At 43.4% G+C, this 144179-nt stretch overlaps 1 protein-coding gene across 1 annotated transcript; it reads left to right on the top strand.

Annotated features, from left to right (window-relative positions):
* Nucleotides 1–25446: 25446 nt before the first annotated feature.
* Nucleotides 25447–99068, top strand: LOC126418487 (uncharacterized). The gene is made up of 6 exons (XM_050085263.1): nt 25447–25484; nt 41672–41841; nt 41963–42010; nt 76193–76523; nt 83365–83505; nt 97957–99068. The coding sequence occupies exons 2-6, from the start codon at nt 41754–41756 to the stop codon at nt 98435–98437; spliced, it is 1089 nt and encodes a 362-aa protein (XP_049941220.1). The 5' UTR covers nt 25447–25484; nt 41672–41753; the 3' UTR covers nt 98438–99068.
* The last annotated feature ends 45111 nt before the right edge of the window (nt 99069–144179 follow it).

The following is a 144179-nucleotide window of genomic DNA, read 5'->3' as shown; positions in this document are numbered from 1 at the left end:
TATTGAATTTAATTGATGAAAGGAGATAATATAAAAACACAGTAAGGGAAGCAGGCGAAAAGGAATACAAACGTCTCAAAAATGAGATCGACAGGAAGTGCAAAATGGCTAAGCAGGGATGGCTGGAGGACAAATGTAAGGATGTAGAGGCTTATCTCACTAGGGGTAAGATAGATACTGCCTACAGGAAAATTAGAGAGACCTTTGGAGAAAAGAGAACCACTTGCATGAATATCAAGAGCTCAGATGGAAACCCAGTTCTAAGCAAAGAAGGGAAAGCAGAAAGGTGCAAGGAGAATATAGATGGTCTATACAAGGGCGATGTCCTTGAGGACAATATTATGGAAATGGAAGATGATGTAGATGAAGATGAAATGGGAGATACGATACTGCGTGAAGAGTTTGACAGAGGACTGAAAGACCTGAGTCGAAACAAGGACACGCGAGTAGACAACATTCCATTAGAGCTACTGACGGCCTTGGGAGAGCCAGTCCTGACAAAAGTCTACCATCTGGTGAGCAAGATGTATGAGACAGGCGAAATACCCTGAGAGTTCAAGAAGAATATAATAATTCCAATCCCAAAGAAAGCAGGTGTTGACAGATGTGAAAATTACCGAACTATCGGGTTAATAAGTCACAGCTGCGAAATACTCAAGCAAATTCTTTACGGACGAATGGAAAAACTGGTAGTAGTTGACCTCGGGGAAGATCAGTTTGGATTCCGTAGAAATGTTGGAACACGCGAGGCAATACTGACCTTACGCGTTATCTTAGAAGAAAGATTAAGAAAAGGCAAACCTACGTTTCCAGCATCTGTAGACTTAGAGAAAGCTTTTGACAATGTGACTGGAGTACTCTCTTTCAAATTCTGAAGGTGGCAGGGGTAAAATACAGGGAGTGAAAGGCTATTTACAATTTGTACAGAAACCAGATGGCGGTTATAAGAGTCGAGGGGCATGAAAGGGAAGCAGTGGTTGGGAAGGGGATGAGACAGGGCTGTAGCCTATCCGAGATGTTATTCAATCTGTATATTGGGTAAGCAGTAAAGGAAACAAAAGAAAAATTTGGAGTAGGTATTAAAATCCATGGAGAAGAAATAAAAACTTTGAGGTTCGCCGATGACATTGTAATTCTGCCAGAGACAACAAAGGACTTCGAAGAGCAGTTGAACGGAATGGACAGTGTCTTGAAAGGAGGATGTAAGGTGAACATCAACAAAACCAAACCGAGGATCACGGAATGTAGTCGAATTAAGTCGGGTGATGGTGAGGGAATTAGATTAGGAAATTACACACTTAAGATAGTAAAGGAGTTTTGCTCTTTGGGGAGCAAAATAACTGATGATGATCGAAGTAGAGAGGATATAAAATGTAGAGTGGCAATGGCAAGGAAAGCGATTCTGAAGAAGAGGAATTTGTTAACATGGAGTATAGATTTAAGTGTCAGGAAGAAGTTTCTGAAAGTATTTGTATAGAGCGTAGCCATGTATGGAAGTGAAACATGGACGATAAATGGTTTGGACAAGAAGAGAATAGAAGCTTTCGAATTGTGGTGCTACAGACGAATGCTGAAGATTAGATGGGTAGATCACATAACTAATGAGGAGGTATTGAATAGAATAGGCGAGGAGTTTATGGCACAACTTGACAAGAAGAAGGGATCGGTTGGTAGGACATGTTCTGAGGCACGAGGGGATCACAAATTTAGCAATGGAGGGCAGCATGGAGGGTAAAGATCGAAGATGGAGACCAAGAGATGAATACACTAAGCAGATTCAGAGGGATGTAGGCTGCAGTAGGTACTGGGAGATGAAGAAGCTTGCACAGGATAGAGTAGCGTGGAGAGCTGCATGAAGCCAATCTCAGGACTGAAGACCACAACAACAACAACATAACCTAACGGGCACAGTGGCTTACAGGAAATAATATCACAGACGTATAGCAATATCTGCCCACTACAACACTGTCTTACGTGACCTTGTGTGCCACACACCGATTTACCAAGACAATGCAATTAATGCCAAGTACAGTCTGGTCCAGAATAACGAGTGCCCTACCACTGATTAAACTACTCAGAATCAGTAATGAACTGTTTTACAAGGCAAGCACATTCAGTTCAGACAAGTTAACAAGACAGTGCCTCCATTTGAATTTTACCACAGAAATCCATCAATAGTCGTAGGACAGACGGTGATTCGAAAAGGATTGATAAGAAGTTACCGCACTGTTGGCGGTTGGCAGTAAACCCCTGGCGTGCGACAGACGTGTGGGCCGGAAACCCCGTTGCAACAGGAGCCGTTAACAACAGTACCCACAGAACTCTTTCTAAAACCACACCGTGAATGACGTCAGAGGGGTTTCCAAAACTGTTTAACACTCAACAGTAGTGAGTAAGAGAAAGGATAAAAGCCGTGCGGGGTTAGCCGAGCGGTCTGAGGCGCTGCAGTTATGGACTGTGCGGCTGCTCCCGGCGGAGGTTCGAGTCCTCCCTCGGGCATGTGTTTGTCCTTAGGATAATTTAGGTTAAGTAGTGTGTAAGCTTAGGGAATGATGACCTTAGCAGTTAAGTCCCATAAGATTTCACACACATTTGAACAAAAGGACAAAAAAACAAACACACACGGCACTTGAATTATTCCTAGCTATGGTTAAGATTGAATTAATTTTAATCCAACAGGTAAACAATGGTGTCACAGTATACTTAAACTTTACTTGCCTAGCCGGCCGGAGTGGCCGAGCGGTTCTAGGCGCTATAGTCTGGAACCGCGCGACCGCTACGGTCGCAGGTTCGAATCCTGCCTCGGGCATGGATGTGTGTGATGTCCTTAGGTTAGTTAGGTTTAAGTAGTTCTAAGTTCTAGGGGACTGATGACATCAGCAGTTAAGTCCCATAGTGCTCAGAGCCATCTGAACCATCATTACTTGCCTTGCGTGACAACTTGGGCGTCCCTTAACTGATAAGTTCAGTAACAAACTGAAATGCAATCTAAAGACACTCAAATAAGGGTATTGTGAAACACTTCAACAATTTAAGCAAACACGCCCGCATAGACACTCCAGTTCATACGTAAATCAACCGGGGTACAAGTCAGTATTTCGACACGCGACGTGGAACACTCACTGCTCACCAGCGCAAGCCAGAATACGGCAGAAAGAAGTCTCGCTGTAATTCCACCAGATGAAGATGCACCAAACTAACAGCTCACCTTTAACAATATTAACCAAATGCCGCTAATAAGGTAATGGCCAGAATAACAACAGCCCGTAGCAACTGCGTGAGGAAGGTTGATCTCGTGAACAGAACGAACGACAGCGAGTCACTGCAGCACCTCCAGTTCCGCTGCACAGCCGGCCCCAATGCAGCTGCCACACACACACCACTTGCCGACGCGACTTCCGCGATCTTCCGCCGTCGCCTCGCCCAGGCCCGCTCTTCTCCCTCTGCCCGAGACTCCCTTTCGGCTTCCCGCACGGAACCCCAGAGGGCGCACCAACCCGCGCACCGCAAAGCGAATCGAAAGAGATCAGACACGCTACATCGGAACAATCAAATCGCAGGAGCACTCGGCACAGGTATGTTATATCTGTTAAAGTGTCACGGTGGTTACGGATGGAGACTCCAGAGGACTTAGAGTCAACTCTTACGATAGCAACACCTATGGTGGAGGTGGACATGGCCAAAAAGCAGAGAGGCATCATCGCATTTTCGCTTCTGAAGCCAAGTGTTGTAGATATGGTCGGGAGGGGTATGTAAGGAAGGAGTGTAAGCAGCCAGAGAGCTATGCGTTTTGCATTTAAGTGTAGAGGTAGGGAGGGTGAAAAGCACCGGCAACGGCAGCAGCTGTTAATTGCAAACGGGGTTGCTTCAAGCGTCGGGAGGCAGTTCCGATAGACCGGAACGCGGCCCAAGTTAGTGCACAGACAGACTGTAGCTTGGTTGGCTCCGTGACGAACAGGAACCAGAGATTTTTGGTAGACACAGGTGCGAATGTGTCAGTTATCAGGCTGGAAAAGAGGAGACTTGGCCCACCATGGTATAGGTTACGTGGGGTTGGAGATAACAGGGTGGAATCATTGGGTACGGCAGTACTGGAGTTTTCAGTCGGGAAAACTAAGTTAAGCGAACGCACGAAGGTCTTTCTAAGTGTAGGTGAAGGTTATTATCGAGCTGGACTTTCTCGACAAACATCACGCTAAGACTGATCTTTTGCAACGCACAATGGAACTCAGTGGAACTTTGTTTCAACTGGGGGAAACAGTTGCAACTGAGACAATGGTACAAGGTCACCCATCATGGAGGTGCGACCACCTAAACTGCGTAAGTTTCCAGCAAAGCTCGATCAGCAGGATAAAATACCAGCAGGTATGGGAAAGATAATGTGGGTTTCAGTGCATACCGATTTGCTGAGGGAAACGTTGTAAGTGGTTGAACCGCTCTTAAGGAATGAAGAGTTGGAAAGTTAGCATTGTTTTATCTGCAGGAAATTAGCATATGTGAGTGACATTAATACATTAATGGGGAATAGATGATTCTGGTTAGTGTGGATAACTTTGGCGTAAGGGAGGTGACTCTGTCAAAAGGTGCATTCTGAGAGTCTTGGAAGATGAGGACTTCGATAGGTCGAGCCTAGAGGAAAGCCACATGAAAACCATCGATACAGAAGTTTTACGAGGGAAAGTAGATCATTTGAAGGACAGTGATAAAAAAAATGGTTCAAATGACTCTGAGCACTATGAGACTTAACATCTATGGTCATCAGTCCCCTAGAACTTAGAACTACTTAAACCTAACTAACCTAAGGACATCACACAACCCCCAGTCATCACGAGGCAGAGAAAATCCCTGACCCCGCCGGAAATCGAACCCGGGAACCCGGGCGTGGGAAGCGAGAACGGTACCGCACGACCACGAGCTGCGGACGGACAGTGAGCAAATGGTTATAGAAAACTTGTTGTTGAGGATTAGGGATTTATTTTGTGCAAACAGAGAGTTACCAGCAACCCCACTGAAGCAATATCACATACCGACAGGGGATACTGCACCAGTTTATAGTAAGCCTGTTGTGTAGATAGTTCCGCATAGTCAGCGCGTACACAACTTTCCCAGTAGAGCGCGCCCCACTAAGCACCACAGCGCAGGCGCAGCGCTCGTCCATCCCCGCACTACGAGATGGTGCTGTCTTAGAGACGGACCAAATTCTGCTTCCGCCGATCCGCGTATTAATATGTAACGCAGGCAATGAGATTGCTGCTAATGTAGAACCTTTTCTCCTCGCGGATCACACTCGCGCGGTGATACCTGAACGCGCGAGATATTATAAGGAGTGTACAGACCTCCGACCAGTCAGTCTACATTAGTCTGTACGAGTCTGCATTGGTCTGTACCAGTCTGCATTAGTCTGTACCAGTCTGTAGTCAAGTTTCAGTCTGCGCCTAATAAGATTATCACATTCCTGTACATAGCCATGAAGAGAAATATATAGACACTTTGTCAAGTATCAGAGATATATGAGAATAAGATTAACGTACCAAGACCAAAGGAACTTCAGATTGTCAATTGTAAATAGCATCCAGAACCAAGTTAAGTTATTTTTATGCTTGTTATTATTTTAATAAATGTGTGTGAAAATTAATCAAGTTCTGTTTAAAGTTGGTCACCGTCAATCTGCTACTCTAAGCGTGCAAGTGGCATTTGTATCGTCTGACCTAACGGCAGAAGATAAACACGCCACGATAAGACCACGAGACATATTGCTGGCACTCACCTACTTCGTTAGAGCGACAAGTCAAATAATCTGATGGTGTGTGTACCGAAGGTCTTACAGTACGCACACTACAAAGCCATACCGTATAGCAAAGCAGCTGCAACCACTGGTAGAAGAATTTATTGAACAACAACTAGAAAAATGTAGGTCGCTGCCTGGTTTAGTTTGGTGTATATGTTCCAGAATCAACAATGAATAGATATACTGCACAGTCATCTATTTACATTCGCAGTGGTACCCGAAAAGTAGAGGAGGGGCGGTTTAGCGATGATACAGGAATTAGGAAGCATGCTATTGTGTCACTGGCCGGCGCTGTAACAAATTGGTAAAGCTGCTTAAATTGATCGGACTATCAATTGTGATGCTTATTACAGTACTTCGATGGTGTCTTTTCCATCTCATCCATCCACTGTTACTCTGTTGATTGACTGACATCGCTTGTTTGAGATGGATAAAGAGTCATGGTGGATGGGCAACACCTTCTGGGGTTGGCTAGCATCAAAACAGTGATCGCATAGATAACTGCAATATGAGGAATCAGTCGAAACAGAACACCGAGTCATCAGCTATCCCGTCACTGTGGAAGATGAGTTTAAATATAGAGGTCGTCAGTCACCTTCGGGCAGTAGCTTCGAAGCGCTCCACAATGCCGCGAAACTGTTCAAGTTTCCTTATGTTGGGACTGTCTTTCAATCACCCAGTGCGTGTGTTGTGGGAGCAGCAGCAACATGATTTACACTGTTTACGTTTGACACAGTTCCCCACAATCGTTTAATGAACAAAGTAAGAGCATATGGACTATCGGACCAATTGTGTGATTGCATTGCAGAGTTCCTAGATAACAGAACGCAGCATGTCATTCTCAATGGAGAGTAAGAGTAATTTCAGGTGTGCCGCAGGGGAGTGTCGTAGGACCGTTGTTATTCACAATATATACGAGTATAAATGACCTTGTGGATAACATTAGAAGTTCACTGAGGCTTTTTGCGGATGATGCTGTAGTATATCGAGAGGTTGTAACAATGGAAAATTGTACTGAGATGCAGGTGGATCTGCAACGAATTGACGCGTGGTGCAGGGAATGGCAATTGAATCTCAATGTAGACAAGTGTAATGTGCTGCGAATACATAGAAAGAAACATCCTTTATCATTTAGCTACAATATAGCAGGTCAGCAACTGGAAGCGGTTAATTCCATGAATTATCTGGGAGTAGGCATTAGGAGTGATCTAAAATGAAATGACCATATAAAATTAATCGTCGGTAAAGCAGATGCCGGGCTGAGATTCATTGGAAGAATCCTAACGAAATGTAGTCCGAAAACAAAGGAAGTAGATTACAGTACAATTGATCGCCCACTGCTTGAATACTGCTCACCAGTGTGGTATCCATACCAGATGGGGTTGATAGAAGAGGTAGAGAAGATCCACAGGAGAGCGGGGCGATTCGTCACAGGATCATTTAGTAATTGCGAAAGCGTTACGGAGATGATAGATAGAATCCAGTGGAAGACTCTGCAAGAGTACCGCTCAGTAGCTCGGTACGGGCTTTTGTTGAAGTTACGAGAACATACCTTCACCGAGAAGTCAAGCGGTATATTGCTCCCTCCGACGTACATCTCGCGAAGAGACCGTGAGGATAAAATCGGAGACACTAGAGGCCACACAGAGGCATACCGACAATCTTTCTTTCGACGAACAATACGAGACTGGAATAGAAGGGAGAACCGATAGAGATACTCAAGGTACCCTCAGCCACACACCGTCAGGTGGCTTGCGGAATATAGATGTAGATGTGGTTGTAGATGTAGATGTAGACTGTGCGAGCTAATGTATCGAAACCTGTTAACGTCAGTCTAGAATCTGACATGGACTTCGAAGTCACGGCGGAAAATACAAAATGTATAGCGGCGTATAAAGAGTGTTGCAGCAGAAAAAATAATGTATGGAACGACAAAACAGGGACCATCTCGAACAGACTGGCGGTCTGACGCGCAGACTCAGATGCAGGAACTAAGCCCAGATCGGGTGACCACTCGCTTTGTTCTCTTACTGGCGGAGTGAAAGGCTCTCATTTTGCCGGCTTTAAAGGTTGATCCGAACGACAGACATACGAGCACTCCGAACGACAGACAGACACTAACTGCGTAACAAATGCGGACGAGAAACAGACTAGCAAGCTGGGGACGAGAGACTGACCCAGACTGATCCACTGGCGAGCTCACAGCGCCCCTTAAATGCACGTGAACAAGCAACCTTTTCCCTTTCCCACCAGAGGGAGACACCAAAGCTGCGATTACCACAGCGGCGCCACCGCCAGAAACGGATGGCGACTGCTTCACACTACGCGCTACGGTGCGCTCTTCAAAACATCAGTTTTTACCACGACTCAGTTTTGTTGTTGCTTGGATTTGTCGGCAGTTTATAGAGACAGAAACTGTATCTCGACAGAAACTGTGCGACTTTAGAAGAGGGGACCGCTATTTGGCCGAAAGGAAACGACAGTGCCGCATTAGTACTGCACAGCAACTGGCATATGACCTTTCAGTATCCACTGGACGTGTTGTATCGAGGCAAACGGTGCGCAGAAGGCTTCGCAGAGTGGCCTTCATTGTCGGAGATCTGCTGTATGTCTGCCTGTGACGCGTCTTCACAGAAGGGAACGTCTGGAGTGGGGTCATCAACATGCCACCTGGATGGTCGTGTAGTGGGTCAATATTGCTTTCACAGATGAGTCTCGATTTAGTCTGGAGAGTGATTCTCGATGGATTCGCTTCTGGAGGGACCCAAACATTGTGGAAAGGGACCGATATCGAGGAGGTTCCTTAATGGTGCCGGCAAGGATTATGTTTACCTTTCGAACCCCTCTTCATGAAATTGTACGAGTGAATCGGAAAGGTTTAAATGCTGACATGTATCTTGAAGAGATCTTGGAACTTCGTTAGCGGTTGTTGCGAGGTGCTGTGGGTAGAGACTTCGTATTGATGGACAATAATGCTCGACCTCATAGAGCACGGATGGTTGATGTTTTCTTGGCGTGGTCTGTCCGCTCTCCCGATTTCAACCACATAGAGCATGTCTGGGATGCACCAGGGACACGGGATGCATCACGTCACCATCCACCAACCACTCTCCAAGACTACGCGCAGGTCCGCAGGAAGAATGGGCATTACTGTCTCAATATGAGGCTGATGACATCATTCATAGCATACCGCGTCGTTTATCAGGCCTGTATTGCTGCCAGATGTGGTCACACCCTATACTAAGCGCATTAACCACTTGTCGGAATGTGTGTGTAAATCATTTAAGTTGGAAGAAACGAAGAAAATTTTTGTCTATTTTTATGCATGTTGCAATTGTTTGAGTTCTGTATTATTTACATTTTTTTATACTTTACTATCACCTATTTACATTGTTTTGTGGCAAAAGAAACGCAACCTTGCCAAAATCTCCTTTTGTTGCTCTAATTTTGGGCAGCAGTGTATTAATCGTTGAGTCTGATCTGACGTGTTACTCTCTCAAAACACACCATAAAATAAACTTTCACTTTTTCAAAACGGAACAGAATGGGACAATTTGTATTAATTAAATGTCTTGATTATCGATTTTCAGTAAGAATAGTGGATGTCTGTTTCAGGATACTAGACCAGATAATATACAGTTTGTTGCTCCAAATTACGACAGTCAGTTTCACCCAAAGCACTCTGTTTCAGTCACAGTTGCAATACAACTCAGCTCATAGTCTGAGTCCAATCACAAACCACACGTAGACATCTTTTATAGATTGTTCGTAACAAGTTGTAGTAATTTTCATAGCTTGCTTGCTGTTGCCTCTCAAGAGTTCTGTGGCTCTGACATACCGTATATCTTCTTGGTATTTTCTGCCATGAATCTTCTGGGTTCTTTTTTCTTTCAGTCTTCTGCCTTCACCTTCTCCTATCCTCTTCTTCTAACAAAGTTCTCCGTCTTATAACTTCAATGATCAAATTTCCTCAAAACTTCTCCTGCATCTACCACCGATAAACAGTCCTAGCTCACCAATTAACTTACCTTTCCTCAACTTAACTCTGCGTGCACTAGCGCAACCTTAGCACGCGTCGTCGTCCTTCCCTATACTCAACTGGTCCTCAACTCTCTCACCGTTCGTAACGTTTCTGCAGATATTGATTTCCCTACCGGATGGAAGCTCCTAAAGTTAGAAGGAAACTGCGTACATACTCGGAAATAATGTTACATGATAAACAACAATACTGATTTTGCATAACATATTACTTTGCATCGGTACGCAAAAAATCATTACAAACAAGAGAAGCTATGTTAACAGAGAAAGAAAAAGTCACGCAAAAAAAAAGACGTACATAATGACTTCACCAATGTTTTTACAGACTTAAACGATTAGTAGTAGAAGTTGTACAAACAATAACATAGGTCAAATAAGCCCGTTACTCTGTAAGATGAGGATGGAGCCTTTCCCTCCTACTGTTCAATTAATACATCGAAGAAGCACTGACGGAAATAGAAGAAAGTTTCAAGTGTGGCTTCAACTTTACGGTGAAAGGATATTACTTATAAGGTTACCTGATGACATTGGGTATCTTAAGTGAAAGTGAAGATCTGTTGAAAGGAATGAACAGTCTAATGAGAACAGAATATGGAACGAGAGTAAACCATTTGACCAAAATAATGAGAGGCAGCGAAATTAGAGTAGTAAGAAACTTAACATCAAAATTAGTGATAACGAATTTGACGAAGTTACGGAATTATGTTACCTTGGAAGGAAAATAACCCGTGACTGTCGAAGCAAGAAGGACATAAAAAGCAGAATAACACAAACGAAGAGGGCAGTTGTGGCCAAGAAAAGTGTGCTGGTATCAAGTATACACAGTAACATGAGGCAGAAATTTCTGAGAATGTGCGTTTGGAGCACAACAGTCTACGGCGGTGAATCGTGGGCAGTGGAAAAGCCGGAAAAGAATCGAAGTATTTATTTGAGATGTTGCGCTACAGAGGAATGTTTTGGTCGACTGATAAATTATGAGGAGGTTCTCCACGGAATCTGCGAAGAAATGAGCTTATGGAAAACGCTGAAAGGATGAACGGACAAAATGATAGGACTTGTGTTAAGCCATCACGGGACTCCCATGGTACCAGAGCGAGCTGCAGAGGGCAAAAACTGTAGTGTAAGAGATTGAAATACATCGAGCAAATAATTCAAATAATTGAGGATATACGGTGAAAGTGCTACTCTGAGATGAAGAGGCTGCCGGAGGAGAGGAGTTTGTGACGGGTAACATATAACCAATGAAAAGACTGAGGAAAATAAAAAAGAAATTGAAATGTAGACGGAAGACCAGATAGTATAGATAAAGACATTCATAGCGTTGAGGAAGAAAATACGTCTCTAAATGGTGAAATTTCCATCACGAAACAGTAAAACCACAGACGGTACGATCAGTGTGTGCAGTAGATCAGTTCCCAAATAATGCGTCAGTACTGTTTGATTTTACAAGACTACGATTAAACAGTTATTCACATATCACCTATCTCTCCACACTGTACAACATATTCACTAAAATTATTATCGTTGCATGGAAAACGAGAAGCGCTGGACTTTAAACAGACCAAGGAAAAAGCTGTGTTTAGAAGCGAATATTGGAGAAAGGACCATTTGCAAGACGTGAGTGTAATTGTGGAGCAACGTAATGATTGTGAACTAGCACTTATTTTGACTTCCAAAGATTTTACGGAAGCTTTAGACCAGGTTTCAACAGAACATGTACTGGCTACCCTTGAGAAAGAAGGGCTTCATTCAGTCTTTGTTAGTACACTACGGAATATACGAACGTATCAGCGCCACAGTATGCACTGTATTTAACCGGGACTGAGAGAAACGCAGAGCTGGAGAGAGCAAGAGCAGGCAGACATGAAGAAGTCTAGGACTGTTCTGAGCAGCCCTAGGAGCGGGAGGAGTTGTCGCGTTCTCACAACGGGAAACGAACAGATAATGCGTGTTAAAGGAATGTACCGAAACGACCTTCATATTGTTGAAGACTTCTTACTGCTCTTCTCTAGTACAACTAAACGTCAACACAGAATGAAAACACTTTCGAGCCAATTTGAAACTACTGTTAAAATCTGTAATGTACACTCAAATCTTCGAAAAGGAAATAGTGTTACTTAACAATGGAATTACTGAAACACTGGGGAGATGCAAGCTGGGAAATGGTGGGAGACGCAGGAAATCAAACAAGTGTATCACAGAACAGGCATGAGTAGAACGCGAAATTGCGAGTGCACTGGGTACAAAGTAGTACTGGAAAGAGCACGTAGCAGTTGAATAAGAGGTACATAATCAAAGAATACGAGAGAAAATAACTTAGGATAATATATGAGATGGAAGGTATTCTAAGAGAAGAATATGACGCAACACTGAAAGACTTAATGTAGAAAAGGGCCCACGGTGCCTTCGTCATTTCCTCAGAATTACTGAGATGCTTGGGAGAGTGGCACATGGACAAATTATGCCACCTGGTGTGCAAGACATTTGACACAGACGAAGTACTCTCATACTTCGGGATGGATGTAATAATTCCAATTCCAAAGAAAGCAGACGCTAACAGGCTGGAACACTACTGAACTATCAGTTCAACAACACATGCTTGCAATATATTGACATAAATTATTTAAGGAAGTATGGGAAGACTGGTAGACGACGACCTCAAGGAAGACCAATGAGGGTTCCAGAAAAATTAGGAACAAATAAGGCAATAGTGGTCGTATGACATAGCCTGGGTGATAGGTTGAAGAAAGGCAAACCTATGTCTATATCTTTGGTAGATTTGGATAAGGTTTGTGACACTGCTGAGTCACCTACACTCTTTGAGTGTTGTAGGTATCACGTATAAATTACAACGAGCGAAAAATTATTTACAACTCGTGTAAAGACTAGACTGCATCCGATTGACATGAAATGGAAGTCGTAGTTGTTGAGAAAGCGAGACAGCGTTGGGAATATCTCCGAAAGAAACGAAGGAGAAATTTGTTAAGGAAATTAAAATTCAAGTTGAAGAAATAAAAACTTCCCGGTTTTCCGATTGAATGGGAAGTATGCCAGTGATGCAAAAGACTTGGTAAATCAGTTGAACGTAATGAATACTGTATTGAAGACATATTATAAGACTAGCGTCAACAAAACTGAAACAAGGATAATGGAATGTAGTCGAATTAAATCGAGTGATGCTCAAAGAATTAAACTGGGAAATGACACAGTAAGGGTTGTAGATGTATTCTACTATTTACGTTGCAAAAGTAACTGTCATTAGCGAATTAGAGAAGATATAAAATATAGAGCGGGTAAAACGTGAAATGAATTTTTGAAAAGGAGGAGTTTGTCAACATCTAATACGAATTTGTTAGGAAGCATTTGTTGTTTTTTAAAATTGTTAAGACTTTTAGGAAATATTTTATCTTTATTTTATAATTTTATTTCACCAAACATTATGACTGACTATCTGTTTCAGAATGTTTGCTTATATGCTTTTGGACAGCATATTTCTAATTCACATCTTTTTATTTTTGGCACTACGGCTTATAGTATTATAATTTTAAATTCCTTCCATTTTTATTATTTTCATTTGTTTATAAGACTGGCATACAACCTAAGGAATAGCAATGCCTTTAAAAATTGTCACATGTAATTAAAAACATAAAAAAAATAAAAAATAAAAAAAATGCGATGTACATAGACAAAATTTCCTAAATATGGACAACTACTTCGTATCGTGTTTGTGCAGCATGTAGTATACATGTCAGCTAAAGATTATTGCAGCCTACTCATTGAAAATTTTTTCACTAAAGACATGTTGCTGCTCAATAATACATCGCCTGACGTGTCAGTCTCCGCCGTTCCACTTTCGCAGCAACTTGGTTAGAAAGAAGCCTGCTGCCACATCTTTGCACTGGCGTTTGTCTTCACCATGGCAACCACTAGTTCGCCTATCGACTTTACAACGACTTCAATGCAAAGAAGCCTGCTGCCTCATCTTTGGAACGGCGTCCAACTTCACCATGGCAACCAGTGGTTCCAAGTGGTTCACTAACAGGCCTTGAGAGGGCACCCCATGTACTGCCAAACGGAAGTTCTTTTATCCTACATATTTAAATATTTTTTAACTCTTTTTAATTGACAATAGCTGTTTAATAAGCTTAGTGTGTGTTTATTCTTATTTCATGACAATGTTCTTTTAACTAAGAAATTTTACATTGTTATTCGACTTATAACTCATTGGTTAGTAATGACATCATGCAGTCAGAAGTGGGCGGAGCCTCCATTATATATAGTAAGACGTGCACTGGTTTCTCCAGTAGTGATTCTCCAGCAGAAAGAGGTTCCTACTCAATGGTAATTGATTGTTTAATAGCTTTATAACTATGTATTTTCTTGTAGGTCTGAAGGTGACCACAGTAGTGGTCGAAACCGGTCACCTTAATAAATAAATCGTGATCAAGACTGTTTTTAATAGTAAATATTTTTCGAGGGTATTTGTCTGAAATATAGCCCAACACGGAAGTGTATCGTGGACAATAACCAGCTCAAACAAGAAGATACGCTTTTGAAATGTAGTGTTACTAAAGAACGCTGAAGATTAGACGAGTAAATCTAAAAACAAATGAAGATATACTAAATTTAGTTAGGAAGAAAAGAACTTTTTGGCACAACTTTACTAAAAGAAGAGATCAGTTGCTAGGACATGAACTGAAGCATCAAGGAATGGTCAATTAGGTCATGTCATGAAGTGTAAGAGGTAAAACCTGAAGCGGGAGACCAATGCTGGAATACAGTAACCAGGTTCAGATGGGTGTAGGTCGCAGCAGTTACGCAGACATGGTGAGGCTTACCCAGGATAGAGTAATATCGAGAGCTGCATGAAGCCAACCTTTGTACCGAACAGTACAACAACAACAAAAGTGGAATACTACGACGATCCTAAGACAGAAGAAAATATTGAGACGGTGACCTTACTGCTTCTTGGATGCTTCCATGGATAATATCGACCTCAATTTTTCCGTTGCTGATACGTTCTGTGCTGGTAGATGTTGTACATCTGGTACCAGGCGGCCATCTGACCCTCCGTTGTCGATGTCAGTAATTGGTATGAGGTGGTCGAATGTACTAGCCGTTCGTATGGAATCATCACGGTAGCATAGGTCGGTATGGAAAAGTGATAAATTGGGAGAAAAGTACTATCGTGTTTGGACGTCTGACTATATCGAAGGTAAATTAGGCCAATTTCTGGGTGTATCGATGCGGACTGCAACGTGCCTGCAAGTAATGGTGCACAACTATATAACGTGACGCAAAAGCACTGGTTTTAAGAAGATTCTAACTGGCAGGATTGGTAGAGAACTACCACACCTTGTCAATCAGAGTGGGTTTCCGAACAAGATAGGAATTACTGCTGTCACTGCATTCAGACCCAGTTCAGCAAGTTTCCCAGCGAATATTGCTAAGGGAACTACACGCAATGGACATTTGCCTTCTGGTTCCTCGAAAAAGGCCGTTCCTCATAGCAGCACGTAACAGTGCACATCCCCAAACGACATAATAACTGGCCAGTAGTGGCTACTGGAGTGTAATACGGTCTAATGGGTCACATTTGTGCTTCTTATCAAAAGATGCGAATTGGGGAGTGCACAGACAATGCAACCCGTTACATATGGAAGATGCAGTTCACGGTCTCCGTGGTTCTGTGATGTTTTAATGCTGTTTTCTTTCCATAAATACGACCTGCATGCCTCAGCGACACATACAGCCGTACTGTAAGTGCAACCACAACGGAGGGGTATCTGTTGAGTGGCCAGACAAACGTGTGGTTCCTAAAGAGGGGCAGCAGCCTCTTCAGTAGTTGCAGGGGCAACGGTTTGGATGATTGACTGAACTGGCGCTGTAACATCAACCAAAACAGCATTGCTGTGCTGTACCGCGAACAGCTGAAAGCAGGGGGAAACAACAGCCATAATTTTTCCCAGGGGCATGCAGCTTCACTGTATGGTTAAATGATGATGGCATCGTCTTGGGTAAAATATTCGGAGGTAAAATAGTCCCCCATTCGGATCTCCGGGCAGGGATTACTCAGGAGGACGTTGTTATCAGAAGAAAGAAAACCGGCGTCCTGCGGAATGGAGTGTGGAATGTCAGATCCATTAATCGTGCAGGTAGGTTAGAAAATTTAAAAAGTGAAATGGATAGGTTAAAGTTAGATGTAGTAGAAATTAGTTAAGCTCGTTGGCAGGAGGAACAGGACTTCTGATCGAGTGAATACAGGGTCATAAATACAAAATCAAATAGGGGCAATGCAGGAGTAGGATCAATAACTAATAAATTAAAAAAAATACAGGAACGCGGTTAAGCTGCTACGAACAGCATAGTGAACGCATTACTGTAGCCCAGATAGACACGAAGCCTATGGCCACCACAGCAGTACAAGTTTACATCCAAACTAGCTCCGCAGATGATGAAGAGATTAAAGAAGTGTATGAAGAGATAAAAGAAATTATTCAAATAGTTAAGGAAGACAAAAATTTAATAGTCACGGAGGACTGGAGTTCGATAGTAATAAAAGGAAGAGAAGGAAAAGAAGTAGGTGAATATCGACTCGGGTAAGGAATGATCGAGGAACCGCCAGGTAGAATTTTGCACAGCGCGTAACTTAATCATCGCTAACACTTGGTTTAAGACTCGTGAAAGAAGGGTGTATACGTGGAAGAGGCCTGGGGACACTGGAAGGTATCAGATACATTATATAATGGTACGACAGAGATTTAGGAACCACGTTTTAAAATGTAAGACATTTCCAGAGGCTGATGTGGACTCTGACCACAATTTGTTGGTTATGTACTGCAGATTAAAACTGAAGTAACTGCAAAAAGGTAGAAATTTGGGATCTGGATAAACTGAAAGAACTGGAGATTGTTAAGAGTTTCAGAGAGAGCGTTAGTGAACGATTCACAAGAGCAGGGGAAAGGCATACACTAGGAGATGAATGGGTAGCTTTGAGATACGAAATAGTGAAGGCAGCAGAGAATCAAGTAGGTAAAAAGACGAGCGCTTCTAGAAATCCTTGGGTAACACAAGAAGTATTGAATTTTATTGATGAAAAGAGAAAATACAAAAATGCAGTAAATGAAGCAGTCAAAAAGGAATACAAACGTCTCAAAAATGAGATCGACAGGAAGCACAAAACGGCTAATCGGGAATGTAAAGATGTAGACACATATATCACTAAAGATAAATGCCTCTACAGGAAAATTAGAGAGACCTTTGGAGAAAAGAGAACCATCTGTATGAGAGCCATGTACGGCTCATGTTTATCCCATTTATTGTTTGTCATCTTCTATTACCGTACTGCCGCCTCGTTTTCTTATTCCATTTACTGGCTTCACTAACTGCCCGTGAGCGGCAGCAGCAGCGCGTATCGATAGGAGCGACCGATAGTATTTCCGGGACGTCGTGTGTCTGGCAGTCAGTTTAGGACGGACCAGCAGTGCAGTCGGGACGCAGAAGCAGCGAAGCCGGGGACGGGGCGATAGTGACGCGCCGGCAGCAGGTGCTCGCCGACCACTGACGACACACATGAATTGTCCGACGGAGGGAGATTGGAGCGGGACGACCGTTGGTTGGTCGTCTCATCGGCCGACGCATACTTGGTCCTTTCACCGTTTCCGGGCCTGCGGGTCGGTCGGTTGGAGTGGTGCAGTGAGGAAATCTCCGCGGCGCGTAGTTTGGCCGGGCCCGATGGCGGCCTCCATGCGGTGTCGGGGTGTGATGTGCTGTTCCCATTGCTATGAGGTTCGTGGCTCACCGATCCTGGACATGAATGTTGTGTTTTAATCTACCAACAAGTCACGACTGTTCACAATGTGTCGTTTGGAGTTCGTTGTCGGCTGTTGGAATATTCCCACGAGCAACAACGTGTGTTTTCAAGTTGGCCAATTTTAGCCACCCTCCGGTGGAGTTTAACTGTACTTGGTTATTTGAAAGTGCACCAGCGGTATCTTCTGCCTTGTGGCCGTTAATATTCCAGTTACCTGCGCTGGCCATTGACGTAAATTCAGGCAGTGTATTTTCCTCATCGTGTTGTCGCTGTCCAGCACGGTGTGTAGTTTGACAGCTCACTGTATAATTGGTTGTGGGCGCCAATACCTTCTACGTTGTTCCATTGATCTCCCTGTTGTGTGCTGGTCGGGTGAAGCATAGGTTAGATTATCGGTGGGTCCATTGACTGTCAGTTGGGTTGTCGTCGGATCAACAACTGTTGAGTCGATTGCCTGTCCCACCTAAACAAGCGTTAGTGTTTGAATTACAGGTCAAACCTTGGAACTTCTGAGCGCTCTCGGGTATACTGCCTTTTCTTGTTTGGTCTTGTTTTTTGTACTTGTATGGCTACTAGCAGGTTTATAGATTAAGGTTATTTTGCCCTTAAGGCGTCAGATGGTTTGGGCCTTAAGCCTAATTTAAGATCTGCTTTATGTAAAGCCTTTGGCATTTTTAAAATTAATGTTATTGAGTGTTGGGCCTTCAGCCGATTTTGAATTTAAGTTGTTTTGGTCTTAAAGTGTCAGATTATTTGGTCCTTCAGCCGATTTTGAATTAAAGTTGTTCTGCTCTTAATCTGTCAGATGGTTCGGGCCTTCAGCTTAATTTAAGAACTACTTTATGTAAAGCCTTTGGCATTTTTAAAATTAATGTTATTGAGCCTTAAGTGTTGGGCCTTCAGCCGATTTTGAATTTAAGTTGTTTCCTCTTAAAGTGTCAGACTTTTTGGGCCCGCAGCCTGATTAAGGAACTGTTTTAAGATAAGGCTTTTAAATGATTTTGGTCGAGCCTTAAGTTGGCTTTCAGCCGTTTTTAAATTAAAGTGGACTTGCCCTTAAGGCATGAGATAGTACCGCGCATTCAACCGCTAATTAAGTTCCAAAACTAAAGCTGTGTATTTTTTTTTAACTCTGGCTCTTGTTGTGTTTGATAAAATAAAAGGTTGTATGTTCGAGCGTAACTGACAGCTGCTTATTTTGGTCCCTTTCCACAACTGAAACTAACTGACCTGTCCTGCGGGTTGAGCAGGGTCTCTCAATATGAATATCAGGAGCTTAGCTGGTAAACCAGTTCTAAGGAAAAATGGGAAAGCTGAAAGGTGGAAGGAGTATATAGAGGGTCTATGCAAGGCGATCTACTTGAGTGCAATATGACGGAAATGGAAGAGGACATAGATGAAGATGAGATGGGAGATGTGATACTGCGTGATGAATTTGACAGAGCAATGAAAGACCTAACTAGAAACAAGGCTCCGGGAGTAGACCATATTCCGTTAGCACTACTGATAGCCTTGGGAGAGCCAGCCATGGCCAAACTCTTCCATCTGGTGGGCAAAATGTATGAGACAGGCGAAATAGCCTCAGACTTCAAGAAGCACATAATAATTCCAATTCCAAAAAAAGCAGGTGCTGACAGGCGTGAAAATTACCGAGGTATCGCGGTTGCAAAATATTAACACAAATTCTGTACAGACGAATGGAAAAACTGGTAGAAGCCAACCTCGGGGAAGATCAAACTGATTCCGTAGAAATGTAGGAACACGCGAGGTGATACTGGCTCTAAGACTTATCTTAGAAGCTAGCTTAAGTAAAGGCAAACGTACGTTTATAGCATTTGTAGACTTAGAGAAATTTGACAATGTTGACTGGAACAGTCACTTTCAAATTGTGAAGGTGGCAGTGGTAAAATACCGGGAACGAAAGGTTATTTACAATTTGTACAGAAACCAGATGGCTGTTATATGAGTGGAGGGGCATGAAAGGGAAGCAGTGGTTGGGAAGGAGAGAGACAGGGTTGTAGCCTTCCAGCAATGTTATTCAGTTTGTACATTGAACAAGCAAGAAAGAAAACCAAAGAAAAATTTAGAGCAGGAAATAAAATCCGGGGAAAGGTAATAAAAACCTTGAAGTTTGCTGATGACATACCAATTCTGTCACAGACAGCAATGGACTTGTAAGAACAGTTGAACTGAATGAACAGTGTCTTGAAAGGAGTATATAAGAGGGTGATTTGAAAAGTTCTCGAAACGGAACAGAGAAAAAGTACTTCATCCCTGAACCTTTTTTTATTTTACAATGCAGTCTCCTTGTAGATTAATGCAGCTGGCCCAACGATGTTTCAGTGCCTTCATCCCATCTCGGAAATGAGTTTCCTCCAGGCCTCCAAAATAGTTGTCAACTCCGGCTATCAGTACTTCGTTTGAAGTGAATCTTCGTCCACCAAGAAAAATTTTCAATTTTGGGAAGCGATGGAAGTTCAAAAGTGGTTCAAATGGCTCTGAGCACTATGGGACTTAACTTCTGAGGTCATAAGTCCCCTAGAACTTAGAACTACTGAAACCTAACCAACCTAAGGACATCACACACATCCATGCCCGAGGCAGGATTCGAACCTGCGACCGTAGCGGTCGCGCGGTTCCAGACTGTAGCGCCTACAACCGCTCGGCCACACCAGCCGGCAAGAGGTGGATGTGTGACGGAGCCCTATGAGGTGAATAAGGCTGGTGTGGCAACAATTAATATCTTAGTTCGTGTAATTTTGCCATGGCAACGGCACATATGTGCGGGAGCCCTTTGTCTTGATGTAAGACGAGTTTCTTTCTTGCTGAATCTGGCCTTTTTTCGCGTTTCTTTTGTTGCAGTTTGTCCAGGAGGCTAGCATAGTATCCTACAGTAACTGTTTGCCCAGTGGGGAGATAATCTATAAACAGAATCCCCTTCGCATCAAAGAACACTGATCTCATAACCTGCCGAAGGAATTGTCTTTGCTTCCTTTGGTGGCGGAGAATCATCATATTTCCACTGCTTTGAATGTTCTGTTGTCTCTGGGGTATAGTAGTGGACCAAAGTTTCATCTGTGGTTACAAACAGGGGCAAAATATCTTGTTCGTTTCTCCTAAAACGGGCCAAACATGGTATCGATATGTTCTCATGCGTTTTTGATCCAACGTCAAGAGTCGCGGCACCCATGTTGCAGATAATTTTTTCATTTCTAATTCTTCAGCTAAATGTGAAATACCCTTTCATATGACATCTGGCAAGCGTGAGCAATTTCATATACTTTCAATTGGCGATCCTCGCGGACAGTCTTTGGCACTTTTGCAATTATTACTGGAGAAGTGACACATTTTGGCCGACAACTGCGCGGATCATCATTTAAGGTCTCCCCACCAAATTTAAACTGATTTGTCGACTTGACAACAGTTTAATATGAAGGAGCAGATTCCTCCAGTCTGTTCTGGAAATAGGCATGAATGTCCTTTGCTTTCATACCTTTCTTTACGAAGTGCATAATCACTGCTCGAATCTCGATTTTTTTCCGTCTTCGCAAATCACTACGCGGGAACAACAGAGCCACGTCACCGCCACCGCTCTCTTCCAAGAGCACTGACGTGGCAAGTTTTATTTACCGTATGCCAGTGCACGTCATTCTACTCTTCTTACAAATGATTAAACATACATATACTTAAAAACAGAATAAAACATACAGATAATGGGCAATACAATTAAATAGAGACATCAAGATTATATATGGTCAATACAATTAAATGCTAACATCAAAATTATATATAAAGTCTTTTGCGGCGTCTGTTGGCATCAGAAAACCACTAAACGTACCACTGTAAGCTCTTCTGTCGCACTCTTGGACGATGGGGCAGATGATCTGTTGGCTCCGCAGTCACATGTGGGAGTTGGTTTTTCCCCATTTGTAAGGAATATCTGCACCGTGATATGTCCGTGTTCTGTTAAGGGATGACCATATTTTACGTAGTAGTTCATATCCGGGCGGTCTCTCAGTGGTGCAGGTGAGGGCTTGAAAATGCTCAGGATACACCTCTCGCCATTGTTCCCTCCAGATCTTTATTGCATCAAAGTTTACACTTTGTAATTTCTTGGCTGTTATCATCGTTGGATGTCTAGACCGTAGTCTGTTTCTTTCCAGGTCAGGCATTTCGCAGTGTATACGGAGCTGGGCGTTGTCGAGCATCTTCCTGTATTCCCGGAGAAGAGCATTCTTCCGACGTAGGTCCGCAGGTGGTATGTGCCTTAGAATTGGCAGCCAATGTGTTCGGATTGATCTCATGGTTCTGCTGACAGTTCGCATCCTGCTATTCAGCTGCACGTCGACTTTTTTTCTTTCTTTGTTGTGTGGACACTGTTTATCCAGACCGGAGCGCAGTACTCCGCGGCCGAGTAGACCAGTCCGAGCGCCGGCGTGCGTTGCGTGTCAGCCGGGGAGCCCCAAGTAGTGCCGCACAGCTTCTGGAGAATATTATTCCTCGTCTTTAGTTTGGCTGCAGTATTTTCCAGACGTCGTTTACAAGTGAGCGCTCTGTCAAAAGTGACTCCAAGGTACTTTGGATGCTCATTAGATCGGAGCCGATTTGCATCGAGACGAACGTCAAGTTGTTTGCTTGCTAATTTATTAATGAGATGGAAACATGTAGTTTCGGTTTTTGTAGGATTTGGCAGTAATCTCCATTTACTTAATGCCTCCAAGTCAGATGTCAAGGTTGTTTCCATGACCTCAAAGTTCTTGTGTTGTGTTGGCAAGACCCAATCGACTGGGTACCCAAACATCCTGGAAGATGTGGATGGCATATCGGCAATATAAAAGCTGAAAAGTACTGGAGCCAACACGGAGTCCCGCGGTAGGCCATTGTTCAGGGTTCTTTGGACGCTTATCAGTTCTCCTGTTACTAGTTGGTATGTTCTGGCAGCAAGCATCTGTAAGTGTGGTAGTTCTCAGGCAAGGGATTGTTCGCATGAATTTGCACAATAGGCCATATCTCCAGACAGTGTCGTAGGCAGCAGACAGATCTATGAAAACAGCGATGTTTTTAATTCCTTTTGTTACCCAGCCTCGACGTATGTAGGTAGTGACATAAGGTGGTCTGTACAGCTAAGCGCAGGGCGGAACCCGGCTTGCTCCACGGGAACTGACTCCGGAATTTTGGTGGCAATGCGGTTATAGAGAAAGAAGTCTTTCAAGGAGTTTATAGACAGATCTCAATAATGCGAGTGGGCGGTAGCTCTTTCGTTCCTTACTTGGCTTCCCTGGCTGAGGGACTATGTCATATGTTACAATATCTGTAATGAATTTTGCTATCTTTTCCCATATTTTCCGCAGTTCAGAAGAAACTCCGGTGGACTCCATCAAATCCAGGTGCTTTGCCCTATTTTACGTCTTCGAGGGCACTCGTTATGTCTTCTGCCGAGAATGGACGGGAAAATTCAGTTTGGTCGTCGCCGAGAGATTTTAATGTTGTGAGCTCATGCTTTATCTGAGTGGTGTGAGCTATATCTCGCGGAGTTTCAGAGGTTGACACCATATGGGAGGCAGTCTCGTTTGGATGTATCGGTATTTCTTTGTGGACGCTCCTATTGCCGTCATTTAGTTTTCTTAAAAGCGACCATGCTTTTCTACTAGACGGTTTGAAGTCTAGTTCTTGAACGGTTTTCATCCCTCGTTCTCGTCGAGCCGCATCAAGTTTGTGCAGTAGGTCGTCAGCAATTTCCTGGTCGTTGCTGTTGAGGAATGCCTGGTACTGATTTTCACATTCTTTGTTCCATCCTGGGTTTACGGAATCGTCTATTGTCTTTTTTGCGGAGCTTATGACCACTCCAACAAACCTTTAGAGTAGCAGGTATCCATCCAGATTGTTAGAAAAAGGCTAGGAAAGGAACTAGGGGAATAGTTATTACAATGTCTATTGGAGCGGGTCGATGTTGGCTGTGTTGGAAATCTGGTAGAGTATTACCAGAGATTTTCCACGGTATGTTTTCATTGTCTGTGGTCACGAACCATAGATCCGGATTATATCCTCGTCTCCATGCTGCCGATTTGAAGGAATCTCTATCCTTTGCGTCAAATACGAGGTACATTTTGTTCCCATCCGCCCAGTTTGGAAGTGCCTCGCCATTGTAATCGTTCTCTTTGTATTTCCATTGGATGTGACGATTGTTGTAGTGACCTACATAGAGAGATGGGTGCTGCAGTAGTGGTAGGACTTGTGGTGGCCAGGAGGCTGCGGGAGGTTTGTGTGTGTTGCTTATGGTGTTCCCTCCGATTTGAATAACCACTTCGTGTGTACTGTTGTTGGTAGAAGTTGAATGCAATTGAACATTTTCGATATTTTTACAGGCAACTGTCCAATGAATATCACATGAACAACACGTTGCGCTAGTGCTGACCTCTCGTGGTGATTCCGATTACTTTTCAAATCACCCTCGTAAGATGAACATCAACAGAAGGAAAACGAGGATAATGGAATGTAGTCGAGTTAAATCAGGCGATGCTCAGGGAATCAGATTAGAAAATGAAACACTTAAAGTAGTAGACGATTTTTGCTATCTGGGCAGTAAAATAACTGGCGATGGTCGAAGTAGAGAGGGTACAGAATGTAGACTGGCGATGGCAAGGAAAAAGTTTCTGAAGAAGAGGAATTTGTTAATATCGAGTATAGATGTAAGCGTCAGGAAGTTCTTCCTGAAAGTATTTGTATGGAGCGTAGCCATGCATGGTTGTGAAACATGGACGACAAGCAGCTTAGACAAGAAGAGAATAGAAGCTTTTGAAATGCGGTGCTGCAGAAGAATGCTTAAGATTAGATGGGTAAATCACGTAAGTAATGGGGAGGTACTAAACAGAATTGGAGAGAAGAGGAATGTGTGGCAGAACTTGAGTAGAAGAAGGGATCAGTTTGGTAGGACAGGTTCTGAGGCATCAAGGGATCACGAAATTAGTACTGGAGTGTAGAGTGAAGGGTAAAAATAGTAGAGGGAAACCGAGAGACGAATACAGTAAGGAGATTCAAAAGGATGTAGGTTGTAGTAGTTACTCGGAGATGAAGAAGATTGCACAGAATAGAGTAGCATGGCGAGCTGCATCAAAACAGTCTTTGGACTGAAGACCACAACACACAAACATGACCTGTTCACTTAGGTACGATATTTACTTCAACGTCCACGTTGTGCAAGTGTTGCGCTTTCTCTTCCCCTCCATGACGGGTATGGTGTGGACAAGAGGACAATAGGCGTGTCCTCAGCGCTGCACAGACGTGTCCCTGCTTTGACGAGCACTCGGGCGCCCAGTCGTTGCTCGGCTGGGGAGTGCCTGCTAAATCGATCCGCCTCAGGGCCAAAAAAGCTTTCTGAAGCCATTTGGAACAGCGTGTAAAAACTAGGAATTACGATATTCTCTATTCAGTAGCCCTTCGGATCCAATCGTCAGTTATATGCCGTACTTCAGAACGTGGTGGACTGCATTCTTCAGGAACTGAGGCCGTTGTCGAGGCTGGGGCGGTGTTGACGGTGAGTGCGTGACGTCTCCTGAGGCTACTAACTTTTCGTGGGCAGCATGTCTCAAGAGGAGACGGGAGGAAGGCGCCGGAGTGGACACCCCGCGGCGGGCACCGTGCAGACGAGTCGGCACAGGCCACGAGATGAGAAGGGGGCCAGCGCGATTGGCCCTATTATCAATGTGCCCTTGGTGTCGGGGGGCGGGAGGGAGGGAGGGAGAGGGGTGGGGGGGGGGAGGCAGAGGGGAGAGGAGACTGCTGACAGAACGGGTGGCGATCCGACTCACAGGCTGCTGCGGCGCGGGGCAGAGCAGACCGCGTTCCGTAAGTCTCTACGTATTTCTTCCGTCACCGTACGCTGTGCTGTGTCTATCACTTTCCTTAACGGTCTCCTGTACTCGGTGCTACGCCGCTCTTAAAAGTGGTCAGGATCACTAAAGGAAAAAACTGAGTTTCCTCTCTTTTCCACGGTCTATGGCGCAACAGCTCTTCCGATGCAATCCTGTAAGTAAGTGTCGTGTGACTAGGGCCTCCCGTCGGGTAGACCGTTTGCCGGGTGCAAGTCTTTCGATTTGACGCCACTTTGGCGGCTTGCGCGTCGATGGGGATGAAATGATGGTGATTAGGACAACACAATACCCAGTCCCTGAGCGGAGAAAATCTCCGACCCAGCCGGGAATCGAACCCGGGCCTTTAGGATTGACATTCTGTCGTGATGACCACTCAGCTACCGGGGGCGGACGATGCAATCCTATATCGGCAAGCCTCAGCTACGCACTTTAGCACACTACTGCTTCTCATAGCATAATTTAAGTATTAGCGTTACTAACAGTATTTGTATTTGTTACGTGTTATGTTTTCTTGATACAGGGGTTGCGAAGCAACCAAATCGCTTGATACGGGCAAGTCTTCAGGTCCAGATTGTATACCGATTAGGTTCCTTTCAGATTACGCTGATACAATAGCTCCCTACTTAGCAATCATATACAACCGCTCGCTCACCGATAGATCTGTACCTACAGATTGGAAAATTGCGCAGGTCGCACCAGTGTTTAAGAAGGGTAGTAGGAGTAATCCATCGAACTACAGACCTATGTCATTGACGTCGGTTTGCAGTAGGGTTTTGGAACATATATTGTATTGAAACATTATGAATCACCTCGAAGGGAACCATCCATTGATACGTAATCAGCATGGTTTCAGAAAACATCGTTCTTTTGCAACGCAGGTGCTCTTTATTCGCACGAAGTAATGACCGCTATCGACAGGGGATCTCAAGTTGATTCCGTATTTCTAGATTTCCGGAAAGCTTTTGACACCGTTCCTCACAAGCGACTTCTAATCAAGCTGCGGGCCTATGGGATATAGTCTCAGTTGTGCGACTGGATTCGTGATTTCCTGTCAGGAAGGTCGCAGTTCGTAGTAATAGACGGAAAATTATCGAGTAAAATTAAAGTGATATCAGGTGTTCCCCAGGGAAGAGTCCTGGGACCTCTGCTGTTCCTGATCTATATAAATGACCTGGGTGACAATCTGAGCAGTTCTCTTAGGTTGTTCGCAGATGATGCTGTAATTTACCGTCTAGTAAGGTCATCCGAAGACCAGTATCAGTTGCAAAGCGATTTAGAAAAGATTGCTGTATGGTGTGGCAGGTGGCAGTTGACGCTAAATAACGAAAAGTGTGAGGTGATCCACAAGAGTTCCAAAAGAAATCCGTTGGAATTCGATTACTCGATGAATAGTTCAATTCTCAAGGCGGTCAACTCAACTAAGTACCTGGATGTTAAAATTACGAACAAGTTCAGTTGGAAAGACCACATAGATAATATTGTGGGGAAGGCGAGCCAAAGGTTGCGTTTCATTGGCAGGACAGTTAGAAGATGCAACAAGTCCACTAAAGAGACAGCTTACACTGCCGGAGGACATCGAAAGGGTGCAGCAAAGGGTAGCTCGTTTTGTATTATCACGTAATAGGGGAGAGAGTGTGGCAGATATGATACGCGAGTTGGGATGGAAGTCATTAAGGCAAAGACGTTTTTCGTTGCGGCGACATCTATTTACGAAATTTCAGTCACCAACTTTCTCTTCCGAATGCGAAAATATTTTGTTGAGCCCAACCTACATAGGTAGGAATGATCATCAGAATAAAGTAAGAGAAATCAGAGCTCGAACGGAAAGGTTTAGGTGTTCGTTTTTCCCGCGCGCTGTTCAGGAGTGGAATGGTAGAGATAGTATGATTGTGGTTCGATGAACCCTCTGCCAAGCACTTAAATGTGAATTGCAGAGTAATCATGTAGATGTAGATGTAGATGTAGATGTAGATACGAGAACGAATGTTACTTTTGCTGTAAGTTTGTCTGATCTGAACAACAACAGCAGAGATTTTTAGGGAGCCGCCTGTAAAATGGCCAGATATGTAAGTCGTGTTTGCCTGTTGGCAAAACTTCAGATCCGTGGTTCATCAACGCTTTTGGTAAATCGAGTAAGAATTTGGAGGAGGAATGGAAGCTGAATTCGTTACAGTATATAGGGTGATTCAAAAGGTTGGCCAGAAAGTGTAATAACTTTAGAATAGGATATTGTAGTGCCTGTGTTATTCCGATTACGATGCACTGCGACGAATACAGCCGTAATGAAATAACGCACGGCTGGCGTCGTATGGAAGTATTCGTGTGGCGTGAGCCGTGCGCGGCGGCCGCTCGCCATGATCGGGAACTACGGGTTCGCCACAAATTTTCTTTGTCCTCATTCCATTCTGCAGCTGGTGGCTGTTGGGAATTCACTTAATGCAAATTCATTTAATGTACTTTGGAATAGGGATTTATGATCTTGGAATTCGAGCGAAAGCTTTAGAAAGTCAGGAACAAGAAGAATAGTCAGTGTACATGTGCCTTAAATTCAGCGACGATAATTTACCGTTTACTGAACAGTGTTGTAGATTACAGGACATTTTCGATCCAAAATGGCGGTCAGGCGGAGCACAGGCGCACTCTTGTACGTGGCACGCACACTGCTGCACATCCGGTGCGAAGATGTGGAGGGGGAGGTCGGACTGCACGGCCACCTCGCTCCCCTCACCTCACGCCTCTTCACTTTTATTCGGATGGCGGCCGTATCAGAATACTTGTGGACGTGACGCCGTTCCGGATGAGGAGACACTTAGTGCCAGGAGAGTCGCAGCCTCTAATAAAATTGTTGCCATACTTGGGGTACTTACTTAGAAATTTTTACGAGGACAGTATACCTGTATTTGAATGTCGTGCTCATTGTTTTGAACACCTGCAATGTAAAAACAGCATTATCTTGGCTCATCATCGTTTGGACTGTTTGTTGTTTCTCACATTCGCAAGCTTTTAGTGGCTCAGGATTACTTCCGAGGCCAAGGCTCTTTCAATTTCTCCGCATGTTCTTGAATTGTCCTGTATAATGTGTAAGTAGACTGTTTAGGTTTTTATACTGGTAACGCCACGTAGCGCTCTGTATGACAATCACTGGCTGTGCTGCGTGCAGTCTGTGGTTGGTTGGCATTGTTGCAATATTCGCTGTTGTAGAGTTGGGCAGTTGGATGCGAACAGCGCGTAGCGTTGGGCAGTTGGAGGTGAGCCGCCACCAGTGGTTGATGGGGGAAGAGAGACGGCAGAATTTTGAGAGCGGACGATCTGGATGTGTGTCCGTCAGAAAAACGAAATTTGTAAGACTGGATGTCATGAACTTATATATATATATATATATATATATATATATATGGTGTTACAAAAAGGTATTGCCAAACTTTCAGGAAACATTCCTCACACACAAATAAACAAAAGATGTTATGTGGACATGTGTCCGGAAACGCTTAATTTCCATGTTAGAGCTCATTTTAGTTTCGTTCTTCCACCTACGCTCAATGGAGCATGTTATCATGATTTCATACGGGATATTCTGCCTGTGCTGCTAGAACATGTGCCTTTACAAGTACGACACAACATGCGGTTCATGCACGATGGAGCTCCTGCACATTTCAGTCGAAGTGTTCGTACGCTTCTCAAAAACAGATTCGGTGACCGATGGATTGCTAGAGGCGGACCAATTCCATGGTCTCCACGGTCTCCTGACCTCATGACTTTCATTTATGGGGAATCTGAAAGCTCTTGTCTACGCAACCCCGGTACCAAATGTAGAGACTCTTCGTGCTCGTCCGCGTGACGGCTACGGTCGCAGGTTCGAATCCTGCCTCGGGCATGGATGTGTGTAATGTCCTTAGTTAGGTTTAATTAGTTCTAAGTTCTAGGCGAGTGATGACCTCAGAACTTAAGTCGCATAGTGCTCAGAGCCATTTCTTCGTGCTCGTATTGTGGACGGCTGTGATACAATACGCCGTTCTCCAGGGCTGCATCAGCGCATCAGGGATTCCATGCGACGGAGGGTGGATGCATGTATCCTCGCTAACGGAGGACATTTTGAACATTTCCTGTAACAAAGTGTTTGAAGTCACGCTGGTACGTTCTGTTGCTGTGTGTTTCCATTCCATGATTAATGTGATTTGAAGAGAAGTAATAAAATGAGCTGTAACATGGAAAGTAACCGTTTCCGGACACATGTCCACATAACATATTTTCTTTCTTTGTGTGTGACGAATGTTTCCTGAAAGTTTGGCCGTGCCTTTTTGTAACACCCTGTATATTATGACTTTTGAACACTATTAAGGTAAATACATTGTTTGTTCTCTATCAAAATCTTTCATTTGCTAACCATACCTATCAGAGGTTAGTGCCTTCAGTAGTTAGAATCTTTTATTTAGCTGGCAGTACTGTGTTAGAGTAGTTCGAGTAACGAAGATTTTTGTGAGGTAAGTGATTCGTGAAAGGTATAGGTTATTGTTAGTCAGGGCCATTCTTTTGTAGGGATTATTGAAAGTCAGATTGCATTGCGCTAAGAATATTGTGTGTCAGTTTAGTGTTGATTCGAACAAGTAAAGAGAGAAATGTCTGAGTACATTCAGTTCTGCTCAGCTGTTTGAAAATCAAATAACGTAAGAGGTTTATCAGCACAGTCATTTATAATTTTTCTAACGGGACGTTTCAAATGGAATCCAACGATGAACCCAGGAGTGCAGCTATCTCCCCTCCGCCTCACCATGCCCACACACTTATAAAAAAAAAAAAAAAAAAAATCTTCGGAAACCGATCCCTCATAGTGCCCACCCTTACAGACCGAAAAACGTCTCAGTTCTGTACGAGTATTAAGAAAGGCATTTAACGGGTATTGAGTATTTGCAACTGCAACCCATAGACATTCTGTCGTTAAATCTTGGAGCTGTTTCATTATTCCGATACTCTCTTAGCAACTGAACATGGCCATGTATTCTAAAAGTTTGTACTTTCATTTATTAATAATTTTACTTGTGTTGCCATGCAAGTAAAAAATTATTAAACGAGCAATATAGAAAATATTTGGCTGTAAAAGAATATTACATGCCCCACGGAAATATATTATACACTGATCAGCCAGAACATTTTGACCATCGACCTACTATCAAAATAAACCCATCCAGGCGAGAGCAGCGTCACGTGGGGAGGAATGACTTCTAGCCAGACACACATAGTGTCAGTGAACGTGCTGTCCGTGTGTAGAATGGGGAAGGCGCACGATCTATCTGAGTTGGAGGGAGCATTTTGGCGTGTGTCCGTGAGTTCCTAAGGGACCAAACTGTAGAGGTCATCCGTACCTAGACTTACACCCCACTTGAACTAACTTAACGCTAAGGACAACACTCACACCCATGCCTGAGGGAGGACTCGAACCTCCGGCGGCAGGGGCCGCACGGTTAGTGCCTCGAACCGCGCGGCCACTCCGCGCGGCGAGCATTTCACAAAGTGCACGACTTGTCGGGTGATCGAGGTGTACTGTGGTGAGCGTTACTTCAATGCGTGGTGAAACCATATCTAGATGTAGTGGTGCTGGCTAGCCATCCCTCATGTTTGATGTCGTAGGATTGGCTAAACAGGACAGGAGACGAACTGTGGAGGAACAAACATCAGACTTTAATGCTGGGCAGAGTACAAGTGTGTCTGAACACACAGTGCGGGGAACACTGCTAACGATGGGCCTCCGCAACGGACTACCCACGTATGTGCCAATGTGAAAATCATGACATCGGCAATGGCCACGTGATCATATCAGCTCGGGACGCTGGCGCAATGTCAGAGCGTTGAATGGTCTCATGAGTCCCGATACCTTCTTCATCATGCCAATAGGAGGGCGTCCGTCGTCTTCCAGTGGAACAGCTCCTTGACACCTGTACTGCGGGGCGGAGACAAGATAGTAATGGCTCCATTGTGCTATGGGGAACAGCCATGTGGGCTTCCATGGCTCCAGTGGAGCCCGTGGAAGGCACCGTGACAGCCAAGGAGTCTCGTACACTGGTTGCAGACCACGTACACCCCTTCATGACGATCATGTTTCCTGACAGCAGTGGCATTTTTCAACAAGATAATGCGCCATCACACAAAGCCAGGAGTGTGATGGAGTGGTTCGAGGAACACAGTGGCGAGTTCCGATTGATGTGCTGGCCCCTCATCTCGCCAGATCTGAACCGATCGAACACATCTGGGATGTGATTGAACGTGGTGTCAGAACTCATCGCCCCCCTCCCCGGAACTTACGGAAATTGGGTGACCTGTGGTACCAAATCCATCCACCGACCTACCAAGGCTTCATTGCTTCCATGCCACTGCGCATCGCCGCTATTATTTGTGCCAATACTGGCTATTAGGTAGGCGGTCGTAATTTTCTGCCCGATCAGTGTCTCTCTCAGTCAAGAAACTTCCAGGCAGCAGGTACCTACTTGTCCACCTTCCAGTACTTCCAGACCTCTTGCACTTTTACAGACATGTTTAACTACTCTCAGACCATTTGTACTCACAGATTGTTCCATAGATTCTGGTAAGAAGCTTTACTGGTGTGGGATATGAAGACATACATTACCAAAACACAGGGGAATTGCAGGGACTTAAATTGTCTACCGTAATAAAAACATGCTATCACCGCAATGCCGAATGATTTCGCTGTTGTGCCATCTAAATTTAATCGAGTCAAACAGGATAAATCGAGTCAAACAGGATAAAGGCTAACACACTGAAGAGAGTTGCAGCCTCTTCTGTTACATCAGGCACTTCTGTTCATCTGCTATTGGTACCTTAATAATTACTTCAATTTCTTTTTCAACGAAAATATGTACCGACATTTGTAAATACTTGAGTGCTATGTGCAGCACGTTACTACCTGTTACACAGCTATATAGCGAAAGCTATTGCTTTTAAATTCCTAAATATATTTATTCCGGTAAGGCGTGGATAACGAAAGTTGTTTTGAATTTATGATAGGGATTCCCAATGTTCTGACGGATGCTTGCTCAGTATCTTCTCACCAGAATACAAAACTCAGTTATTAGCCTTGGACAAGGAAGCAAAATTCCACATGAAGTCTATTATTGCGTCTTATATTGTGACTGCCTAAATCACAGATCAACTGAAACCAGTTTGTTTCTTGTCAGCAACAAAACACCATTAAGAAGTAAATGTGTGTAACAATTGTAATATCCTTGAAAACAGTTTTGCAAGACCGTCAGTTTACAGTGGATCGCTTCTGCTGAATAAATAATTTATTTGCATTAAATGCACTGTCGCAGGAGATAATTCCATTAGGGAGAGTTAAGTCAAGCCTGACTACCGAACTGAACTTCTTGGTTGTTTACCTATGTGTGTTGACTACGTTTCATCTTGTTATCTATTTAGGCCCTAAAAATTTTTACATATAACGTTTCATTTAGTCTGTGATCATTAACGCCCACTTTCGCTGAAAGCATCTCCATATTGCTTGTCTAAAATCGTATAATATGAATCATTGTGATACTAGAATTTAAAAAGTCCTCTGTGAACCACTTGTACCCCTGTTAAGCTACCATCTGAACTTTTCTTGCAAGGCATATTTTCTGCTCATGGTTAAAGCACTTGTGCCGTGAATAAACTTTATAGTTTTAGAAGCGCACTTTAAAGTCATTGGAAGATCGTTTATATAGGTTAAAACAGGGGAGTGTCTAGTACCATTGTTTGAGGGATCTCACACGTTATGTCCCCCCCCCCCCCCCCCCCTCCCCCAGCGAAATTGTTTTGGAAAGAAAAGTTTAGTGTTTCGGCCTTCTCTCCGTTATCCTCCATTTGGATGCCATTATGAACTGAGTGTCTACACAGAAGTGTTCGATTAGTATACTGATTTAACGAAAGACCAAATCTTCTCAGGAGTTTCTGTCAAGTTACCCGATATGACTTTCGAATTCGTTGAGTCGTACACCTTTTTCTATTTTGTTCGTAGGTCTGTTACGGAAGTAGAATATTTAATGTCTGCTGCTTCGTGAATAATTTTTTTTGGTTTATTCAACACTATATCGACAAAGTTCAAAACTTCGTATTTTCTTGCTTTCGAATGAAATCACGAATTGACGAATAAGAAAGCAATCGTTTTGGTGCTTAAAAGATATAAATCCTGAGCTGCAAACGAATCGCCGCCCTTTCCGGTGGAAGCAGTGTCTGGACGTAGCATGACCTGTGTATCAGAGGTGGGGTGGGCAAACGCACGACACTCACTACTTACTGTTCCACTTTGTGTACCATACAGGTTGGTCGAACACCTGTGCTTTAACGCCCTGGTCTACAAATACCAAATGATGCATCGGTCTAACAGTTTATAATCAGGTACACGTAACGTGTATCCACAAGACATGTGGCCTGTATTTGAAGAAGTATCATGATGATCTCTCCATTGGCAAAAGATTCCGGAATAGTCCCCCATTCGGATCTCCGGGAGGGGACTGCCAAGGGGGAGGTTACCATGAGAAAAAGATTGAATAATCAACGAAAGGATAACGTTCTACGACTCGGGGCGTGGAATGTCAGAAGCTTGAACGTGGTAGGGAAACTAGAAATTCTGAAAAGGGAAAGGCAAAGGCTCAATCTAGATATAGTAGGGGTCAGTGAAGTGAAGTGGAAGGAAGACAAGGATTTCTGGTCAGATGAGTATCGGCTAATATCAAAAGCAGCAGAAAGTGGTATAACAGGTGTAGGATTCCTTATGAATGGGAAGGTAGGGCAGAGGATGTGTTACTGTGAACAGTTCAGTGACCGGGTTGTTCTAATCAGAATCGACAGTAGACCAACACCGACAACGATAGTTCAGGTATGCATGCCGACGTCGCAAGCTGAAGATGAACAGATACAGAAAGTGTATGAGGATATTGAAAGGGTAATGCGGTATGTAAAGGGGGACGAAAATCTAATAGTCATGGGCGACTGGAATGCAGTTGCAGGGGAAGGAGTAGAAGAAAAGGATACAGGAGAATATGGGCTTGAGACAAGAAATGAAAGAGGAGAAAGACTAATTGAGTTCTGTAACAAGTTTCAGCTAGTAATAGCGAATACCCTGTTCAAGAATCACAAGAGGAGGAGGCATACATGGAGAAGGCCGGGAGATACGGGAAGATTTCAATTAGATTACATCATGGTCAGACAGAGATTCCGAAATCAGATACTGGATTGTAAGGCGTACCCAGGAGCAGATATAGACTCAGATCACAATATAGTAGTGATGAAGAGTAGGCTGAAGTTCAAGACATTAGTCAGGAAGAATCAATACGCAAAGAAGTGGGATACGGAAGTACTAAGGAATGACGAGATACGTTTGAAGTTCTCTAACGCTATAGATACAGCATAAGGAATAGCGCAGTAGGCAGTACAGTTGAAGAGGAATGGACATCTCTAAAAAGGGCCATCACAGAAGTTGGGAAGGAAAACATAGGTACAAAGAACGTAGCTGCGAAGAAACCATGGGTAACAAAAGAAATACTTCAGTTGATTGATGAAAGCAGGAAGTACAAACATGTTCCGGGAAAATCAGGAATACAGAAATACAAGTCGCTGAGGAATGAAATAAATAGGAAGTGCAGGGAAGCTAAGACGAAATGGCTGCAGGAAAAATGTGAAGACATCGAAAAAGATATGATTGTTGGAAGGACAGACTCAGCATACAGGAAAGTCAAAACAACCTTTGGTGACATTAAAAGCAACGGTGGTAACATTAAGAGTGCAACCGGAATTCCACTGTTAAATGCAGAGGAGAGAGCAGATAGGTGGAAAGAATACATTGAAAGCATCTATGAGGGTGAAGATTTGTCTGATGTGATAGAAGAAGAAACAGGAGTCGATTTAGAGGAGATAGGGGATCCAGTATTAGAATCGGAATTTAAAAGAGCATTGGAGGACTTACGGTCAGATAAGGCAGAAGGGATAGGTAACATTCCATCAGAATTTCTAAAATCATTGGGGGAAGTGGCAACAAAACGACTATTCACGTTGGTGTGTAGAATATATGAGTCTGGCGACATACCATCTGACTTTCGGAAAAGCATCATCCACACAATTCCGAAGACGGCAAGAGCTGACAAGTGCGAGAATTATCGCACAATCAGCTTAACAGCTCATGCGTCGAAGCTGCTTACAAGAAAAATATACAGAAGAATGGAAAAGAAAATTGAGAATGCGCTAGGTGACGATCAGTTTGGCTTTAGGAAAAGTAAAGGGACGAGAGAGGCAATTCTGACGTTACGGCTAATAATGGAAGCAAGGCTAAAGAAAAATCAAGACACTTTCATAGGATTTGTCGACCTGGAAAAAGCGTTCGACAATATAAAATGGTGCAAGCTGTTCGAGATTCTGAAAAAAGTAGGGGTAAGGTATAGGGAGAGACGGGTCATAAACAATATGTACAACAACCAAGAGGGAATAATAAGAGTGGACGATCGAGAACGAAGTGCTCGTATTAAGAAGGGTGTAAGACAAGGCTGTAGCCTTTCGCGCCTACTCTTCAATCTGTACATCGAGGAAGCAATGATGGGAATAAAAGAAAGGTTCAGGAGTGGAATTAAAATACAAGGTCAAAGGATATCAATGATACGATTCGCTGATGACATTGCTATCCTGAGTGAAAGTGAAGAAGAATTAAATGATCTGCTGAATGGAATGAACAGTCTAATGAGTACACAGTATGGTTTGAGAGTAAATCGGAGAAAGACGAAGGTAATGAGAAGCAGTAGAAATGAGAACAGCAAGAAACTTAACATCAGGATTGATGGTCACGAAGTCAATGAAGTTAAGGAATTCTGCTACCTAGGCAGTAAAATAACCAATGACGGACGGAGCAAGGAGGACATCAAAAGCAGACTCGCTATGGCAAAAAAGGCATTTCTGGCCAAGAGAAGTCTACTAATATTAAATACCAGCCTTAATTTGAGGAAGAAATTTCTGAGGATGTACGTCTGGAATACAGCATTGTATGGTAGTGAAACATGGACTGTGGGAAAACCGGAAGAGAAGAGAATGGAAGCATTTGAGATGTGGTGCTATAGACGGATGTTGAAAATTAGGTGGACTGATAAGGTAAGGAATGAGGAGGTTCTACGCAGAATCGGAGAGGAAAGGAATATGTGGAAAACACTGATAAGGAGAAGGGACAGGATGATAGGACATCTGCTAAGACATGAGGGAATGACTTCCAAGGTACTAGAGGGAGCTGCAGAGGGCAAAAACTGTAGAGGAAGACAGAGATTGGAATACGTCAAGCAAATAATTGAGGACGTAGATTGCAAGTGCTACTCTGAGATGAAGACGATAGCACAGGAAAGGAATTCGTGGCGGGCCGCATCAAACCAGTCAGTAGACTGATGACCGAAAAAAAAGGCAGGTTTGCGAAGGCTAAAAATGGATTGAATAAATACGAGGGTTGACTGAAAAATAATGTCTCCACCTTTCTAACTCTTCAACAGTTGGCATTATTGGTATGCGTCAGGTAGACTTCTTCCGTAGCCTCTTCTCTACAGCTCCAGATGGCGGGAAGCCTTAGCATTGAACGGTTGCGTTGTTACAGTGTAAAGTATGGATCTCTGCGCAGACGGTCGATCAGTGCGAATTAAGCAACGTGGAGTCATTGAATTCCTGACAACAGAAGGTGTCAACCCAAAGGAGATTCATCAGAGAATGAAGTCAGTTTATGGTGATTGTGTTGATGTGAGTACTGTGTGTCACTGGGGGAGTATGTATAAAGATGTTGATGCCGGAACATCTGACCTGCGATACAAACAAAGAGTTGGACGTCCTGTGACAGCAACCACCGAGTTTCACATGCAAGACGTTGACAGGTTGATTCAGGACGATCGTGGTATCACTCAGAGGGAAATTGCATGCACAATCGGCATTTCACAAGAAGGCGTGGGGCACATTATTACTTTGTTTGGCTATCGGAATATCTGTGCACGATGGGTACCCCGGATACTGACTCCTGAAATGAAAGCGCACAGAATTGAAATTTGCCAGGAACTCCTCTCGCGTTACGAGAATGAAGGTGGCTCCTTTCTCCATTCGATTGTGAGAGGAGACGAAACGTGGGTTCTCCATTACGACCCGGAGACCAAACGTAAGTCTATGGAATATCGACACAAAGACTCGCCCCTGAAAAAGAAATTCAAGACGCAGCCCTCAGCTGGAAAAATCATGGCCACAGTGTTCTCGGACGCAGATATTGATTTACTTGTTCGTGGGAAAACGATAAATTCAGAGCGTTACATCACAACGCTGCGAACTCTGAAACGACGGCTAACAAGGGCCCGAAAGGAAAAGGGAAATGTGCTCCTGCAGCATGAAAATGGCTAATCACACACTTCACGTGCCACCGCAGCAGAACTTCAGAGACTGAATCTCACCACCGTATGGCATCCTCCATACGGTCCAGATTTAGCACCGTCTGACTTCCATCTGCTCTCGATAATGCGGGGACATCATTATGCTTCTGATGAAGACGTTGAGAGAACTGCGAGACTGTGGTTGCGGAAACGAAGTGCCGACTTCTTCCGTGACGGCTTCAGAAAACTTGTTCATCGTTGGCAGAAATGTATCCAACGGCCTGGCGATTACGTGGAAAAGTGAATATTGGTAGTTAAAGATCACACTCTAAGGATTATTTCTGTGTTTGGTTTATTAAAATTTTCCCATCCAAACCCAAGTAACGAAGGTGGACGCATTACGTTTCACTCAACCCTTTAAAACCCTGTAGGCCTAAAGATGTTAACACAGTAGAATTATAAATCAGGTCTCATAAGAGTTTATTGACATTTCTCACACGTCACTGAATTGTGGCGTCACATCAGAGTGGATTCAAATGGAAGTTGTTAACAAATATTCGTAAATAAAGTGCAACAGTACTGCTTAAGCGCGGAACGTGCGCTTCTCAAGGCATTAACTATGAATACCCACATGCAAACATGCGAAGTCCTGAAGCACTTTTCACTCACAAAACACGAAGCGAAATATTTTTAATCACCATTTATCAAACGCAACGACAAACATCAGCTGCGACAGTACTATCTAAGAGCTAACAGGATTTTCATAGGCGGTGTTTGAAAGTTCTAACATGTGTTCCAGAATCAATGAGTATTCCAGGTCCTCACGCAGTTACAGCGTGATGTGGAGGTCAGTTAAGTTACGCCATGTCCGACGTTCTGCACCCAGAAAAAGTTAGCGCCAACCCGCGTGTCTGCCTCACACCTCAGATACTGCCTTCAGAACTACCTCTCCATGTCCCCGGAAAGAATAACAAAAAATGGCTCCTGCCGGAGCCTGAACGACAAAACTCCTAAAGCCGAAAGAGACCCAAACGCACAAAGACAACGCGCGCCGGTTTGTGCCCGGAACTTTCTCTGTGACGCTCTATACTACTGAATTACACATTAATTCTGACCAACATTCAAAATTAAGGCTATTCTCACACAAATATTAAAATAATCTTACATTTATCACGTTCATTATGTCACCTCTCAAGGCATAAGCTATACAGTTTTACGTAAGATATTAATAAAAACGTGAATCCCGTTTTTTTTCCATTTGTGCTTTCAGATGTTCCGTAGCATGCAACATTTATTTTTTATTTTCGCAAGGATTATAATATGGCAGCTGAAGGTATGCGTTCCTGAAAAATAAACCGCAAACACCTGTTGTACGATCCTATCCTTAGGAAGAAGATGCTGCTCTAACATCGTGAAACCGGCAGTACTACGAGTAATAAAGAATCAACAATAGCTGTTTGCGGTTTACTTTCCAAGAACATTTTTTATTTAACATTGTTTTGGAATTTCCATGTCAATAATCAACAAAATAATTACTGAGCAATGAGAAACTCATCATCTGGGGTGATCAGGAAAGGAACTAATTCATGCAGTCTTTCTGTTATTTGTAGCTGTGGAAAAATCAAAAGTAGTGGCATAATTACGTAATCATACTGCTGTAAAATCGGCTGTAACTTTTAGAACAAGTAAAATAAATGAAATGTATCTTCTTTAGAGTTTACTATCATGTTTAGCTGTCTGTTATCTCACATTCTACGGTAACTGAAAATGTTAGTTAGTTACTAATTTTCTATTGCCTATTATAATATCCGCGATTTAAAAAAAATCCTAACAGTTGTGATGATTATCGTAAAATTATGTTATAACGAGCTCTTTTCATTCGCACCGTCTCAGTAATATCTTTGGTTTCATTATAGCGTTTTTAGGGGATTGTCAGTCATATTGGAGTCAGCGCTCAGCAGCCGCTATTTGTGGTTGATACACTGTATATCTCGGCACAGTGTCTGCATCCTCATGCTACAGTATCCTTCAGACAGACACTGTACCATTCACTGATGTATCCGTGCTACGGCCCACGGATAGCTGAAGTGGTGAAGGCGGCCGCTTGCGATTAGCTGGAAATCCGGGTTCAGGTCCCGTCCAGCACAAACTTTCAAATGACGCAAACAGATGACGTCTATCTAGTGTCTCAAAATGAGAACCTACTCCTAAGACCGAGGTTTCAGCCACCTCCACGCTGGGAAGTACCCACGCCTGCCTGTAATAAGGCTCGTTTAGGCGACTAATGCCGCTGACGTAGGCGAGACGCAGCCCCTTCCCACGTCACCCTCTGCGCGAAACCTCACCCCGTAATGTGTCTCACTAAAGTCTCACTGGAGGAAGCGAAGTTGACAGCGACAACCTTGCAGTTAATAAGGGAGTGACAGAGGGTAGTGTGTTCTTTAGAGAGCGCTTTATCACACATGATGAGAAGTAAACAGAACTGTGATATCTAAACTGTTTTCGGAAATGTTTGACGTAAATAAGTTAGCTGAATGAGCCATTGTACTAGGCGTGTTTTTTTTTAAAGTAAGTACCGTTTTGAAATTAAAAAAAGACTTGCTAAGATATCCAAATAATTTTATTTTTACATGAAAGCCTGTACCTTAATCTACGCACTGACGCCATACAGTCTGATTCTTCCTTGTTTGTGTTGTGTACTGAGTGTTTAAGATGCCTCCGATAATTGTGAGTCCCGCCGACTGTGAAGTACGGGCTGTTATAAGATCGATATTCATCGTCAGATCTGTGTAGTTTAAGGAGAAAACATTACGAGTGATGGAATGGTAAGGAAGTGGGTGAGAGCATTTAAAGATGGCCGCACAAATGTGCATGATGAACAACGGAGTGGGCGTCCTTCAGTCGTGAATGAAACCTTGGTGCAGGAAGTGGACAATAAGGTGAGAGAAAACAGACGCTTTACGATTTCCTCCTTGCGGGTGTGATTTTCCTAATGTTTCTCGTAGTGTTTTGTACGACACTGTGACCGAGCACTTGAATTACCGAAAATAATGCGCACGTTGGGTACCGAAAATGTTGACGGTTGTGCACAAAACCAAAAGTTTAGACAGTGCATTGACTTTCCTTGAGCGGTACCACAACGACGGTGATGATTTCTTAAGTCAAACTGTTACGGGCCATGATACGTGGGTGGCCTACGTCACACCAGAATCAAAGCAACAGTCCATGGAAGTTGAGCAAGGGCATCGTTTTGCTGCAAGAGAATGCCCGTCCGCATGTGGCGAATCAGACCAAAGATCTCATCACATCTTTTCGATGGGAAACTCTATATCATCCTCCGTACAGCCCCGATCTTGCGTCCAGTGACTACCATCTGTTCCTGCACTTGAAGAAACACCTGGGCGGTCAGCGTCTTCAAGACGATGACGAAGTCAAAACAGTGGTGGTGCAGTGGTTAACAAGTCAGGCGGCAGACCTCCATGAGGAGGGTATTCAAAACCTGGTACAATGTTATGACAAGTGCCTCAATATTGACGGAAATTATGTAGGAAAGTAGATTAAGGTACAGGCTTTCATGTAAAAATAAAATTATTGAGATATCTTAGCACGTCTTTTTTTTAACATTTTAAGACGGCACTTCCTTAAAAAACACGCCTCGTATATTGCGCAGAACGAAGTGATATTAGCCTTGTGAAATGAAGTAACGCCAAAGACTCAAACATTAATTTACTCCAGTTACTTTCCTTTATAGTTTGTAGAAAGAACGTTAGATTTGTAACTACATTTATTCATAAAATTACAGGTGTTCAACTGTCTGCAAATTTCAAGAAGATATCTTTAAGGAAGAAGTTCTTTATCTGGCTCGGCATCTCTCGCCTCTCACTATGTTCGACAGAAGCAGTTTTTGGCTCCTCTGCATTTATACGGCAGTTGTCGTAGCTACTGACTATAGCGACCGAGACGCCATTACAGGTAAAAATTTCATTTTTTCAAATGACAGATACCTCAGTATGATAACGAATAAATTGTCTTTGTGCGTAGTGAAGTACGCGTTAAATTTTCCCACTGATATATGTATCAATTACATTTTCAGAACCAGATCTTGAAATCACATTCTACGGTTTAAAAAATGACACTACAGGTAAGTATCAATTTTCCCGTTATTCCATATAGAGGACTGAATTTAGAGCTATCAGAATTGGTACTATAGCTAGCTATTTGCATTACGATGGCAAAAGGGAACTGGCACGAAGTTTCATAGTGATCACGTGTCCTATTACAAGACTACAGAAGGAATCGAATTCCTCATTGTAAGCTCCACACTAAAGATTTCAACTTGAGACGAGGAGGTGAAATAATTAAAATAAATCTCTCACTATCGCCTGAGAGTGCTGATACCATCAGGTATGAACGTAACCTAACATGTAAAATCTCAAACCAATTTAACATAGAACACCACGTTCAATGAGCAATGTGTCTGCTCATCGGCTGCCAGTGTCCGTCTGTCTCTGGAAAAAAATTCACAGGCTTCCCCCAGGTTAAGTGTCCAGAGTCAGTTCTTTATGGTGGGGCGGGAACCGATCTACCCCAGCTCATGCCAAAAAGTGTGGGCCGCTGAGCCCAACCAAGGCGGGTGAGACAGCATAAGCAACCACTGCTCCTAGGCTCTCCCTGAACAACGACAAGTTCCAGAAAGCTCTAGGAACATCGACGTGGTATTCGACAGGGCCAATCAAAGTACTCGGTGTCAAAAGCGGCGGGAAATCCGGCTTGTGCCGCTGAGGTGTGTGCCCGCCAGCTGGGAACACGGAAGACTTGCGAACTTTGCCCAGTTGCGAGCGAAAGCGAGGAACACCCTCTCACTTGATACTAACGCCGCCATGCTCTCGTCTATAGCAGGTGACTGCAGGGGGGTTTAGTAAAGAAAAGGACTGACGCTGCTGATACCCATAGCAAAATAGGAAAAATAGAATTAAATGTCCAGTAGAAAATCTTCTGTAGACATCGGCATGTGGGAGAGACAAAACTGCATTTAAAAGAAAATTTTGAAAGTCAGTAACAAGATCGGAAAAGATAAAAATTATCAAAAGATGTGTGAGACTATCGGGTTCCGTTCAGCATATCATGGTCCAAGAAATTAATTTGATACTAACTTACCTCATCTTGGTAGGGTCCCTGCGTGATATAGTAACAGCCCTCCGTCGCCTTGTAATAATGTGACTGTTACGAAGTTTGCCACATAAGAGTTCCAGTATATCAATGCATCTAGTATTATAGTCTAATATAGTTCGAATTCTGTTTATTTATGTGTTCATGTTCCTTGTATCATTACAGCAACAATTGTAGCAAAGCTGTGGAATGTTTCAATATCATTTTTACAAAGATTTACTTGTACAAAGTAGAACAATATACAGCGCCAAAGAAACTGGTATAGCCACGTATGTTCAAACACAGAGATATGTGCCTCGGGTATGGATGTGTGTCATGTCCATAGGTTAATTAGGTTTAAGAAGTTCTAAGTTCTAGAGGACTGATGAACTGAAATGTTAAATCCCATAGTGTGAGAACCATTTGAACAGACATATGAAAACAGGCAGAATAAGGCGCAGGGGTCGCCAACGACTATAGAAGACAACCAGCGTCTCGCGCAGTTGTCAGATCGGTTACTGCCGCTACAGTGGCAGGTTATCAAGATTTAATTGAGTTTGAACGTGGTTTTACAGTCAGTGCACGAGCGATGAGACACGGCATCTCCGAGGAAGCGATGAAGTGGGGATTTTACCGTACGGTCATTTCCCTAGTCTACCGTGAATATCAGGAATCCGGTAAAACATCAAATCTTCGACATTGCTGCTGCCGGAGAAACATCCTGCAAGAACGCGACCACCGACGACTGAAGAGAATCGTTCAACATGACAGAAGTGCAGCCCTCCACAAATTGCTGCATATTTCAACGCCGGGCCACCAACAAGTGTCACCGTGCGAGCCATTCAAGGAAACATCATCGATATGGACTTTCGGAGCCGAAAGCTCACTCGTGTACCCTTGATGACTGCACGACACAAAGCTTTACTCTTCGCCTGGTTCCGACGGCACCGACATTGGACTGTTGATGACTGGAGACATGTTGCTTAGTCGGATGAGACTCGTATCAGATTATGTGAAGCGGATAGACGTGTACGGACATGGAGACAACCCTCATGAATCCATGGACCATGCATGTCAGCAGGGGACTGTTCAAGCTGGTAGAGGCTCAGCAATAGTGTGGGGTGTGTGCAGTTGGAGTGATGTGGGACCCCTGATACGTCTAGATACTACTCCGATAGGTGACACGTACATAAGCATCATGTTTGATCATCTGCATCCATTCATGTCCATTGCTCTTTCCAACGGACTTCTGCAATTCCAGCAGTACAATGCGAGGTTTGGGGACACGTCCGGGATTGCTTCACAGTGGCTCCAGGAACACTCTTTTGAGTTTAAACACTTCTGCTGGCCACCAAATTCACCATACACGAACATTATTGAGCATATGTGGGATGCCTTGCAACACGTTGTTCAAAAGAGCTGTCCACCCTTCGTACTATTACGGATTTGTTGACAGTCCTGCGGGATTCGTGGTGTCCATTCCCTCCAGAAATACTTCAGACATTAGCCGAGTCCATGTCACATTGTGTTGTGGCACGTCTATGTGCTCGTGGGCCCCCTACACGATATTAGGCAGGTGTACCAGTTTCTTTGGCTCTGCAGTGTAATAAGCGAAAACACGACAACTCAAGAAGCTACTGCTTTACGAATACATTGTTGGTATACACGACCCTGGAAACCCTTCCAGCATTACGGCAGTATGTTACAGTAGTATGTATAACTCCTTTTGATGCACAAGAGATATATAAACAATTAAAATTATGAAGTTGATAATTGCAGTCAACTAGTTTGTGCTTGTGTCTACATACTGATGAACACAAACTCCAAGACTTGAAATTACTAAATGGCAATCACTGTCTTTTACGCATTTATGGGGCCATTGTTCATAAGATCTACTATCATCAATGGCAGATTTTGTAATGCGTGATAGCCGGCCAGCGTGGCCTACCGGTCCTAGGCGCTACAGTCTGGAACCGCGCGACCACTACGGTCGCAGGTTCGAATCCTGCCTTGGGCATGGATGTGTGTGATGTCCTTAGGTTGGTTAGGTTTAAGTAGTTCTAAGTTCTAGGGGACTGATGACCTCAGAAGATAAGCCCCATAGTGCTCAGAGCCATTTGCTGCAGAGTAGTACTACATGCCTAGAACTCATCCACGAAAGAAGTGGCTTAAAAGGAACTTGTTCGCCCGATTCTTGAGTACACCTATCTGGGATCCCTACTAGGTAGGATTTATAGAGGAGGCAGAGAAGATACAACGAAGGGCGGTGCGTTTCATCAGGGAATCGTTTAGCCAGAGAGAGAGAGAGAGAGTTACAGAGATGCTAAACAAACTCCACTGACAGGTGTTACAAGAGAGACGTTGTGCATCACGGGGAGATTTACTATTGAAATTTCGGTACAGCACATTTTCCGAAGGAGTCGGACAACATATTACTTCCCCGCCACATACATCTCACGTATTGTCCACGAGGAGAAAATTCGAGAAATTAGAGCCAATACAGAGGCTTACCGTCAATCATTCTTCCCACGCACTATTCGCGAGTGGAACAGGGTGGGAGGGATCAGATAGTGGCACCGAAAGTACCCACCGCCACACACCATTAGGTGGCTTTCCGAGTATGATGTAGGTGTAGATGAAGACTATAGAAACAGAAACCTGCCAGATACTCTTAGAATCAAATGTAAAACAGCTTTCTTTCAATGTGGGAATATAACTCATCAGTACCGTTAAATTATATCAGAATGACTTTTAAATAAAATATTGGAATGAGAGTGATTTTTTACCCTAAAGTACACGACATTCCCATATTAAACAAAATTGTTAATACTTAATTTATTACCGCTTGAACTTGATGGCTGTAAACAGAGACTGAAGATAACAGGCAATGTTTTAACACCAATTACAGTTAATTGCTTACGTGAACCGCAGGTCCTTGTTGACATGGTGAACATGAGAAGTGACTAGTAGTACCTGAAGTGAAGGAGTAATGAAAGTAAATTTAGCACAACAGTCAAAAGAAAAACAACAATACATCCTGTCGTTCTCTTTTATACACCATGCGATCAAAAGTATCCAGACACCTGGGTGAAAATGACTTACAAGTTCGTCGCGCCCTCCATCGGCAATGCTGGAATTAAATATGGTGTTGGCCCAGCCTTAGACTTAATGACAGCTTCCACTCTCGCAGGCATACGTTCAGTCAGGCGCTGGAAGGTTTCTTGGGGAATGGCAGCCCATTCTTCACGGCGTGCTACACTGAGGAGAGGTATCGATGTCGGTCGGTGAGGCCTGGCACAAAGAAGGCGTTCCAAAACATCCCAAAGGCGTTCTATAGGATTCAGATCAGTACTCTGTGCAGCTCAGTCCATTACAGAGATGTCATATTCGCGTAACCACTCCGCCACAGGCCGCGCATTATAAACAGGTGCTCGATCGTGTTGAAAGATGCAATCGCCATCTCCTAATTGATCTTCAACTTTGGGAGCAAGAAGGTGCTTAAAACATCAATGTAGACCTGTGCTGTGATAGTGCCACGCAAAACAACAAGGGGTGTAAGACCCCTCCATGAAAAACACGACTACACCATAACATCACCGCCTCGGAATTTTACTGTTGGCACTACACAAGCTGGCAGATGACATTCATCGGGCATTCGCCATACCCACACTCTCCCATCGGATTGCCACATTGTGTACCGTGATTCACGCTGAAACAACTTCGGAAAACCGAAGTCAGTATTTCGGCTTTCTCTGTGTTAGCTTCCGTTTCGGTGCGGGTGTGGTCACTGAGAGAATGAATAGACGATTTTGACCCCCTTACTGATTTTACATACGACCAAAATCTCTTAGTGTTTTTACTCAGGTCGGTTGACAACGTCAAAATCATTGAACGCTTCTATCATTGCTCTCCTTACGCTCATTTTCGCCTCGTTCAGCTTTTGTTTGTCATCTAGGTTTTATACTTTTCTGTCTGAGCTTCACTAATTATGTTATTAACTACTGGCTGTTTTGTTCAGTGCTGCCTATACTCGCCTAATGTGGAAACTTCAAGCAATATTCCATTAGTCACACAGAATTCCACTGAGGTGGCACACAGAAGAATGAAGCAAAATACCGATATATGAGATAAATTTGTATATAAAGTCATTTCAAGTCTCATTCAGTCGCTAAACGAAAAGTAAATTGAGAAAAGCATCAGTAAATGACAACGTCATTCCGCGTGCGACACAACACTTCACAAGCACGCCGGCCTTGTGCAGCGCTTGCCTCGTCGGCCTGTGTGTTGTGCCGTGTTGTGCTGTGGCCTTCCCTCTGCACTACCGCTGCGCGACCGCTGCAGTGTATCATCCGTGACATGAAAGGCCGAGAAATGCTGTTTCGAGCGATGCAATTATGTGTCCCAGTCCTCCCTAGCCTAATTGAATGGTGGGAAGACGGAGGAAGTACAGAGGTGTGAGTAGCACGAGTTTCTGCAGCCCGGTACAGCTGCGTCTCCTGAGCTCTGAGTTTGTACGCCTGGATGTGAAGCGATTTTTGTAACAAATCTAGCTGGAGCTGCTGCTGCTGGTGCACTAGCTGCTGCTGTTGCTCCAGCAAGCGAGCCAATAACTACTAAATAACTTCCTGTTTGGAAGTCCTCAATGCCATATCTGCAGTAGCCAGATATCGGGATCACCCAGGTGGAACAGCTGCCTACAGAAGAGGAACCCAACCCAACGGCACGAAGAACAAAATATGGCAGACAGATTACGGACAAGATAACATACCAGGACAATGACAATCTTAAGAAAATCAGTCGGCACAACGGTGACAAAGTCAAGAGCAGCGAAGTCACAACCGAAGACAGAATCGGAGAGGACAACTGGGTGGCATGCAAGTTAGTTACTCAAAAGTTATACTATTGCGAACCAAGTGTGAACGCTGAATTGACTGGCCGTGCACAGTGCAGCTGCCAAAATACCGGCTGTGGTACTGAAATGGCTCTGAGCACATTGGGACTCAACTGCTGTGGTCATAAGTCCCCTAGAACTTAGAACTACTTAAATCTAACTAACCTAAGGACAGCACAGAACACCCAGCCATCACGAGGTAGAGAATATCCCTGACCCCGCCGGGAATCGAACCCGGGCGTGGGAAGCGAGAACGCTACCGCACGACCTCGAGATGCGGGCGGCCGTGGTACTGAGCAGCGCACTCACGTGGCAGGACAGTGGCGTGTTCACCGTGCAAGTGAAGCACGGCCGTGGTGCCCTCTATCGGCTATTGAGGTCTAGATCCTTCGCAGAGGATTCAACAGATACCAGGTCCCTCCCCCACGAAATGGGCACTTATGGGAGGAAGCACCCCAGATAATGCAGGGGGTGGGGGCGGAAAGAAGGAATGGGTAACGACCAGGAACCATTGACCACTGGATGAGCAAAGGGTTGGTGCCCATCATGACATCATTGGAGGTGGGGCCGCCGGAGAGTTCTCGCAATTCCCATGGTAGCAGAAGGCACTTGTGCCCATGGTAGCAGAAGGCACTTGTGCCCATGGTAGCAGAAGGCACTTATGCCCATGGTAGCAGAAGGCACTTGTGAGGAGTTGCTGCTAGTGGCCAGTGATGCTGGTCCTCATGGTCACCGGAAAGTGGAGAGGAAGGGGGACGCTTGGTGATGGATGTTTCGCCTATACTTGAGGCTGGAGCAGGTTGTGGCTGTGGCGTTCAAGCGTCCGCCATGTTTGGACAGATGTAACCCAAACGCTGATACGAAATGTTCTTTCACTAGTGACGGCAGGAATTTATTGAAGGGCCAAGCCCCAGATTGAAGATCATTTATGGTTTACAACGTCTAGTTTTATTTCGCAAAAAGTTTCCTTTAGAATGGAATGAAGTGAAAAGCCAGTTAATAACAACCAACAATCATAGAGCGCCAGGTGGGCTTAAAATTTGCATTGAAATTTATCACTTTTTTTTAAAGAAAAATTAAAACATCCACATCAATAATCACAGAGCGCCAGAAGACTTAGAATTTAAATTTCCCTCTTAAAAAAATTTACAAGATCGAAATCAATAATCACCAAGCGCTAGAGGGCTCAGTATTCACCTTGAAACTTTTAGGTAATACAACAAAGTAGAGATCAATACAGAGCCCCCAAAGGCTTAGATATACTCCCTTTTAAAAAACTGAAAAAAAACACTTTAACAGAAATAGATAAAGATACTTTACAGTTCTTCCAAAACAATTTATGAGGGTAAATGCTCCGCTTCAAAACAACTAGGCCATGGTGGTGGCTACCAGGAATACAACAAATGTAAAAACAGTGATAACAAGCAGGCCTGTAGCGGCCTAAATATTTGGTAAATTGTATATGCCTGTACTTAACTAAACTTGCAATAGATATTACTTTGGTGAAATTTAGTAACTGCCTGATAACTTGAAACCTTTCTGTTTGCACAATCTTGAGGGTTGATTTTGGGAGGGGAAAGCAGGCAAGGGCTAATTTATCGACGAAAGGAAAATGAAGAAGATTCTCAGAACAGAGCATCGCAATAAGCGTAAGAACTGACCGACGACTCGCAACCACAACTCAGCACGGACTAGTTGTCCCAATGGAAATGAGCGTTCAGCGTCATTGACTGGGAGGCCCCTTGCGGGGCAGGTCCGGCCGCCTTGGTGCAGGTCTTATTACATTCGACGACACATTGGACAACCTGCGCGCCGGATGGGGATGAAATGATGATGAAGACAACACCCAGTCCCTGAGTGGAGAAAATCTCCTACCCAGCTGGGAATCGAATCCGGGCCCGTAGGACGGCAATTCGCCACGCTGATCACTGAGCTATTGGGGCGGACAGTGGTCCCAATGAGGTCCTAGAACAGCGCCCGCTTCCTCTCCTGTCGTCATGTCAGCCGGCCGGTGAGACACCAGAACAGTTTGTCGGCTGTTCGGACAACCAGGACCTAGGTCAGCATACACTGAAATGATCCCACGTAGCTTTAATAAAACTACATTCAGAAATTCAGTACTCGAATAGCGTCAAGACTGACTGCTCATTAAAAAAAAAATTCTCTAGATACAAATACTGCTCCTTAGCAGTGTACGGCATTCATCAACAGTCGACAGTGTCCGCTACATGATGCCATCTTCCTGTGTGTCTAGAGCTAACAGACATCCCATTGACGTTGGGGCGTTGTCACTGACTTAAGACCCTGGGTGGACCAAATACAGAAAACACCTTAGAAAGTAGGTAGATAGTAACTGCGGATGTAACTCTCCTACTAGAAATAAGCCATCTGAACCATCCACAACAACCAAGATGTAACGATTCCCTGGAGAAGGAGCCCATGTAATCAATGAATAACTTGTCCATAGTGTGTCGTTCGCTCTCTGATTGGAGAAGTCCCTTGAGAAAAATGTGATCAGGCCTTCCCATTTTACATACCTCGTACTCCACCGCTAATCGTTGGACATTCTTACTCAGTGACGGCAAAGTTATGTGTTGTTTCACTTCAGCGATGGTGAAACCCTAAGTGGCCCCCTACGAAAGAGTCATGAAAATGGGGGAAAATGGACAGGACAACTTCCACAAGCAAACAAACTCTTGACTCAGGTGGTTTACCAACCTGACGAGACAAAATTCCTTTAGTCAACAATACCTCAGCACTTGCTTCCCAGCGAGCAGACACTTCCTAATAGTGCCCAGCTCGGGGTCCTGGTCCTACTTAACGCCGAAATCAGCAAATAGCTCCGGAACTGGGTAAAGATAGCACTAGCCAATTCCTTGGATGCTTTGTCATTCTCTGTTATCTCCTCGCCGTTCTCCCGAAACATTCGGCTAAGTGCGTCGACCATCTGGTTGGCAGCCCCTCTTAAATGCCGCACCCTATGCGCATCGCCCATCTAGCAGTTCTACCAGTTTTCCTGAGACAGGCCATGACCCAGCTTAATGCCTGATTGTGAGTTTCGAGATCAAACTCGCTATGCTCCAGGTAGTGCACAGAGTGTGGCCAAAACTTCACCTCATAAACAGAGTATTTTAATTCAGCTAGTGTCTAGCTCCTAGGCATATGCGACAAGGTGCTTATCCCCAGAACATTACTGCAGTAGGTGAGGTGCAGAGGAAACTATCCATTTGTAATTTTTCATGGCCAATTAAATTGGTTGTCGTTGAGAATTTGTCCATTCTCTTACTTCTCAGTTGCGACTTGATTCAGAAAAAGGGGTTGGTGCTTGATTTTGACAGTAAGGCCTTTTCCTTCAAGTTTCATCCTTTGGAAGAAAAAGGTCCTTTGTTCTTGTCATAGCAGTGGCAAGGTCAGATTGCTTATGCCAATCTTTGTTCCTCATTAACCATCTTGAGCAAGGTCAGGTCCCCCGCTGGGAGACTATCCTGATCTCCTCACTAACCATTTAGGGGTAACGGACGAAACTCATCATAAAATTCGTTTGTTGGACGATGTCTATGTCGCAAGCTCCACACCGTTTGTCATCCCCGCCCTCCCCAAAATAAGGATACTGCAAAAAAATGGTTCAAATGGCTCTGAGCACTATGGGACTCAACTGCTGAGGTCATTAGTCCCCTAGAACTTAGAACTAGTTAAACCTAACTAACCTAAGGACATCACAAACATCCATGCCCGAGGCAGGATTCGAACCTGCGACCGTAGCGGTCTTGCGATTCCAGACTGCAGCGCCTTTAACCGCACGGCCACTTTGGCCGGCTAAGGATACTGCAGCAGAAAGTGAAACTTGAAGGACTGGGTCATCAGAGGCCATCCACGTTGCCTTATGTGTTGCCTCTTTTCCTCGTTCCCATCGACAAGGCAAGGATTTTAGGCCAGTGGTCAGTTATGAAAAGGTTGTTCTCGAATCCGTGCTGTTGTCCGATTTGCACGATTTTGTCAAGTGTTTCGCTGAAGCCAGCTATATTACTGTGCTTGATCTTAACCAAATCTGTTATCAGATGCCTCTTATTAAGGATTCCAGGCAACTGACCACATTTTGTACCGACTGGAGTCTGTATGAGTTCAGTCAGGTTCCTTTCGGCTTATTTAGCGGGGCAGCGGTCTTGTCTCGTCTGGTGGACCATGTGTTAGGTGCATGTATAACTACATGGACGACGTTCTCGTCTGTAATAGTTCCTTAGGCCAGCAAGTGTGTCATACACAGGTGGTGTTATCGCGACTTTGGACAGCTGGGTAAATGGTTAAACCATCTAAAGTCACCCTAACTAGACGTGAGCTCTCCTACCTGGGGCATCTTGTTTCAGAGGACGGAATCAGGACTGACCAAGAACGCACATCTGCCTTGAGACGGTTCCCGCCCCCAAGGAATAAACGGGGAATAGTTCGGTTTATTGACAATTATTTCCGTAAATTTGTTCCAAATTTCGCCCAACTTGCCGTCCCCTTAATAGTTTACTTAAAAAGAGAGAAGCCTTCGTTTGGGAAGAGAGTCAGCAGTCTGCCTTTGCGGCCATTAAAACTGACTTAAATAACTCTCCAGTACTGGCCATCTCGGACTTTCAAAAGGCCTTTATCGTCAGACCGATGCCTCCAATGCTGTGTTGCCATTGTTCTACTGCAGTAATGTTCTGAGGGGAGTTCCCTGTCGCCTACGCTTCTAGGAGCTTGACACCGGCTTATTTTACATAAGCTAATCAAATGATTAGCTTATATATGTCATGACACGAATAAATCACAATTCATAATTCCCCCACAACTGCATTCCAGTCGCAATCCTCAAAGAATATCAGATTTTCATCTACCTTTACATACTGAGTTACCTACTCAGCATCCTCATATACTATCTCTTCATCCTCTGCTTAGGACGTCGGCATCCATACCAGAATTATTGGTGTTGGCATCAGTTGGCCCTACTTTCCATTGTACCATTTTCTATTGCTTTTGACATTACCCTATAAGTGCCAGACTAGAAATCCTTGCCTTCTTTAGATTTAACTTCACTGGTCCCCATTATATCTAGATTCAGCATCTGAACTTCGCTTTTCAGATTTTCAGGCTTATCTACCACATTCAGATTTCTGACATTCCACTTCCCAGCTTGTAGAAAGTTAGCCTTTCGTCGGTTATTTAGTCTTTATCTCACAGTCAGCTCCTGAATGAGATTTTCACTCTAAAGCAGAGTGTTCGCTGTTATGAAACTTCCTGGCAGATTAAAACTGTGTGCTGGACCGAGTTCGAGTCTCTGCCTGGAAGTTTCAGTCAGCTCCTACTTGGCAGTCTCCTCCCAGAGATGTGAATGGTCGACCAGTCTGAAATCTTTTGACGATGGAGGGATCAACAAGACTGGTTTTAAATTATAAGCCACTTTTCAAGTGGATACACGTTATTTATCTTTAATGCAGTGGTTTCCATTGCCTTCTGTATTCTTATGCCGTTGATCATTACTGATTCGTCCACCTTTTGGGCTCCGTTTAAAATCCCATATGCAAGAGAATGCCCTGAACCTCTCTCTGCTCCTCCGCCCTCATTGGCAAGGCTGTTGGCAGAATGATGGCGATTTCTTATGCCAGAAGTCTTCAGCCATCGTTGCTGATGACTTTTATTTGGAGTGTATGGCCTATCTCATATACTCTATTACTCAATCACGTCTTCAGCGGATGTGTCATTATCCAACATTGTATGACCTACCTGGGAGATCTTTTGTGACAAAAGGTCTTTAATGGATAAGGGAGAATGATTTATACAATTTCATTGATATAAAATTATAGTTAATAAGAGGATTTAAACATCAATCTAATTTTTTGTCGAAAGATACTTTCACATGTTTACATAATAAGACAATTGATAAGCTACATCTTGCTCAAATATTCAGTTCATCGTTCATAAATTCTTCAACTGAGTAGTAGCGTCACTGAGGTAGAGTACTGTGCAGCTTTCGTTTCTGTCAATCTAGGTTCATACTCAGAATGTTCTTGACTTTTAGTTTGTTGTAAATTTTCATTCCCATGTACTAGGGAGTTTGAGCATATAATTTTAACTGATGAGTGGGCAGCATAAAACTTTCTTTATTTCTTGTATTGTAAGTGTGGTCAAAGCAGTTCTCCTGGCATAATTCTAAATTGTTATGTAAAAAAATTATAAAATCATAGGCATACAGGGTGTTACAAAAAGGTACGGCCAAACATTCAGGAAACATTCCTCATGCACAAAGAAAGAAAATATGTTATGTGGACATGTGTCCGGAAATGCTTATTTTCCATGTTAGAGCTCATTTTATTACTTCTCTTCAAATCACATTAATCATGGAACGGTAACACACAGCAAAACAATTTCAGATTTTCAAATAATGGGTGACACGATTTTCTTGAATGTAGAGCACACATGTTTCTAACAATTCTTTTCTGTAATTTCAGTATGCACATTAACTCGCTCCAGTTTCCCCAAAAAGCAAAACCACACCTTACAACTCACTGTAAGTAGCTATGGTATGCAATTTTCCTTGTGTTCATTTCAGTGGCATTTCCATTGCAAATGCAAAGCTACATAGTGTGTTTCATAGATATTCAACATGTTTACTCCAGTTTAAATTGTTATCTGGGTTTAATCCTAAAAATTTCACAGAATCCACTTTTTCTAGATTTCGATTTTTGTGATTTATTTTAATTTCCTGGGATGCTGAATGTTTTGTTCTGAACTGGACCACATGGGTTTTTTGGATGTTTGGGATTGATCCATTGAGATGAAACCGAGTTCCTGAATTATCTATTGTATTGATGATGCTGACAGGAATAATTTCTGGGTCCTGTTCTTCAATTAATACAGTTATGTCACCTGCAAATAAGACTGATAGGGTATTTATATTGATTGATGGTTATTAATGTAGAATAGACGCCACACGAGGTAGCCACGCAGTCTGGGGCATCTTGTCATGGTATGCGCGGCTTCCTCCTCCCGCTCCACCCCCACCCCCCATCATCGGAGTTTCGAGTCTTCCCTCCTCCCTCGGGCATGGGTGTGTGTGTGTCGTCCTTAGCGTAACTTAGTTTAAGTTAGATCAAGTAGTGTATAAGCTTAGGGACTGATGACCTCAGCAGTTTGGTCCCATAGGACCATACCACAAATATCCAAATAGAATAGAAACAAAATAGGTCCTAGGATAGAACCTTGAGGGACACCTTGCGTTAATGTCTTTCATTTGGATAATTTGCTGCATTTGTAGAGACAACCACTCTTTGTTTCCTGTTGCACAGTTATGAAGTAAGCCACTGTAAAGCACAACCCTAATTCCACACATGCTAAGTTTGTGATTAAGAAGTGCATGATTTATGCACGATTTACTGAGTCTAAAACTTTTGTGGGATCACAAAAGATCCCTCTCACTTTATTCTGATTGTCTAATGATAAGCTAATCTTATCAACAAACTTGTTTATTGCATCTGTAGTGCTTTTCCACGTTGAAGCCAAATTGAGTTTTAAAAATAATCTCATATTCTTCAATAAAACTTTGAATCTGGATGGCAGCAGCTTTTTCGAATATTTTTAACAGTACTGCGGGAAGAGATATGGATGACAATTTCCCATATTCTCTCTTGAACCTTTTTTGAACAGCAGTTTTACTTCTGCATACTTTAGCACCTCTGGGAAACATCCGTGTTCAAAAGACTGGCTTATTATTAAAGATAGCAGGTGTCCTATTATCTTATGCACAAATTTGAGAATTTTTGTGGGCATCCAATACCAATCTGAATTTTTTTTTGTTTTTCAGTGTTAATATAATGTTTTCTTCTTCTGTCACTGACACCACTTTAAATTTTGTGAAGCATTCAGACATTTGATCAAGTCCAAAGAGACATACTATATAGTCATAATCTGAAACATTGCTATATGATTTAAGTACACTAATGAAGAATTCATTGAAGCATTCTGAAATTCGAGCTGAATTTACAATAACCTTATCTTCAAGCTTGATTTTACAAAATGTTCAAATGTGTGTGAAATCTTATGGGACTTAACTGTTAAGGTCATCAATCCCTAAGCTTACACACTACTTTACCTAAATTATACTAAGGACAAACACACACACCCATGCCCAAGGGAGGACTCGAACCTATGCCGGGACCAGCATCACAGTCCATGACAGCAATGCAATCCCTAAGCTTACACACTAATTAACCTAAATTATCCTAAGGACAAACACACACACTCATGCCCGAGAGAGGACTTGAACCTCTGCCGGACCAGCATCACAGTCCATGACAGCAATGCAATCCCTAAGCTTACACACTACTTAACCTAAATTATCCTAAGGACAAACACACACACCCGTGCCTGAGGGAGGACTCGAACCTCTGCCGGGACCAGCAGCACAGTCCATGACAGCAACGCCTTAGACCACTCGGCTAATCCCGCACGGCTTGATTTTAAAAATTTCATGACTAGATGCTTTAATACCTAATTCAGATTTCACAACTGACCACATTGCCTTTGATTTATTTTCATTGTTTGCCATTTGATTTGGTCCATTGACAACTTTCTTAAATCTAATTTTGTACTGTCTAACATTTCAACAAAATCAGAACTTTTATTATATCTTAGTTCATCATGTAGCTGCCTTTTCTTGGCACTGGAGATTTTTATACCTTTAGTGATCTACTTCAATTTTTTTGAAGCTTTACTAAAATAAGTTTCAGGTGGAAATGTCTCATTGAAAACATGTAAAAAACTACTTAAGAATGTTTCAAAATTTGCAGTGCTTTAAATGTTTTTGTCAAACTACCATTCTCTCTCATTCAGCTTGTCACGAAATGAAATCATGTTTACCCAATTAAAGTTTCGTTTTACAGACCTTTTTACACAGAATTCCTTACTTTACCCGGGCAACTCAATGAATAGTACTGAATGATCATATCTTCAAAAACGTAATTCGTTAAAATATTGCCAATACATGTAGCTGACTGAGCATTTTCCTCATTGATTTTGAAAAATTTAATTTGAAACCGTATTTTTTATTAAGTCAATGAATTTTGATGCTTCACCGTTTTCACTCAACCCATTGACATTCAAATGCACAGCAATTACAATTTTCTTCTTTCTTTCTTTACTAAGGTGCTGTAGCAAAATCTGAAATTTACATAGGAAACGCTCAATTCTGACTTTCCCTAGGATTCTATAAATCGAGATTATAACAATATTTGGGTTCCTTAATTTGACACAGCAACCATCACAAATACACTACCCCTTTAAACAGTTGAAGTCACTTCTTACATGGTAATCTAAATCTGAGTGAATAAGTATGCATGAAACTCCACGAAACTTAGTTTTCCTAGAAAAGCTGGTAGCTACCTTAAAGTGTTCAATTTTACTTAAGATTTTTATTGTACCTTCGCTAAGCCAGTGCATGTTATATGTACTCTCAGTTCTATTTAAAATTTTATGTTTGCTATTGGTCAGAAGTCGTTTAGGTTCTTTAACATCCCAATCAGCAGTTTTTAGTTTCCCTTGTTTTTTATGATTTGATAAGTATCAGCAAACATTTTGCTAAGTGTTTTGGAACCCAATTTATTAAGATGTAAACCATGTTTCCCCAGACTTTTATTAATAATTTATTATGATCTATAAATGCAGCTCCTAACCTGTTGCAGTTCTCTTTGATACAGGAATTTATTCTTGCTGTGTTTGTTTTTCTCACTGACCTTATGTATATTATGCCACTTATTACAATACTAGAAGCTTAGTAGAGGTGTCTTGCCGTTCGAATCATGTTTCTTGCCTCAGTGACACTTTCTTCTTAGCTGCTGCTTCGAAGGGAATTCGTACCCTCATGTAGGAATTTAGCTTTGTAGTTCCAGCTGGTTCGTCTCTTGAAGTTCCTTCCGAGATTAATAACTCAGATGTTTATTCATTTTCTGAGGATATACACCATTTTATGGGTTTGACACTTCGATGTTTTTCAGCATACTGTTGCCAATAACGAGGAACCCTTCTTTAAGAGGATTCGTTTCACTACTGCGCTGCTTGTGTACTCTTTTGTTGTGTCACTTTTGTTCACTATAATTATTCCTTGATTTAAAGTCTTCAGCTTGTTCCAAATATGTTAGACATTCTTTTGAGGACTGCGGAAGTGTATCACTCCGCCCATTTTCGCGACTTTGTCCATTATTAATGTTTCGCTCATTTGCTTGTGTATGCTCCAGAACAACAAGTGTTTTCATACAATTCAGGTCTTTATTTTCTTCCGTCAGTAGTCGTATTTCACTTTTCAAAGCGTCTATATCATTTAACAGCACTTTTATAATTTCCTCTTTCGACTTCACAGCCAATGATAAAACAGTAGGGACTAGAAAAAGGAATTAAGGAAGAGTGTTGGCTAGACAACGAGAGAGGAGAAAGACTAAGTTCTGCCATAAATATGAGTTAGTAATAGCGAATACTCATTTCAAGAATCGCAAGAGCAGAAGCTATACTTGAAAAATCAGGAAGATTCCATTTAGATTACATCATAGTCAGACAGGGATTCTGAAATCAGATATTGGATTGTAAGGAATACCCAGAGACAGATATAGATTCAAATCAGAACGATGAAGGGTAGGCCGAAGTTTGAGAGACTAGTCAGAAAGAATCAATGCGCAAGAGATATGCTTCTCTGAGGCTATAAACACTGTGATAATGAATAGCTCAGGAGCCAGTTCAGTTGGAGAGGAACGGACAGCTCTAAAAAGTATATTCACAGAAGTTGGCAAGGAGAATATAGGTACAAGGAATGTAACCACGAAGAAACGATTTATAACAGAAGAAATACTTCAGGTGATCGAACATAGGAAGTACAAAGGAAGTACAAAATGTTCCGGTAAATTGAGGAATACAGAAATGAAAGTCACTTAGGAACGAAATACATAGGATTTACAGAGAAGCTAAGGAGAAATGGCCGCATGAATCGAAAAAAGAAATGATTGTCGGAAGGACTCACCCAGCGTATAGAAAACTCAAAACAACATTCGGTGAAATTAAAAGTAAGAGCGCTAACATTAAGAGTGCAACGGGAATTTGACTGTGAAATGCAGCGAGAGGGCTGATGTATGGAAGGAGTACACCGAAGGCCTCTATGACGGTGAGGGCTTGTCTGACGAAGAAGAAGAAAAAGGAGTTGAGAGGGAAGGGATGGGGGATAAAGTATTGTAATCAGAATATAAAAGAGCTTTGGAATACTTAAGATCGAATAAGGCAAAAAGGGATAGACAACATTTCATCGTAATTTATTAGACCATTGGGGAAAGCGGCAACAAAACAACCATTCAGGTTGATGTGTAGAATGTATAAGACTGGCGTTATATTATCAGACTATCATACATATGATTCTGAAGAGCATTAGCCAACAAGAGTGAGAATTATCGCACAATCGGCGTAACAGTTCTTACATCCAAGTTGTTGACAGGAATTCTGGCAGGAATTACGTACAGAAGAATAGAAGAGAAAAATGAGGATCTGTTAGATGACTAACAGTTTGGCTTTGAGAAAGGTAAAGGCACCAGAGACGCAGTTCTGATGTCGTGGTTGATAATCGAAGCAAAACTGACGGAAAATCAAGATACGTCCGTCGGATTTGTTGACCTGGAAAAAACAGTTCGATAATTTAAGAGGGTGCAAAACGATCGAATTTTTGAGAAAAATAACGGCAAGCTACAGGGAAAGACGTGCCACGAATCAAGACTGGAAGACCATGAACGAAGTGCTCGTATTAAAAAGGGTCTAAGACAGGGATCTTTACAGTTCAATCTGCGTATCGAAGAAGCAATCACGGGAATGAAAGAATGGCCCCAGAGTGGGATTAAAATTTACGGTGAAGAGATATCAGTGATAAGATTCTCTGATGACGTTAGTGTCCTGAACGAAAGAGAAGAATTGCAGGATCTGTTAAATGGAATGGACAGCCTAATGCGTACAGAATATGTATTGAGAGTAAATCGAAGAAAGACGAATGTAACGAGAAGTAACAGAAACGAGAACAAGGAGAAACTTAACATCATAATTTGGGATCACGAATTAGATGAAATTAAGGGATTCTGCTAAGTAGGCAGTAAAGTAGTCCATGATGGACGGAGCGAGGAGAACATAAAAAGTAGACTACTACGGGTCTAAACGACATTCCCGGCCAAGGAAAGCCTGCTGTTATCAAATATAGATCATAATGTGAGAGCCAAATTTCTGACAAGGAACTCCTTGAGTGCGAGGTTGCAAAAGGCCAGTGATGTTTACCGCTTTCAACCCTCACATATTGTCTGCCACGCAGCCACAGTATTGGCTGCTCGGGTCTGCAGGTATCCAATGGCAAGCACAGCATGAGGCTACTTTGCGTAGTTGAAGTGCTGCAGTGCTGGTGCTACACTGCTAGTGATGTTGAGACAAAATAGAGCAATGGCAACGATAAACAAAGCAAACACTGCATTATCTCTACAACGACAGTTGCCAAAGTTGACACTTCGTCAGGACTTTCGGAGAGTGAGAAAGGGGTGGCAGATGAATGTTAGCGTTTCTGTAAGATGAGTCAGTGGATTGCGTGATGTCTTATACGTTCAACTGTGCGGACTATGTACATGAGTAGTACGGTGACGACGACAGGTGCTTAACAACTGAAAGTGAACCTGAAACAGATCTTGAGCTATGTAGTTCATCATCCTTGTCCGACAGGGAGCTACAAATCCCGTCTTCAGTGAAACGTATTAAATGGAAATCGTTGTTCAAAGTGTTGTGGACTGGCAAGACAGCCAATCCACAGTGACGGGTAGCCGAAAGGCACGCGTTTAAACTCACGCAGGCTGGCGTGAGGTCTGGAACATGTCAGGAATATGAGACTAGCAAAAATAGTACGTATCTGTTGCAATACTTAACTTTAATCCATAATTGGTGAACATCGGTCTGACGGTACATGCATCACAAGATAAATAGCAAATGATAATGGCGCCTTGCTAGGTCGTAGCAAATGACGTAGCTGAAGGCTATGCTAACTATCGTCTCGGCAAATGAGAGCGTAATTTGTCAGTGAACCATCGCTAGCAAAGTCGGCTGTACAACTGGGGCGAGTGCTAGGACGTCTCTCTAGACCTGTCGTGTGGTGGCGCTAGGTCTGCAATCACTGATAGTGGCGACACGCGGGTCCGACGTATACTAGCGGACCGCGGCCGATTTAAAGGCTACCACCTAGCAAGTGTGGTGTCTGGCGGTGACACCACACAAAGAGCAGGCACTAAACATAATTACGTACACAGAATATCGTCCGCAACATAGTAAAAAAAAAAATTATGATCGTATTTCGAATACGTTCGCAGCCGTGTAGTGCATAAGAAAACTGCCGTGCGGGATTAGCCGAGAGGCCTAGGGCACTGCAGTCATGGACTGTGCGCCTGGTCCCAGCGAAGGTTCGAGTCCTCCCTCGGGCATGGGTGTGTGTGTTCGTCCTTAGCATGATTTAGTTTAAGTAGTGTATAAGCTTAGGGACTGATGACCTTAGCAGTTAAGTCCCATAAGATTTCACACACATGTTAACATTTTTGGAACGTAAGAAAACTATGGATATCAAGGGAGGAGAAGGCGCGCTTGTCACTAAAACTGGTGTATGCGCGTTTCAAGGATGCTCGATACAATTTACAGGATGTGCATGATAATCACCTACTATGTTATGCACATCAAATTGCGCGTGGCATTGATTACATTAATTTCAAGCGAAGCAGTGGATGGTTGTGTAACTTCACATTATGCTACGGAACTGGAAGATAACGAAATTTCATACAGAACGTCGACTTGACGGTGCACAGCAAACTGCTGACTCGGCCTGATAATTTGTGTATGAGGCATAAAAACTTACCCCGTAGCTCACCAAGAAATCCATTTTCAACTCTGACCAATCGGGATACAAAGAGGAAATGCGTACTGAAGGAAGCCTGAAACTAGAGCTGGATGGTGAATTGGTTGGGAAATTATTTATTGTGTTGACCAAAGTTGGAGGTGCTTTGTCCCCTAGATTCTTTCTCGTGTGCGTGAACTTGTAACGGCAGTCCGGAATATTTGCGTCACAGCAAGCAACAGTGGGAAAATGGTCGTGAGAGAAGAGCAGCCGTGATATGAGCAGTGCATTTGACCAATAGCTGGCCAAATAGCTTGCTTTTGCTTGAATTCTCGCCTGCATGTAAAATATTAGTCAGTTATACCTTCTGAAAACTGTTTGACATTGCAATTAATACCATATAGAACCACTAACAAAATTCAGCTTCTAGATGTTTTTTTTTCCGTGCGTATAAAACATATTATCGCACTATCTGCAGCTACGCCTTTAAGGATAGCCAGTTTCATGACAAGCTCCACAAAAGACTGCTTCATATTCGGCTGCATGCCATCACATTCCATCGGTTCTCTTCACCCCGTTACGCCAATATGATTTTATATGGATACCTGACAGAGGGTCCTGTACAGTTTGTAACTCCCAAGGATATAGCGTTCGATCTTGATAGTGCGAACCTTTGTGATCAAGCCATTTTTCGTTCCATGTTCATTGTGCAAGTTTATGGTTTGCTTTGAACATTTCTTCAATGCAGATAATGTCTATTTTGTGACGTGTAATACAGACATCCTATAGCAGGTTGATCTCTACACGTCCAGGACACTTCCCCCCCCCCCCCCCCCCCCCTCACCCCACCCCGCTCAGCTGATGCACATAATAAATTAACAACTAATATTTTTCCAGTTATAACTGTTAATGCAACGCCTTCGGATGAAACTCATTAAAGATCGAACTTACGACCTTGAGTTCCTTGTGAGAATGCATCTTTGGAGCACAGCATTGTATTTTAGTGAAACATGGGCTGTGGTAAAACCAGAACGAGAGAGAATCGAAACATTTGATGTGTGGTGTTACGGAAGAATATTCAAAATTAGGTGAACTGATGACGTAAGGAATGAGAAGGTTCTCCGCAGAACCGCGTGGAAAGGAATTTATGGAAAATACTGAAAAGGAGGGACAGGACGAGAGGACAGCTGTTAAGACATCAGGGAAAAGAAATGGCTGTACAGGGTAAAAACTGTAGAGGAAGACAGAGATTGGAATACATTCAGCAAATAACTGTGGGTGCTGGGTGCAACTGACACTCTGGGGTGAAGAGGTAGGCGTAAAAAACAAAAAAGAAAAAAAGAAAAAAAAAAGAGGCAAGCACCTTAGAGTGGTCCTGCTTATGAATGTTCAGGATTGATGACTTTATTTGTTTTGTGTGGGGTGAGAGTCGGCAGATATTTGTCACAGTTTTGAAAGTGTCTTACAGCAACATAATTTAATGATCTTTTCTCATTTCCTTATCACACAGTTAAACAAATATTTTTACAATAATGTATCCACGAGTATGATTGACTGCAATAACGCAATCATTAACTAGAGAGCTCTGTCTATTGTTTTACTAAAGAAAACCACAGTAACATAAGGTGATGGCCCGAAAAATGTCTACAAATATAAACAACATTAAACAGGAAATTAGCCGGCCGCGGTGGTCTCGCGGTTCTAGGCGCGCAGTCTGGAACCGTGCGACTGCTACGATCGCAGGTTCGAATCCTGCCTCGGGCATGGATGTGTGTGATGTACTTAGGTTAATTAGGTTTAAGTAGTTCTAAGTTCTAGGGGACTGATGACCACAGCTGTTAAGTCCCATAGTGCTCAGAGCCATTTTTGAAACAGGAAATTAGTTTTATGAATTTTCTTAAAGGTGCTTCCATAATACAATAAATAAAGTTAAGAGATTATTGTACGAGTGTGGTATGGTTTTGGCAATATGTTCTTTTTTTGTCTTGAAGTTTCTGGCAGATGGCCATTAGAATATGGATTGGGTGAGTTAGTAGCTTCCGTTGTTGACTTCGAAGTCAGAAGCGAGTCAGGCAGGGAGTCTGGCTTATGATGAGGGACAGAGCGCATTACACGCGTTGATAAATTATAGTTGCTGGTAATGATGCAGAAAGAGAGCAAGAATTAAGACAGGTTGGCTCACAATACAGAGCAGTGTAGTTGCACAAATTATTAATGTTAACATCAAATGGGTGAGAAAATTTTGAGATCAAAACAGGTAGAGGAAATTGGGAGAGATAAAATATTTCAATTGCAACTATTCATTTGCCCGTTATAGAGTTAATGTACGAACGTCCTCTTCACTAGCGATGACTCCGAAAACTATTTGGCAGTAAACCCCCAGTTCCCACGTCTGTCTTCCGTCTTCTTCATTTCCTTTAGTAGTTGCAACCGATACCTTTTATAGTGCGACTTATGTACTTCAGTAGCACTCTTCAACTGAAAATTATTCATTGACATATCTGTCTATTATTGCTTGTAGGAGCCTGTTATTTGTCAATAGACACACAACAGTCTAAACTCCTTCTTTTACAACAGTATTCCATGAAGTCTTTTTTAAAGATTTCATAATTTGTCGTTTCATCTGTCCATTTGATTTATAGTATTCGCCTCTAAGACAAAACTGCGAAAGACTTCGCTTCTTTCCTCCGGACACACTGATAACACATGGTCACTGAAAACTTTTCTTCATTTGCTACCCGTTTTCTTTTTAACGGCGGCAATTCTGCTTCTTATTTGTTCTGTGCTTCTTCCAGCTGCCATGATCTTGTTAACTGAGTAAGTAAACGAGCCAGCTACTTGCAGTAACTTACCACGCTCATGTACTCGCACGTTGGTTTGTGGTCCTTTGTCACACTCCATCACCTTTGATTTAGGCTCTTTCCTTCATGTTACGCTGTTTCGTCATGACTTACACATTTAATCGATTCGAGATCTTGTTCACTTACAGATAAAACAACTGTGTAATCAGCGTATCTTCTCCTGAATCCGCGGGGGGTAGCCACGTTGTTTAGGGCGCCTTGTGACGGTTCTCGCAGTTCCCCCCGTCGGAGGTTCGAGTCCTCCCTTGGCCATGGGTGTGTGTGTGTGTGTGTTGTCCTTGGCGTATCTTAGTTTAAGTTAGATTAAATAGTGTGTAAGAGTAGGAACCGATGATCTCAGCAGTTTGGTCCCATAGGAACTTACCATACTCCTATATTACTAATCCATTCTCTCAGTTTATAAGTGCATCTTCTTTCTACAGAATGAAAATAATTGCTTATAGGGCACATTCGTGCCGAATTTCTTTCTGAGTATGTGGCTCCACCTATGTAGAGACTCATATATGTTAAACGTAAGAGTATCTAACTGGTTTTCGATTTCTGTACCTTCATCTTTGAAAAGTTTGGCAAGATTATTCTCTTCCACAGGGATTTATTGTTTCTCAGCAGTTTCAGAGCGAGTTAACACAAAATATCTGCAACTAAAGAACGATAGTGTAACATCTCATGTGAAGGATACAGTCTGACTGCCTAATGTAGACATTTTAAACACCGAGTGTCAAATGGAACTGAGAATCCCTTCAGCGAGCGTTACAGCCTGTAAGTGAGGTTTTATATCAAGGAGAAATATCTACTTATCAGTACCATCTGCAGCATTGCGGTTGCATGACATCATTTAGGGAACGACAGCACGCACCGTAGTTGAAACACAGGCACTTTCTCTACGAGTGCCTCTGACATATTGCAGTACGAATTGTTGCACTTCGTCGTAATGGATTATGTCAGAAGTATGTAGAACGAGTTGCAGTGTGGCTATGTCTGTAAACTCCAGGTCATTTTTCAGAGAGAGTCACTCCAGACTGCAGTAACAGGTGATTCCCTGGATCAGTAACTACAGAAAGGAATTAAGGAAACAAGGTATGCACCCCATTTGTTTTCTATATCCTTCTCCAAGGTAGTGTTTAGACCTTTTGCTGTTTCTTATCTGGGAGACAATCTGAGCAGCCGTCTTAGGTTGACTGCAGACGACGCTGTCGTTTATCGATTAGTAAATTCATCAGAAGACTAAAACAAATTGGAAAACTATTTAGAAAAGATACCTGTATGGCGCTAAAATTGGCAGTTGACCCTAAATAACGAGAAGTGTGAGTACATCCACATGAGTGTTAAAAGGAATCCGCTAAACTTTGATTGCACGCTACATCAGTGAAATCTAAAGACTGTAAATTCAAATAAATATCTAGGAATTACAATTACAAACAATTTGAATTTCAAGGAACACACAGAAAATGTTGTGGGAGAGGCTAACCAAAGACTGCACTTTGTTGGTAGGACACGTAGAAAATGTAACAGATCTACTAAGGAGACTGCCTAAACTATGCTTTGCGACGGAACTGTCTCTTAGTCCACTGTCACTGAAGCAAGCTGCAAATTGATATTCACCTACCTCAGATCGACGTCTGCTCAGTGTCCCTTCACTCTGCAACGTAGATACTTACAAGGTGATGAAAAAGCAGCGTTGATGAAAACAGCACCTAATATCTACAATTACTGAGGCCGCGTAAATTTGTTCCTTTAAATATTCATAATAAATTTTCGGGTGGAAAACGGAGTCCTGATCTTCATTGAAAGTTCGGTAATCTGGTAAAAGTAGGTTTTATTTTCTTTGCTTAAACATGTGTCATCAGCCCACATTTAATATGCAAAACTGCTATTATAAGTTACCAGTTTATGTCACATGTAAAGCAGTCAGAATTCTCCTATGTCCGTTCCGAAAATAATCGCGGGAATATACAGTCACTTTCTACATATAACGTTCATTTCTTACATAAGTCATTCCATGGATTTCTTTCACAAAGATTGCTCACCGAATATATTCTGTAGTAGGACACAGAACATCGCCACGCGGAATTTTTGAAGTCCAACAAGTCACACGCATATATCTCCCGAAAAAAATATCCCACGTTTCTCAAACTTTTACAAAATTCTCGTAGCAACAAAAGCTACCATTTCAAACCCATCTGATTTCGAAGGACCTACCATTTCTTCGTCTTACACATTTTAGGGACGGACACATTTAACATGACCTTCGCGTCTGACAAGCTAGTCCACGACTCCTCCTCTCCAGCTACTGATGCAACCTAAGTAGCTCGCAGTGCGCGGGAACCATACTGACTTCCGACTGGCAGTTCTAAAAGGCCAGCCAATCCGATCACATCTTCTAGATCTCACTCGCGCCAAAACTGTTCTGAGCCAATCATTACATCAGATTCATTGGCGTCACTTTGACAAACAAATTATTACTATATGTTTATTAATTGAAACTAAACGAAAATTAATCTTGAGATAACTTTACAAAACTGATTATATCGTTGCCGACTTTCTGGCTGCTTTATTAAATAAGCAAACACTCATAGACATACGTCATCCGCCAGTTAGGGCGATTTACAATTTCATGACACCTTGGTGGCGTTAACACTTGGTAGTAACGTAAGGTGTCTTACGATATAAATTTTAAATTTGTCATATGTCTCCCACACACACACACATTCACCCTCATTTACTCTCGCCCTAACACAAAATATAAATATTACCTTTTAAACTGTTATTTTCATAACGAAAGAATAATTATCGAAAGTTTAGAATTGAAAATCTTAATAAAGTAAATCGGCACACTGGGAGTGCTATTACTGTTTTCAGACAACAAAAGAAATATAAACTGTTATGGTTCCTATCTGAATTTACTTTATTAAGTTTCGGTCAAGCACTTTTTTAATGGGTTTTTCATAGCTCCGAAACTGTTATAGGTAGCAGTTTCAAATTTTGACACACTGTTCGTACGAATAACAAAAGGTCCTGTACCACTTATTTAGTTTCTTAGGTGACGTGAATAAGTGGACTCTATACGTAGCAGACAAAAGCTTTCTCACGCACGGCCAGAAGGGCAGGTGGCTGATGACGCAATCGGCAGGCCACAAGGCGGCTAGTAGACTGGAGGCTTCCAATACAGTTAGTCAAAAAACTCCCACCCACAGCGATCACACACCTCGCGAACGTCCTCAACGAGATTACTCGATCCCGTGTTTTCCCAGCTTGCTGGAAACATGCGGAAGTGGTCGCGATACACAAACCAGGGAAAGACCCTCTATTCCCGCAGCACTAAGGCCGATTAGCCTCTTGCCAACTCTCAGCAAGATCTATGAGCGCCTCCTGCTAAGACCCATACAAGAACATATTACCAGAGAGCAAATTCTGCCGGATTTCCAATTTGGCTTCTGACAGAACCACTCTGCCCCACAACAGGTCATGAGAATGGTTGAAGCAGCCACAGAGGGCTTCAACCACAGAGGCTACTGCGGGATAGTGCTACTAGACGTAGCCAAAGCCTTTGATTCTGTATGGCATAGAGGGCTACTCTACAAGTTGTACACACAAGGGTTTCCTGGGAGCATAGTTCAGCTGATCAAGAGCTATCTCACGAATAGGACTTTCTCCGTCAAAGTAGAAACTGCCACCTCCACCAGAAGGCGTATTCGTGCTGGGGTGCCACAGGGATCGGTCCTGGTGCCCGTATTGTACAGTTTGTACACTGCGGACACTCCAACGGCCCCCCTGGTGCACACGCACAGTACGCTGACGATACAGCCTTCTACACGAGAAACGCGAACAAGGACCTGGTCATCCGTAGGCTACAAAAGGTTTTAGATGACGCAGGCAATGCTGATTACCCGCAGGCTCGGAAGGCGCGATCCTCCTCAACGTCCCCCCCTCCACCTTCACCTAAATGGAACCCAACTCCCCTGGCGCAGAACCGCCAAGTACCTTGGCGTAACCTTGGACTCTCGTCTTGCGTGGAAACCCCACATAGACGAGGTCCACAGGAAGGCCTGCGCCAGAATGTCCATCCTATATCCTATCCTGAACACAACCAGCTCCCTTCCCTGCCCAGTAGCAGTATACCAGGCCCTGATCCGGCCAGTAATGGAGTATGCGTGCCCTGTCTGGGGATACGCGGCAAAGCAGCACCTGGACAAACTCCAGAGGCTGCAGAACCGCGCCCTCAGAAGGGCACTGCACTTACCTCTTGGATTCCCTAGAGACGACTTGCACGCCGCAGCCGAAATCTCACTCCTGAGAGAGAGTTTCCAGGATCCGGCAAGGGCCTTCTATGAGGGTTCTTCCAGATCCGGAAACGCACTCATCCACTCCCTAGGTCGGTATGACATGTCCCGCGATAAGCACAAGCGCCCTATAACGATCTTCGACGACTAAGTCGAAGAGAAAATCCCAACACCCAATCCATCATCCTGTTCCTTCCCATATAACACCAAACTTCTCGCCTGCCTCAGGCAAGTACCAGACACACTCACAACAATCATCACAAATCACAGGCACCAGAAACTATAGAAAAATCACACACACACGTTCACAGGGGAGTAAAAGCCGAAAGGCTACAGACTCCCCCTCACACTTCCCCAAAGAGGGGAAAGTATTAGATGAAAGCAGCAGCATACAGTTAGTCATTACGTAACAAAACTCACTGCAAACACGGCGGTCGTGGATTAACCCCCAACGCTACAGCTTGTCCGTCCTCTTTTAGAATACTGCTGTGTGGTGTGGGATCCTTAGCAGATAGGACTGACGTAGTACATCGAAAAAGTTCAAAGTAGGGCAGCATGTTTTGTATTATCGCGAAATAGGGGAGAGAGAGCGACTGAAATGATACGGGATTTGGGATGGACATAATTAAAACAAAAGGCGTTTTTCGTTGCGGAGCAATCTTCTCATGGAATTCCAGTCACCAACTCTTTCCCCCCGAATGCGGAAATATTTTGTTGACGCCGCTCTACATAGGCAAAAACGATCACCATGATAAAATAAGGGAAATCAGAGCTCGTATGGAAAGGTATAGGTGTCCGTTCTTTCCTCACGCTGTACGAGATTGGAATACGAGAGAATTGTAAAGCGGGTTCGATGAACTTTCTGCCAGGCACTTAAATGTGATTTGCAGAGTATCCGTGTAGATGTAGATGTAGATGAAAAAATATTAGGAAATTCCTTAAGCGACAGAATTAGAGATTTAGAGCTACTCAGCTGTGGCATGAATTTGGCATGGTTAGGATGTGATATGGCTGCTGAGACACCCTCTAAACCCGCGGGGCAAAGAACAGGTGATTAGGATTGCGGAAAGGGCCAAGTCAGGTGTCGGCCAGGTTCACTCAAAATTGTAATTTATTATAATTTAATAACACCTTTAAACCAAAACTGCACATAGCCGAACCTTTAGAACTACAAGTTTCGAAAAAAGGCAATTATTTCACCGCTAAAGGCCTCCAAACAAGAAATCTTAAAAGTCAACAAAATAAAGTGCAGTTAAAATAGCAAATAAAATAATTAAAATAAATATGGTATCACAGCTGGGCTGGAAAGCCTCAAGGCAAAAGTAGAAAGAACAAACATATGCAAGGTGCAATACAAGCGGTTGAGGGCCACAATTAAATTTGAAAATTTTAAAATATATTACCATAATCTTTTAAGGCAGAAGGCCACAATGTTTTGATTAAAGGGTAATTTCAAAAATAAGGTTTTAAGCGGCTTAAGGCCCACAATTGATTTTTCAAAATTCAGAAATTCATAAATTCCAGTAAAAACAAGAATCTTTAAATCATTTTCTATGATAGATTATAAACAGACATTTAAACACCGCTGAGAAAGACAATAAAGAAAACAGCACTCAGAAGCCTCCAGGGAGATCGGTGTGACCTCGTTCACTTAGTTCAAATGGCTCTGAGCACTATGGGACTTAACTGCTGAGGTCATCAGTCCCCTAGAACTTAGAACTGCTTAAACCTAATTAACCTAAGAACAGCACACACATCCATGCCCGAGGCAGGATTCGAACCTGCGACCGTAGCGGTCGTGCGGTTCCAGACTGTAGCGCCTAGAACCGCTCGGCCACCACGGCCGGCGTTCACTTAGGTGAGACAGGCGGTGAGCCCAACTACACTTGATCTGTTGGAACCCAACGAGGGGACAACCAACTATCAGTATATGAGAACTCAAACACAAAATGTTACGGGCGTAATTAACCACAATCAAATATGTATATGTATTAAGCTGTCAAAACTACACACCGCGTGTGTCAGCGACAACAGGTGAGGAAAGGAGACTGCCTGAAATTACGTTAGCGGCCAGGGTAGGTGCCCGCATCTCGTGGTCGTGCGGTAGCGTTCTCGCTTCCCACGCCCGGGTTCCCGGGTTCGATTCCCGGCGGGGTCAGGGATTTTCTCTGCCTCGTGATGGCTGGGTGTTGTGTGCTGTCCTTAGGTTAGTTAGGTTTAAGTAGTTCTAAGTTCTAGGGGACTTATGACCACAGCAGTTGAGTCCCATAGTGCTCAGAGCCATTTGAGCCAGGGTAGGTAACCGGAACACTAACGGCCACAAGGCAGAAAATTCCGCTCGTGCACTTGAATTGTAGTCAACCAATATAGTTAACTCCACCGCACAGCGGCTAAATTTCATCAATACAAACGGTGTAGCTCACAGGAAAACCTCCACAACAGCGAACTACCGAAACGAGCCACACACCATGAATGGATGTGGCGTGTTTTGTGTTAGCAGAAGAGCCAACACCGTGTTACGAGTGGAGGCCGAAATGCACGCGTTTTAGCTCACGCAGGCTGGCGTGAGGAGGGAAGAACTATACTGACGTGAGATCTGGAACATGACAAGGAATGAGAATTCAGAAAGCGAACGTAATTAGTTTGATACTTTAATCCATTAATGATGATCGTCGCTCTTGACGGTACTTTATTCACAATATTATCTGTCCATTCCTGAAGATAGTAATTATGGTAACTGAATATGGCGCCTTGCTAGGTCGTAGCAAATGACGTAACTGAAGGCTATGCTAAACTGTCGTCTCTGCAAATGAGAGCGTGTGTTGTCAGTGAACCATCGCTAGCAAAGTCGGCTGTACAACTGGGGCGAGTGCTAGGGATTCTCTCTAGACTAGACCTGCCGTGTGGCGGCGCTCGGTCTGCCATCACTGATAGTGGCCACACGCGGGTCCGACGTATACTAACGGACCGCGGCCGATTTAAAGGCTACCACCTAGCAAGTGTGGTGACTAGCAGTGACACCACCGCTTGGATAAAACACACTCAACTTTGACGTCCTGGGTCGGTGAGCCACGAAGCTCGTAGCGATCGGACAGCTCCACACACCCTCCAACTGCCAGCAGACTGCACGGCGCGGAGATATCGTTCCTGGTCCGCACGAACCGACCGACTGCCCTCAGAATGCCAACAACAACTAAAATAGTCGTCAGTGGAAATAACGCCAACTACACACACAACCTGACAAACACTTGCACGAAGATCTGAACGATACCCAACAGTAACTAAGCACACAAGAAGACAAATCGGGAGTCGATGCACACACACACAGCCGACTCGTGAACGATCGGCGAGCGAAAACGCGTCGTCCGGTAGGACAACCGACCGCCGATCCACCAAGACCGTGGCCCGGCACAAGTGATGTCCGGCGGCAATGGTCAGGTGAGCCATGTCGATGCAGACCTCACTGCTGCTCCAACCCGACTGCACTAGTGCCGACTGGCAGGTCCGGACTGCGCTCCAGACGCGTTCCAGCTGACTGGCAGACCCGAACTCGCGACCCGAGCTCCCTTAAGGGGGGTAGGACATCAAACGGGCCGACTTGGAGCAGGAGAGGCACCACAGGACATTTCAATTTCCACTGTCTATACTTTTACAAATAAATTCATATAACTTTAACAGCATGACCAGGGGGGATTCAGGATTCATGCTCATAGCAGTGGAAGTTCAAAAACGTAACAAAACACTTTTTTTTATATGTGAAATTTCATAATTTTTTCACTTCCTACTGGCTGCATTTGTTGCTATAGGTACACTTTTCTTCCTAAATAAGAGAGGTTCTTCGATGACTTTTGCACAGCATACAAACCATAGTTACAGGTGTATGAAACTCTAGAAGTTATTTAATTTATGAAGAAATGAATGAACTGTTACATTTTTAACTTCATTTTTAGAAAAAAATCAAGTTTTATAATTAATTATCTCTATTTTTTCCACAGTTTTTTAATAGATTTGGGAAATTCTAGAGTTTCATACACCTGTAACTACTGTTCGTATGCTATGAAAAATTCACAGAAGAATCTCTCTTACCCAGGAAGAAAAGTGTAGCTATAGCAACAAATGCAGCCAGTAATAAGTGAAAAAATGATGAAATTTCACATGTAAAAAAAGGTATTTTGCTACGTTTTTGAACTTACACTGCGATGAGTGTGAGTCCTCAATCCTTCCTGGTCATGGTGACAAAGTATGAATTTATTTGTAAAAGTATACAGGGTGTTACAAAAAGGTACGCCCATACTTTCAGGAAACATTCCTCACACACAAAGAGAGAAAATATGTTATCCAGAATGAGATTTTCACTCTGCAGCGGAGTGTGCGCTGATATGAAACTTCCTGGCAGATTAAAACTGTGTGTCCGACCGAGACTCGAACTCGGGACCTTTGCCTTTCGCGGGCAAGTGCTCCACCAACTTTTTTTTTTTTTTTTTTTTAAATCTCATTTTGTTCGCTTTTGATCGTTGCATCTGCTCGGGGCGGACGTCGTAAGACATCCGTTTAAGTTCGTTATTGATCGATTAACTTAGTTTTTTTTTTTTTTTTTTTTTTTTTTTTTTTTTTACAGAGGGCAGCTAACCCTCTGACCGAACACGCTGAGCTACCGTGCCGGCCCAACTGAGCTACCGATGCACGACTGGCCGACTCACGCCCGGTCCTCACAGCAGTACTTCTGCCAGTATCTCATCTGGTAGGAGACGAGATACTGGCAGAAGTACTGCTGTGAGGACCGGCCGTGAGTCGGCCAGTCGTGCATCGGTAGCTCAGTTGGGCCGGCACGGTAGCTCAGCGTGTTCGGTCAGAGAGCCGGTTGGCCTCTGTAATAAAAAACTGAGTAGAAGGATCAACCACCGAACTTGAACGGGATGTCTTGAGACGTCCGCAACGACCAAACACAACGATCAATAACGAACAAGATGCAAAAAACAAAAAACAAAAAGTTGGTAGAGCACTTGCCCGCGAAAGGCAAAGGTCCCGAGTTCGAGTCTCGGTCGGGCACACAGTTTTAATCTGCCAGGAAGTTTCATATCAGATCACACTCCGCTGCAGAGAGAAAATCTCATTCTGGAAACATCCCCTAGGCTTTGGCTAAGTCATGTCACCGCAGCATAATTTCTTTCAGAAGTGCTAGTTCTGCAAGGTTCGCAGGAGAGCTTCTGTAAAGTTTGGAAGGTAGGAGACGAGATACTGGCAGAAGTAAAGCTGTGAGGACCGGGCGTGAGTCGTGCTTCGGTAGCTCAGTTGGTAGACACTTGCCGCGAAAGGCAAAGTCCCGAGTTCGAGTCTCGGTCGGGCACACAGTTTTAATCTGCCAGGAAGTTTCAAAATATGTTATGTGGACATGTGTCCGGAAACGCTTACTTTCCATGTTAGAGCTCATTTTATTACTTCTCTTCAAATTACATTAATCATGGAATGGGAACAGACAGCAACAGAACGTACCAGCGTGACTTCAAACACTTTGTTACAGGAAATGTTCAAAATGTCCTCCATTAGCGAGGATACATGCATCCACCCTCCGTCGCATGGAATCCCTGATGCGCTGATGCAGCGCTGGAGAATGGCATATTGTATCACAGCCGTCCACAATACGAGCACGAAGAGTCTCTACATGTGGTACCTGGGTTGCGTAGACAAGAGCTTTCAAATGCCCCCATAAAAGAAAGTCAAGGGAGTTGAGGTCAGGAGAGCGTGGAGGCCATGGAATTGGTACGCCTCTACCAATCCATCAGTCACCGAATCTGTTGTTGAGAGGCGTACGAACACTTCGACTGAAACGTGCAGAAGCTCCATCGTGCATGAACCACATGTTGTGTCGTATTTGTAAAGGCACATGTTCCAGCAGCACAGGTAGAGTATCCCGTATGAAATCATGATAACGTGCTCCATTGAGCGTAGGTGGAAGAACATGGGGCCCAATCAAGACATCACCAACAATGCCTGCCCAAACGTTCACAGAAAATCTGTGTTGATGACGTGATTGCACAATTGCGTGCGGATTCTCGTTGGCCCACACATGTTGACTGTGAAAATTTATAATTTGATCAAATTGGAATGAAGCCCCATCAGAAAAGAGAACATTTGCACTGAAATGAGGATTGACACATTGTTGGATGAACCATTCGCAGAAGTGTACCCATGGAGGCCAATCAGCTGCTGATAGTGCCTGCACACGCTGTGCATGGTACGGAAACAACTGGTTCTCCCGTAGCACTCTCCATACAGTGACGTGGTCAACGTTACCTTGTACAGCAGCAACTTCTCTGACGCTGACATTAGGGTTATCGTCAACTGCACGAAGAATTGCCTCGTCCATTGCAGGTGTCCTCGTCGTTCTAGGTCTTGCCCAGTCGCGAGTCATAGGCTGGAATGTTCCGTGCTCCCTAAGATGCCGATCAATTGCTTCGAAACGTCTTCCTGTCGGGACACCTTCGTTCTGGAAATCTGTCTCGATACAAACGTACCGCGCCACGGCCTTTGCCCCGTGGTAATCCATACATCAAATGGGCATCTGCCAACTCCGCATTCGTAAACATTGCACTGACTGCAAAGCCACGTTCGTGATGAACACTAACCTGTTGATGCTACGTACTGGTGTGCTTGATGCTAGTACTGTAGAGCAATGAGTCGCATGTCAACACAAGCACCGAATTCAACATTACCTTCCTTCAATTGGGCCAACTGGCGGCGAATCGAGGAAGTGCAGTACATACTGACGAAACAAAAATGAGCTCTAACATGGAAATTAAGCGTTTCCGGACACATGTCCACATAATGTCTTTTCTTTATTTGTGTGTGAGGAATGTTTCCTGAAAGTTTGGCCGTACCTTTTTGTAACAGCCTGTAGATAGTAGAAATTAAAATGTCCTGTGGTGACTCTCCTGCTCCAAGTCGGCTCGTTTGTTGTCCTACTCCCCCCCCCCCTCCCCCTTAAGACAGACAACGACCGGGAGGTAATAGCAGTGGATCAAAGATACTACGAGAGGGGGTATAACGATACGTGCTGCTAGCGCCGGTCACAGTCAGGCAAGGCAGCGACTCAGTGACAGTAATAATTTAAATTAACGCAGTGAGGTGGAAGTACGTCAAAAAAAAACAGGGTGTAAAATACACGACGGCAGGAACACGAGCCACGCACGGCACAGCCGCCGGTGACGTGTGACGGAGAGCACTTAGCGACCGCTGCTCGGCACAGACCTTCTCCTGGCTGACGCGAGCACCGAGGCCGCCGCCCCCGCCGCCGCCCCGGCGCGGTCGCAGAGGGCTGCCGAGTGGCGCGGAGACCCAGAGCCGCCGGAGTGCGGGTGGCGGGGGGTGGCGCCGCTCAACGTGCAGACGGCGGCGGCCACGGCCGTCATCGCGCTCAACTACTCGTGCCGCAGCCTCGGCGAGGCCGCCGTCGCCTTCCTGAGGGAAAACCTGCTCCCCGTGATGGCCACGCGGGGCTGGTCCGTCGCTGTACTCCACTACCCGCACCTCGTCGTACAGTTGTCTCGCCTGCTTGCAGAGCTGCCAGCAGCAACCAGGTAAGCGAGAGAGCTGTGTGTGTCTGTCACTGACTTTCGCTAGATGTACCTATGCCATGAAATACTCCATCATTGAAATCCGGTTTTTAGTAGTGTTGAGTACATAGTTCGGCGTAGTCAGTGCGTACACAACTTTCCCACTAGAGCGCGCCCCACTAAGCACAACAGTGCAGGCGTAGCGCTCGTCCGTCTCCGCACTACGAGATGGCGCTGCCTTAGAGACGGACCAAATTCTGCTTCTGCCGATCCGCGTATTAATATGTAATGCAGCCAATGAGATTGCTGCTAACGTAGAACCTTTTCTCCTCGAGGATCACACTCGCGCAGTAATACCTGAACGCGCGAGGTATTGTAACGAGTGTACAGACCTCCGATCAGTCAGACTACGTTAGTCTGTACGAGTATGCATTGGTCTGCACCAGTCTGCACCAGTCTGCATTAGTCTGTACCAGTCTGTAGTCAAGTTTCAGTCTGCGCCTAATAAGGCTATCACATTCCTGTAAATAGCCATGGAGAGAAATGTATAGACACTTTGTCAAGTATCAGAGATATGTGAGAATAAGACAACGTACCAAGACCAAAGGAACTTCAGATTGTCAGTTGTTAATAGCATCCAGAATCAAGTTAAGTAAGGTTTATGATTTTTTATTATTTTAATAAATCTGTGTAAAATTTAATCAAGTTCTGTTTAAAGTTGGTCACTGTCAATCTGCTATTCTAAGTGTGCAAGTGACATTTCTATCGTCTGACCTAAAGGCAGAAGATAAACACGCCACGATAAGACCACAAGACATATTGCTGACACTCGCCTAGTTCTTTAGAGCGACAAGTCAAATTATCTGATGGTGTGTGTACCGAAGGTCTTACAGTACGCACACCACAAGTAGCTAATACTGATTTCATTGACATTGGACGGGGTTTCTTTCAATAAAATGAAAGTTAGGGACTCTAGGCGGGTCAGCCAAATGTCGGCGGGTTTTAACACGAATGCTTTTACTTGTTCACTTTGCCTACTGGATCGGGTCGTTGGCTCTGGCTGAAGGCCAGTTATGAGACCCAACCTGTTAATTAAAATTGCCCATTCACTAATTTTGATTGTTGTTGTTGTGGTCTTCAGTCCTGAGACTGGTTTGATGCAGCTCTCCATGCTACTCTATCCTGTGCAAGCTTCTTCATCTCCCAGTACCTACTGCAACCTACATCCTTCTGAATCTGCTTAGTGTATTCATCTCTTGGTCTCCCTCTACGATTTTTACCCTCCACGCTGCCCTCCAATACTAAATTGGTGATCCCTTGATGCCTCAAAACATGTCCTACCAACCGATCCCTTCTTCTGGTCAAGTTGTGCCACAAACTTCTCTTCTCCCCAGTCCTATTCAATACTTCCTCATTAGTTATGTGATCTACCCATCTAATCTTCAGTATTCTTCTGTAGCACCACATTTCGAAAGCTTCTATTCTCTTCTTGTCCAAACTAGTTATCGTCCATGTTTCACTTCCATACATGGCTACACTCCATACAAATACTTTCAGAAATGACTTCCTGACACTTAAATCTATACTCGATGTTAACAAATTTCTCTTCTTCAGAAACGCTTTCCTTGCCATTGCCACTCTACATTTTATATCCTCTCTACTTCGACCATCATCAGTTATTTTGCTCCCCATATAGCAAAACTCCTTTACTACTTTAAGTGTCTCATTTCATAATCTAATTCCGACTTAATTCGACTACATTCCATTACCCTCGTTTTGTTTTTGTTGATGTTCATCTTATATCCTCCTTTCAAGACACTGTCCATTCCATTCAACTGCTCTTCCAAGTCCTTTGCTGTCTCTGACAGAATTACAATGTCATCGGCGAACCTCAAAGTTTTTATTTCTTCTCCATGGATTTTAATACCTACTCCGAATTTTTCTTTTGTTTCCTTTACTGCTTGCTCAATATACAGATTAAACAACATCGGGGAGAGGCTACGACCCTGTCTTACTCCCTTCCCAACCACTGCTTCCGTTTCATGTCCCTCGACTCTTACAACTGCCATCTGGTTTCTGTACAAATTGTAAATAGCCTTCCGCTTCCTGTATTTTACCCCTCCCACCTTTAGAATTTGAAAGAGAGTATTCCAGTCAACATTGTCAAAAGCTTTCTCTAAGTCTACAAATGCTAGAAACGTAGGTTTGCCTTTCCTTAATCTTTCTTCTAAGATAAGTCGTAAGGTCAGTATTGCCTCACGTGTTCCAGTGTTTCTACGGAATCCAAACTGATCTTCCCCGAGGTTGGCTTCTACTAGTTTTTCCATTCGTCTGTAAAGAATTCGTGTTAGTATTTTGCAGCTGTGACTTATTAAACTGATAGTTCGGTAATTTTCACATCTGTCATCACCTGCTTTCTTTGGGATTGGAATTATTATATTCTTCTTGAAGTCTGAGGGTATTTCGCCTGTTTCATACATCTTGCTCACCAGATGGTAGAGTTTTGTCAGGACTGGCTCTCCCAGGGCCATCAGTAGTTCCAATGGAATGTTGTCTACTCCGGGGGCCTTGTTTCGACTGAGGTCTTTCAGTGCTCTGTCAAACTCTTCACGCAGTACCGTATCTCCCATTTCATCTTCATCTACATCCTCTTCCATTTCCATAATATTGTCCTCAAGTAGATTGCCCTTGTATAAACCCTCTATATATTCCTTCCATCTTTCTGCTTTCCCTTCTTTGCTTAGAACTGGTTTTCCATCTGAGCTCTTGATATTCATACAAGTGGTTCTCTTATCTCCAAAGGTCTCTTTAATTTTCCTGTAGGCAGTATCTATCTTACTCCTTGTGAGATAAGCCTCTACATCCTTGCATTTGTCCTCTAGCCATCCCTGCTTAGCCATTTTGCACTTCCTGTCGATCTCATTTTTGAGACGTTTGTATTCCTTTTTGCCTGCTTCATTTACTGCATTTTTATTAATTTTGATTAGTATTTAATAACTAAATATTTGGCCCTTAAATTCCAAAACTAACTCTTAAGGTCGGATAACGCATCTGTACTTGTTATTTTCTACTCTCTCACCTTGTCAGACGGCATAAAATACGTCAGACAAACCTACTCCAATTACCAAATTTTCAATAAGAGCGTGGCTGGAAAACTGAGCTCTGGTAATCACAGGCGTGCGTAATATCGAATTAAATGCCGAAGCTGAGCATCACGTTACCAAAAGCAGCGTCGTGGACAGGTCAGCAAGCTGCCGATGGCTTCTGCGTCGACGAGGAGCCTCAATTGCAATAAAATGAATTTATTTTCGCGAACAGGCTTCCTATTCGTAAACTCCTATTCAAAAGCTAATTCTGCTTTCTTTCCAATCGTCTCGCATTCGTTAAGACGGGACTCAGCAACCCAAAGGCGGAATGCAGTAACGTCTTTAATAAAGTGTGGGTCAAGGAAATTGCTCTGCTCCTGTATGCTTCCTGTGAGACAGTATTCCCAACCGCAACTAGCGCAATCAGCCTGTCTCTAGCAGTAAAACACGACAGTTCCCCTAACTGAATACTAGTTTCAGTTGCAGCTGGCAGATTTATTCAAAGTTCTGCACAACACACTGAAAAGAATTTACTCTCCTACAGCACAGCCGAAAGCACGACGTCCGCTCGCTACAGCAGCTAAGACGCTTCCCCACGATAACAGCTCCAAAAGCTTCCCTCTGCAAACATCAGCACCCGCACGCTATTTTTCGAGTTGGCCAATCTCGTGGCTCTAGACCAGCACAGTTCGCTCCCACTATTATTTCCTGGCTTCTTCCCGCCAATTACAACATTCTGCGCCTTACTGCGCCTAGATTATTCTGGAACAAACTGAAACTCCGTTCAAAACTGAACCCACCAATCGTGTCGCCCTCGCGCGGGAAAGATCAGTGCACTAGCTTAACCGCGAATCTTAGAAAGCCCCAGAAAACGTTAAGATTCATGGGAAGGCTCCCTTAGGCGCTAGCTCATCTCAAAATAGTGGCGTCGGCGTAAAGTCCAGCGCCAACGAGGCGCCGTCCCTCCAAGGCCCCGCGCAATGGGTGCCTACCTGCTCCGGCGGCGCGTCTCCCCCAGTGGGACGCTTTCGCATGCCGACTAGTAATGGTCGGTTGTAAACTTCCCCACCCCTCTGCCCTGCCTTTGAGCAGTTTCCGCTCGTCCGCTCCAGCCAAACTCCGTGAAAATATCACCTGAACCACGACTTAATGCAACATGCGAATTTCTTAAAGTTAATACGCTTCTTATGCCGTCTGATACTCCCTATATTAATTTCAATAGGCTGATTGCCTATCAAGGGATCACCAATTTAGTATTGGAGGGCAGCGTGGAGGGTAAAAATCGTAGAGGGAGACCAAGAGATGAATACACTAAGCAGATTCAGAAGGATGTAGGTTGCAGTAGGTACTGGGAGATGAAAAAGCTTGCACAGGATAGAGTAGCATGGAGAGCTGCATCAAACCAGTCTCAGGACTGAAGACCACAACAACAACAACAGGCTGATTGCCTGATAAATAACATAATAACCGATATCTAACTCGTCTTTGCAACAATTATTGTATTACAGTAAGGTGCAAAATACTGCTACCTTACAACATCTACGACAAGTTCGCCGAATCTCTAGGTAAAACAGTGTTTATTAGCAAATAGATTAGCTACCTAACATCACGGAGCAGCCTGGTTTTTCATGGCTTCAGTATTATGTTATCCTTATTTAGTAATTATTTCTGTTACATTACGTACATACACTGAAGCGCCAAAGAAACTGGTATAGCCATACGGCGCCGCGGTCGGCAACGCCTATACAAGACAACGTCTGGCGCAGATGTTAGATCGGTGACTGCTGCTACAATGGAAGGTTATCAAGCTTTGAGTGAGTTTGAACGTGGTGTTGTAGTCGCCGCACTAGTGAAGGTGACACAGCATCTCCGAGGTAGCAATGAAGTGTGGATTTTTACGTACGACCATTTCACGAGTTACCGTGAATATCAGGAATCTGGTAAAACATAAAATCTCCGACATGCGTGGCCAACAAAAGATCCTGCATAGATCGGGACCAACGACGACTGAAGTGGAACCCTTCCACAAAATGCTGCAGATTTCGGTACTGGGCCATCAACAAGCGTCAGCGTGCGAACCATTCAACGAAACATCATCAATATGGGCTTTCGGAGCCGAAAGCGCACTCGTGCACGCCTGATAACTGCTCGACACAAAGCATTACCCCTCACTTGGGCCCATCAATACTGACATTGCACTGTTGGCGACTGGAAACATGCTGCCTGGTCCGACGAGTCTCGTTTCAAATTGTATCGAGGGGATGGGCGTGTACGGGTATGGAGACAACCTCATCGATCCATGGACCCTGCATGTCAGCTGGGGACTGTTCAAACTGGTGGAGGCTCTGTAATAGCGTGGGCTGTGTGCAGTTGGAGTGATATGAGAGCCCTGATAGTTCTAGATACGACTCTGACAGGTGACACGTAAGTAAGCATTCTGTCTGATCGCTTGCATCCATTCATGCCCAATGGGTCATTACAGCTGAACAATGCGACACCCCTCACTTCCAGAATTCCTAAAGAGTAGCTTCAGGAACACCCTTCTAAGTTTAAACACTTCCACTGGCCACCAAACTCCTCAGGCACGAGCATTATTCAGCATATCTGGGATTCCCCCAGAATGGGATTTTCACTCTGCAGCGGAGTGTGCGCTGATATGAATCTTCCTGGCAGATTAAAACTGTGTGCCCGACCGAGACTCGAACTCGGGACCTTTGCCTTTCGCGGGCAGGTGCTCTACCAACTGAGCTACCCAAGCACGACTCACGCCCCGTACTCACAGCTTTACTTCTGCCAGTATTGTCTCCTACCTTCCAAACTTTACAGAAGCTCTCCTGCGAACCTTGCAGAACTAGCACTCCTGAAAGAAAGGATATTGCGGAGACATGGCTTGGCCACAGCCTGGGGGATGTTTCCAGAATGAGACTTTCACTCTGCAGCGGAGTGTGCGCTGATATGAAACTTCCTGGCAGATTAAAACTGTGTTCCGGACCGAGACTCGAACTCTGGACCTTTGCCTTTCGCGGTCAAGTGCTCCACCAACTGAGCTACCCAAGCACGACTCACGCCTCGTCCTCACAGCTTTGCTTCTGCCAGTACCTTGTCTCCTACCTTCCAAACTTTACAGAAGCTCTCCTGCGAACCTAGCACTCCTGAAAGAAAGCATATTGCGGAGACATGGCTTAGCCAGTGGTAGAGCACTTGCCCGCGAAAGGCAAAGGTCCGGAGTTCGAGTCTCGGTCCGGCACACAGTTTTAATCGGCCAGGAAGTTTCATATCTGGGATGCCTAGCAACATGCTCTTCAGAAGAGATCTCGATCCCCTCGCACTCTTACGAATTTATGTGCAGCGCTGCAGGATTCATGGTGTCAGTTGCCTGCAGCACTACTTCAGACATTAGTCGAGTCCATGCTACGTCGTGTTGCGGCACTTCCGCGTGTTCGCGGTGTCCCTAAACAATATTAAGCATGTGTTCCGGTTTCTTTGGCTCTTCAGTGTAGGGTTACCCGAACGCTCTAGGCGCTGCAGTCACGGACTGTGCGGCTAGTCCCGGCGGAGGTTCGAGTCCTCCCTCGGGCATGGGTGTGTGTGTTTGTCCTTAGGACAATTTAGGTTAAGTAGTGTGTAAGCTTAGGGACTAATGACCTTTGCAGTTGTCCCATAAGGTTTCACACACATTTGAACATTTTTTCCTTCGGTGTATTATTTGTCTCTCAGCAGCACTGCCACCTGTCTGTCCTCTGTGTGCGCACCCTTTCCCCAGCAGTGTCTCTCTTCAGCTCGCCGCCCACTGTGGACGGCGGCACCAGCGCCGCCCCCCGGACACACAGCGACCGCGGACGGACTCCCGCCACAGCCGCGCCGCCCACGGCTTCCCAGGCCAGTACACAACTTTCTGACGAGGCCGTCTCTTTCCTGTGGTGGGTACCCTCGCTTTGTGCATGCACTGTCCACACTCACAGTCCAACGTGAGGGGACGTTACGCAAGTGTTACCGTAAAAAAAACGTAGTCTGATGAAGCGGAAGTCATGGTTTTCATGTACAGTTATTCTTTTTATAAATTTCAACCTATTCAGTTCGGAACAGAAATGAGTCACACGATGTACCTGCACGTGAAAAATGCAATAAAACTAAATTATTTCGTGATACATTCGTGTGTTGGGTGCAATTTCTGTTTCCAAAGATTTTTTTCTATCTTGAGAATTAATTCTACAGGGAATGGATCTGAAAAACGGTTTTGACGCGCCTCAGCTCCTCAACATTTTGATGCTATCCGAATATGTAAAGGTTAATTTACGTCTATGGAGGCCTTCAAAAGAAATGTTGGAACGCTGATGAATACAGATAGAAAAACAAAATGATATGCAGCAGCGCAATAAGCAACATGCTGAGTAGTTTATGTGTTTAAATATATAAAATTTGGATATTTTACTTTAAATCGCTTGTTCAGACTCTTCCATACGCAGTGACCATTGGAAAATGTATGCCACATTGCTTGTCAAAAGCGGATATCTTGCACACCACAAGCAGCCGCTTTAACTATTAGGCTTCCTCATCTCACGTAGACTCATGGCTGAAATTCCCATTGTCGTTTATAGTTACTCTTTTTTCTTTTTTTTTTTCAAAACACAAAATCAGATTTGAAGATACACAGTGTGTGGGAATAGCACCGTGGATTGGGGCTTACTTTACTATGAGGGATGTATGCGAGAACCTCTGGTGGCAGTGAAAACATCACCAACAATGAAAGCGATACTCAGACCTGGAGGTGCGCTACTGATTAAGGGGGATGTCAGTGCTGACCAGGAAAGCGATGCAGTCCTTTTGATGCCACAGTACACGCCCCACCAGCTGTAAACGACTCCTTGTAGCTCACAGAGTTTCACACCTGTCTGGCTAGTTTTTGTCTTTTTCTGCGTAAATCCATTCTACGGATACCTTCTCCTTTCGGAAATCAAAGGCCACTGGTACCAGACGTTGATATTTGACTTCGTCTTTATCGAAATAAACTGCTATATGACAGTGAATTGGTATGGTGGCAACATGGCTTCAATGACAGTCATTTCACGTTAAAGTCAAAGGCAATCCAACTGGTACCTGAAAAATAGATATAGAGGACCATGAGTAGCAACAGAGTATTCAATATGTCTTTAGTCTTAATCACAGCAGAAAACAACAAACTTTTACGTGATATGGTAGTCTCCGCAACTATTCAAGGGGACAAATGGCAGCAAAACAAGACTTTTAACATTGATAATGGATTAAAATTATTTTATTGGACTTAAGAAGTATTCCCTCCTACATAGTGAATTAAAACTTTCGGGCTTTGACTAAAAGCCTAATGCAGCACAGTAAGACAACAGAATTTCACCAACGGTGTCTGCTGTTCGTTGAACAGACAGAAAACTGATCCTGAAAATAATTGGAGAGCTCGACTTCGACACATATTTGCACAGTTTTGTGCATACAAATATCGTGAGTTATTAGTCACAGGATGTAGTGTGTCCTAACAAAAAAAGAGAAGAGTGTATCGTGGAAGAGATTAAACAGACAGTTCACAGTGAACATTACTTCCGAAAAAGTCAGGAATCTCTCAATGTAAGAAACAGGTTTTAGCCATTCTACTACCCTACACCTGTATCAAGAGACAATTGAAGCATCAGAAGGATATCATTACAAGTGAAATTACTGCGGATGGTCATAAAAAACCATAAAACGCGATAAGAGAGCAATCGGTAGAGTAAATAAACGAGATGGAGAGGGAAATAAAACAAACCAGGACAAGACTTGAAAAACAGCACCAAAATTAGTTGGTGAAGAAGATAAAAAAATCAACATTGAAGTAGAGCGCGTTTTGGGAAAGAAGATGTAGCCAAGGTACTAATAGGAAAAACGATGTAGGCCAAAAAAGTGAAGATTTCGCTCTTTTTTGGGCGGTAGACGGTTGTGGGAGATAGTAAAAGACCTTAAATGAATAATTACAAGCCACAGAAGACTAAACTGAACTACTTTAAGCAGTTGCTAGCATCTCAGACTGTGAACTGACATCAGTTAGTTCCGGCAAGATGACGTAGAGCAATTATGGGCAAAGTCTAAGCACATTGTAAATCGTGGTCTGGAGAGTTATGTGCCCGGTAAGTAGGACGGAAAAGACCCACCATGGTTTAATAAAGAAATTCGGAAAATGCTGAGGAAGCAGTGACTCTCGGTTCAAATGGCGACACGCGAAGGTTAGTAGAGATTAGTGCGTCTGTGAAAAGATCTATGCATGAAACACACAACTTCCACCGTTACACCTTAGCAAAATATCTGTCGGAGAGGCGGGAAAAATTATAGTCCTATGTAAAATTGGCAAGTGAGTAACTTATTGAGCAATCTGGTGTGGAAGTTGAAGATAGAAAAACGAAAGCTGAAGTTTTAAATTTCACATTCAAAAAATCGTTCACGCAGGAGAGTCGTACAAAAATACCGCCGTCTGACCGTTGGACAGACTTCCATTTAGACGACATAGTACTAAGCATCCCTAGCGTAGAGAAAACATTTGAACGAGTTGAAACCTACGGTCATAAGGTCTGGATGGAATATATAAGAAAGGTAAAAGAACGGACCCGCAAAATTACACACCGATATCCCTATCATCGGTTTGCTGCAGAATCGAACACATTCCCAGTTCGAATATAATATATTTTCTTGAGATTAAGCAACTTATGTCCACCAGTCAGCATGGCTTTTGAAAGCATCGCTTGTGTGGAACTCAGCTCATTGTTTTCTCAAATGATATACTGCGTAGTATGGATGAAGGACAACAGGCAGATTCCATATTTCTAGATTTCCGGAAAGCTTTTGACACGGTGCCTCATTGCAGGCTGTTGAAGAAGTAACGAGCATATGGAATAGATTCACAGATATGTGAGTGGCTTGAAGACTTCCTAAGTAATGGGATCCAGCATGTTATCTTCGATGGCGAGTGTTCATCAGCGACAAGGATATCGTCGGTAACGTGCCAGGGATGTGTCATAGGACCGATATTATTCTTTTATTATTATTTATTATTATTCTTTAATATGTAAATGATTTGGCAGACAGGGTCGGCAGTAGTCTGCTGATTATGCTGTGGTGTCGAAATTGAGTAACTGTGGGAGGATACAGAATGACTTAGATCAGATGTCTAGTTGGTGTGATGAGTGGAGCTAGCTCTAAATGTAGAAAAATGCAAGTTAGTGTGGATGAGTAAGAAGATAAATCTGTAATGTTCTGACACGGCAGTAGTAGTGTACCGCTTGCCACAGTCCTGTCGTTTGAATATCTGAGCGTAACGTTACAAGACGATATGAAGGACTGTGGAAGAGAAGTCGAGTGGTCGACTTCGGCTTATTGGGAGAATTTTAGTAAAGTGTATTTCATCTATAAAGGAGATCCCATGTAGGACCCTGCTCGAGCGTTTGGCATGGTTACCACGTAGGGTTAAAGGAAACTATCGAAGTAATTCACAGGCGGGCTGCTAGATTTGTTACTGATAGCTTCGAACAAATGTAAGTGTTAATGGAAATGTATGAATATCAAGAGCTCAGATGGAAATCCAGTTCTAAGCAAAGAAGGGAAAGCAGAAAGGTGGAGGGAGTATATAGAGGGCCTATACAAGGGCGATGTACTTGAGGACAATATTATGGAAATGGAAGAGGATGTAGATAAAGATGAAATGGGAGATATGATACTACGTGAAGAGTTTGACAGAGCACTGAAAGACCTGAGTCGAAACAAGGCCCGGGGAGTAGACAACATTCCATTAGAACTACTGACGGCCTTGGGAGAGCCAGTCCTGACAAATCTCTACCATTTGGTGAGCAAGATGTACGAGATAGGCGAAATTCCCTCAGACTTCAAGAAGAATATAATAATTCCGATCCCAAACAAAGCAGGTGCTGACAGATGTGAAAATTACCGAACTATCAGTTTAATAAGTCACGGATGCAAAATACTAACGCGTATTCTCTACAGACGAATGGAAAAACTGGTAGAAGCTGACCTCTGGGAAGATCAGTTTGGATTTCGTAGAAATATTTGAACACATGAGGCAATACTGACCCTACGACTTATCTTAGAAGCTAGATTAAGGAAAGGCAAACCTACGTTTCTAGCATTTGTAGACTTAGAGAAAGCTTTTGACAATGTTGACTGGAATACTCTCTTTCAAATTCTGAAGGTGGCAGGGGTAAAATACAGGGAGCGAAAGGCTATTTACAATTTGTACAGAAACCAGATGGCAGTTATAAGAGTCGAGAGGCACGAAAGGGAAGCAGTGGTTGGGAAGGGAGTGAGACAGGGTTGTAGCCTATCCCCGATGTTATTCAATCTGTATATTAAGCAAGCAGTGAAGGAAACAAAAGAAAAATTCGGAGTAGGTATTAAAATCCATGGAGAAGATATAAAAACTTTGAGGTTCGCCGATGACATTGTAATTCTGTCAGAGACAGCAAAGGACTTGGAAGTGCAGTTGAACGGAATGGACAGTGTCATGAAAGGAGGGTATAAGATGAACATCAACAAAAGCAAAACGAGGATAATGGAATGTAGTCGAATTAAGTTGGGTGATGCTGAGGGAATTAGATTAGGAAATGAGACACTTAAAGTAGTAAAGGAGTTTTGCTATTTGGGGAGCAAAATAACTGATGGTCGAAGTAGAGATGATATTAAATGTAGACTGGCAATGGCAAGGAAAGGGTTTCTGAAGAAGAGAAATTTGTTAACATCGAGTATTGACTTAAGTGTCAGGAAGTCGTTTCTGAAAGTATTTGTATGGAGCGTAGCCATGTATGGAAGTGAAACATGGACGATAACTAGTTTGGACAAGAAGAGAACAGGAGCTTTGGAAATGTGGTGCTACAGAAGAATGCTGAAGATTATATGGGTAGATCATATAACTAAGGAGGAGGTATTGAATAGGATTGGGGAGAAGAGAAGTTTGTGGCACAACTTAACTAGAAGAAGGGATCGGTTGGTAGGATATGTTCTGAGGCATCAAGGGATCACGAATTTAGTATTGGAGGGCAGTGTGGAGGGTAAAAATCGTAGAGGGAGACCAAGAGATGAATACACTAAACAGATTCAGACAGATGTAGGTTGCAGTAGGTACTGGGAAATGAAGAAGCTTGCACAGGATAGAGTAGCATGGAGAGCTGCATCAAACCAGTCTCAGGGCTAAAGACCACAACAACAACAATGGAAATGCTTCAGGAACTCAAATGAGATTTGATTAGATTTAATTCCATTCCAATTGATACGTAGTGAGGAGGTCCTCCGGGATGCACAACATGTCAGAAAAGCAATAATACATGACAAATATTTACAACTCAAACAAATAAGCTAATGTACCATTCCACAGGTGCCAAGTGGAATGATCGTCATTTTTATAATGAACACTGTATGAAAGACTCATTTTACAAACACTAATGCACTGAATTTAAAAAAAAAAGTCTTTTCTTATCTACAAGCTAATAAACATGTAATTGAACTACCATAATACTTATTTACAATGAACACATTACTGCACTGAAATTGTGCATAAGTTATATATACAGGGTGGTCCATTGATCGTGACCAGGCCAAATATCTCACGAAATAAGCGTCAAACGAAAAAACTACAAAGAACGAAACTTGTCTAGCTTGAAGGGAGAAACCAGATGGCACTATGGTTGGCCTGCTAGGTGGCGCTGCCATAGGTCAAACGGATAGCAAATGCGCTTTTTCAAAATAGGAACCCACAGTTTTTAGTACATATTCGTGTATGTTTTGTTTGGAATGTTTTGTTTGGACCACTTTTTTCGCTTTGTGATAGATGGCGCTGTAATAGTCACAAACATATGGCTCACAATTTTAGACGAACAGTTGGTGACAGGTACGTTTTTTAAATTAAAATACAGAACGTAGGTACGTTTGAACATTTCATTTCGGTTGTTCCAATGTGATACATGTACCTTTGTGAACTTTTCATTTCTGAGAACGCATGCTGTTACAGCGTGATTACCTGTAAATACACACATTAATGCAACAAATGCTCAAAATGATGTCCATCAACCTCAATGCATTTGGCAATACGTGTAACGACATTCCTCTCAACAGCGAGTAGTTCGCCTTCCGTAATGTTCGCACATGCACTGGCAATGCGCTGACGCATGCTGTCAGGCGTTGTCGGTGGACCACGATAGCGAATATCCTTCAATTTTCCCCACAGAAAGAAATCCGCGGACGTCAGATACGGTGAACGTGCGGGTTCTTCGACGACCAATCCACCTGTCATGAAATATGCTATTCAATACCGCTTCAACAGCACGGGAGCTATATGCCGGACATCCATCATGCTGGAAGTACATCGACATTCTGTCATGCATTGAAACATCTTGTAGTAACATCGGTAGAACATTACGTAGGAAATCAGCATACATTGCACCATTCAAATTGCCATCGAAAAAATGGGGGCCAATTATCCTTCCTCCCATAATACCGCACCATTAACCCGCCAAGGTCGCTGATGTTCCACTTGTCGCAGCCATCGTGGATTTTCCGTTGCCCAATAGTGCATACTATGCCGGTTTACGTTACCGCTGTTGGTGAATGACGCTTCGTCGCTCAATAGAACGCGTGCAAAAAATCTGTCCGTCCCGTAATTTCCCATGTGCTCAGTGGCAGAACTGTACACGTTCAAAGCCGTCGCTATGCAATTCCTGGTGCATAGAAATATAGTACGGTTGCAATCGATGTTGATGTAGCATTCTCAACACCGAAGTTTTTGAGATTCCCGATTTTCGAGGAGTTTGTCTGCTACTGATGTGCGGATTAGCCAAGACAGCAGCTAAAACACCTACTTGGGCATCATCATTTGTTGCAGGTCGTGGTTGACGTTTCACATGTGGCTGAACACTTCCTGGTTCCTTAAATAACGTAACTATCCGGCGAACGGTCCGGACACTTGGATGATGTCCAGGATACCGAGCAGCATATGTAGGACACGGCCGTTGGGCATTTTGATCACAACAGCCATACATCAACACGATATCGACCTTTTCCGCAATTGGTAAACTGTCCATTTTAACACGGGTAATGTATCACGGAGCAAATACCGTCCGCACTGGCGGAATGTTACGTGATATCATGTACTTATACGTTTGCGACTATTACAGCGCCATCTATCACAAAGCGAAAAGAGTGGTCCAACAAAAACATTCATATTTCTTTACGTACTACACGAATATGTAATAACAAGGGGGTTCCAATTTTTAAAAAACGCAGTTGATATCCGTTTGATATATGGCATCTAACGGGCCAATCATAGCGCCATCTGTTTTCCCCCTTGCAGCTAGACGAATTTCGTTCTTCGTAGTTTTTTCGTTTGATTCTTATTTCGTGAGATATTTTGCCTGGTCACTATATATATATATATATATATATATATATAATCAGTTGGTTCTACTGAGAAATTCATCAATGGAGTAGAGGGATTTGGCCACCAATAGATCCTTTAGGCTTCCCTTAAACTCAATTTCATTGGTTGTTAAGCTTTTTATGGCTGCTGGAAAGTTATTGAAAATGTGTGTTCCTGAATAATGCACACCTTTTTGTACAAGAGTAAGTGACTTTAAATCCTTGTGAATATTATTCTTATTTCTAGTATTGATTCCATGAACTGAGGTGTTGGTTTGAAAAAGTGATAATTTTTAATGATAAATTTCATTAAGGAACAAGTATATTCGGAAGTAGTAGTTAGTATCCCTAGTTCCCAAAACAGGCTTCTGCAAGATTTTCTTGAGTACACACCACATACAGCTCTTACTGCACGTTTTTGTACCAGGAAAACTTTAGCTTGGCTTGATGAATTACCCCAAAAATAATCCCATATGACACTATGGAATGAAAGTAAGCATAGTATGCTAGCTTTTTCATTTTTGTATCCCCTATGTCCGACACAATTCGCGTTGCAAACGGAGATTTGTTAAGACGCCTCAGCAGTTCTGTGGTGTGCTCCTCCCAGTTGAATTTATTACCAACCTGTAGCCCCAAGAATTTAACACTGTTCACTTCTTCTATCTGCTTGTCATCGTATGTTAGGCATATACTCGTGGGACACCCCTTACAAGTTCTGAACTGCATGAGTGTATTTTTTCAAAGTTTAGTGATAGAGAATTGACACCTTCTAAACAAATAAGTTTATGATAATGTAGTTTTAACTTTATGATTCTGCGAACGTTTTTCATTTATAATTTTTAGCTTTCATTTTTTCTCTAACGACTCTTGTAAAATATTATCAAAACGTTCCATCTGATCGTAGGCGGCAGCAACCAGAACCTAACGTAAAAATATCATTCTGTTGTGGTTAGTAGTTTCGATAAAATGTACTTTGCATGAGCAAAAATGTAACTGATATCAATTTAATTCACTGAATAGAGATAATTAAATCATTCACCATAGAATGAACAAATATGCACTGACTTCATTGAAAACCGTTCTGACATGCTTAACCTGGACTATAATGTAATGTATTTGTAGTGACAGTTTGAAATTTGTACCACATCACGACTAGACTCGAGATTTGTTGTTTAGCATGATCAGATATCTTAAACTTTGTTTTAGAGCTTTCAATTTAGGAGATAATTAAAAGTAGTTATTTATTGCTCACGCGTGAGTGTCTTTAACCATACTATCCCTGAAATAGTGGTTTAGGGCCAGGGTGATCATTCAATTTTTTGTTTCAATTTTATGTGAATGTACATTTCTCTGGTATTTAAACTTATTTTTTCCAATCATCCAGCTCGATACTGAGTTTAGCCTACTATATGGCATTACATACATAAACTTAATACAATCCGCATAATTTCTCTCTGAGATCTGTTACTATCTGCTACCTAACAGCTTTGATTTGTGTTTTCAGCATGACATTGTTTGTTTTATTCCTTGTCAGTACCTGGTGACCTTGTAATATCATCTAAGATAATCTAGTTTGTGGGTCATCAGGCCTACAATCATAAAACTGTCCTTCCTGTGGTGTTCCAATGAAATGAAAAGCCGTATGGATCTAGGATAGATGTTGTTTTCCACTGTTTTCTTGTCTTCTATGACATTCAGATACATTGCTTGACGTCCATGGCCTGCAACTCTCAACAGTAGTCTTGTGTTATGGTACTAAAGGCAGTCTTAAAGATCTGATCTGATCCATTATAAATGTTTTTTGAAAGCCTGCGACTGTGAAAACAATAGGTTTGTTTATAAATAAATCTTGTGCTACCTGTCACGATTGTTCTTTTACTTTTCGCACGACGCGTTTCGGGAAATGATTCCCATTTTCAAGTGCGATTTTTATGTGTATTAAGCCATCTTTGTAACTGTTTTGTTTATATAAGATATTTTCGAAGTATAAAGTGTACAACAAATTGTGTGTGACGTTTAGTGTGTGTGAGACTCTCCACAAATGGACCATTAGAAAACTTAAAAGTCAACGAAATGAAGTAGTCTCTCACACATTGACAACATCAATAGAAATGGCTTAATGCACACAAAAAGCGCACTTGAAAATGGGAATCATTTCCCGAAGTGCGTCGTGCGAAAAGTAAATAATGAAAAATCGTGACTGGTAGCAGAAGATTTATTTATAAACAAACCTGTAGTCCTAACGGTGTCGTGACATCATATGAACTGATATAAGACTTTGTTCTGTTAACACATGTGGTGGTCAGTAGAAGGCGTGCTGATTGTAATGTCTTATTTTGCTCATGATATTCGCGGTCATGAAGGCTACCATGTGGACATGATCAGGTATTTTGTTCATGAATGTCCATCCGTATTGCACATTACTGTACAAGACACAACGAGCAGTAACGGGTTGCAGCCATCATCAGAGCGGTTACTAAATGCAGAAAACGCTAATGCCACAATAATAGGATTAATTGGCAGCAGAATAATCTACGAATATATAGAAAAGTTGATATGCCTCAAGCCATAACATACCATCAGGAATATTCTGATACGGATATAAACATGACGCAGTTCGTACACGCAGTTACATGAGCAAGTACTGGAGATGGCCTGAAAGCGTCCTGTGGATATACAGACACGAGCTGTAGCTGGCAGAAGTCGCTACTGAGATAGTAAAACTAATTTCCTGCGTCAGTGTCCCAGTTGTTTAAAGCAAATATGTATCGTCATTAATTAAAATGTTTCCACACAGCTAAAGTGTGTATCCAACAGTAAATTGTGAAGTATATTACAAAGCTAAAAACAAAAGAAAAAGAGAAAGAAATATGTAAAATCAGAGTAAAACCTAATAGAAACCTTTTTAGCAAGCAATTTAAAAAAAAAACCTGATAGAATGGGACTAACTACAGTGGCCACTGGCTGCATAGAAAGCCAAATAAAACACTCCATAGAGAGGCCGTGAGGTAGTGCTAGGTGGACAGTCCTCTGAATGCACTATCGAGCATTGACAATTTTAACGAAATAACTACTGTTTTGCATAATGACCTTTCATGCAGCTTCATATTTTATTTACATTCTCAGCCTAAGAGGTCATACCCGTTTCGGGATACTCCTTTTTGGTATGTTATGGCATGCAGGGGTTACTTCTTTATAAATTCTTAGATTCTTTCTAATCTTAATCTTCAGCCAGTTGAATCTTATTGTTACAGTAGCGTTTCTTCCGTTTTGTAACAGATTGGCAATAAGCTGAAACCAGGCATTGTGAATTCTGTGATGGCTTAACTATGCTATTTACTAGCCATGCCAAAATATTTAGTCAGCATAGCGTAATATTGTCAATCTAGAACCTTGCAATTATGATCTGTTTCATTTCTCTGTCATGGACACTGCAAGCCCACAATAAATTCGCTAGGAAATATTGGTTCTGGTAAAATGTTCATAACACTCGTATGTACATGTAAACTCTCTACCAATTACAGCCAATAGTTGCTTTTAAAAAAACCACATTTATTCTATTGACACTCGTTGCTTTATTTTCAAAAATGATTTCATCATCTTACATATTTCTTCCTGGTAAAAGTAAGTACGATGCTGTCTTAGCCTTCCATAGTACTTCCCCCTGTAATGATATGCTCCTGAGGGTCCACTCATCTCTGGATTCACAAATAGGGTTATAGAAAGGTAAAGACAGTGTGTAATTGCTTCCCACGTCGAGGACTGCGTTCCATCCTCGTCCATTGTCTCTTCTGTTCGAGGCTACTTTGCCCTTTAGTTCTGCTGCGTAATGCGTAAAGCCCTATTTCATCTTCATTGCAGTTCTTTGCCACACATAATGGCACCGCTTGTAAGTATTACTCATATTATGCTGATTATCATAGCCTTTGTCCACTAAATCCTCTAAATATGACGTTGTTGTGTTATTTCAGTGTTTATTTATCCCTTGGAGGCATGTGGAATAACGTTTTGTGGTTTCCTATTGTCGCCCTTTTGTCACAGTGTCGTTGCTGTGTTTACACGTGTTGTCACCATTTGTGCAACGCTACTCTCAAAGTGCAGATGGAATGGGTTCAGCCGCCACATGCTTCTTCCATGGCATATTTTTCCTACTGATCGGTTGATCCAAATTTTATAAGCACAGCACTGTTACACATAGGTTACATAATTCTCATAAATTACGGATTGGTGGTTTGGGGATGTGAAGCTGACTTCCAGTGGCACCCCACACGTTGCTATATCGGATTCAGATTAGGCAAATTTCGCTATGATGCTGCTCAAAATAATGTACCACTAGTCTTGCATTGTGACACAGAGTGTTGTCCTGCTGAAAGACGACATCGCCGCTGCAAGTCATGCAAAAAGATGTAGCTGGTCATCATTAATGTTCACGCAGTCATACGGCGTCAGCGTGCCATAGATCCTTACCCCAGAAAGCGCTGGTGAATGTCCCCTGCATCACAATACAGCCCTCAGTGTCCTGTGTCTGTGGCACGGTGCGCGTTCCGAGCAGTCCAAAACGTTAAGTCATATGACCAGTAGCACGTTTACATTGCTCTCCGCTCCTATCTCAATTATCCTTTCCCCTCTGCAATTGTGACTGACAATGTCGTTGGGTCAACATCGGAAGTCGCAGTGGTTGTCTGCTACAGATTTCAATGTTCAGTGATGTGCGTTGAACTGTACACTCCAAACCACTTGTGCCTGCAGCAACTTTGTACTCTATCGTCAGATCTGCGACAGATCACCGCTTATCCTACTTTACAGACTTGGCAGGCCTGAGCACTCCACACTCTGACTGGGATGTAGGCGCCCAAACCTCGCCGTCTACACAGGCTTCACTGTCCTTCTTTTATCACTTGCTATAGATGGACTCTAGGACGTGTCTACCAGAAATGGCAAAGCTAGATGACTGTTCACGTGCTACAATCCCTCAGCATGCATAGCAAGTGATAAAAGAAGGACGGAGCATCTATAGCAAGTGATACAAGTAGGACAGAGAATTATATATATGTGTGTATCTATATATGCATATATATATATATATATATATATATATATATATATATATATATATATATATATGTGTGTGTGTGTGTGTGTGTGTGTGTGTGTGTGTGTGTGTGTGTGTGTGTGCATGGCAAAGCAAGATGCTGTTGTTGCAAAGCTAATATACTCAGTCTCCTTTTTCAAAATCGCTATGTCAGTGGAGTTCCCAGTTTGTGGTTTGCATTCACCATCGATAGAATTATTCATTTGTTCCTGCTCCAATTATATACTTTCTTTATCACGTCACGTGCCCACGACGTCACCGGCAAGTGTACAGTATCAATATACACCTACTGTGGCCTGCTGCATATGTATAATGAGAGGTAAGTGTTGTGCATATACAAAGTTTTCTCCTTTGTACTAAAATTAAAGTTTGGTTTCTGTCTTATTTTCTAATCTCACGATTTACATGTTGTCCCATACAGAGAGCTGAATCAGACAAAATAGCTGTGTATTCTGTAAGTAAACTCTTCTCGCTTGTTCTCTTTTACGTCACAGAGTGTAAAAAAGTATCCAGTAGCTACAGATCTTGTAGCCATGATTCCACTATGCATCTTACATCTTTTAAAAGTATGCATGTTTTGCACATTACTGCATTTCTAAATAAAATTGCTTTCCCAATGATGTCAGCAACATTACATACCGTGTCTTAACCAACTGTTTAGTGTTCATTCGTTTGTATCTAATTCTTTTGTTTCAAGATAATCTTTCATAGTTTCTATTTAGACTTACGAACGTACACTCTTTACATGTGCATCTACATTAATACTCCACAATCCACCATACAGCTCTTGGCGGACGGTACTCCGTACCACTACTAATCATTTCATTCCTGTTCCACTCGCAAATAGCGCGAGAGAAAAACGACTATCTATGTGCCTCCGTATGAACCCTAATTTCTCATATCATATCTTCGTGGTCGTTACGCACAATTTATGTCGGAGGAAGTACAATCATTCTGCAATTAGCTTCAGATGCCTGCTCATTAAATCAGTTGTGCTCCTCCGGGCATTTCGTTTTGTTTGCCAATGATACAAACATTGCAATAAATAGCAAATCAAGTGTAGTCTTAGAAAGATCGGCTACTAAAATATTTGTGGACATTACTCCTGAGCACATGCAAAACACAATTTTCAGCATAAAAATAGGTATTTTTATTAGGCTCATTGCAGTGAAGCTGTGACATGCCAATGAGACGCTGCCTTTCACAGTGCATACATCAGTGGTGCAAAGTGCACAGCGTGTTCAGGAAGCCAAGGTTTACTTGGTGCAGTATTTTGTATGGTATTCTAGACAAGTGCATGAAACATTAATTTACTCCCATAGGCAACAAGTTTTACTCTTGTCTTCAGAAACACAGCAGCCACGCGAATTTAGGTGGGAAGTTTGTGTGTTTGTGTGTGTGTCACTGCTACATCTGAAATACTTTGGATAACTGCTTTATAGGTAAATGGTTGCTTTCTATGATTGATAAGACTCTATCAAGAAACTTTCTGAATAACTAAGTAAAATTTTTTTCTGCCATGGCAGGAAATTTTCTTTACGTACCTCGAGATCTGATTATTTAAGAAAGGACTGATGCACTTAAAACAGTAGTGTTGTATGCATAAAGTGTCTGTATCAATGGAGTTTAACGTCTGCATGCTCCACTGTCAGAAATGTGCGTGACTGAGTATGGTACAGTTGTTAATCTGTACTGTAATATACAGAGATTTCCCCACTGTTAAGTATCATAGAAGGGAGAATTTGTAGATTCACTGGGCAGATGTGTTTCTAGAAGTGCTAGCAGTTCTGTATTTATGACACTTTTCTTCATCAGGGGTGTGTGCTTTGACAGAAGCTGAGCATTTATGGATTTTGCGCAGGAGGCTCCCTGAACGAGAGAAGGACAGGAGACTGATCCAGTTAGCTAAGAAGGGGGCAGTGCAGGAGATGCGGGTGCTGCTCGAAGCTGGTGCAGATGTGCGGGCATTTGACGAGAACAGGAACACCGCCTTGCATTGGGCGGCAGCGAGTGGAAGTGTGGAGGCAGTGAGGCGTCTGCTGCAGGCCAGGGCGTCTGTGAACGCCAGGAACAACAGGCGCGAGACGCCTCTGTACTACGCCGTATGGAACGGCAGTGCGGCTGTGGTGCGGCTACTGGCTTGGTCCTCTGCCGACCCCAACGCCAGGGCTGACGATGCGAGTACGCCGCTGCACTGGGCGGCGTACTGGGGCCACGCGGAGGCGGCGGCAGCGCTTCTGGAGGCGGGCGCCGACAGAGGGGCCAGAGACGCCGACGGGGACACACCGCTGGACAAGGCCAGGCAGAGCAAGAAGCAGAAGCTGGTAGACATGCTGACGTGACGCAAGCGGTCCGACAAACATCGCGGCAGTAAGGCAAAAGGAGCTCAACTGCCTCACTTTTCGTTACTTTTTAAATTAAAAATAAAAAATGAACTCTCACCTATTCTTTCCATCTGTACAATGTAGTACATGTAATTACTCCAGTATCAGCCCAAGGGCAACAATGATCGATATCTACTAAATAATGTAAGATGAGCAACACTCCTACTGCGAAAACTCAACTAAAATACTCCATTAGTAGTAAACACCAATTTCCTACAAATTTTTGATTGCTGAAAATTATTTGATAGGAGCATGTTTGGTGCATTTGAAACCACTGCAATATTCAAGATACACAGAGTACTATCACACTGCTACAGCAGATTTTCCCTCTTTCCACATCTTCTTTCTGTCCATCTTCAGTGCATTTCCTTCATGTTCACGTCATGTTGGAAGGGACTCTGCAGGGGCTGTGACGCAACTCGCCGTGCAACGCCACATGAGTGGGACTTCTGACAGCACTCTCGCTGCCCGACCCAGCATTCTGCCGAGCTATAGACCGCAGGAGCTGTAAAACTTAATTATTTGTATAGGTAACCGAATCAGAAAACTGTACATGTCGTACAATATGTAAATGCTGCTCTGAAGGAACATAAAGCAATGGTGCTCATATCGTTTTTTTTTTAAAAAAAATGGCTATATAGATCTAATGAACTTCGCAGTTTGCCAAAGGCAGTGTTGAAATAATAATAAAAGTCTGAATTTTCAAAACAGGGTATTGCTGCAGACTCATGGGTACTAGCTGCAACCTGTCTTCCAAAACTGTAATAGAAGAACACTGCAAAGTAATGTTGCTCAAAACTTAGAAAATACAGCTACAAAATTAGGAGCTAGTGGAGCAGTCTAAAAAGAAATATATACCACAGTTCCATTTTTTTTGCAATAAAGCAGTTTATGCAGTGGCAGATATAGGAACACAGTCAGTAATAAAAGGTAACACATGTAAGAAATAAAATTTCTATCCTGTACCATCCACAATAAAATTACACTGTCCAGTTTCCCCAATGTGGCCAGCATCTATGTTTGACGTATATCAACATGCTATAACTACTCACAAACGGCAATTGGCAAAAGTAGGAATTGGGTATGGGGCAGAGGGGTTCATAAATCATGTTTGGGCACACAGAAAATTGTGAAGTTGTCATCATGCGGATGCTGAATGACTTATCTCACGTCCAAAAGCGCATGATCATTGGCTTTGCGGTGAAAGATGGAAGCATTTTGAAATGGGGAAGTTTGTAAACTATTCACATGCCACCATTGTTAAAGATACCGTGCATGGCAAAATGATGACACCCACATCTGGTGCGAAGGCAACTGTGGTGCACCATGAGCCAGAGCTGATGGGTTAGCGATAGCTGCGGAAATATTTATTTGTGAATAGATGTGCAACAGTTGAGCAACTGGCCACCCTGATGAATGAATGGGCTACCTACAGTGCCTCCTTAACGACTGTTCAGGGAACGTTGCAGCGTATGTGGTTCCATATCAGATGCCTGGTTCAGGCACCCATTCTGACTGCTATTCATCGACAATGAAGGCTGCAGTTTGCACGTCAGTACTGCAACTTACTGCCCACTGAGTGGCGACAGGGGGCATTTTCATGTGAACCACGTTTTATGTCCATTGGACACGTGGAAACCACCCTGCAACAATCGTCAGAAGAGTCCAGGCTGGGGGAGGGAGCGTTATGATCTGGGATATGTTTTTGTGGCATTCCGTGGCATCTCGTCATTCTGGAAGGCGCCATGCAGCAACAAGAGAATGCATCCGAAGTGTCACACAGCCCATGGTGTACATGTGTGGTTCGAAAATAATCAGAAATGTAAAAGTGTGCATTTCACAGAATACAAAGATCCTACGGTTTCAACGCATGTGGATCAAAATTGGAATCAGTTGACTCATATGGGTAATAAAAGACAGGTATATAAAAATAGTGATCACATGGCCTCAGTCATAGGTAAGGCAGGTGGCAGACCACATTCACTAGCAGGATACATAAAAATTCAGTGATTCTACAATGGGGACTGCATACAAATAATTTGTGCAACTCATACGTGAATATTATGCTGGTGTATTGTATCCAAACGGAATAAAAGTAACAGGTGATACTGAATATAAACAAAAAGGGCAGTGGGTGGGAGAGTGTCACACAAATGCCGAATAAATGGAAGTGGCAGGCGGGTGGTGTCTACCAAATGCCCACACTTTAAGGCTTCAGAAACTAGTATTACGTGAAGGTCATGGGAATATACTATTACATTGTACGTAAGGGACTCCAAAGACAATGTCAGGGTAATTACAGTGCACGCATAGGCAACTGAGCAGTCATTCTCGCTGTGCTCCATATGCAAATGGAACTGGAAGAGACACTACCATGGAGGTACACTTTGCCATACGCACGAGTGGTTTGTAGAGATGAGGAAATATGCAGAATCCCTCCTGAGTAATGTACAGTAAAGGGCAGAGTGTACACCACACCAGTTGTGACTGATTTCTTTCACTACTGGGCCAGCGAAAAAGATTGTCTGTAATCTCTCTACATGTGGTATTATCGGACTTCCATTACTGCAAAAATCTCTACACTGGTGTACAAAGCATCCAGCCAAAACTTTGTACGTTATACCTTTAATGCCAGTTCTCTTCATTTACACAACAGGATTTTGTGGAAAGGTTCGAAATTCCATGGCGCAGTAGGTAGAAAGCCATGTGAGAAGTGTGCATTGTCAAGATGTGATATGGCATCGTCTACTTGTGCACACACACTCTTGTGTGTTGCATAAATTTATTTCCCAACCTTGGGCGGCGAACAGTGTAACTCAGTGTACAGAGTCGAAGGATGAGAGTGATTAAGGTAGGAATTCTGCAGTAATGACGGTAGTTAAAATGCGAAGGATTACTGGGAGCCAGAAGCTGTTCAGTGCTACGATACCGTGGCGTAATTGGGTCAGCGGAGTGCCGATTTAAGCAACATAAAGGAGGAGACTGCGTCTCTGGCCAGCTCGCCGCAGGCCAGGGTGTCAACATGAAGGGCAGTAATCGAGTCAGTTACCCAGCCAAGCGACACCAGAATATCCCACCGACCTACTGGGGAAGAACCGCAGACATCAGAGGCAGAAAACCGTATTTAAGGACCGGCAGCCTGGTCCTCAACATCGTCTGTCATGGGGCATTGGAGTCTCGGTCACTTAGCGCCGCCACCAGGTCGTAATCGTCACTGCCGTCGCAACCTTCGTACTGATTACCGTCGTAATGCAGGCTATCGCCTAGGAGGCGCCAGAGTGACACAACCGCCGTAACCATCGCCAGACACCGTCAACAGGCAGCCGCCTGTCAAGGGAGTCGTTGTTGGATGTGCATGGTGGTAATGCACTGTCGCCATCGTCCTGGGACGCTGCCGGGGCAGGGACCGGGGACCCTTGCCCCTGCTGACGCCACGCAGCTGCCACTTGAGATGGCCGGTGAGATGGGCACTTACTCGTCCCAATGCCACCAAGTTCCCTCAACCGCGATCACAACAGTGGAACGTGCTTCCAGCCACCGCTGTAGGTCCTGTTTCGAGTTACGCCAACGCAGATACAGACGCATTAGCGGTCGCACATGTGAACGTCCGCCAGCCACGTCCGTCGCCGCCAAGAATATTACGAGTGGAAGCAAACCTTGCTCAGGGAACCCACAACCAACGCATTGCAGTTGATTAAAGTTATTAATCTGTCTTCAGGAGCCATCCATGGACACACTCCCACCATCCTATTCCTCGCACCCAGCAGAGAACCCACGTTCGACCTGACGATGGCCAGTGGAGTCCCGTGCCCGTTAACACGCTCTGTCTGCACTCGAATCAAATGTGGCAGTACCGAAAATCTGTTGACGAATCGACTGAAATGGTCACGTCCCAAAACTGTGTAGCTTTGATTATTAATCTGCTCTAGTTTTGTCGTACAAGACTCCTCTACGTTGACTAACTAATTGAAGTATTTAAAAATAGAAATGTTATATTTTCATATATAGTAAGGAATACTGCCACAAATGTGGTGCTACACAGTAAGTACATGTTTCTAACGCTCTGTTCTTGATAGAAATTGTAATGTTTATTTAATTCAATGAGCCTGTTCTCACAGCAGTCAATGAAAATATTTTCTAGACAAAATAATTCATTAGTTCACAGCGAGCTACTCATTACAAAGCAAGTGAAGAATTACAACTAGTAGGAAGGTACACAATTTACAATTTCACTTACAAAATCCACTAATAAGTCTGCTTGAATCGGACGTAGTGGTTGTGAGCGCTTAACATTAGTCACACTGCTCTTTACACACTGAAGAGCCAAAGAAACTGGTACACCTGCCTGATATTGTGTAGGGCTCCCATGAGCATGGGAAGTGCCGCAACAAGACGTGGCTTAGACTCGACTAATGTCTGAAGTAGTGATGGAAGGAAATGACAACACGAAACCTTCAGGGGTGTGTATAAATCCGTAGGAGTACGAGGGTGTGGAGATCTCTTCTGAAGAGCACGTTGCAAGGCATCCCAGACATGCTCAATAATGTTCAAGTCTGGGGATTTTGGTGTTTAAACTCAGAAGAGTGGTCCTGGAGCCACTCTGTAGCAATTCTGGACGTGTGGGGTGTCCCATTGTTCTGCTGGAATTGCCCAAATTCATTGGAAACCACAATGGACATATATGGATGGAGGTCATCAGACAGGGTGCTTACATACGTGTCACCTGTCGTCTAGATGAATCAGGGATCCTATATCTCTCCAACCACACACACTCTAATCCATTACAGAGCCTCCATAAGCTTGACCTGTTCCCTGCTGACATGCAGGGTCCATGGATTAATGAGGCTGTCTCCATACCCGTGCAGGCCCATTCGCTCGATACAATTTGAAACGAGACTCGTCCGACCAGGTAAAATGTGTCCAGTCATCAGCAGTCAAATGTCGATGCTGACATGCCCAGTCGAGGCGTAAAGCTTTATGTCATGCAGTCATCAAGGGTAAAGGAGTGGGCCTTCGGCTCCAAAAGCCCATATCGATGATGTTTCGTTGAATGGTTTGCACGGTGACACTTTTCGATGGCCCAGCATCGAAATCTGCAGTAATTTGCGGAAGAGTTGCACTTTTGCCGCATTGAACGATTCTCTTCAGTCATCAGATAACCTCTAACAGGTCGTTGGTCCTGTTCTTGCAGGATCTTTTTCTGACTGCAGTGAAGTCGGAAATTTTATGTTTTACTGGATTCCTGATATTCACGGTAAACTCGTTAAATGGTGTTCTACATCTTAATCTTCTTCTTCTTCTTCTCTTCAGGTATTAGGCAGGAACTGCCTGTTAAGGTACCCATCTCTGTCGGGGTCTTCTCCTGTCTCTTCTCCCACGGCATGTATAATTTCTTGCCTTTAAGGGAAGTCTCTCACTCTCCATTCTATGCAGATGTTCGTTCCATGTTCTTCTGTAGTCTTGAATTTTATCAATGAGGCTAAAGATTTGCAGTTCTTCTCTAATATCTTGATTTCTTAGCATGTCTTCTCTTGTGCAACCTTTAACACCTCCAAGGAATTTAATTTCTTGTGCCTGGATCCGACTTTCTTGCTTCTTGGTAATCGCCCAGATCTCACTTCAATAGAGCAGTGTGGGAACCGCAACAGATTTGTAAAATTTAATTTGAGTGTCTTTCCTGGTTTTATTTTTTAGGTTTCTGTTAATTGTTCCACATACCCGGCTGAATTTACTAAGCTGTTTCCGAGGCTCGTTTGGGTACTGGGAGTAGTCCGTGTTTTATGAGAGTTGGTTACCAACCATTTGCTCAACTCCCTTCTAGGAGGACCACGATTTTCTTTCAGGGTTATCCCTCTTAGCAGATATGTTCCCGATAATTAAAGGCGCTCGAAATCGCCTTTCATCCTCCCCATTGGCTTTGTAGCCTGTATCCACTGTGTGTCATACACTGTCTAGGGGTCTCACGACTGATGGCTTCAAGGATGTGGGAGTAGGGTTTGTTGGCAGAGCTGCATTGAAATCCTTGAGGTCTGATTGATTTCTCAAATTTCAGTTGACATTTCCCAGAGTTTTGTTTCTGCAAACAGGTATCGGCGACCTGAGCAGACACCAGAGTTCTTTGCCAACATTTGATTTTTGGAGAATAGAAAAGAGAAACGAAATACACCCCCAGGCCTCGAAACCTAATACCATTTGGGTCGAAAGAGTAATAGTTGGCCAGGGGAGGCCAATATGAAAGAAAACAGAAGACGCCTGATACAAGTAAGTGGAAGTAATGTCAGACTTAGCTAAGGGCCTATGTTGTTGCCACCCACATATTCCCAAGACAGAAGCCCCCTGTGGGGCTACTCCTTGTCTGGAATCTCACCAATTGACGTGTCTGGCATGGGTGACCCTAAGGGCTGCATACCTCCCACCAGCACAGCTCAGTGGATCACTGATACACACAGACCTCCCCACCAACGTTAAGATGGTAGTCCTTGTCTCTTGAAACGGTCTTACAGGAAAATTCACACTTCATTGCTGCCTCGGAGTTGCTGTGTCCCATTTCTCGTGCACCGACTTTAACGCACGTTCAAACTCACTTAAATCTTGATAACCTGCCATTGTAGCATCAGTAATCTATCTACAAACTGCGAAAGACACCTGTTGTCTTACACAGGCGTTACTGACCGCAGCGCCGTATTCTGTCAATTTACATATCTCTGTTTTTGTTATACCAGTTTCTTTGGCGCTTCAGTGTCTAACTACATGATTCAGCACATTTGTAATACTTTTACAGCACTGGTAAGCCCATCTATTTACATGAAAGCTGCTCTAGAATGGGATCTTTTACGAAACTCGTTTCGTACAGTGTATGTTAGCCACCACCAGATTGCACAGCACAGCACAGCATATGGCGGAAAGTGAAGTTGGCATATTATGTGAAACGTGTAAGAAAATAGTAAAACAAACGGACATAAGTGTGATTTGTGGGTTATGGCACGGGAACTTGTTTCACAGTGAATGTGTTGAACTTACCAACAGTGATGTTCGCCTAGTAAATAGTTCAAGAGGAAAAATTAAGTTCTGCTGTGGTGCTGTGAAGTTAGTTTTCACAAAGGACCTTTGAAAATGGCGTCTGCAGCAACATATCAACAGCTGGAACCAGTCATAGCAGCAGTGAAAAATTGAAGGTAGGTGACGATATAACAATCAGCGATGAATGCAAAAGTTCTGATATGCAAGACAACTCACAAAAACAAACCTGTAAAGGAAGTGGAGTTGAACTGCTGGAAATAGAAAACAATGCTTGTGATGCAAATAATACGAAAAACCACCTGAGATTAACCAGTGCAGTTGAAGGTTTAACAAAAACAGTAAATCAACTAATAAAAGACAGTTCGAAAATGAGAATGCAACTCAGTACAGTGATCGCCACAAACTGTAGATTAGGAAAGCTAGCATCACATTTGACAATATCACCTCGCAAAAAAGTTGAAAACCACGAAAAAATATCACACTGATTGCTAAAAATAGCAACACTAAATGTCCAATAGCAAATCTAGGGTCGACTACTGAGCCTGCAGCACGCGGCTCTGCTCCATTTGTTCGAAATGCAAATGTAAGTTCGTCACAACCTCCTGTATTACTTGAAAAACAAACTGAGTGTGCAAACGAAAAAAAAAATTTGACCACAATAGGCGAGTTGGAACAAATAAACGATAGTGAATCAATAACCCACAGTGTAAACCAGAATCTGTGTGTGAATACTACCAGTATTTCCTCTTACAAAACAAAAAGATGGCAAGAAAACATTGCAACAACGACAGATGTATGTAACAAATCGGAACAAACAAATAGGCCTATCAATAAAGAGCTTACAGTCCACGAAGCGACAGAAGATCGATGTGTTACCAATACTTCTTTGAACAATTCGAAAATTGGAGCCAGTATAAATGAAACCAGTTCCTACATCTTCCCCAGACCTTCAGATGAGAAACCTTCACCCAATACAGATACAAACTGGTGTGATGTACAGTGTAGGAAAAGAATTTTTCGACCTACCGATCAGCAAGTATCATTCACAATACGAAAACAACAAATGTACAACATACACAAATCGAAGCAGAATGCATCTGCACTACCAAAAATGCTGTATGCAACTGCACTAAAGGAAACTGTAGAGGAAGAAAGACCTCAAGTATCTTCCATAGCATCAGTCAGAAATTCAAGTACTAGAGTAAGAAAAAATCAGATAATAGGCACTGGTGAAGAACAAGGAATGCTATATGGCGAGAAAACATGGTTTCATTTAGGAAAAGTGAAAAACGGGACAACAACTGAAAAGTAACCAAATTCCTTGAGAAAATCTTTCCAGGACCTAGCAACTTTCACGTAGAAAGACTGCAAACAAAGGGTGTGAACAGCAGCTTCAAGTTTGGTGTGGACTTCTATCTAAAGGTCAAGGTGATGGACACAACACTATGGCCAAAGACTATTGCTGTCAGGCGTTTTTTATTCCGGAGATCGACCAGTGCCCCAGTAAAATAGTGCCTGAAATGAAACCCCAAGACCCCATAATATCTCACAGATGTAACAGTAGAGATGATAGATATATGCCCATAGTTATAGCAGTTCTTAATATACAGTGTTTAAGAACCAAGGTGGAACTTCCATCACTCTTTGTAGAAGAAGTCAAACTATCTGTGTATCTGTGAACTCTGGTTAGATGAAGCAGAAGGTGACTATTACAGACCCATTGAATATTTAAACATGGTAAATTCATGGTATCGAACTACTACAATTCATGGTGGTGTATCTGTATATGCAAGGAAGACTCTTAGTGTAAAGGAAATAGACTTAAAAAACTTTTCCACAGACCTAGATCTAGAATTAGCTTCACTAGTGTTAACAGATATTGACCTTATTATTGTCTCTGTGTACCACTCACCAGATGGTAATTTTTAAAACTTTATTGCACAAATGGAAACCTGTTTGTCCTACCTAACACATCTTAAATCTAAAATTGCACTGTGCGGAGATTTCAACATACATATAGGTGATGGAAGCACTAAAGAGAGAGTCTTCGTGACTTTGATAAATAGCTATGGGCTGTTTGTTGCAAACCGACTGCCAACAAGAGGTGATGCCTGCCTAGACACAGTTATCACTAACCTCAATATCTGGGACTATAATATCACTATAGTTGAACCAATGATTGCTGACCATAGTGATTAGTAATGGAAATAAGTATGAAATGCTCGAGCCAACTGCAACCAAGCTCATAACACTCCAGTTACACATTTAGTAAAAGGATCATAAAAGAAGAAAGACTAAATGATCTTAAAATAGCCCTGTCAGGTGTAAACAGGCAGCAAAAAATTGAAGGAATGGGGGCCATTGCCTCATACGAATGTCTGTTCCAATCATTAAAAGCTAAATTTGATGATTTATTTCCAGAAATCCACAAGAAGTATCCTACAGGCAAAGCTAAAGGAAGGGACAAACCTACTACAGGGAAGATGTGGTATACCCTTGAGCTAAACAGATTAAAATGCATTGTGCTAATTTTCAGGGACCATATGAAAGCAGCTAGAGATCTCCCATCTAGAGGCCTGCTTCATTGTAACTATGTAAGAGCCAAACGAATTTACAGAAAGCAAGTGGAGGAAGGAGAAAAGAGATACAATGACAGGTTCATTAAAGAGGCTCACAATCCAAGAAAGTAGCTTGGAATCTGGTAAATGAGTGCAGAAAAAAGCCCACCTCAGCCTTAAATTCTGGTAGCCCCGACACCTTCAATCAGTACTTTGTTAGGATAGTGAAAGATACTATTAATGAAATACCTGACTCAGGCTTGGTCCACACAAGTCACATGAAAAACATAACCAGTAGCACTTTTGGAAACTGGAAGGAAGTCCACCTTAAGGATATCTTAAAAATAGTTAAGTCATACAGGAACTCAGAGAGCGAAGGTATCTATGGTATGTCTTGCACAATGCTGAAGAAAATTATTCTAGAGCTTCCTCAGCCATTATCTATAGCAATTAACAAATGCTTATCCTCTGGTGTCTTCCCAAAATTTCTTAAACTAACATGGACAGTACCAATCTACAAAAAAGGTGACCTGTGTGAAGTGTCCAACTACAGACCAATTTCTATCATTCCTATTCTAGCTAAAGTTATGGAGTCTGTTATGAAACTCCAGTTACAGAATTATTTTGAAGTAAATAAGCTCTTCCAGGACACACAGCATCGTTTTCGCAAGGGAAAGTCGACGTTTACAGAAGCACTGGACTTAACCGGAAAAATAAGGCAAGGATTTGAAGACAGAGAAAGTGTGGCACTGACACTTTGTGATCTTAGCAAGGCATCTGACTGCATTTCCCACAAGATGCTGCACAATAAATTGAAGTGTTACAGTGTCAGAGGTGTTGTTCTGGCAACTTTTCAGTCTTATCTGGAAAACCGGAGACAAGTGGTATCAATTCATGGAGCAACATCACAAGAACAATAGCTGGAACATGGAGTACCCCAAGGGTCCCTCATAGTGCCTCTCCTGTAACTTATTTATGTCAATGATATGGGTTATAACAACAATATGTTACAATTTGCTGATGACACCACCCTTTTCGCCAAAGGTAGAACTGCTGCAGAATCACTCCAAGAAACAGATGAACTCTTCCAAAACATTAAAGAATGGTTCATCAAAAATAAAATGAACATGAATGAAGAAAAAACACAACATCTGATATGCACCCCTAACAACATCAGATGCCATGATAATATGGAGGCTGTCAAACTGTTGGGCTTCATGATAGACAGGAAACTAACAACGAACGAACATACAGTGTACGTGTGCTCCAAGCTCTCCCGTGTAATATACCTTTGAGAAGGTTAAAAGGTGTACTAAGTGACCAATATCTCATAACAGTATATTATGCCCTATTCCTACTATTATGGGTACATTCTGCAGGTTGTAAGGATTTGCTAATTCTACATAAAAAAGCTCTAAGAATAATCACATTAAGCAAAAGACATGAGCACTGCAGGACTATATCAAGCAGTTAGGAATTATGACAGTCTTCAGGCAGTATGTGTTTTTATGTCTCATCAGCGTGAAAGAAAACCAAGGAGTCTTCAGCATAAGGCAAGATATACACAATCTCAAAACCCGTAACAAAAGGAGCATCGACATACCCAGACTGACGGGAACGCAAGACAGCTTTCCAGTGGTTGCCTAAAGATGTTCAACTCACTGCCTCAAGAAGTGCAATCGCTGCCGCTAGGAACATTCAGAAGGAGAGCAGCAAAGGACCTGAAAGAACGCCCATTGTACTCCATTGGTGAATTCTTTAATAGCGACCAAAGTGAATGGACAAACAAATATTGTTTCTATCAAGTATAAATGTCTTAATTTTGTGAATTTTTTTTAAATGTATATATGTAATTAATCTTCACGCAGTCTGTCCAGTCATGGCTGGTAAACGACACAGATGTAATAATAAAGTAATATGTATGTGTCTGTACGTAATTAGATACATATACACTCCTGGAAATTGAAATAAGAACACCGTGAATTCATTGTCCCAGGAAGGAGAAACTTTATTGACACATTCCTGGGGTCAGATACATCACATGATCACACTGACAGAACCACAGGCACATAGACACAGGCAACAGAGCATGCACAATGTCGGCACTAGTACAGTGTATATCCACCTTTCGCAGCAATGCAGGCTGCTATTCTCCCATGGAGACGATCGTAGAGATGCTGGATGTAGTCCTGTGGAACGGCTTGCCATGCCATTTCCACCTGGCGCCTCAGTTGGACCAGCGTTCGTGCTGGACGTGCAGACCGCGTGAGACGACGCTTCATCCAGTCCCAAACATGCTCAATGGGGGACATATCCGGAGATCTTGCTGGCCAGGTTAGTTGACTTACACCTTCTAGAGCGCGTTGGGTGGCACGGGATACATGCGGACGTGCATTGTCCTGTTGGAACAGCAAGTTCCCTTGCCGGTCTAGGAATGGTAGAACGATGGGTTCGATGACGGTTTGGATGTACCGTGCACTATTCAGTGTCCCTTCGACGATCACCAGTGGTGTACGGCCAGTGTAGGAGATCGCTCCCCACACCATGATGCCGGGTGTTGGCCCTGTGTGCCTCGGTCGTATGCAGTCCTGATTGTGGCGCTCACCTGCACGGCGCCAAACACGCATACGACCATCATTGGCACCAAGGCAGAAGCGACTCTCATCGCTGAAGACGACACGTCTCCATTCGTCCCTCCATTCATGCCTGTCGCGACACCACTGGTGGCGGGCTGCACGATGTTGGGGCGTGAGCGGAAGACGGCCTAACGGTGTGCGGGACCGTAGCCCAGCTTCATCGAGACGGTTGCGAATGGTCCTCGCCGATACCCCAGGAGCAACAGTGTCCCTAATTTGATGGGAAGTGACGGTGCGGTCCCCTACGGCACTGCGTAGGATCCTACGGTCTTGGCGTGCATCCGTGCGTCGCTGCGGTCCGGTCCCAGGTCGACGGGCACGTGCACCTTCCGCCGACCACTGGCGACAACATCGATGTACTGTGGAGACCTCACGCCCCACGTGTTGAGCAATTCGGCGGTACGTCCACCCGGCCTCCCGCATGCCCACTATACACCCTCGCTCAAAGTCCGTCAACTGCACATACGGTTTACGTCCACGCTGTCGCGGCATGCTACCAGTGTTAAAGACTGCGATGGAGCTCCGTATGCCACGGCAAACTGGCTGACACTGACGGCGGCGGTGCACAAATGCTGCGCAGCTAGCGCCATTCGACAGCCAACACCGCGGTTCCTGGTGTGTCCGCTGTGCCGTGCGTGTGATCATTGCTTGTACAGCCCTCTCGCAGTGTCCGGAGCAAGTATGGTGGGTCTGACACACCGGTGTCAATGTGTTCTTTTTTCCATTTCCAGGAGTGTAGTTTTAAGATTATTTGTTCCAGTACACTGTTGAGGTACTGCACTAGATATTTCAAAAAATGGCTCTGAGCACTATGGGACTCAACTGCTGAGGTCATTAGTCCCCTAGAACTTAGAACTAGTTAAACCGAACTAACCTAAGGACATCACAAACATCCATGCCCGAGGCAGGATTCGAACCTGCGACCGTAGCGGTCTTGCGGTTCCAGACTGCAGCGCCTTTAACCGCACGGCCACTTCGGCCGGCACCAGATATTTCGACAGCATGTTCAAACTATAATATTAAGTACAAGTAACTTCAAATGAGCGTGAATGTTGCCAATTATTTACAATAGCATAAAGAGCTTGCCAGTTATTTACAATAGCATAAAGAGCACTTCATTGTTACAAGTTGTTCTTACGATCATTTCACGATAAAGGGTTGAGCTAGAAGATTTCTGTGATATTTATACTATCTCATATTAGTATATCAGGAAACAATTATTTAGAAAGACTGGGAATTCAGTGTGTTAAGTTTATACAGGATGATTCGCATTATGTGACCTTCAATACTATACCTTGTCTCCAAAAACCACGTGTGAGATATTCATATTCTCTCGCTCACGAGATATTGGTCCTCCGGAAAAAACGACGAGGAATTTTTTCTAAGAAAATTACTGTGGTTAGATTTTATAGTGGTTCGCTGGAGGCCATAGTTTTCGAATTATTGAAGAAAAATGTACAAAAGTGACCTCCAATCACGCCTCCACACTTACACTCATCTGTCACCAGTCACAGTTTCTAGTTTGTCGTTTGTGGCAGTCTCTCCTACCACTGGACAAAAATTTCCGACTACACGAACTATTGCCGATATATGACCTTCTTTGGTCTCTATTGATTGGGCTATTCCGCCACCAGCATAGTCGGCTATTTCGTTGGCACTTTTAATTTAAACGTGGCTGAGAGTGCCCTTTCTGGTCGGCTGTCACCAGCGCTCGGAAGCTGAACTTCGCTGGAGGCTCTGGAACCCCCTCCCCCGCCGAACGCACGCGCGCGTGGCCTGCCTTGGAGCGTAATCTAAGGCGCGTAGGCGATATCAATTTCTCCGGTGTTAGGCGCGAATGCGATTGTGTTGAGGTCATGTTTGGGGGAGGCCGAGCAGAGACTTTTGGTCGGTTTGGCAGCTGGGGGTGTTTAGGCGCGTCTGTTGCACTATTTTGCGAGCATGTGTGTGCACTGTGCTGTGCTTTATTTGGACAGTTTGAGAGTACAGAGCTCGTCTGCTGATATCGTGTACCGCATTATATAAGAGCTGCTTGCTATTGTGTGGTGAAAGGAGTTGTTTATGTGTTTGTGGCCTGTGTCAGATGCCCACAGTCGGATCAGTGCGGGTGTTTTGAGACAAATATACTCCATGACTAAATAAAACGGCTCCAAATAAATAGATTGCAGTCCTTCCTTACTTCCCCGAGCAGCACAATGCAGTCTGAGCGGTTTTTGCGCAAAAACTGCAATCTGATCAGACTCTGAGTGAATCAACAAATAACTGGACAAATTTATTTGTAGAGGAGTTAGAGGTCTGGATTGGAACGAATATCTTGATGAGTGTGGTTGTGTTGCCACGTGTAGTGCACTACTGGAGTTCAGAATCTGCCATATGTCAGCCTTACATATCGAAACCTATGAGATGCAAACGTTTCCAAAAGATATGTCCGAAATAAATAAAGTACACTCCTTCCTCCTTCCATCAGCCTATGGACTGAGATTATTTCCGAAAATTAGGAGTTGTTTTTGCATTATTTACGAGCGGTTCGCATGTCTGTAGGCTGTGCTATGAGTTATTTTTAACTGTTTACAATTAGCAAGTGTGTGTCTAGAGCATTATAAATAAGTTATGTAGGAATGTTTTGCAGGTCTGTATGGTGTGGAACATGTCGGTGTGATACATATACTCCATTCCTAAATAAAGTAAATTGGTTCCTCCATCCATGGACCTAGTGCAGGGTGAGTCCTTTTACCTGAAACGTGTAGGAAGAGGTTGAGTGCTGGTGGCTTAGTTTAGTGGTGATGAACTTCGTTTGCAACAATTTTCTTAGGTTGGTGGCGGAAGCGCTAGTGAGCGTTGTTTACTGGCAGATTTCAAACATGGCGCTGGTTCCTAGGAGCAAGTGGCAGTCGGGTTGCTGAGGTTAGTACAAGTGCCCTTCCTTTCCAACAATTTCGTTAGTTTGGTAGAGAAAGAGGAAGTGACCTTTCTTTACTGCCAGAATTCAGTCTCGGCGCTGGTTCCTAGGAAGAGGTGGCTGTCTGGTCCTCGAAAAGTAGTTGAAATTAGGTAGTTGAATACCTTTGCATATGTATATGAAATTGCAAATTGAATTATTTAATATGGTTAAAACTGAAATGGAATTAAGTACTTAGGTAATTGATAGGTTAGATCAGCGATGTGGGAGTTAGCATATTTACGAAGACTATGTTCGTGACGTGTATGGAGGGTGTATGACGTAAGCGGGGTGGCGGCGCAGCGATTGTCCACTTATAACGCGCGCACGAGAGAGAGGCAATTAGCGAGCGTTCTAGTGCCGACCAAACGTGCTGTTATACAGTCATGGCGGATTCCACTCTCGAGCAAACTTTTCCGCCAAAAGTGTAGCACTGCATTCTCACTCGCACAAGGACACGTGCTGGACGGTGAGTGGTCGACATTGACAGGTTTGAACGTGCCCAGGAAAACTACTTTGGCGCCAAAAGTGTGGCAGGGAACGGCCGACCGTTGTGTGATTCGGCTCCGAGGCAAACAATTTTGGCAGGAAACGTGCAGAGGCGACGAATACACGTGGTGAGTGGACAAGGGACTGCTGTGACGTCAAACTTCCAGCGTGTACAGCGAAAACATGTTTACGACGTGGGAGCGATCGCTGGGCTCGCCCGCAGTGTACCGGCAGTGCAGTGCGTGGGGCCACCTCACATGACAGGCGTCGGTTGTGGCTCCGCATGCTGGCGGTGGGGCCAGGGGGTGGCGAGGATTTGAACTAATTCAGTTGGAGTGTGGACGTCATGGCGACTGCACTGCGATATCAAAGATGTGTGCTGATTGTGTTGGAGAACAAGTGGTGACTGTACTGCTTGAAATAAAGTCTTCAGTCCCTTCCCCCCTGCAAAATCAAATTAGGTTATTATAAGCACAGTTTATTATTTGACGCGATTCTGATAGGTTATCAGTGAAAAAAGGTAAGTGTCGGAGAAAGTTCATACGTGTGATCGATTATGGTGTTGGGATTAGAACTTGTGATAGATTTTTATTATGGATGTAAGGAAAAGGACTTTCTCGCCGAGAAAATCGAACATCTTTAATAAATAATAAATGATAATAATAAATAGAAGTACAGTTTGGAATTTGAATTTGGCACAATTTTCTAGTGGAGGTAGGCCTATAATAAAAAATAATAATAATAATAAATGATAATGAATGATAATAAATGACAATGAATGATAATGAAAGTTAGTAAATGATAATGAATAATAATAAACAAAAGTAAGGTTTTGCAGCCATTATCGTGTTGGAATTTGAATTTGGAGGGAATTTTCTAGTGGAGGCAGGCCAATAATAATAAATAATAATAAATGACAATAAATGATTATAAATGATAATGAATGATAATAAATGATAATGAGTGATGATAAATGATAATAAAGACAAGTATGGTGTTGCGTGTGTTATCCTGTTGGAATTTGAATTTCGCGCCTATTTTCTGGAGGCTTAGGTTAGTGGACGTAGCCCAATTGGTCTATTTTCCTGCCAAAATGCAATATTCCCGCTATTTTTTCTGAAGGTTAGGTTAGTGGATGTAGCTCAATTAGCCTATTTTCCCACCAAAGCCGCCATCTTGGATGACGTCATGCACTGTTGCCAAGTCTACATGCCGCCATCTCGGATGGCGTCATCGCCGCCATCTTGAATAAATTTGGCAACAATGCAGCGTGTCATCGTACGTACATAGGTTGCCCCACTACTCATGGTCATACGAACCGTCATACATCAGCGCCATCTGCTGTGGCAACTTTGCACTTCTGGAGTCATTTTCATCCGTCCCTGCAGTTTGTCGGTTTTATTAATGTTCACTCAGTATGCTTGCATTTTCCTTTCGTATTATTGCCAATATTTTGTCGTTTAGAGGCTAACGTAGCAGTAAGTAAAAGAACTTCTTCTGCAGCTTCCAGTGATACTTTTTCCGTGGTATTTTTCGTAAAGTATGAGTACTCTTATAAATACTTGTAGTCATATAATTCCTGTCAGTGGACGTCTTCCACATTACAGAAGAATGAGATACTACAATACTACTACGATGATTGTTGTTGAAATATTTGCATTTGCATCAAGAATTAATTCAGAAGAGGTTATACACTACATGAAAGTTACTAATAAGAGCAAATAGCTGCCTGGGGGTGCCTCACTGCCCCCAGTGTCGGTGACACAAATGTTATCTTTCTGCTGAGCCAACACTTCTATGTCAATCTTCATGACAGCTTTTTAGCATCTCTTCTGTTTCAGTTCATTACAGTGAAGAGATTTAATGCCATAGACAACCGAATATCTGGTCCCATTAACTGTTCCTCGCTATTCTGCTGCTGAGTGCTGGAAAATCACCACAGGGGGAAAACCATCGACAGGAGAACACCAGCCACGCAGTATAGAGGCATATTCACAGAGTACAGACACTTCTGCGTCACTTCATGATAATTTGTTAGAATCTCTTGTGTCAGTTTGATACAGTGAACGAGTTTCATGCCATAGGTGACTGAATATCTGGTCCCATAAACTGTTCTTCCGTATTCTGCTGCTAGGTGCTGGAAAATCAACACAGGGTGGAGGAATGGCGAATGCCCAGTGAACGTCATCTGCCAGTGTGTGTAGTGCCAACAGTAAAATTCGGAGGCGGTGGTGTTATAGTGTGGTCGTGTTTTTCATGGAGGGGGGTTGCACCCCATGTTGCTTTGTGTGGCACTATCACACCACTGGCCTACATTGATATTTTAAGATATTGATATTTTAAGAACACTGTTGAAGAGCAATTCGGGGATAGCGATTGCATCTTTCAACACAATCGAGCACCTGTTCATAATGCGCGACCTGTGGCGGAGTGGTTACGCGACAATAACATACGTGTAATGGACTGGCCTGCACAGAGTCCTGACTTGAATCCTATAGAACGCCTTTGGGATGTTTTGGAAAGCCGACTTCGTGCCAGGCCTCACCGACCGACACCGATACCTCGCCTCAGTGCAGCACTCCGTGAAGAATGGGCTGAAACTCCCCAAGAAACCCTCTAGCACCTGATTGAACGTATGGCTGTGAGAGTGGAAGCTCTCATCAGGGCTACGGGTGAGCCAACTCCATATTGAATTCCAGCATTAACGATGGAGGTCGCCACGAACTTGTAAGTCATTTTCAGCGAGGTGTCCGCTTACTTTTGATCATATAGTGTACATCTGCATAGTAAGAATATAAATACAAAACTTTCTTATACCATGTCAAACCATACACAGTTTGTCTCTTATATACAAGGTCATGTAAATTCCTGTTGTATACCAGAATGAGATTTTCACTCTGCAGCGGAGGTGCGCTGATATGAAACTTCTTGGCAGATTAAAACTGTGTGCCCGACCGAGTCTCGAACTCGGGACCTTTGCCTTTCGCGGGCAAGTGCTCTACCATCTGAGCTACCGAAGCACGACTCACGCCCGGTCTCACAGCTTCACTTCTGCCAGTATCTCGTCTCCTACCTTCCAAACTTTACAGAAGCTCTCCTGCGAACTGGCAGAAGTGAAGCTGTGTGACCGGGCGTGAGTCGTGCTTCGGTAGCTCAGATGGCAGAGCACTTGTCCGCGAAAGGCAAAGGTCCCGAGTTCGAGTCTCGGTCGGCCACACAGTTTTAATCTGCCAGGAAGTTTCCTGTTGTATACTTTATTCAAGTGTGTGCATATTTTGCCAATGCATCGATTTACTCATCTCATTTCTGTGGCCGATCATTCTGTCCACGGTTTAATTCCAGACAGAATTCTCTATCTACACAGTTAGTGAGCCTGACACAGCAGTAATTCAAGCTGACTGTAGGTGAATGACAGTGTTTCGTTGGAGTATGCTAAATTCTCATGCTCCATGGCATATGTGTATGCTAGACTCGTTACTTGTCTGCCTACAGTTCCTCACACCAGGACCATCACATGTGTGTTCTGAATCCTCACCTGTTGCCACATCAGGCATTGCTGGCTAATATTTCTGTTTATTTTTCTCATGCAAGGCAGCACTCACTCTTCGTGGATATGATAGCCCTCTGCTAGATGTTACTCTCAAGTTAGCATTATTAATCAACTGATATTCACCCTCAATTCTCCAACGAACCTAAACGGTTTATACACATAACTGCACATGATATAAAAGTGTCGTTTTATATCCCTTAAACAAATGTAGCCACACATCACAAAAGCATATTCCAAGGGCTACATTGTTCTGCAAATAAACATACTATAATACTATATTCGTGCGGTTTCAGATCTATTAGTCGCATGGAATGAAACGCTGTTAATATACTAATGTAAGAAATAGATTTCTATCGCTTGACATACATTCTCCCCGCCAGTTACTCTCCGATAAACTATGGTGGCAAACTGTGTGATAAAACAACTACCTCGCACACCAAAGAAAACATCGATTCTTTGTATCACAAACACTACATAGGTTTCCGGAGGCGTATGACGCCAGCTGTTTACGAAATTTAAGCCCGATTACGGATCAGAAACTATGGTATGTTCACAACAGCACTATAAAGTGATCATCCGCAACTGAAAATGCAATAGCCAGAGGAGACGTAACAGTCTTATCGCAGTTTATCACCACCCCTGGTAACCTTCCTCTTACACACACAAGTTGCGGTCCGATGTTAAGCTGTATTTTTCACGTGCGGAATAATATGACCCCACGTGTCTACAATGCTTCATCTTTCCACTATTAAGGTGTGTATCTGCAGCATCAGTTCACACTCCTCCAGAACACGCAATTTTATTGATTTCGGTCAGTACTCATTTCTCGGTATTTTTTCTCTAATTTTATGTACTCTCTGTCAATTTCTGTAATTTTGATGGGTTTTCGACATTTTACATATTTCGTCGTATTCCCATCAATTTTTTGTGATTAAACCAGGTTTTCTACGAATTTTTCCGAATTTATGCTATTTTTCGTGTTATTTCGATAGTTACGCATAAGAATATGGTCATATTACTGCCATACCCATGAACTAATTGTTTTTATACGAGAATATTTGTGTTTAATACACCAGTTTTCTAAAAAACCTAAGAATTCCATCTTTCTGATGATCCACATGCATGCGTTTAGGATAGGACGCTCTTGAAAAATAAACTACGTATATGGGACTCATTGAGTAGTGCAGGTAATGGATACAATGGAAACTCGAAGTCTGGGAACAATTCCTTGTACTGCTCCAAGCCATCAGAGAAACAATCTGCAGGCTCGTGTAGTGCTGTACTTGATGGAAACCCAAAGTCTGGAAGCAGTTCTACGAGGGTTGACTGAAAAATAATGCCTCCACCTCCGTAACTCTTCAACTGTTGGCAGCATTGGTATGCGGCAGGTACTGGCTTGTTCCGTAGCCTCTTCTCTACAGCTCCAGTTGGCGGCAAGCCTTAACATTGAACGGTCGTGTTGTTACAGTGTAAAGTTTGGAACACTGCGCAGACGTTCGGTCAATGCGATTTAAGCAACGAGCAGTCATTGAATTCTTGGCAGCAGAAGGTGTCACCCCAAAGGAGATTAATCAGAGAATGAAAGCAGTTTGTGGTGATTGTGTTGATGTGAGTACTGTGCGTCGTTGGGCGAGTAAGTTTAAAGATGTTAAGACGTGAACATCTGATCTGCACGACAAACGAAGAGTTGGACGTCCTGTGGCAGCAACCACCGAGTTTCACAAGCAAAATGTTGACAGATTGCTTCAGAACGATCGTCGTATCACTCGGAGAGAAATTGCAAGCAGAATCGGCATTTCGCAAGATCGTGTGGGTTACATTATTGCTTTGCTTGGCTATCGGAAGATCTGTGCATGGTGGTTACCCCAGATGCTGACTCCTGAAAAGAAAGCGCACAGACTTGAAATTTGCCAGGAACTCGTCTCGACCGCTAAACCCGCTCGGCAGAACAGGCAAGAGGATTGAGGAAAGGGCCAAAGCTTGAGGTCAGTTTTTTCTTTTAATTGTTATTTATTGTACTTTAATAACTTTTACAACCAAAGCGGCACATAGCCGGACTTTTACCAAATGCAACACCTTCACGGCTGAAGGCCTCCAAACAAGAAATCTTAACAAATCAACAAGACAAAAATCCAGTTAAGACAGCAATAAGATAATTAAAAAACAGCAAATGTATATGAAGTGCAATACAAATGGCTGAGGGCCACAATTATATTTCAAATTTTTAGAATATATTACCATATTAAAGGCAGAAGGCCAGAATGTTTAACAACAAGAAATCTTTAAATCAACAAGATTAAAATGCAACTAAAGAGGCAAATCAAATAAATAAAAAAAAAGTATCACGGCTACGTGCAAAACCTTAAGGCTAAGCAGATAGAACATACATATGCAAGGTGCAATACCAATGCCTGAAGGCCACAACTCGGTTTCAAAATTTTAATATATATTACCACAATCGTTTAAAGGCAGAAGGCCGCAATGTTTAAGCTTGAAACATAAACTTAAAAATTAATTTTGCATAGTTTTAAGAAAATTAAAAAATAACCATAAGCTTTTAATTTAAAGTAGCTGACAACAGATAATTAAACACCGGTGGCACTCAGAAGCCTCCAGGGAGGTTGGTCTGCCCTCGTTCACGTAGACGAGACAGGTGCTGAGCCCAACTATACTTGAGCCCTCTGAACGTAACCAAGGGACAGCCACGGACCGACCGACAAAACGCCTTGCTTACCACCAACCGGTACATGAGAACTCAAACACACCAAAGTTACGAAGCACACAACATGATTCGACGTGGCTTGTGTAGTTGAAACTACTACTGAACTTTGACGTCCTGGGTGGGTGAACGACGAAGCTCGTAGCGATCGGACAGCTCCAGACACGCTCCGACACTGAACAGGGACCGGCAACGGACCCAGTGACTGCACTGCGCGGAGATATCTCCCCTGGTCCACAGCAACAGACCGATTGCCCTCTGGTCCGTCCGCGACCGCTGCTTCGTCGCGACTGCACTGCTGGTGCGTCTCCGACTCACTTGCAGACACACGACGGCGGAAATACTGGCTCTGACCCAACCATGCAGAGGAAACTCGCCCACTGCCTAAACGACATCCCTGCACCAGGAAAGGACCGACCCAAGTTCCACAGGATAATTGAAGGGGCCCAGAAGCGCTCAGTGTGGTGTCACCGCCAGACACCACACTTGCTAGGTGGTAGCTTTTAAATTGGTCGCGGTCCGTTAGTATACGGCGTATCCGCGTGTCGCCACTGTCAGTGATAGCAGACCGAGCGCCACCACACGGCAGGTCTAGAGAGACGTACTAGCACTCGCCCCGGTTGTACAGCCGACTTCGCTAGCGATGCCACTCTGACAAATACGCTCTCATTTGCCGAGACGATAGTTAGCATAGCCTTCAGCTACGTCATTTGCTACGACCTAGCAAGGCGCCATTACCAATTATTATTGCTATTATACTTCTGTATCATCAAGAGCGATGTTCTACAATTATGAATTAAAGTTAAGTATTCCAGAAGCTATGTACTATTTTTGGCTACTATAATTCCCGTCATTGTTCCAGACCTCACGCCATCCAGCGTGAGCTTAACGCGTGCTATTCGGCTATTTAGTGGATTGGCTATCGGGTCAGTCCACAACACTCAGAGAACCAGTTACACGTCGCGCGATGAGACGACCGACCTCTCAGAGTCAGTATGCCGTCAACACTTAAAATAACTTGTCAAAGGAAATCACGCCAACCCCACACACAACCTGACAAACACTTGCCCGAAGACCTGAACGATATACAAGAGTAACTAAGCACGCACGAACGCGAATCGGGAGTCGATGCGCACGCACACACACACACACACACACACACACACACACACACACACACACAAAGCCGTCTCATGAACGATCGACGAGCCAAAACGCGTCGTCCGTGTGGACGACCGACCGACGATCCATCAAGGCCGCGGCCCGGCTCAAGTGACGCGTGGCGGCAATGGTCGGCCGAGCCATGTCGACGCAGACCTCACTGCTGCTCCAACCCGACTGCAATAGTGCCGCATTACAACTCCCCGACTGGCAGACCCGAACTCGCCTATCCGAACCGCGACCCGAACTCTCTTACGGCAGACAACGACTGGGAAGTCATAGCAGTAAAGCAAAGATACTACGAGAGGGGGTATATCGATACGCGCAGCTAACGCCGCTCACGGTCAGGCAAAGCAGCAGCTCAGTGACAGAAGTAATTTAAATTAACAGGGTGTAAAATACATGATGGTGGGAACACGAGCCACGCACGGCTCATAACTGTAGTTTTTGGATACTTATTTTTATTATTATTTATATATTTATTATTTTATTACTTGAGGACAATGTTATGGAAATGGAAGAGGATGTAGATGAAGATGAAATGGGAGATACGATACTGCGTGAAGAGTTTGACAGAGCACTGAAAGACCTGAGTCGAAACAAGGCCCCCGGAGTAGACAATATTCCATTGGAACTACTGACGGCCGTGGGAGAGCCAGTCCTGACAAAACTCTACCATCTGGTGAGCAAGATGTATGAAACAGGCGAAATACCCTCAGACTTCAAGAAGAATATAATAATTCCAGTCCCAAAGAAAGCAGGTGTTGACAGATGTGAAAATTACCGAACTATCAGCTTAATAAGTCACAGCTGCAAAATACTAACACGAATTCTTTACAGACGAATGAAAAAACTAGTAGAAGCCAACCTCGGGGAAGATCAGTTTGGATTCCGTAGAAACACTGGAACACGTGAGGCAATACTGACCTTACGACTTATCTTAGAAGAAAGATTAAGGAAAGGCAAACCTACGTTTCTAGCATTTGTAGACTTAGAGAAAGCTTTTGACAATGTTGATTGGAATACTCTCTTTCAAATTCTAAAGGTGGCAGGGGTAAAATACAGGGAGCGAGAGGCTATTTACAATTTGTACAGAAACCAGATGGCAGTTATAAGAGTCGAGGGACATGAAAGGGAAGCAGTGGTTGGGAAGGGAGTAAGACAGGGTTGTAGCCTGTCCCCGATGTTGTTCAATCTGTATATTGAGCAAGCAGTAAAGGAAACAAAAGAAAAATTCGGAGTAGGTATTAAAATTCATGGAGAAGAAATAAAAACTTTGAGGTTCGCCGATGACATTGTAATTCCGTCAGAGACAGCAAAGGACTTGGAAGAGCAGTTGAATGGAATGGACAGTGTCTTGAAAGGAGGATATAAGATGAACATCAACAAAAACAAAACAAGGATAATGGAATGTAGTCTAATTAAGTCGGGTGATGCTGAGGGAATTAGATTAGGAAATGAGACACTTAAAGTAGTAAAGGAGTTTTGCTATTTGGGGAGCAAAATAACTGATGATGGTAGAAGTAGAGAGGATATAAAATGTAGGCTGGCAATGGCAAGGAAAGCGTTTCTGAAGAAGAGAAATTTGTTAACATCCAGTATTGATTTAAGTGTCAGGAAGTCATTTCTGAAAGTATTTGTATGGAGTGTAGCCATGTATGGAAGTGAAACATGGACGATAAATAGTTTGGACAAGAAGAGAATAGAAGCTTTCGAAATGTGGTGCTACAGAAGAATGCTGAAGATTAGATGGGTAGATCACATAACTAATGAGGAAGTATTGAATAGGATTGGGGAGAAGAGAAGTTTGTGGCACAACTTGACCAGAAGAAGGGATCGGTTGGTAGGACATGTTCTGAGGCATCAAGGGATCACCAATTTAGTATTGGAGGGCAGCGTAGAGGGTAAAAATCAGAGGGGGAGACCAAGAGATGAATACACTAAGCAGATTCAGAAGGATGTAGGTTGCAGTAGGTACTGGGAGATGAAAAAGCTTGCACAGGATAGAGTAGCATGGAGAGCTGCATCAAACCAGTCTCAGGACTGAAGACCACAACAACAACAACAACAACATTTTTATTACCACAGTAATAAGCTATTCGTTAGTTGACAGTGGTCGACTGCAGACAGCTTCTTGGTCCATAAGAATGACAGACGAACAGCCATGCAGGAAATAGAACAACTGTATACTATGTGGTTAGAAGTGACTGCAGGCATTCGAGTACAGTGCTATACTATTCCGTCCAAGTAATGTGCTGTTCTATCTCGTACAGAAGAATGATACTCACGAAGGACTGTCTCCCTCCGTCCAACGGACATCTAGCACACAAAATAGTGTGATTAGGGTTGTCATTGTCGAATGTCGCTAGATTGAGGCCACAGTCGTAATATTTAATTGTAATTGCAACGATAAATATGATGTTGGTTTTCTAGGACGGCAGAGCCTAGCGTTCGGTGTATGGTCGAGATAGCCGGAGATGGGAATGAATGGACATTTTCTGCTTAAGGTACGCACTGCTGCTGAGCTGCCCGAAGCGGATAGTCGGGGAATAAGTGTGCAGCTGACCTAGCATTGCCGCCCTCTAGGCGGGTTAACAGCGAAATAATACTCAGTACGTGGTTGGGCAGCCTTCGTGATCGCACGTCTTCTCCGATTTTTATGTGGAAATTCGGGAAGATTCAATATGGGGAGTGTTTGCGCTGGACAACTATTCCTTCACATGTAAATTGACCATTTGGCTGCTTGTACTGCCATTCTACACATTGCGCGTCTTTATTTGTTTGAGAGAACATCGTTTTTGATATGTTGTTTGCATCTAGATGATGAATAAGAGGTGGTGCGGCCTTTTGCTGAGTCTCTAGGAATGAGAAACACCAAACAATTATAAGTGTTAAAACGTTAGTTGACTTTGTAAAGTATGAGGATGATCTAGAATCTGTTGCATCATTAACATCGATATTAGTTAGAAAATACGAGTGGAACAACCAGTTTCCTCTTCTTTCGAGTTTTCACATAAAAACCTTCGCAAAGGAGATAAGTTTCTAGTCATTCAATGATTTGCAGCACTTCCCATATAATGACTTCGCTAAAGTTTCGCTTTTCCATAGATATAATTACCACTCTTTATCTTCGGAATTATAAAGTGCAAGCGATCGGTAACATACTGCTTTGTGGTTGATATCGAGAACAGTCGCGTAATTGGTATGATATTCTGGCAAACCATGTCGAAATACGTGAAATGCCGGAAATTTTCATACGTTACTCGATAAATTCGGCTAGAAGTGTAATAAATAGGTCCCTTTTTAGCTTGTAAGCCAGCCAGTGTGGCCCTGCGGTTCTAGGCGCTTCAGTCTGGAACCGTTCGACCGCTGCTGTCGCAGGTTCGAATCCTGCCTCGGGCATGGATGTGTGTGATGTCCTTAGATTAGTTTGATTGAAGTAGTTCTAAGTTCTGGGGGACTGATAACCTCCGATGTTAAGTCTCATAGTGCTCAGAGCCAGTTTTTTTTGGCTTGTAAAATCGGGTATTGCATCTGATATCTGTTTCCAGATCGGTAAATTAATTCGTGATTGACGAAAAATTTCTCATCGACAGAGCTCAGAAAGTAAATGATCTTGTAATGTCAGAGTCTGGAGATGATCGCAATTCGTTGCAGAAACCACGGCAGCAGGCAGGCCATACCGGAAACAACACTGTTAGCAGACGGCTTTGTGCTGGGGGAACCAGCCCAGCCTTTGTGGAGCAGTTTGGAGAGTGGCCACTGTCTGTGGAGGGAGCTCGCCTGTCGGTCCAGCGTGTGGGGGGGGGGGGGGGGGGGCGGGGGAGCAGTTGTCTCGTGACCGTTGGCCATGGTGGATGGACCTTATGTGAAATATCCTCTAGTACTGCGACTATACACAGTGCATGAGATCAGGTTTTTTGAGATATATCTGTCTTCACGGTACACGTATGAGCATCTGTTGGTCGATACCTACATATAGGATCTAAAAGTGATGATTTTGTATGGTACAAGTTACGAATTGTGTTTACTACAACGATATGGCATGGTGTTACATTCCTTTGTGGTTATATAGCCTGGTTGGACATCGGTTTCACACCGAAAAATTCAAGCTCTTATCGACAGTAGTAGAACAGTGTAATTGAGGAAGTGTCTTGGGTGATAGTTTCCATGTTTTATGATCTGTAGACTACTTTATCAAGGGTTTAGCTGTCAGTGCAGTATGACTGCTATATGTTTTTCGGTCTGTACGAAGTAATTTTGCGCTGAAATTTTCGTAATTTTCTGTCAGCGGAAAGCGGCGGACAGTTCAATGGTTCAAATGGCTCTTAACACTATGGGACTTAACATCTGAGGTCATCAGTCCCCTAGAACTTACAACTACTTAAACCTAACTAACCTAAGGACATCACACACATCCATGCCCGAGGCAGGATTCGAACATGCGACCGTAGCAGTCGGGTGGTTCCAGACTGAAGTGAGGGACAGTTCCCCCCCCCCCCCCCCCCCCCCCCCCACCACCAGCAGCAGCAGTTTGGTGGGTAAATTCAATAAGAACCGATCGGAACGCTCTAATCGCAGTAAGTTCCATGATGTTAGAGAGTCACAAGACATATTTTGTGTGTGTGGGGAGGGGGGGAATAGAGGTCCCAACAGTATGGTTCGAACAAAACAGAGGCAAGGTATCTATGGAATGTTCCCTGACGTCTGAGAGTCACATGATGTCTTCTTTTTCTTTGTTCAGGCGTTCAGTGGCATGTCGAGGCAGACCAGCTGCCTACAGTTCAGACTGGTGGGATGCTGTCCCCCACACACCACTGTGACTTTAAAACATCTCCAGACCAGTAGTTGTAGGACATCGAGAATTCACCGAAAATTCCAGCCATTTTTCTCGTCTGTAGGACAGTGTTTCGAATTGTGTCTGCGGTTTTTTTTTACGACATTTTGTGGGTTTCGAAATGTGTAATGAACTTTTAGGTATGTAATTTTTCTGATTGTCCTGTCTGTGCTTAGACACGTCTGCTTTGAATGTGACAACAATAAAAAATAAAAAAATCCCTAACTCCAGCAGCAAATATAAACTAAACCTAGTCAGCATTTCAGAAATGTGGCTCCGTGCCGGCTGTTACTTGTCGACACAACTGCGCAGAGGTTTCTCGTCCCCTGTCACTTTATTCGAGGACCAGCGCGACCTCCGGTCTGTGCACTTCTTGAGTCAGCAGTGTGTGTGTGCTAATATGCAAGGCGGCTGGCGTGCGGGCACACAACGTCCTGGCTGGCGCAGCTGCCAGCACATTGGCCTTACAGTTGATGCGAAGATGCTATCAAAAGGCTTTCGACAGTGTAATTACGTGTGGTAAGTTATGTTGACATCGATTTCGTGGTTGTCTTTCTTGTGCGATTGGAAAGAAAGCGATCTATTTAATTACTTATTTTCATTGTATTTTACAAGACCTGCACCTTCCAAAACAGCAGTGAACGATGAGCATTTCCCACCAAATAAGAGAGATATCCAAACCTTGAACTGAATTTCTCAAATAAACAGTATATACTTTGCTATGTAATTGACAATGATTTGAATTTCCTGCCATGAGATCCTTCCTCTCCATTACAGACTGAGTCCTTTTCCTGCCACTGTCCAGATGGGGAAGGCTAAGGGAGTTGGGGGGGTGTGGAGGGGAAGGTGGGGAATTCCTAGATGGGGAAGAGTTTATTAATTTATCGATTTAATTAATTAGTCAATTAATTTGATATGAAAGGTGTGCTTGTATCGGTGGGGGAGGGGTTTTCCAGATGGGTGGGGAGCAGGAGGGGAGGCAGAAGAGTGGGGGCGTTCTCAGAAGGACAGATTATAGGCAGGAGGTCAAAACAATAGGTTACGGGGAGGAGGAGGGAGTCATAAATCAATCAAGCTTGTCCCCAAATCCATGCAACCTGCACTAACCAATTGTCTCAGTAACTGGTTTGTCCCACTACTAAAAACAAGCTATCACTCTGCTTGAAATCCAACATTTTGTTCAAACACAGAAGGAAGTAAAGTTAATGCAGAATGTTGGTTATACACAGCACCAAGCAGCCACAATTTTAAAAGCTGACAGTGCAGTTTGTTCTAAAGGTACGTGTTAGAGCGCAATTTACGTTAAACGACCACCAAGTGCATTTGTTTTTGTCGTCTTTCTCGAAGAAGTGCTTTTATACTGCTCTTCAGTTTCATACTTACACTCACTTTCGACTCAAGTTCGTTGAGCAACACTTCTCAATGCACCGTGTTTTGACTGACTTACATAAAATGAAAACAAATACAAAGTCGCAGTGCCGGCCGCGGTGGTCTCACGGTTCTAGGCGCTCAGTCCGGAACCGTGCGACTGCTACGATCGCAGGTTCGAATCCTGCCTCGGGCATGGATGTGTGTGGTGTCCTTAGGTTAGTTAGGTTTAAGTAGTTCTAAGTTATAGGGGACTGATGACCACAGCTGTTACGTCCCATACTGCTCAGAGCCATTTGAACCATTTTTGAACAAAGTCGCAGTATGGTCAATCTGCTGACACTGAAGGTATCTGGATAACTCTCTGCTGTAGAACAAGCTTGAATGTAGTTACGTTAGGATGAATATCGCTTGCTGCATGTCCATTAACATGTCAGATGGCGCGTGAACCAATTAGAGATTCTCTGTTGCAATACTTCTCCTTTTCGTAGGTGTAGCTCTTCTTTATATTTACATCTGAACTTCCCTGATGCACAGTTACTTTTTCTTTCGTGCCCATGACTTATATGATGAAATAGTTACTGAGGAGTGACGGCGGCGGCATGAATGCCTCTTGTTGTGTTACCTATAAGCTGGCTGTGGAATCGCTGATCAGTGTTCGTTGTGGGACAAGCCATGTAAAGCCATGTAAAACCACGCCAGTAGATGTTTATCTCTGGTCTTATGTATGGTTCGGCTGACTCGTGTATAATGACTGTTTTAAGTCGGTGAAGAGGAAATGTGACGATTATATCGAAAAACCACACTGTGTGTCACAATTTGAGGCAATAGCTGTTAGGGACCAAACTTGGGAGGGTTTGCCAATTTCGTCACCTCTCTTCTATTTTCTGCATCGAAGAGTTAAAACTGTCGTCAGAGAGTCCTAAAACAATTTAGAGCTGCCGACCCACACACCCCAGTGAGGCTGCCAGGCGTCACAAAAATACGGCTGACTGACTCCTGGGCTCTGGACGTCTTACATTCACGATGGTAAAACGCTGCCGTAGTCTTTCTGCTGGTAGAAAGTTTTATTAGTCCGGAGAGAAAACTTTTCATTAGTCCATTAACAGTTTACGTTCGTCGAATACTTTTTTCTCTTGATACTTGTAGATGACTTACAAATAAAATATGAAACTCAGTTTTCTTTAGAAGCATTTCTCATTATGAAAGTAAGAAACGTGTACTTACAGGTGCGACAGCAGCCGTTTGATTTGACATCCTACCCTTTTTATCAAATCACTAAATGGTTTCGACAGCAACAGGGCTGAAACCTCTGTATGACAACAATGAAAAGTTTGAAGGTTATAGAATCGTTAACCTAGATTGCGCCTTAACTGCCTTCTCCATATCAAAGGCTTCACACTTACTGTAGTTGCCACCTGTAGAGTGTTCCATAAACTACACCCTTCCATCTAGCGACTTAGAGACTGCACCGTAGCACTGGCGTGGGTCCTAATTGTGTTATCCAAAAAACCGTTATTTAAGCCTATCGCAGCTACAGTCGTGCTCTCTGCATTCCATGCTGTGCGTAACTTTGTTATAGCTGTACTGCTCGCCAGATGCTGCTGTATGTGCTAAGAGATGCCATTCCGTCCTCTATGAAATATCATCCGATGTTTTTTTAACAAAAAGCTATTAAGTGCAAACATTTTACTTTTGCACGTCTTACAATCAGGTATCTAGTCTCAACAAAAGATTGAATTTATTTTCGTTATTGGTCATATTTACTGCGCTGCATCAAGGTAAAACGTTGCTCGGAAGTTGAAAGAGTTTGCATAAGTAAAAACACATTTCTTAAACTTTGCGTCTGATTAATTTTAGCTCATGCATGCAGTGTATGAAATATAGATAAGATACTGATATTTCATTTAAAATTGGGAACAGAACGATATCTCGTTTCATTCTCGAGTTATTGATTTTTATATCCAATGGGCGCTTCTGCACAATGGACCCATTTACGCCCCTGTGCTTCAGAAATTATAGGATCATAACAACTGTCATATTTCATAAACGATTCAAGATATCGAAACGAGGTTTTTCTCAAGTGATAGCACACAAAGAGGCATACATGTTTATGATAAACACTCGAAACGTTTATATTCGCCAAGATATACAGGGTGTTACAAAAAGGTACGGCCATACTTTCAGGAAACATTCCTCACACACAAAGAAAGAAAATATGTTATGTGGACATGTGTCCGGAAACGCTTACTTTCCATGTTAGAGCTCATTTTATTACTTCTCTTCAAATCACATTAATCATGGAATGGAAACACACAGCAACAGAACGTACCAGCGTGACTTCAAACACTTTGTTACAGGAATTGTTCAAAATATCCTCCGTTAGCGAGGATACATGCCTCCCCCCTCCGTCGCATGGAATCCCTGATGCGCTGATGCAGCCCTAGAGAATGGCGTATTGTATCACAGCCGTCCATAATACGAGCACGAAGAGTCTCTACATTTGGTATCGGGGTTGCGTAGACAAGAGCTTTCAAATGTCCCCATAAATGAAAGTCAAGAGGGTTGAGGTCAGGAGAGCGTGGAGGAAATGGAATCGGTCCCCCTCTACGAATCCATCGGTCACCGAGTCTGTTGTTGGGAAACGTACGAACACTTCGACTGAAATGTGCAGGAGCTCCATCGTGCATGAACCACATGTTGTGTCGTACTTGTAAAGGCACATGTTCTAGCAGCACAGGTAGAGTATCCCGAATGAAATCATGATAACGTGCTCCATTGAGCGTAGGTGGAAGAACATGGGGCCCAATCAAGACATTACCAACAATGCCTGCCCAAATGTTCACAGAAAATCTGTGTTGATGAAGTGATTGCACAATTGCGTGCGGATTCTCGTCAGCCCTCACATGTTGATGGTGAAAATTTACAATTTGATCGCGTTGGAATGAAGCCTCATCTGTAAAGAGAACATTTGCACTGAAATGAGGATTGACACATTTTTGGATGAACCATTCGCAGAAGTGTACCTGTGGAGGCCAATCAGCAGCTGATAGTGCCTGCACACGCTGTACGTGGTACGGAAACAACTAGTTCTCCCGTAGCACTCTCCATACAGTGACGTGGTCAACGTTACCTTGTACAGCAGCAACGTCTCTGACGCTGACATTAGGGTTATCTTCAACTGCACGAAGAATTGCCTTGTCCATTGCAGGTGTCCTCGTCGTTCTAGGTCTTCCTCAGTCGCGAGTCATAGGCTGGAATGTTCCGCGCTCCCTAAGAAGCCGATCAGTTGCTTCGAACGTCTTCCTGTCGGGACACCTTCGTTCTGGAAATCTGTCTCGATACAAACGTACCGCGCCACGGCTTTTGCCCCGTGCTAATCCATACATCAAATGGGCATCTGCCAACTCCGCATTTGTAAACATTGCACTGACTGCAAAATCACGTTCGTGATGAACACTAACCTGTTGATGCTACGTACTGATGTGCTTGATGCTAGTACTGTAGAGCAATGAGTCGCATGTCAACAAAAGCACCGAAGTCAACATTACCTTCCTTCAATTGGGCCAACTGGCGGTGAATCGAGGAAGTACAGTACATACTGACGAAACAAAAATGAGCTCTAACATGGAAATTAAGCGATTCCGGACACATCTCCACATAACATCTTTTCTTTATTTGTGTGTGAGGAATGTTTCCTGAAAGTTTGGCTGTACCTTTTTGTAACACCCTGTAGAAGTAACTGTTTCACAGCAGTGATAGGCTTGTGGAATGGGAGGCATAAACACGTCAACAGCACTTCGGGAAAACCCACATGGCGAGCGATGGAGCAGGACGAGTTAAATAGCCCACAGCAGGTAAAGGGTAAAGTAAGATCACATCAATTACAGGCATGAAACCTAGTTTTGGAGGTCATGACTCCCCCCTCCTCCCAGCGAAAGATGATAGAATATTCTATCTGCTGGGAAAACTTCAAATATCACTTGAAACGCTATTGTGTTTTCACATACAGATATATCAGTTTCAAAGTGCTCACCTAACTATCAGAAAATATAGTGGATCGAAAACTGTTTGCAAAGTGTCAAGCAATTCTAGAAATTTACAGCGTACGTTTAGCGCAGGATAAGTTTTCAGTCACTTGTGCCCGAGCTTGCCCACTCAGATGGGCTCGCAGAGAGACCGGTGTTATCGTGCGAGGTGGAACAGTGGTTGGCATGCAGGATTTGTATTCAGCAGGAATACAGTTCAAACCTGTGTCCCGACATCCTGAGTTAGAATTCCCATGATTTACTTAAATCGTTCCAGGCAAATGCCGGAATGATTCATTTGAAAGGTGTAAGTAGGCTGTTTAGGTTGGTAACGCCATGTAGCGCTCTATATGAAAGTCACTAACTGTGCTGTGTGCAGTCTGTGGCTGGTTTGCATTGTTGGAATTTGCTACTGTAGTGTGGGCTGTTGGCTGTTAACAGCGCACAGCATTGCGCAGGTGGAGGTTAGCCGCCAGCAGTGGTGGACGTGGGGAGAGAGATGACGGAGTTTTGAGAGCGGATGATCTGGACGTGTGTCCATCAGAGACAGTAAATTTGTAAGACTGGATGTCATGAACTGATATATATATATATATATATATATATATATATATATATATATATATACTCCTGGAAATGGAAAAAAGAACACATTGTCACCGGTGTGTCAGACCCACCATACTTGCTCCGGACACTGCGAGAGGGCTGTACAAGCAATGATCACACGCACGGCACAGCGGACACACCAGGAACCGCGGTGTTGGCAGTTGAATGGCGCTAGCTGCGCAGCATTTGTGCACCGCCGCCGTCAGTGTCAGCCAGTTTGCCGTGGCATACGGAGCTCCATCGCAGTCTTTAACACTGGTAGCATGCCGCGACAGCGTGGACGTGAACCGTATGTGCAGTTGACGGAGTTTGAGCGAGGGCGTATAGTGGGCATGCGGGAGGCCGGGTGGACGTACCGCCGAATTGCTCAACACGTGGGGCGTGAGGTCTCCACAGTACATCGATGTTGTCGCCAGTAGTCAGCGGAAGGTGCACGTGCCCGTCGACCTGGGACCGGACCGCAGCGACGCACGGATGCACGCCATGACCGTAGGATCCTACGCAGTGCCGTAGGGGACCGCACCGCCACTTCCCAGCAAATTAGGGACACTGTTGCTCCTGGGGTATCGGCGAGGACCATTCGCAACCGTCTCCATGAAGCTGAGCTACGGTCCCGCACACCGTTAGGCTGTCTTCCGCTCATGCCCCAACATCGTGCAGCCCGCCTCCAGTGGTGTCGCGACAGGCGTGAATGGAGGGACGAATGGAGACGTGTCGTCTTCAGCGATGAGAGTCGCTTCTGCCTTGGTGCCAATGATGGTCGTATGCGTGTTTGGCACCGTGCAGGTGAGCGCCACAATCAGGACTGCATACGACCGAGGCACACAGGGCCAACACCCGGCATCATGGTGCGGGGAGCGATCTCCTACACTGGCCGTACACCACTGGTGATCGTCGAGGGGACACTGAATAGTGCACAGTACATCCAAACCGTCATCGAACCCATCGTTCTACCATTCCTAGACCGGCAAGGGAACTTGTTGTTCCAACAGGACAATGCACGTCCGCATGTATCCCGTGCCACCCAACGTGCTCTAGAAGGTGTAAGTCAACTACCCTGGCCAGCAAGATCTCCGAATCTTCCCCCATTGAGCATGTTTGGGACTGGATGAAGCGTCGTCTCACGCGGTCTGCACGTCCAGCACGAACGCTGGTCCAACTGAGGCGCCAGGTGGAAATGGCATGGCAAGCCGTTCCACAGGACTACATCCAGCATCTCTACGATCGTCTCCATGGGAGAATAGCAGCCTGCATTGCTGCAAAAGGTGGATATACACTGTACTAGTGCCGACATTGTGCATGCTCTGTTGCCTGTGTCTATGTGCCTGTGGTTCTGTCAGTGTGATCATGTGATGTATCTGACCCCAGGAATGTGTCAATAAAGTTTCCCCTTCCTGGGACAATGAATTCACGGTGTTCTTATTTCAATTTCCAGGAGTGTATATATATATATATATATATATATATATATATATATATATATATATATAATTTTGAACACTATTAAGGTAAATACATTGTTTGTTCTCTATCAAAATCTTTCATTTGCTAACTATGCCTATCAGTATTAGACCCTTCAGTAGTTAGAATCTTTTATGTAGCTTTCAGTAGGGACGCTCGCTGTATTGCAGTAGTTCGAGTAACGAAGGCTTTTGTGAGGTAAGTGATTCATGAGAGGTATAGGTTATTGTTAGTCAGGGCCATTCTTTTGTAGGGATTTTTGATAGATTGCGTTGCGCTAAAAATATTGTGTCTTAGTTCAAAAATGGCTCTGAGTACTATGGGACTCAACTGCTGTGGTCATAAGTGCCCTAGAACTTAGAACTACTTAAACCTAACTAACCTAAGGACATCACACACATCCATGCCCGAGGCGGGATTCGAACCTGCGACCGTAGCGGTCGTGCGCTTCCAGACTGTAGCGCCTTTAACCGCTCGGCCACTCGGCCGGCCTGAGTTTAGTGTTGATCAGAATAAGTAAAGAGCGAAATGTCTGAGTACGTTCAGTTCTGCTCAGCTGTTTGAAAATCAAATAACGTAAGGGGTTTGCCAGCACAATAATTCAATAAATTTTCTAAGGGGACGTTTCAAAGGGCAAGGTAGAATTTCTTCTCCATCGTTGAAGCAACTCTAGCTTGTGCTCCGTCTCTAATGACCTGTACGTCGATGGGAAGTTAAACCTTAAACTTCCTTTCTTCCTCTGACAACAGTAGAAACCATGCTATGCAGGGGAAGGTGGGCATTCACATTACCACCATACCTCCTGCCAACAACATATCTGATGCTGTCCGTTAGTCCACAGGTAGAACTACTCTAGCAGACCACAGTATGGTGAGCGTGACGAGGCAGAAAGGTAAACGTCCTCAACCCTCAACTGAGAACGAGAAAATAACGGGGCGATGGCCTTTTCTGGACGCAGGCGAAAATGGCTGAAAGGAACAGTTCTCCCCTCGCACACACATCAGTAGCCTCCAGACCTGCGTTCCCACTGGAAGCGCTAAATGAAACACTAGTAACGGAGAGCGCACACTTAGACTTGCGGCATTTCAGTCGTGAGAGTTTATTGCTATTACAGTTCTTATATCGAGAACATGACACACCAACTCCTAAATTTTAAGTATAATGCGTTTAAATGACGTGATTCTCTGAACTTTAATTTCTTGCATTTTATGCTAAGTGGGCTATTAAATACCAATATTTAGAAATTATTGTGTCAAAACACTTTATATACTTTATTGTCCTTATTACAATTAAAGGCAATGGCCTTGCCGCTGTGGTAGCTCTAGTTCCCGTCAGATCACCGAAGCTATTTCGGGCTTAGCACGTGGGTGGGTCACCGTCTGGTTGCGTTGTTGTCAAGAGGGGTGCACTCAGCCATTGTGAGGCAGCTGACGAGCTACTCCGTTAACGAAAAATGACAATGGCAGGGAAAAGGGAGTACTGACGACATGAGCATCCGTATCCGCATTCAGTGATACCTATCGGTTGAGGACGTCTCGGCGGTCAGTCGGGAGTGTTGGGCCTTCAGAGCTCTGTGTGGATGGAGTTCAGTTGGAGTTCATTATAACTAAAATCATAAGCACTGTTGTGCGTTGAAGCTGTTTGACAGCACATTATATTTTGGGGGAGGTGGAGGAGGACAGAATGGCAACAACGAAACTGTGACCCCCCTGCAACCCACTGGCCCTGACAACGCAGCCCAGATAACGAGCCTGGGTAGTTAGTCAGCCGTGCATTAGCTTTAATGTCTGGACAGTAGGGGAGAAGCGTTAAAGATGAAGGTTTTTGAAGAGACACGAAAACTTGCACCCTCGGAAAGCTTTGCTGTTGATACCACAGGCAACTCCCGAGCTTCAATGCACCAATTAGAATCTACACCGACGGAAAAAGAAATCGTAGCACCAAGAAGGATCGGTGCGGCATAAGCGGATGTTGATAGGCGTGTTTCTACATCTTATAATGGTCGCCTAGTCGTAGATATTGCTATACTCGCACTATTTCACTGCCATTTACGGAGCTTGTTAGCACTTGATGTTAGGTTGGCGCCATTAAAATGCATTGTGGTAATCGCTGCTGCTTGCTGGATCGCTGCTGTGTCTCGATGCTGATGCTGGCTCTAAATCTGGTTGTGTAGGGGTAAAATGATGAGGTCCTGGGTTTTTGATGTGCTTTTGATGATAAATAACGAGCGAAACGAACAAATATTTAAACTTCAAATATTTATTACTCTGGTGGCCATCTTAATTCCACTGTCCACCAAAGACAATGACACAACACAAAGTAGTACTTCTTTTTACATGTTCTTTGCATTGTTTATCTACCTCGAACAATAACACACATACACACTTTACCAAAGTGATATTCCGACTGCGCCCCCAACCCTTCTTGCTGCTTGTATTTATAACCGTGTCAAAGAGCTACTAAAAAGAGATATAGTTTATAAGTCACATGTACATCTGTTATCGTAATTTGTGCAGAAAAGTTATTAATTTATATCAAGTGACATAATTTAAAAGGTTATTAAAATGACAGACAGATTTCTTGACTTGACAGAATAATTCTTTGTTACAAAAAAGCCGTTTTTTAGAAGTTTGTCAATTGACTTCTCTAATTTGCATAAATAAGTAAATAACATGAATTATTAACAATTACATTGGTTTTCGTCCAAAATAGGAGTGTTTACGTGAATACTGAGAGAAAACGGTCCTAGTGAACAAATAGGTTACACTGGGTGATTTTTATTTAACGAGATCCAAAATACGTAAGTTGGCCACTATTTTTCGTACTTCATATTAATTATTTAAGATGAACTTAGTGTTTTTACATGATGACATTTGCTGTATCAAAGATCAAGTGGTATTAACTTTTGTGTGGGTCAGTCATTCAGTATAATTTAATGAGTTGACTGTTTATGGAGACTTGTTATGCAATCATTGTTAACATACACAATAACTTTTCTGTAATCATAAATACTCGTTAAAGTGGTTGAATTTGGAGGGTATCGCATACTTCGGTAAAGTAAAGCCTTTAATAGGTTCCGTTACAATCTGACAGACGATGTTTATTCAAATTTCACACGAGTCGCATAAGGATGGCAATAGTAACGCCACTGAAAGAATGTGAGTGACATTTGCTTCAAATACACGATGTAACGGTCGTGAGCGTTAATTTGTTTTGAGATTTGACAAAGTGGGTTGATACTGGTCAAGAATACCTTTAAGCCAACAAAGACGCCATTATAAACACTAAACTCAATTTCAATGACGTCGTGTAAAAGGGATACGAGAAGCTGGGTGTTCATTCTGCGATACTGCATAGGGCCTTGGCAGGAATGTAGCCACTGTACGTGAATGTTGGCAGCGATAGTCACGAGAACGTACGGTCCCAAGAAGACGGGGCTGCAGACGGCCACGTGGTACTACTGAGAGGGAAGACCACCCACTTAGGACTTCCGAAAGGCGTTCGGTACAGTTTCGCACTGTCGCCTGATAAACAAACTAAGAGCCTACGGAATATCAGACCAGCTGTTGGCTGGATTGAAGAGTTTTTAGCAAACACAACACAGCATGTTGTTCTCAATGGAGAGACGTCTACAGGGGACGTGCCACAGGGGAGTGTTATGGGACCATTGATTTTCACAATATATATTGAAAGTGTTGTTAATAAAAATTCTCTATTTAAACTAGACTGAACTGCATGTGACTGCTTTAGTCTTTAATAAAACTTGCATCTGACTGCGTATTTAACTGAACTGAACTTTATCTGACTGCATGAAAATATTGTTGGAAAATTAATACTCAAAATACACATCTGACTGCATGAAAGTTTAGTGGTAAAAATAAATGAAAGTCACCAACCTGCATCTGACTGCGTCTGTGGACTTAGCTCGTGTACTCCTTCCCGTTTAGCCGATAATAAAACATATATCCAACTCAGCCGTAGTGCAATGGCATAAAATTGTCGTTCTAGATAACTTTACTCATTTTGGCCCTGTTTGTTACTTAATAAAAATTCTGTCCTGACCTGAATAATTTGCCAACTGTGCAATGGCATATAGATTATTTTACTCTGATAAATTAAATTATTAGCTTTACTCATGGGAACTTTACTTTAATGTACCTTTTGGTTCAATGCAAGCGCAGGATGCGGAGAACGACATAAGGTGTGAGATGAAACTCTAATTTTATCTAAAAAAATATTTATTGTTCAAACTTTTAAGGCACATGTGAAAAACTAAAAAAACTTCTATAGCATGGATTACGAGAAACTCACAAAACGCTTATTGCATCAACAATGGGATTTGTATCTAGCTTTTAGACATTATTTAACCAAAGAAAACCTATTTTATTAATTACTCTTTCTAGTTTCCCCGGGTATGTGCCGAGTTTCGCTCATTATATAGCTTATTACGTGCGTAGCGCCAATTCTTACTTTGATGCTGTCACGACCCGGCTGCCTCCTGCAGGCATCTAGCTCCGACTCGAAACACGTCTGCTGTCTCTGCGCATCTCCTCACCACTACTCAAACTTTTACCGCGTGCACCTAGCTCTGTTAGCTGCCAAAGATCTTACTGCTCGAACATGTACTACTCGCCCAACCTTGCGGTTGGGAACTATCGACATTTTTCACTGGCTCTATCCTGATCGAATCTCAGCACATACCTTTCAATATAAAGGACCTAGTAGATAGTGTCGGAAGTTCCATGCGGCTTTTCACGGATGACGCTGTAGTATACAGAGAAGTTGCAGCATTAGAAAATTGTAGCGAAATGCAGGAAGATCTGCAGCGGATAGGCACTTGATGCAGGGAGTGGCAACTGACCCTTAACATAGACAAATGTAATGTATTGCGAATACATAGAAAGAAGGATCCTTTATTGTATGATTATGCTATAGCGGAACAAACACTGGTAGCAGTTACTTCTGTAAAATATCTGGCAGTATGCGTGCGGAACGATTTGAAGTGGAATGATCATATAAAATTACTTGTTGATAAGGCGGGTACCAGGTTGAGATTCATTGGGAGAGTCCTTAGAAAATGTAGTCCATCAACAAGGGAGGTGGCTTACAAAACACTCGTTCGACCTATACTTGAGTATTGCTCCATCAGTGTTGGATCCGTACCAGGTTGGGTTGACAGAGGAGATAGAGACGATCCAAAGAAGAGCGGCGCGTTTCGTCACAGGGTTATCTGGTAAGCGTGATAGCGTTATGGAGATGTATAGCAAACTCGAGTAGCAGACTCTGAAAGAGAGGCGCTCTGCATCGCGGTGTAGCTTGCTTGCCAGGTTTCAAGAGGGTGCGTTTCTGGATGATGTATCGAATATATTGCTTTCCCCTCCTTATACCCGAGGAGATCACGAATGTAAAATTAGAGAGATTCGAGCGCACTCGGAGGCTTTCCGGCAGTCGTGCTTCCCGCGAGCCATACGCGACTGGAACCAGAAAGGGAGGTGATGAGAGTGGCACGTTAAGTGCCCTCCGCCACACACCGTTGGGTGGGTTGCGGAGTATAAATGTAGATGCAGATGTAGATTATGGCTGTGGCGCATTGTGCTGGAATTTGAGCAGCAGCTGACATCACAATGACACAACGAACTTTTTATTTTTAGGTAATCAGTCTTTTGAATGATTTGATGTTCCCGCCACGAATTCCTCTTCTGTGCTAACCTCTTCATCTCATAGTAGCACTGTAATCTACGACCTCAGTTATTTGCTGGATGTATTCCAATCTCTGTCTTCCTCTACAGTTTTTGCCCTCTACAGCTCCCTCTAGTACATATAAGTCATTCCCTGATGTCTTAACAGATGTCCTATCATCCTCTCCTCCTTGTCAGTCTTTTCCACATGTTTCTTTCCTCTCCGATTCTGCGCAGAACCTCCTCATTCTTTACCTTTTCAGTCCACCTAATTTTCAATATTCGGCTTTAGCACCACATCTCAAACGCTTCGATTATCTTCTGTTCCGGTTTTCCCACAGTCCATGTTTCACTACCACACAATGCTGTGTTCCAGACGTACATTCTCAGAAATGTCTCCCTCAAATTAAGGCTTATCTTTGATACTAGTAGACTTCTCTTGACCAGGAACGCCCTTTTTGCCAGTGTTAGTCTGCTTCTGGTGTCCTCCTTGTTACGTCCGTCATTGCTTATTTTACTACCTAGGTAGCAGAATTCCTTAACTTTATACACTTCGTGACCATCAGACCCGATGTTAAGTTTCTTGCTCTTCTCATTTAACCTATAGTCTTTCTTCTATTTACAATCAATTCATATTATGTACTCATTACATTGTTCATTCCATTCAGCATATCATGTAATTCTTCTTCACTTTCACTCAAGATAGCAATGTCATCAGCGAATCCTATCATCGATATTCTTTCACCTTGAATTTTAATTCCCCTCTGAACCTTCCTTTCATTTCCATCATTGCATCTTCGATGTATAGATTGAACAGTAGGGAGGAAAGACTACATCCCTGCCTTACATCCTTTTTAATCTGAGAGCTTGGTCGTCCACTCTTGTTATTCCCTCTTCGCTCTTCTACATATTGTATATTACCCCTCTCTCCCTATAACTTACCCCTATTTTTCTCAGAATTTCGAACACCATTTTAAATGTCGAACGCTTTTTGCAGGTCGACAAATCCTATGAAAGTGTCTTGATTTTTCTGTAGTCTTGCTTCCATTATCAATCACAACGTCAGAATTGCCTCCTGGGTGCCTTTACCTTTTCTGAAGCCAAACTGATCGTCATTTAGCACATCCTCAATTTTCTTTTCCATTCTTCTGTATATTAGCATTGTTAGCAACTTGGATGCATGAGCTGTTAAGTTGATTGTGCTATAATTCTCTCACTTGTCGGCTCTTGCAGTCTTCACAATTGTGTGGATGATATTTATCTGAAAGTCAGATAGTATGTAACCAGACTCATACATTCTACACGCCAACGTGAATAGTCGTTTTGTTGCCACTTCCCCCAATGATTTTAGAAATTCTAATGGAATGTTATCTACCCCCTCTGCCTTACTAGATCTTAATTCCTCCAAAGCTATCTTAAATTCTTATTCTAATACTGGATCCCCTATCTCTTCTAAATCGACTCCCGTTTCTTCTCCTATCAGATCATACAAATCTTCCTCTTCATAGGGTCTTTCAGTATAATCTGTCCACCTATCTTCTCTCTGCTGTGAATTTAACAGTGGGATTCCCGGTTCTCTCTTTATGCTTCCACCCTTGCTTTTAATGTCTGACTTTCCTATATGCTGAGTCAGTCCCTCCGAAAATCATTTCTTTTTAGATTTCTTCACATTTTTCATCCAGTCATTTCGTCCTATCTTCCCTGCAATTCCTATTTATTTCATACCTCAGCGACTTGTATTTCTATATTCCTGAATTTCCCTGAACATTTTTGTACTTTCTTCTTTCAGCGATCAACTGAAGTATTTCTTCCGTTGCTCATGGTTTCTTCGCAGTTACCTCCTTTGCACGTATGTTGTTGTTTCCAGCTTCTGTTTTAGAGATGTCCATTCAACTGTACTGCCTACTGAGCTATTCCTTATTCCTGTACTTATAGCCTTAGAGAACTTCAGGCGTATCTCGTCATTGCTTAGTACTTCTGTATCCCAGTTCTTTGCGTATTGATTCTTTCTGAGTAATGTCTTAAACTACAGCCTATTGTTCATCACTACTGTATTGTGATCTGAGTCTACGAGTATATCTGCTCCTGGGTAAGCCTTACACTCCAGTATCTGATTTCGGAATCTGTGTTTGATCTTGATGTAATCTAACTGAAATCTTCCCGTACCACCCGGCCTTTTCCAAGTATACCTCCTCCTCTTGTGATTCTTGAACCGAGTATTCGCTATTCATAGCTGAAACTTGTTACAGATCTCATTTAATCTTTCCCCTCTCTCATTCCTTGTCCCAAGTCCATGTTCTCCTGTAACCTTTTCTTCTACTCCTTCCTCTACAACTGCATTCCAGTCCTCAGTAAATTTTAGATTTTCATCTCCCTTTGTATACTGTATTACCCTTTCAGTATCCACATATACTTTCTCTAGCTCTTCATCTTCAGCTTGCGATGTTGGCACGTATACCCGAACTATCTTAGTCGGTGTTTGTTTGCTGTCGATTCTGACAAGAACAACCCTATCACTGAACTGTTGACTGTAACATATTCTCTGCTCTGCCTTCCTATTCGTAACGAATCCTTCTCCCGTTATACAATTTCTGCTGTTGTTGGTATTACTCCGTACTCATCTGACCAGAAATCCTTGTCTTCTTTCCATTTCACTTCACTGGCCCTTGCTATATCTAGCTTGAGCCTTTGCATTTCCCTTTTCAGATTTTTCTAGCTTCCCTACCACATTCAAGCTTCTGACATATCAGGACCTGACTCGTAGAACCTTATCATTTCGTTGATTATTCAATCTTTTTCTCATGGTCACCTCTCTCTTGGCGTTCCCCTCTTGGAGATTAGAATGAGGGACTATTCCGGGATCTTTTGCCAATGGAGAGATCATGATGACACTTTTTCAATTACGGGCCACATGTCCTGTGAGTATATGTTGTGTGTCTTTAATGCAGCGGTTTCCATTGCCCTCTGTGTCCTCATGCCGTTGATCATTGCTGATTCTTCCGCCTGTAGGGGCAGTTTCCCACCCCAAGGACAAGAGAGTGCCCTGTGTTGTGACTTGGCAAGACAGCCAAGCCACTATGATTGGTAGCCGAAAGGCACGCGTTAAGCTCACGCAGGCTGGCGTGAGGTCTGGAACAGGACAAGGAAGTTAGACTTTAGCAAAAAAGGTTGTAGCTGTTGGAATACTTAACTTTAATCCATAATTGCTGAACATCGGTCTGACGGTACATGCATCACAAGATAAATAGCAAATGATAATGGCGCCTTGCTAGGTCGTAGCAAATGACGTAGCTGAAGGCTATGCTAACTATCGTCTCGGCAAATGAGAGCGTAATTTGTCAGTGAACCATCGCTAGCAAAGTCGGCTGTACAACTGGGCGAGTGCTAGGAAGTGTCTTAGACCTGCCGTGTGGCGGCGCTCGGTCTGCAATCACTGATAGTGGCGACACGCGGGTCCGGCGTATACTAACGGACCGCGGCCGATTTAAAGGCTACCACCTAGCAAGTGTGGTGTCTGGCGGTGACACCACACCCTGAACCTCTGTCCGGTCCTCCGTCCTTTGTGACAAGGTGGGATGAGGTTGGCTACTTATGCCGGAAGTCTTCGGCAGCTAATGCTATTAACCAAAATTTAAGCGGTGGCAGGTTTCGATGATGTTTTGATTACTAATCGAAGATGCTACCCCTAGATTACGGCTGTCTAACCAACTTTTACAAATCGGTTACTTCAAGGACAGCTCCGAGCCAGACTCCCGGCAACTTGCAATCCACTGAACCCAACCCACCATCATCTGCGACTTCAGTAGTGTCTAGCGAGAGCTCATTGGAAGGCAGTGATGAGGTTTGTTGTATATTCTGATGAAAGCTGAGCTTAGTTCGATGCCAGCGATGGCCGTGTGTTGGTCAGAAGGGTCTGCAACCAATTTGTCTACAAACTAGACACACTGTATCTACATCTGGAGTTACGGTCTGGGGTGCGATTTTGTATCACAGCAGGAGGACTCTTGTGGTTATCCCATGCACCCTGACTGCAAAATCGTACGTCAGCCTGGTGATTCGATCAGTTGAGATGTCATTCATGAACAGCATTTCAGGGGGTGTTTTCCAACAGAACAACGCTCGCCGACATACCGCTGTTGTAACCCAACATGCGCTACAGAGTGTTGACATATTGCCTTGGCCTACTCAATCAAAAAATGGTTCAAATGGCTCTGAGCACTATGGGACTCAAATGCTGTGGTCATTAGTCCCCTAGAACTTAGAACTACTTAAACCTAACTAACCTAAGGACATCACACACACCCATGCCCGAGGCAGGATTCGAACCTGCGACCGTAGCAGCAGCGCGGCTCCGGACTGGAGCGCCTAGAACCGCACGGCCACCGCGGCCGGCTGCCTACTCAATCACCAGACCCCTCTTCAGTCGAGTAGATCTGGGACATCGTCGTTCGACAACTTCAATGACATCCACAGACAGCATTTACTGCACTTTTATTGATCGAACAAGTTCAAGAGGAAACTTCCTGGCAGATTAAAACTGTGTGCCGGACCGAGACTCGAACTCGGGACCTGTGCCTTTCGCGGGCAAGTGCTCTACCATCTGAGCTACCCAAGCACGACTCACGCCCCGTCCTCACAACTTTACTTCTGC

This window comes from Schistocerca serialis, chromosome 9 (genome assembly GCF_023864345.2).
Source record: "Schistocerca serialis cubense isolate TAMUIC-IGC-003099 chromosome 9, iqSchSeri2.2, whole genome shotgun sequence".
In the NCBI taxonomy this organism is placed as follows: domain Eukaryota; kingdom Metazoa; phylum Arthropoda; class Insecta; order Orthoptera; family Acrididae; genus Schistocerca; species Schistocerca serialis.
Note: the sequence above shows the minus strand (reverse complement) of the source record. Positions and strands in the feature narration are given on the sequence as shown.

Excerpts from the sequence above, each read along its gene's own strand:
- LOC126418487 (XM_050085263.1), top strand. The coding sequence starts at position 41,754 with ATGTTCGACAGAAGCAGTTTTTGGCTCCTCTGCATTTATACGGCAGTT. Across the intron at positions 41,842-41,962 it reads CGACCGAGACGCCATTACAG|AACCAGATCTTGAAATCACA; the intron begins GTAAAAATTTCA and ends TTACATTTTCAG. Across the intron at positions 76,524-83,364 it reads GAGCTGCCAGCAGCAACCAG|CTCGCCGCCCACTGTGGACG; the intron begins GTAAGCGAGAGA and ends GTCTCTCTTCAG.